At 46.0% G+C, this 144,179-nt stretch overlaps 3 protein-coding genes across 3 annotated transcripts in view; 2 read left to right on the top strand and 1 right to left on the bottom strand.

Annotated features, from left to right (window-relative positions):
• Positions 1-58,506: 58,506 nt before the first annotated feature.
• On the top strand, positions 58,507-90,250 carry VIL1 (villin 1). The gene is made up of 19 exons (XM_056861097.1): positions 58,507-58,608; positions 59,595-59,669; positions 62,986-63,182; positions 64,934-65,042; positions 65,572-65,682; positions 67,001-67,203; positions 69,207-69,285; positions 69,558-69,656; positions 71,623-71,776; positions 74,762-74,862; positions 75,392-75,529; positions 83,705-83,863; positions 85,014-85,193; positions 85,665-85,810; positions 86,335-86,479; positions 87,079-87,267; positions 87,647-87,730; positions 89,189-89,305; positions 90,137-90,250. Exons 1-19 carry the CDS (start codon positions 58,534-58,536, stop codon positions 90,248-90,250), a joined length of 2,475 nt encoding a protein of 824 aa, XP_056717075.1. The 5' UTR covers positions 58,507-58,533.
• Positions 90,251-93,828: 3,578 nt separating this feature from the next.
• On the bottom strand, positions 93,829-138,154 carry USP37 (ubiquitin specific peptidase 37). Its single transcript, XM_056861145.1, has 23 exons — positions 137,978-138,154; positions 135,169-135,337; positions 133,802-133,902; positions 127,074-127,255; positions 126,706-126,777; positions 125,884-125,981; positions 123,958-124,042; positions 121,929-122,090; positions 117,073-117,204; positions 115,243-115,366; positions 114,079-114,284; positions 112,897-113,014; positions 111,458-111,537; positions 110,758-110,922; positions 110,200-110,265; positions 106,816-106,960; positions 105,222-105,477; positions 104,180-104,346; positions 100,558-100,618; positions 97,726-97,841; positions 95,874-95,943; positions 94,376-94,514; positions 93,829-94,067 (listed from the first exon to the last, which is right to left on the bottom strand). Exons 1-23 carry the CDS (start codon positions 138,131-138,133, stop codon positions 93,980-93,982), a joined length of 2,958 nt encoding a protein of 985 aa, XP_056717123.1. The 5' UTR covers positions 138,134-138,154; the 3' UTR covers positions 93,829-93,979.
• A 3,426-nt stretch (positions 138,155-141,580) lies between these two features.
• CNOT9 (CCR4-NOT transcription complex subunit 9) overlaps positions 141,581-144,179 on the top strand; it is a 10,715-nt gene continuing 8,116 nt past the window's right edge. Inside the window, exons 1-3 of the mRNA XM_056861543.1 lie at positions 141,581-141,778; positions 142,377-142,492; positions 144,095-144,179. The exon at positions 144,095-144,179 is cut by the window's right edge and continues 25 nt beyond it. Coding sequence (XP_056717521.1) covers positions 141,737-141,778; positions 142,377-142,492; positions 144,095-144,179 — 243 coding nt within the window. The 5' untranslated portion in view covers positions 141,581-141,736. The remainder of the gene's footprint in view (positions 141,779-142,376; positions 142,493-144,094) is intronic.

The raw sequence follows: 144,179 nt of genomic DNA, 5'->3' as shown, positions 1-144,179 counted from the left end.
CATATTTTTAAAAAGTGGCACAAGAAGCAGTCAAGATCTGCCAGAACACTAGGTGGAATATTCAGTGCATTTCACCAACCTCCCCCATTATTAGAATGTAAGAAAAACTGTCAGTCTTCTGGCTAGAACATTTATTGATTTGCTTCATTCTGGCAGTATGGGTACCCTTTTCTCTGGGCCAATGAACCACTTATGGCCTACCAATCCCAGTGGACAAACTGCTCCAGTTCTAAGGTTCATCCAAACAAACTTTCTGTGTGGGAGCTGCCCCCGCCCCATTCAAGGTGACTTTTTAAAAAGCTGTAGGAAGAAGAATTCTAGCAGGGCACATTTTAGATTATATAAATATGTATAATGTGTATATATATTTGGGGGGAGACAAGAAAAAATGGAGAAAAAATATCAGAGGATTTTTATAGCTGTATTTTTAACAATGTTCTTGGGAGATGGTAATTATTTTTGTGTGGTTAGTTGTCAATTTTCCAGGTGTAAAAGAAAATGGGGAAGGAGTGTTTTTGCCCATGAGATGACACCTGTGTTGGGGAGAATGCTCCTCTTCTCCAAATATCTGTGGCTTCCCTCACAGGGCACCCCTGACACATGAGCATTTTATAGTATTCAGTAGCCTCAGTGTTAACAGTTTAGTTGGCAGACTCTTTCAAGCCTTTGTTCCACATTTGATTTCTTCCACCAAGATCAGAAATGAGTTGCCCAAAGCTCATCACTGGAAGTGAACAGATTATTTCATACCTTTTCCTCCAATAGAAATCCACACCTCCCTTCTCTGCCATTTCCTTTCTCCCCCTCCACATTCTCACAAGATGCAAGCTTCTACCTCAGAAGGTAAAAACTGAGTCGTAGCAAGCATGTCTCCCTAAGATTGGCTTTCCTTGAAGTGACTTTTCCTTCCTTTCTTTTCTCCATCTAATTGACCTGTTAAATTCCTGCTTTTGAGATGGAGGCTAGTGATTCAGTGTTAGCAACCAGGAATAGCAAGTTAGAATTCTCTGTCTAACACAGTATTGGAAAACTCAGCACTTTATTTGGGAAAGGAAAATCACATATCCTCTCAGTGCCAATTGAAAGTTACAAAGAGCCACAAGTTTTCTACAAAATGTCATGGTAACCAAGGGCTCGCTGCAGACACAACTTCCTTGTGTGTTTTCTGGGCTGGCTGAGTAAGGGGCCACTTCGTACTCTCTCTTTCATTAAAAAAATCTCTCCTGTAGCTGGACGGTTTGCTTCTACTGCCTGGTCTCCCCAACTTGTTGTGTTTGGAGAAGGAGCTGTTCCCTACCCCATCTGTTCATACTCTCACTTAGGTATCTGTTGACCACAAGCTTATCTTTTAACAATGAAAGAGAGTGAGAAATCACAAATCAAAGTGCCTTCTCATGTGATTCAAACTGTAAAAGTATCTTTAAAGAAAAAAATCAAACCCACAACAACAGTCTCTGTCTTTTTGTGTTGCTTGTATAGTTGTTGGTAATGAGTAATAAGAAATTCAGAACAGGTAAGGCAGTTTCTTTGGTCCAGGTTCATTTAAAAGTGGGAGTATGCTCATTTCAGAATGCTTAAAACCACAGGTCACTGCAAACATGAGAATGTATTTGTATGTATAGATCTGTAAAACATGCACACATGCAAATACGTGTCAACTGCCTTTTATCTTGGACTATTATAAGTTTTGTACATATCTGATTCTCTGCTATTCAGGTCTAAATTGCTTTCACTAACCCAGGAAGATCATAGGATCATAACTGAAAAAAACCATTAGAAAAATCCTTAATTTACTGGGGCCCTAAAAAAAATGGCAAATTATGCATTAGAAATTAGTAGGAAAGGAATGGAAAAATAAACCACAACTTTCATCATGCCTTTATATAAATGTATGGTGCAACTGAATTTGGAATACAGTACACCATTCTGGTCACCCCCATCTCAAAATGTATCCTAGCACTGGGGGAAAGTATAGAAAAGGTAAAGGTAGTCCACTGTGCAAGCACTGAGTCATTCCTGACCCATGGTGTGACGTCACATCCCGACGTTTACTAGGCAGACTTTGTTTGCGGGGTGGTTTGCCAGTGCCTTCCCCAGTCGTCTTCCCTTTACCCCCAGCAAGCTGGGTACTCACTTTACCGACCTCGGAAGGATGGAAGGCTGAGTCAACCTTGAGCCGGCTACCTGAAACCAACTTCCGTCGGGATTGAACTCTGGTCGTGAGCAGAGCTTGGACTGCAGTACTGTAGCTTACCACTCTGCGCCACGGGGCTCCTAAAGCATAGAAAAGGATAACATAAATAAAGGAGTGGAATATCTTCCCTGTGAACAAGAGCTAAAGTGTTTGGAGCTTTTTTGCTTAGTGGAGGGGAAATAAAGAATAAGGTGAGGACATGCTTATGAATTTACAAGCAGAAGCATGGTGTAGGGAAAGTATTTCTCTGGAATTACTGGAACTCAGGTCAATGCAAACGTTAGATGGTAGATTCATGGCAGACAAAAGGAAGTACTTCAGACAGTACATAATTGAGTTGTGAAATTTATTGTCATCATATGTCTGCTGCCTTAGATGCCTTTTTAAAAAGATGACAAATTCCTGGCGGATATTTCTATCAGTGATTATTAGCGATTAAAACAAAATGTACCTTATAAGTACCAGACACTGGACGCCAATGAGAAGGGAAGGGCTGTCACTTTTGTGCCCCATTAGTGAGCTGCTCAGGGATGTCTGACTAGTCACTGTTGAGATTCAATGGACTTCTGGTCCAGTTTAGCAGGGTGATTGAAAATACTTGCGTCCTCAGCCCGTATTGGCCCTCTGTGTACATATGTAGCTGACACATAGGTCTGCTGAATTGTTTTGTGTGATCAAACTACCTGTACCACCAGAAGAATCAGATCCCTGAAAACAGATTATCTTACCTGATTTGTATTGCTTAGTGTAGTGATCCCCAGCTTGGTACCTGTCGGCACCATGGCCAGAGGGTTTCCTGGTACCCCTCTGCTTATTGTCCAAAGTATGTCTCTCCCCAAAGAAAGATCCAATCCTGGCATTCCTCCACCTTGTTGGGATGGGAGAAGCCAGAAACAACTGACTACCTAGTTCTCTAGGATACAGGAATAAGTGAAGAGGTGGAGGTGTGTTAAATATCCTACAAATAGGGAGTGCTAGCCTTATATAGTCCAATAACTGGCAGATAAGGAATAAGAATTTCACTCTGCTATCAGTTATGGGAGTTGTTGGTTCCTTAACTCTGCTTGTGGATTGTCTGGCTCAGTTTAGTAGGTGTTAGTATCAATACTTGGAGATACATTTGCAAATCCCATGTTTAAAAATACAGAATTGTGCAAGCAAGTCTTGCAGTCAAGCAAAAGTCCTTCCCGTCTGAGCTTTTAAATGGTTAATTTCAGTTAGTGCCTCTAGAAGGCACTCTTCCTCTGGGTGGGAGGGATGGCTTGCATCAGGTCAGCTTCTCCTGATCATGGGTTGGGTTTCTTCACCAGCTGGAATAGTGGTACCCAAGGCTCATGTTTCTTCTAGACTTAACATGCTTCTTCCTCCTACAAAGAAAGAGGCAAGGTGGTACTGGGTGGAATGGAATTGCAACCATGGTGTGGGCCATCTCTGCAGGCCACTTTTCTCCATTGTAACCACTAGGCATTTATTCTGTGGACAGATTCAATGCTATCTTCTTTTTTTAGAGGGGAGGAAAACATAATGACTGTTCCTCCTTTGCATATATGAATTTAACCTCTTTTTGTTAAGCGAGCAGCAAGCAGTTTTAAACTGCACAAAACAAAATATAACTGGAACACAACACCTGCCAAGGATATAACTTAGCAGATTTAAACCCTGCCAAAATCTGTGTTTATAGACATGCACTTTTTACGCATTGCCTTATGACTTGCAATGGAATGTGTGGCCTGCTGGTAAGATAACAGGAAAGCTCTATGCAAAGCCGCTTTCACAGATCGTACACCACATGGAAGTAATCATTTGCATTCATCAAGTAATAAATTATGGGCGAAAGTGCATGGGAGGTTTTGCCTTGGGTTTAACCGCTCTCTACATGCACATTTCCCCCATCCAAATTCTCAGAACTCATCAATAAGCCCCCATGCAGAGTTTTGAGAATTCAGATGGGGAAAATGTGCATCTAGAGAGCAGCAAATCCAAGGCAAAACCTCCCATGCATTTTAGCCCTATGTGTCTGACTTCAGCTTGACCAAGTGCTTGTATGGAGGTCAGCAACTTTGTTTTCAATGCTCCACACATCTAGAAGACAACATACTGTCTCTGAAGCAAGAATAATAGTTACTTTCTTTTCTTTGTTTAGATAAAATTTATTACAGCATTAAAAAAAAAGGAAAATACAATCCAAACATCAACCAAAACATATAGTATAAAACACATAAAACATATATTCCTGAACAAGCAATCGCTTTATGAAACCACTGCCACAACTCCATACTTCTGCTAAATCCTCTATGTTTTTGTCATTTTGGTAATAAGTGAATTTAATCAAAACAGGTCTCTTTCACTTTATCAAACCAACTAATTAAATCTGGTGATTTTTTTCCTTTCCAACATTTAGCAAAATTACTCTTGCTATTGTTAACACGTGGAGGATGATATCAAGATATTTCTTATGCACGATTGGTAGACAATTTAATAAAATTGTTTCTGGTTTCATAGGTATATTTCCAGACCTTTGGATATAATATTAATCATGTTTTCCCAATAAGTTGTAGCTCTAATACATTCCCCCCACATATGATAAAAAATCTGCCTTGTCTGTTTTACAGAATCAGCATTTACTTACATTTTCATTTAAATTCTTCATTTTCTGTATTCTAATAGGGCATAAATGCCACATATATACCATTTTATATAGATTTTCTCCCAGCGATAAACATTGTAAAGATTTTAAGATTGTCCTTACAAACACATGGTGAAAAAGCAAAGAAGCAGGCATGCAGGGCCATTTCCCTCTCCAATTTTATAGTTTCACTCTATTGCTGATCAAAATATCTGTTGCATAACTCATTGGCCCCTTCCTACTATCTCGTGTTGCTTTCAAATGTTCCAGTTGCCCTCTGTGCTGTACATACAACCCTCAAAGTCTCCAAAAATACAGCTGGAGACTTGCTGCCCCCTCACCCCTTATATGATAGATCAGTGATGGCGAACCTTTTAGAGACCAAGTGCCCAAACTGCAACCCAAAACCCACTTATTTATTGCAAAGTGCCAACATGGCAATTTAACCTGAATACTGAGGTTTTAGTTTAGAAAAAACAACTCATACATTAACATCTTTTGTCTTAAAAGAAGAACACAATAACAGAGCTGTGGCAAGGAGTTCCACAGGTTAATTGCATGCTGGGTAAGCGGGTGTTCCTCTTTTAGTAGAGGATTTCACTGAAAGGTGGGAGGCGCTGCAAAGCCCGCGCTGTGGCCCGGGTGCTCTGCTTCCCTCCAAGTATGCCACGCTGTGAGCTATGCTCCCCTCCAACCTAGCTCCTCTCCAACCCCACCACGGGAATCACCTTCGCCACAGACTCAACAGGCTGCCGACTGCGCTGCACCCTCACGCCGCATGTGAGCCGCCCGGCATGTGAGCTGCCCTGCCGCATGTGACAGGGGAGGGAAGAAGCGCTCCCATTGGGCTGCTGGGCAGAGGGGCGGGTGATGTGAGAAATGCCCTCAGGCACGCATGGAGAGGGGGAGGGGAGCAGCCCGGCCTCGCATCCCTCTGGCTTGCTAGTAACGAACACAGGCGAACTCTATGCTTGGGCAACGGCGTGCGTGCCCACAGAGAGGGCTCTGAGTGCCCCCTCTGGCACGCGTGCCATAGGTTCGCCACCACTGTGATAGATCATGCTTTTTGCTACTATGTCAAGCTTTAATAAATTATTACAGCTGAAAGGAGTGGCACAAACTGTCAGAATAGTTCAGAAGTATTCATGTAAAAATTCCTTGAGGGAAATGAACTGGCAATTCCAGGGCAGTAGCTGGTCAATATTCCCCTTCTTTCTGCAAAAGAAGGCCTTCATAGCCTGTTACCAACATGATTTTGACTGGCTACTCTTGGCACAAACTCTCCCCTTTCCCTCAATGCGGACTGCAAGTTTGCTGATATTACCTACTGAAGAGTTTTCTGTCACACTGACAGGAGAAGCCATACTTAAGTGTAGTTTTCCTTCATGTGCAACTAACAGCCCATTCTTGAGGTTCTAGGCACTTGGCCATCGGCCGTCCTAGGAGGCAGATATAAAAAATTCCTCTTTCCAAGAGAGTCTGCCCATGCAATGGTGAAGAAATTGAGACCCGTGAACACGTCTTCTTATACTGCCCTCTCCATCATGAGTTTAGATCTAAGACTATTCAAGAAACTGTTAAGAAATAATACAGGGCTACCTGATAAAATCTGCATCTAACGACTACTGGAAGATGTGTGTGTGTTAAGTGCCGTCAAGTCGCTTCCGACTCCTGGCGACCCTATGAATGAAAGTCCTCCAAAATCTCCTCTCTTTGACAGCCTTGCTCAGATCTTGCAAATTGAAGGCTGTGGCTTCCTTTATTGAGTCAATCCATCTCTTGTTGGGTCTTCCTGGAAGATAGTAACACACAAACTTCGAGATGTGTGGCCGAATTCTGTGCTGCTGTCTATAAGGCCCGAAAGGATGTAATGTACAAATAGGTACAATTTGATAGATAAACATTTTAGAAGCTAGTTTGCTTACCTTTTTAGAGATGGGATTTCATTGATATATTTTATTTTGTGGACTTTTCGATTGTCTGATATTGTTTTATTACAAATTTATGTTGCTGTTGATTAGATGCTCTACTTTTGGTCAAATGACTGTAAAATAAAGATTGATTGATTGATTGATTGAGGTTCTAGGCACTGTGCCGGGGTGGGGAGAGGCGCAGCTCAGGGGGCTCCTAAGGGAGCTGTGGCAGCATGCACAGGCAAGAAAAATAGCAGAAAGAGCATGAGGAATGGGGTGGAGGCCGATGGCAGTGTGGTGCCATTTCCGCGCAGGCTAGGCCCAGCCAGAGCCATCACGGTAAAGGGACATGGACTGGGGGTGGGAGGGGCAGGATCGACCCCTCAGTGAAGAGTGCTGTGGGAAGATTGGGGGCAGGGACCAAGAGGAAAGAGGCGGGCCCCAGTAGCACCCAAGCACTAACCCGGCCTTTGCCACTATTGCCATGTCGCCTCTGGGAGCATCGGCACCAGCCCTGAGTGCATTTGAAGGGGGAGGTGGACCTGTGTGCAGCTGTGGGTGAATGGGTTCTGGGGGGTCAAGGTGGCAGGGGGCGTGGCCATGGCATGGGGCAGGTTTTCCAAGGCCCCCAATACTCTTGCCTGATGCTCCGCCATGGTGTGGGTCAGCTCGAGCATCATTGACAGATGGACCTGGAGGCACTCCCTCTCAATCACAGCCCATATGAAGAAGGTTGGGGGATGGGTTGAGGCCAGGGGCCGGGCCTGCCTTCCCCTCATCATCAGGGTGGGTTAGGGCTTGGCCTTGGGTGCTTGTGAAGCAGCTTGTGATGGGGGTGTGGGCTGCTCTGCCGCCCATCACCTCCCCCCCATGAGCTCCTCCACCGGTTGGCTGCTGGGTCACAAGACCCGGGATAGCTAGCGACTCCAGCACCATTTGACCGGCCTCAGCTTGCCGCTCCACGGGGGGCAAGTTGTGGAGATGCTGGATGACAGGAGCTGCAAGGGTCTCAGAAACTGGAGCTGAGCCTGCAGAGAGAGGCAGCTCATCACCACTAGTCCGCCACAGTGGAAGACACCCCTCTTGACCTTCCACCCCCAGCCCCCAACTGAGCAGTCTGTTCTGGCCCAGCCTATTTCACAGGGACGTCCGATGTCCGGAGACAGCTCCATCAGCTCCTCCTGGGCTGCGGGCTGGCCCGCCAGGGGGCACAGGCTGGAGTCCAAAGTGGCCCGTGGGAGGTGTCGTATGAGCATCCCTCGCTGGGTTTCTGGGGGCCTGTCCTGAGTGCACTGGCCCCGGCTGTCATGGCTGACCAGGGAATCAGAGCTGGCCAGGCTTTGAGGCGACAGTGGAGTGACCGGGGCGTCCTCTTGGAAGTCGTGCACTCACCATGCAGAACCTTGACACCTCTCGCCTTCACCACAGCAGCCGGAATAAGAGACAAGATGTTGTTGGGGCCCTCCAGTCCAGTGGCCAGGGCCTGCTCAAAGTAGGTCCCCTGCACCACTAGATGCCACACCCATTTCTTGGCCCAGCCAAAGGAGTTGTTCCACCTCTTCAGGCACAAGGGCCTGTTCTGGCTGTGTGGGCCAGGGCGGTCACCCTTTTGGATGCATCCTCCCAGAACTCCTGATGTTGCACCTGTGTTGGCATGCAGCTATCTGGGGGAATGGCATTCTCCGTCACGATCCCAAACAGCAGCACCTTCTTGGTGTCTGTCCAGATGGGCTGTCGGGATGGGTCCGGCCAGCCTTGGTAGCCTCTGCCATGTTCCTGGGATGCCATGGGAAAAGGGAGGGGGCAGCCAAGGAGTGCAAGAGATAAGGGCTACTTGTGAGCCTGGGTGATTGGGGTGCCTCTCAGCTTTGAAGCATGGGGGAGATAGCCAGGGCCCAACTCCATTGAGTGGGCCTGCATTCCAGGATGGCACATCTCACCATGCGAGGCTGTCCACGGCAGAGTGATATTAGGCTGCGTCCATGGGGGGCAGGCACAATGCACCAGGAACCCTGTTCCAAATCCTCCTGTGTCTCATCTTTCCCACCCTGACCCTGGCCCATTTGAGAGTGCTCCACCTACTGCTGGCTCTGTACTTGTGGGTGGTCCTCTGACGGTGGCGATGGACCCACGGGTACAGAGAGCGCATCAGCACCCTCTAACTCTTGAACAGCGATTGCCTGGACCTCTTCCACCTGGACAGGGCTGCTATCCTGATGATCTGTGAAGAGGTGGCTCCTGGCCTCCAGGGATCCCTCCTTGGCCCTCGACTCATTCCTGTCTTCACAAGTTGGGGACTCATCCAGGATATGAATTTGAGTTAATTATTCATTGTTTTTAATCCATAGCAAAATAATTATCCTTGAGGAACCTATTGCATTGCATAGGAAATGGCTCTTAATTGACAATTTGCTGCATTAAACAACCTGGATACTCGTGCTGGCTACTCGTGCTCCACGGACAGCAATTAGTTTTCAGAGTAACAAGTGGCCCTTATAGTTTAGGGAATAGGTAAATGAGAGGTGAACTAGAACTAGAAGACAGTGCACAATGGGCTTTGGCTCAACCAACCATAACTTTGAACAATTGGCCAATGGATCCGCAAGATGCTGTAATTTCTTTAAGTTATTTTCAAGCTGAAAGTATTGTGGGTCAGGATCAAGTAGAATTTATGGAAGGTTTGGCACATCATGGACCATTTCATGAGGCTTGGCAGCCTGACCACCCATATGCAGCTGGATTTTTACCTATAACTAGAGATGAAATAAATGCATTGGCAGCCGGTTGCAGAGTGGCTGAATTAACATTTTTAAGTCAAGTAATTAGCAGAATGATTCAACATCATGCTCAAGGGCTCGGGACACCAGCTTTCATGGCTGCAGGCAAAGCAACCATTCCAGTAAGTCAACTTCGGGCTGCGGTTAGAAGTACACCTCCAGATGCAAAGAAGGTTGCTGTATGGCTTTCTAGGAAAGCTAAAGCCATAGACGGAACAATGCCAATAAACTCTCCAGAGATTAGAGCTCGTGTAGTAAATGCTCTGACAGCAGAACACCCTTCTCTGTCAATCAGGGCTGAAGAGGCAAATACATGGCCTCAAGTGATTGGACTCTTATATAAGAAAGCACATAGAGTGGTTCCAGTTGTTGAACTTTCTAAAACTAACAGATTTGGCAAAAAGTGAAGGGTTGATAACCGTTTTTGATGTGGGCATGGTGCTTGAAAGATGATTTCGCATTAGTATGGGGACTTTTAAAACCAACCTGTACTGGTCTTGCTGTGATTGCTTCAATTGAAACTGCCTTGTCAGTTCTCCCAGATGATAAAGCTAGACAGCCACAATTCCCACATATAATAACCACTCTTTATGAAATTCTGGGTCTAGATTCTATAGGAAACCCTGCCCACTGTAAGACAACCAGGAAACCTGAACATCCTGGCCCAGCAGGAGCAAAGCAAGCAGGAAGATCCATGAAGAAGAGGTTCCATATTGTCAGGCTTCAGCAAATACACAGCTTTTCAGGCAATAGACCTTCAATCCAGGCAGAGCAGCGATTCAAAGATTTATTTCAGAAAGTCAGTGATTTGAGTAAGAGACGCGCAAGGCTGGAATACATGACAGGGGGAGTGTGGATACATTTATAGGGCTGATACAATAGGGTTACAGGAACAAAGAGACAATGTAGTCGTTTCCTGCCGGTAACAACTTAAGTAAAACTGAAACAGAAACAATTATGAACAATCAGTGGAGGAGATGGCCGAGCTCTCGGCTTTGTGCGCAGGACCCGATATCAGATCAAAGATTTACATGGGTGGGTCCCAATACAATTGTAAATCTCTGGCCGGAGCTCGTGTGCAAAACGGGGGGGAGGAGTGCACGGAGAACTCCATTTTGTTTGCGGGGAAACCATCTTGTTTGAGGACGGAGCTGTCAGAAGCCCTATCTGACATTCCGCCTCTCCAAAGACCCCCTCCCCGGGTTCCCAGGCTTGTCGGGACAACTCCGATGGAACTCGGTGATCAGAGAGGGAGCGTTCATGTGTTCTGCCGCAACCCACTCATCGTGACTCGAGTTCAAATGTTTCCAGTGTACCAGATACTTCAGCAGACCCCTCCGCAGCCTGGAGTCCAGGACCCTAGAAATTTCAAAATGCTGTTCCCCGTGCACCATGATAGGTGTTGCCTCTGGGGGTTCAGGGTGCCAATCAGGGGCAGGAGAAAAGGGTTTCAGGAGGCTAACGTGAAACATGGGGTGTACCCCCTGCAGAGTCTTGGGGAGGTCCAGTTCAGCAGTGACCTCGTTGATTACTCGGGATATAATAAACGGACCCACGTACTTTTGGCAAAGTTTTCTACAAGGACGCAGGGACTTTAAGTTCTTGGTGGAAAGGTGCACCTTTTCCCCGACCACAAAATCCCACTGAGGCGCTCAGTGTTTGTCAGCCTGCGCCTTGTACCGTTCCTTAGCCTGGTCCAACTGTTTAACAAGTCCCGACCAAGTATTTCTGATGGTGTTAGACCAAGCCGATACCTCCGGAGGGTCGCCTCCTGGCGGGAGGAGGACCTCCCCCAAAGGGTCGAATTCCATCCCATAGACCGTCTTAAAGGGACTCTGTCCAGTAGCAGAGTGCACAGAGTTGTTATAGGAATACTCCGCCAGGGGCAACAGGTCGACCCAATTATCCTGGTGATAATTGGTAAAGCAGCGCAAGTAGCATTCAATGACAACATTCACCCTCTCCATCTGCCCATCCGTCTCGGGGTGATAGGCTGACGATAAACCTTGTTGTACCCCAACAATTCTCAAAATTGCCTGCCAGAATTTAGACAGGAACACCGAGCCTCTGTCGCTCACGATCTTCCGGGGAAAACCGTGCAGACGGAAGATCTGTTGAACAAACAAGCGGGCCAACTTGTGGGCTGAGGGCAACCCCTCGCACGGAATAAGGTGGATCTGCTTAGAAAACAGGTCCGTGATCACCCAAAGCACGGTTTTCCCCTGGCTAGGGGGAAGATTGGTCACAAAGTCCATACCAATCATCCGCCAGGGAGCCTCCGGGGTCTCCAGGGGTTTCAGCAGTCCAGGGGGCTTTCCCATAAGGTGTTTATTGGTAGCACACGTAGGGCAGGACCTTACAAAACCATCGATGTCCTGGCGCATCCCTGGCCACCAAAAGTGCCGCCTTACCAGGTGTAGGGTCTTAACAAAACCAAAGTGACCCCCCGTCTTGGAGCTGTGGCTCCATTCTAGCACCTTCCAGCGCAGCTTCTGGGGAACATAAGTCTTTCCTTCCGGGGCCCCAGTCTCTTCCACCCCAAGGGAACCCTCCCCTCGTTCCTCAAGAAGAACCTCCTCCCACCTGGTCTTTGCGGCAGTGGGCAGATCTCCAGGGACCCCCTGGGAGCAGGGGGAATCGTGAGTCTCCCTCTGTGGGAGGACCGGAGGAGGCGGAGAACCCGCCGCCCGGTCTGGGCCTGGGTCAGGGCCCCCCGGGGGAGGGAGGCTTCAGGCGCTTCCTCTTGCTGGAGGTCCAGTACAGGCGGGGTGACTGCCGCCCGGGTCTGGGCCCGGGTCTGAACCCCTAGGGGACTGGGGGCACTGCTCGTGCCGCCTTGCAGAAGAACCGGGGCAGGTGAGGGGGGCGCTGCTCAGGCTTGGGCCCGGGTCAGAACTCCTGCACTTGCCCCCTCCGGGTCCAAGCCCAGGTGTTCTGGGGTAAAATGGGACCCAAGCTGCCGCTCAACTCTGCAGTCGTACTGCGGCATGCGGGAGAGACCATCCGCCAGGCAATTCTCCCTCCCGGGAACATGCTTAATGGTGAAGCGGAATCTAGAAAAAAAAAACACCCACCTCAGCTGTTTGGCCGAGAGCCTCCTCTGCCCCAAGATGGCCTCGAGGTTCCGGTGGTCCATCCAAACCTTGAACGGCACCGTCGCCCCCTCTAAGAACTGGTGCCAAACAGTGAGGGCATGTTTGATAGCCATGGCCTCCTTCTCCCCAATCGGCCACTTGAGCTCGGCCCCAGAGATTTTCTTGGAAAAGTAAGCGCAGGGACTGAGCCTCCCTTGACCGTCTTTTTGCAGAAGCGCTCCCCCCATTGCCTTGTCAGAAGCGTCTAGTTGCAGGACGAAAGGCTGAGAACAGTCGGGGTGAGCTAAAACGGGCTTAGACGTGAACTGGCTCTTAAGCAAGTCGAACGCTGCCTGGCAGTGGTCATCCCACACCACCTGGTAGTGGCCGTGGCCGCTTGAACCCTCCCCTTGGTCTTAAGGAGGTCCGTGATCGGGAGGGCTATCTCGGCAAAATCCGTGATGAATCCCCGATAGAAATTTGCGAAGCCCAGAAATTGCTGAACTTGCTTATGGGTTCGGGGGGGTTCCCAGTCTCAGACCGCCTGGACCTTCTCGGGGTCCATGATTAACCCGTTGGGAGACACTACAAACCCAAGGAAAGCAAGCTTGTCCTGATTAAAGGCACACTTGGACAGTTTGGCGTATAGATGGCGCTCCCTCAGTCGGCGCGGTACCTCCCGCACCAACTTCCGGTGTTCCTCCGGATCCCGAGAATACATTAAAATGTCATCCAAGTACACAATGACCCCCCGAAACAATAAATCATGTAAAATTTCTTTGATGAGTTGCATGAAGCAGGATGGAGCTCCAGACAACACGAACGGCATCACGTTAAACTCAAACAGACCAAAACAACATGAGAAGGCTGTCTTCACCTCGTCCCCCTCCTTAATCCGGACCCGGTAATAGGCTTCCGCCAGGTCCAGTTTCGAAAATACCCTGCCTTCCTGTAACTGACTGAGGAGGTCAGGGATGAGGGGGATGGGATACACATTCTTTTCAGTCACTGCATTGAGACCCCTGTAGTCTACACACAACCGGAGGTCCAAAGTCCCCTTCTTCTTTACAAAGAAGCAGGGTGAGGAAAATGCAGCCTTGGGCGGACAGATGAACCCCCTAGCCAGATTCTTGTCCAGAAACTCCCGCAACACAGTCTTTTCCAGGGGGCTCATGGGGTAAACCCGGGCCTTGGAGGGCTTCATGTCCGCAGTGAGCTCAATGGCACAGTCCGTAGTGCGGTGAGGGGGTAGTAAGTCACAGTCCTTCCCCTCAAATACATCCATAAAGTCCTGATACTCCAGGGGTAGTGTCACGGGGTCGCTGTCACGGCAGTCACCCTCCCCCCATCGAGCATGTCCTCCCAGCAATGCCACCGGCATTGTGGAGACTCAAATACTATTTGACGCTGCATCCAGTCAATGCTGGGGTATTGACCCGCCAGCCAGTTGCTTCCCAGAACCACTGGGTAAGCGATCCCAGGAGCAATGGTAAGGCTGATCTGCTCCCAGTGATCACCCACCCCCAACAATACTGGGTCAGAGCGTAAATGAACACCCCCCCTTGTAGGTCGCTCCCATCCATCTGGTGGAAGCGCAAGGGCTGATCCAACTCCACAGCCCCCAACTGCAGTCGGTCAAACACACCCTGGTCTATTAAAGTCCTGAGCAGCCAGAGTCCAAAATGCCCACTACTGCAATTGGATTCCCTCCCCGGGGATTCTTTAACACCACTGGCACCAGTAGAGTCTCTCCCTGGTCACTCACCCAGGTCGGAACCGGCTCGTTATCTTGCAAGGTAGCCTCCTGTGCCGGTTCAATCACAGGAAGCTTTCTTCGTTTTTTACCAGTGAGGCTTCTCCGGAGCAGCAGCGATGTTCACACGGAGTAGGCTCCAGGTCTGCGCGTAGAGCTGCTGCGCCGCGCTGGGTGGGTGTTCCCTCTGCTCTCCTTTGATCCGGAACTCGGGGGTCGGTCGGGATCGCTCTGTCTGCCGTCTGTCCAGGGGATCCGTTTGTACACTTGGCCGCGAAGTGTCCCATTCTCCCGCAACGCAAGCAGGCCCCCTCTTTGAAATGAGATGCCTTCACTTCTGAGAACCTGCCTCGGTTCCCCTCGCCATGGTGCGCCCCCACCGCGGCATTCCCCCTGGTTGGGCCTCTAGGGGGGGTTCCCTCCCTGGGCAATCCTTGGCAAACTGCAAGGTAAGCTTACGGTGCTCCACTTGCCCTGCCAGCCGGATCCAGCCCTCCACTGTTTCAGGGTCGCCCAGAGTCAGGCAGCCCTCCAACACTTCCCATCTCAGTCCCTCGCGAAAGTGTTGGACCTTGGTGGCCTCGTTCCACTCCCTTACTATGCACGCCAGGGACTGGAAATCTTGGGCATATTCCAGTACTGTACGGGACCCTTGCCTCAATTTGAGCATGGTGATCTTGGCCCTCTCTGCCAGGTGCGGGTCCTCAAACTGGCGGTGCAGGGCTTCCAGGAAACCATTGAGGGAGCGCAAAAGTCCGGGATTAACTTCTGTTGCTGTTACCACCCACTCCACTGCCTCCTTCTCCAGAAGTCCGATGGCGTACCGAACTCAGGCTTCTTTGGAGGGGAAAGTCTCACCCTGGTCCTTCATGAAGCCAGATAGTTGTAGTAAGAAGTGGGGTAACAGGGCGCAGGTTCCATCAAAGAAGATCCTCAGGTCCTGGGGGGCTGTGCATGGAGGATGAACGGGGGGGAGGTCGTAGCGACGATGGACGATCGGAGTCCTCGCACCATTCCTGCTAGCACCATCATCTCCCTCCTTAGGATCCCCAGCTGGTCCTGAAGCTCCCAGTTCTGCCGAGTCAGGTCGTGGTTCTGCTCCTGCAGAAGCCGACGTTCCTCTTCTCGGGGGCACGGGGTTGAGGTGACTACAGCTCTGCCTCGGAGCGGTTCCTTGTCCCTGGAGTACAGGTCCTCCAGCGGGCCTCAATATAGGAGATCGAAGTTTGGCCCCGTGGTTGATTGGTGGACGTACTGTCCGGCGATCCGCAAGTTCTGCGGGGCACCTTCCCGGGGTTACTTCCTCCCAGCTTGGATCTGCTCCTCTCAGGGCTGCTTCCTCCCGGGGCAGGACTGCTTCCTGCTGTTCCGACAGGCAGAGGTGTTTGTACCGCCGGATCAGTTCAGTGGATCGGGTCGAACTGGGGAACATCTTTCCCAAGAACTAACTAGTAGAAAATAAAAAAGATGGATTCCAGCCTAGTGTCAGGCTTCAAATACACAGGTTTTCAGGCAATAGACCTCCAATCCAGGCACAGCAGCGATTCAAAGATTTATTTCAGAAAGTCAGTGATTTCAGTAAGAGACGCGCAAGGCTGGAATACATGACAGGGGGAGTGTGGATACATTTATAGGGTTACAGGAACAGAGAGAATGTAGTCGTTTCCTGCCGGTAACAACTTAAGTAAAACTGAAACAGAAACAATTATGAACAATCAGTGGAGGAGATGGCCGAGCTCTCAGCTTTGTGCGCAGGACCCGATATCAGATCGAAGATTTACACGGGAGGGTCCCAATACAATTGTAAATCTCTGGCCGGAGCTCGTGTGCAAAACGGGGGGGAGGAGTGCACGGAGAACTCTATTTTGTTTGCGGGAAAACCATCTTGTTTGAGGACAGAGCTGTCAGAAGCCCTATCTGACACATATGTTCCAGCAGAGGACTCCACCTATTGAAGAAAGAGGAGCATCTGCACCAGAACAGCAAGGTCAGAAATATTTTGTTAAACAGCAACCCTATGCTACCACTCCTAAAACTTCTTCCAGTAAAGGATGAAAGACTGCTTGAAGCAGTGATGAAAGTGCTCCTGAAGGAGGGCAAGGTTACAGCCTCAGACCCTATGTAAAACGTCCGGATTGGTACAGGAATCCAGAAAGGGGGACCCTAACACCTTATAGGCAGGTACCTGTTGCTGCTGCTGTTGAAGAACCTGCTGAGGAGCGGACTGTGAGACCACCACAGCAAGGGTGTAAAGTACAACACATTCAACATGGAAATTCTCATCCAGTACAACCACCACCAGATGAGAGCATCACATGCGTACCCAACAGCTGGAGGGCTCAGAATGAAGTTCCAATGGAGAAGAATAACGTCACAACTATAAATGGGAGTAAGGAATATGATTTATATTTTTTAACATTATAATTGGATGGACGTAAGGTGCAGATGGAAGTGATTTTTTTTTATAAAGGAACACAAGCTATAGTTTCTATTAAAGATGTTCCTTGGATAAAAGACTCTAATATTAATCTTCCATAAAATTGCCTATAGAAGAATTTCAAGCTAAGATAATTCAAGATACACAGCTATCTGAAAAGGGATGTTTGCAGTTAAAGACTTTTTCAAAAATATGATAATGCATTTCAGAAATGGGAGAATCAAACTGGAAATGTAAAAGAGCTGCAATTTCATATTGCTACTGGCACAAAAATGCCCAAGGCTCAAAAACAGTACCATGTGAATCACAGAGCCGAGCGGACATTCAAATAGTAATAAATGACTTATTGACACAAGGTGTGTTGATTCCAAGAAGCAGTCCAATGAATTCACCAGTACATCCAGTTCCTAAGCCATATTGTCAGGTCTTGGCCTGATCCCGTTTCCCAAAGTGTTTTCCCAGAGTGTTTTGCTTGTCCAGCACCTGGTATTTGTTGTGTCTTTGCCCGTGAGAACTTTATTAGAGTTGCCTGGCAATGCCAGGCAAGTATCTTTGTACTTTTGTTTTTAAACCCTACAGCTATTCTTGAGGGGCATTGCCAACTTTCCAAGCCTTTGAGCTGTCATGCCTTTAGTCTGTATCTGCTAGTCTTCCTAATAAAGAGTTTTTACTTTAGACTTCAAACTGTCTGAGTGAATCCTTGGGAAAGAACCAGAGATGGGCTTATGATCCTGACACATATGGCAGATGGAGAATGGTTGTGGACTATAGGAAGGTTACTGTGCTACTCCGATCATAGCAGCTCAAAACTGTCATTCTGCTGGAATGTTGCATAACTTGGTGAGACACAAGCTCAGGACCAAGCTGGACCTTTCTAATGGGTACTGGGCATGTCCCATCTCACCTGAAAGTTATTGGATAACAGCTTTTACCTGGGAAGGAAAGCAATACCAATTTACAAGAATTCCACAGTTTTCAGTCCTTATATCCCTCAAACACTAGATATATGCTGCTCAAGATCAATGGATCAAGGAGCTTCTAAGGGATAAAAGGAAAGGAAAGAATTCCACACGGATTTGTCAATTCTGCAGCTCTATTTTCTGGTGATGTGATTGAAACTCTGTGTGGAGTTCCTAATATTTTTGTTTATGTGGATGACATATGTTTTGAACTCTATGGAAGAAGAACATCCAGAAACCCTGGAGGAAGTGTTTAAAAGGCTCCACAGGAGAGGGTATGTTATTTCTTTGAAAAAATCTGAATTTGCTAAATCTACTGTTACTTTTCTAGGATTTGAAGTGATTGATACTGGCAGAGGTTTAACTCAAAGGTTTAAAGATAAAATTTTGTCCTTGCAGCCTCCCAAAACTTTGAAACAACTCCAGAGCATTCTGGGTCTATTAAATTTTGCATGCAATTTTGTCCCAGATTTCGCTGAATGTATAGCACCTTTCTATGGACTAATTTCTAAATCTGAGAAGAATTCAGTTCCATGGACTCAGGAACATCAAAACATACTTGATACTCTGATAGTAAAAATCAGTGACTATAGATATCTTGAAGCCATGTTATTTCAGTTGGGGAGTCCTGGCCAGCAAGGGGTCCCTGCACCCGAGAAGGAGACGGTTGATGGGGGCGAGAACCTTCCCACCCACCTCACCAGGGAGCATTTGTGGGAGGCCTTGTTACAGAAGATGTGGGAGGGTGGCCCAGGACTTGACCCCATGGCTGTTGATGAAGTGGCACCATGAGTGGGGACCCTGTCTGCTACAGATGGCCCCCACAGGGAAGGACAGGTGGGACCCATGGCCAACAGTCAGCAGACCCCATCCAAGACCCCCACTGACAGATCAACTCAAGAGCAGCCTAATGGGAGGGGCCAGGAGGAGCCTGAGTTCTGCTGCACAAATAAAGCCGTTGATAGCCATGAACCCCCATCTCTAACCACCTCAGATTGGTGCAACTGCAGGTTGGGGAGTCTAGTCTGTACACCCTGAGGGCCCCTCCATCTGGCCACTGTGGCTGGAGGGGTGGCCACTGCTGGTCCCCACCCCATCCCACCTACCTTGGACAGTGGCCATCCACTGCAGTGGGGGCCACAGGTGGTGGGCCCAGGGATGGGCCCAGATGCCTGCTGCCAGCTCTGTTTTCAACGATGCCAAGGGTGGACCCCCTGAAGAGGGTGAGGGGTCCGAGCTTGGAGGTGCCTCGTTGGAGGTCCCTCACACCACAGCTGGACAGGGACGGGGCCAATGGAGAGTTCCGTCAGCCCCTAAATAACACGGGTCTGGTTAAAAGTATCCTGCCACCAGGGTGGGACATAGGAACGACTCATGTGATGAGATGGCTCTTCCCATGCCTGTGCAGGCCCTGGGGATCCCAGCATCAGCAGCGTGGGAAGTCCAAGCTCGGATGGTGGCGAGACTCCATGAGGAGTGGACAAGTAGAGGTGGTGGCACCTGTGTAGCATCAGATGACCCTGGTGGTCCCTTCCAACTCTATGATTCTATGTCATGGAGGCCCGGGTGGTGGGGGAGCATGGGGGTTGGCTGTCAGTGGGGGCTCACATTGGGGCCCCCTGGCTGGCAGGAGTGGGCTGGCCAGGAGGGGCTGTAAGCCCTTGGCCCAATCGAACCAAAAACCACATCAGAGACAGTCAGGTCCAAAGAAGCTGGTTTTTACTGGTCAAATAGGTTAACAGAGCATAAAAGAAGGTGACAGCAATGAGGCTTGCTGGCTTGAACTTGGTAATATAAAAGCCATATTATATAAAATATAATAGAAAAAGGCAGAGATTACAAATCACAAACAGAGCTGAGTTCCCAGAGCTTCAAACGGAGTTAGGTATGCACAAAGTCCTTGAGTCTGGTCAGTGGGAAAACGAAAGTTAACAAATCAACTGAGATACCGGCCTGACATTCTGCCCCCCTTAAGGCCTCCTCCCATCTTGCAAGGGGGACGGCTTGTCCGGGTAGGCAGTGTGAAAGGCGTTCACTAAGTGTGGGGCGGCGACGTCTTGTGCACGCACCCACTCATCGTAGGCAGGGGGGAAGTGCTTCCAGCGAATTAAGTACTGCAGGGATCCATGTCGTATACGTGAATCTAGGATCTTAGACACTTCAAAATGTTCCTCCCCCCCCCCACCATCACGGGCTGCTCGGGAGGCGGTTCTGGGTGCCATTCAGAGGAGGCGATATGAGGCTTAAGGAGGCTGACATGGAAGACTGGGTGGATACGTCTCAAGGTTTTGGGGAGAGTCAGTTCCACAGTGACAGGGTTAATGATCCAAGCAATGGGATATGGTCCAATGTACTTGGCACTGAGTCTGTGGCAAGGTCGAGTGGATCGCAGATTTTTAGTGGAAAGATACACTAATTCACCAACATAGAAATCCTTGCTGGGGGAACGATGCTTATCTGCTTGTACCTTATACTTGCGCTTGGCTCTATCTAGGTTGCTCACCAGCCAGGGCCATGTGGTGCGGAGGGCATGCGCCCAAGAGGCTACATCGGGATCCCCCTCCCCCTCCGGAACCTTTACAGGGGCAATAGGACTGAAGTCCTGACCGTACACAGCATAGAAAGGGCTGAACCCTGTAGATTGATGGACAGCATTATTGTAAGCATATTCAGCAAAAGGCAACAGTTCTACCCAGTCATCTTGGTGGTAATTGACATAACAACGCAAATAACATTCCAGTATAGCATTGACACGTTCAGTTTGCCCATCCGTCTGGGGATGGTAAGCACTCGACAACCCTTGCTCCACCCCCACCAACTTGAGGAAAGCCTTCCAAAATTTAGCCAAGCAACTACTTCCGCGGTCGCAGATTATCTTGCGTGGGAACGAATGAAGACGGAAAACATGTGACACAAAGTGGCGGGCCAACTTGGGGGCGGAGGGAATACTTGCACACGGAACCAAATGTACCTGTTTGGAAAATAAGTCAGTAACCACCCATAGTACAGTTTTGCCCCCGCTAAGTGGGAGATCCATCATGAAATCCATGGCAATCACCTCCCAGGGCTTGCTGGGAATTTCCAGCGGTTGCAGCAGTCCTGGGGGCTTACCTTGAGACCGTTTGACTGTGGCACAAATAGGGCAGCTGCGAACGAAGGAGTCCACATCAGAACGCATCCCCCCCAACAAAACTGCGCAACAAGTGAAGGGTTTTCAGGAACCCAAGGTGTCCCGCTGTTTTAGCTCCATGGGCTAATTGCAGGACTTCTCTTCGAAATAACTTAGGCACGTACAATTTCGAGTCCTTGTACCAACAATCACCTTGCTCAAGTACACCTTGGGGCAGGGTCTGGGCAGTGCGTTCGGCCAAGCACTGAGCCCGAAGGGAGTCCAGGAAGGAATTGGAGATGATCACCCCCCTTCCTTTAGCGGGAGCGGGTGGATCAGGAGCTGGTGGTGATGGAGGGGGGGAACTGATTGCTGCGGGGCGCTGGATACAGATGGCGCAAGGGGGGCTGGCGAGGGAGCCGGCTGGGTAGGGTTGACTAGTTTGTCGGCCACTGTGCAATTTCCATGCTGGGGTCGAGTTTGGGACCGGGTTTTTCTGCACGGCTAGCATGGGCAGGGCCCCTCTATGCACCGGCATGAATAAAGAGTCTGTCGGCCGATCAAGTTTCACTGGGTATTGAGGCAACCTGGATAGGGCATCAGCAAGCACGTTCTGTTTTCCAGGCACATGTTTAAGAACAAAATGAAATTGAGCAAAGAAGTCAGCCCAACGCTGTTGTTTTGCAGACAACTTATGGGTCCCCGTGAGGGCAGCTAGATTTTTGTGATCAGTCCATACTTCGAAGGGGACCCTGGACCCCTCCAGGAATTGCCTCCACAGAGTAAGGGCATTGTGGACGGCTGATGCCTCCTTTTCCCAAATGGGCCAGTTTAATTGGGAATGCACAATTTTTTTTGAGAAGTAGGCACAGGGGTGAAGGAGACCATCCAGACCTCTCTGGAGAAGGCCCCCCCCCCCCATGGCTACATCGGACACATCGACCTGTACAATAAACATTTGGTTCGGATCTGGGTGCTGTAGTACAGGTTCAGAAGTGAAAAGTCGCTTGAGGGCTACAAAGGCGGATTGGCATTGATCAGTCCACAGTATTTTGGCAGAGGGCACCGTTGCAGAAACCCCTTTACCCTTCGTTTTTAGGAGGTCAGTGATTGGCAGCGCCACTTGAGCAAAGTTGGGAATGAAACCACGGTAGAAATTAGCAAAGCCCAGAAATTGCTGCACTTGCTTGCGGGTGGAGGGGGGGGTCCAGTCAAGTACCAATTGGACCTTAGCGGGGTCCATGCTAAGGCCACGATGAGAGATTATGTACCCCAAGAAAGCTATTTTCTCTTGGTGAAATTCACATTTAGACAGCTTTGCATAGAGCTGGTGGTTACGTAGACGTTGCAAAACTTCCCTGACCAGAGCAACATGGTTTTTGAGTAAATAAGGATGTCATCCAAATAAACTACCACGCCGCGGTACAGTAAATCATGGAGGATTTCGTTAATGAGTTGCATGAAGACCCCCGGGGCCCCTTTCAACCCGAACGGCATCACAAGAAATTCGTACATTCCAAAACAGCTAGAGAAGGCGGTGAAGGGTTCGTCTCTCTCAAGGATACCGACGCGATAATAAGCTTCCACCAAGTCCAATTTGGAGAATACGCGTCCCTCCTGCAATTGTCCCAAAATATCTGAAATCAACGGTATGGGGTAGATGTTGGCTTGGGTAACTTCATTAAGCTTTCAGAAGTCAATGCATAAACGCAGGTCTCCCTCCTTTTTTCGGACAAAGAATGCAGGGGCTGAGTTGGGAGCGTTCGATTGTCGAATAAACCCTTGAGCAAGATTTTTATCCAAAAAGTCACGTAATACAGCACGTTCGGAAACGCTCATAGGGTAAATCTTGCTCTTAGTCAGTGTGCAGTCTTTTACCACCTCAATTGCACAGTCTGTGGTACAGTGGGGGGGCAAGGCATCACATTCTCTGTTATCAAAGACATCTGCAAAGTCTCTGTATGCTTCGGGCAAAGGTGTTGGCGATGCGGCATCGGAGGTTAACGCCGGAGCGGGTGGAGGCACCACCGCAACTTCCCGTTGGTGCTGTTCGCACTTGGGATTGGCAAAGGTAATAGTGTCAGTTTCCCAGTCTATACAGGGACTATGACCTTTAAGCCAATTAATCCCTAGAACGACTTCGAATCGGATGGGGGCTATGGTAAAGTCTATTTGTTCCCAATGAGAACCAATACCCATCGCTACTCCCCGTGTGCGATGATCGACTGCCCCCCTTAAAATGGCTCCCATCCATCTGGGCAAATCGGACGGGAGCTGGTAAAGCCTCAGACTTGACTTTGAGGGCTGCAAACGTGGCCTCACTAATTAAGGTGCAGCCGCAGCCAGAGTCAATAAGTGCCTTGACAGGCAGTTGGGAACCCCCTTTATAGTGTTGCAACACTGCGTCCACATAAACAGTGGTTTCCACTTCACTCACCTTGACAGGAGCTTTGGGTTTAGCAGGAGATTCTGCAGGGGTCTGTGGAGACTCTCCACTCACCACAGACCGAATTCGTTTTTTGACAGATCAAGAGGGGTTTCCAGGTTTAGAGCTGGAGAATTCCATTGATTATCCTTGTCGGACGAAGGAGAGTTGTCCCCATTGGGGCACTTGTAATCCGAGACCCTGCGGGGTCGCTTGGTGCAGAAAGGTTAGCCGATTCCTCAACGTGAAGTGCAGAGGGTGTGGGTCGTCCCGGCGCTGCGCTGCGGGTGGCCGTGGTGCCTCTGCGTTGAGGTCTCCCTCGAACTCGGGGTGGCATACTGGGGTGAGTGGCCTCCGGGCGTTGAGGACAAGCCGCTGCAAAGTGGCCCAATTCCCCGCAAACAAGGCATGCCCCCCTCTGGAACCTGGTTTCGCAATCCAGAGGTGGCCGCGTAGGTTTACGCAGGCTGGAAAGCGGCTCTTTCGGTGGGGGTTTTTGGGCGCCCTTTTCTTTGTTCTGCTGTCGGACCAGGGAAATGAAACGACGGCAGCTTTCGACCTCCTCAGCTAGCAAAATCCAATCTTCTAGGGTCTCGGGATCTGACCAGTTCAGAATGTCATGGTGTAAGGCTTCCCTGAAATAATGAATGAGGGTGGCCTCGGGCCAGTCTACAATCCTACTGGCCAGTCTCTGAAATTCATCCGCAAATTCCCGAACTGGAGAGGAGCCCTGTCTGAGTTGTAATAGTTCTGCTTTGGCTCGTTCCCCCATAAAGGGGTCCTCAAACCGTCTCCGCAAGGCAGACATGAAATTGTTGAGGGAGTGGATAGATCGGGATCTAGTGTCAAATTGGAGGACCATCCAGTCAGCTGCTTTTCCCGTCAATAAGGAAGCTACGAAACGGACTCGGCTGTCCTCTGTGGGAAAGTATTGCCCCTGTTCTCTCATGTAACTATCCACTTGATGCAGAAAACAGGGTAAAGTCTCGAGCGAACCATCATAGGTCGTTTTCAGCCGAGGCTGCTTCCACTGGCCGGGCACGGGTTGTCCCGGTTGCATGGGTGCCCCAGGAATTGGCACAACCGGGGCTCTAGGGACCAGGGGGAGAGCAGGTAATTGAGCTGGCACAACCGACTGACCTGGTAGGTGAACCGGTGCTGCTGGCCCAGGGAGAATGGGCTGCACTGGAGTCGTCAGCGCCTGCTGCAAGCGCTCATTTTCCTGAAACAAGTGTTCCATTTGATCCTGGAGACGGTCTACACGATCGTATAACTCCCGGTTTTGAGCTCGCAATAGGTGCACCTCTTCCTCAGGTCCCCCCGTATGATGTGCTCGACTGGCCCATAAACTCGTGGCCCAATGGGAGTCGTCTCCATACAAGTCCTCCTCATCAGAATCGTCAGAGCCCCGAAGCCGTTCTGCGAGGCGACGCGCGCGTTGGGTGGTGCGAGACGGAGCAAAAGCCGGAGAAAACGTTGGCCCCCATGAGGGGCCGGTTCGTCAGGTGTCTTTGGGGTGTACACCCGCCCGCGCCTGTTCCGCAGCCAACTGCTGCTCCTTTTCCCGTTTGGCCTGAGCTTTGGCCACCGCCTCAGCCGCCGCAGCTGCCTCCCTGTCCGCGAGAGCTTGGCTGGCCTCGAGTTTCAGGGCAGCAGCTGTGGTAACAAGCGGTAGAAGTTCCTGCTCCAAGAGGGTGAGGAGCGGTTTAGACTCCCCTTCCAGCAGCGGTTGAACCTGGACCGCTAGCGTGGGTGCACCAGTCCTGAAAGTTGGGGTCAACAATTGTGACAGATTGGCTACCGGGGTATCCTTCGGTAGTCCCACAAACAGTAGCGCTGTTTGGACAGCGATCCGTTGCGCCTCTGCTTGACAGTCAGCTGCATTTGGCACCAGAGAAACACCTTCTGGCGCCCCTCCTGCCATGGCTCCCATCGTCAAGACAGGACAAATTGGGACCGTGGACTGATTTGGGTGGGTCTCACGAACAATAAGTTTATCCAACAAGTCAGTTAGCAGTTGTAAATCCTCAGCCACCAGTCGGGCATCATCCACCAACTGATCAAAGGCTTGGAGGTCTAGGCAGGCACTGGCATCCTCAGCATCGGACATCCAGGGGGTTATCGCTAGAGATCGCCACTGGGTCTGTACCAGTTCATTTAAGCGACCAACCTCCGTGCCAGTCCTAAGTGGCTCAGCTATAACGTCCCGTACGAGGTCGGGATCAACAGACGATGTTCCCAACGGAAGGAACGACTGGAAGCCTTCCAGGGTCCTCAGCAGGAACCCATTACCCGGGGATCAAACCCTCTGGGCCTGGGGCTCTAGCCACGGTCGAATCACTCGCAGAGTGCTCTCCTCGCTCCCATCCGAGTGGCAGGCGAACCCTCCAGGGCTCCAGCCTGACAGAAGAAAGAAGAGGTGATTGCTGTCACAATGTAAGCCCTTGGCCCAATCGAACCAAAAACTACATCAGAGACAGTCAGGTCCAAAGAAGCTGGTTTTTACTGGTCAAATAGGTTAACAGAGCATAAAAGAAGGTGACAGCAATGAGGCTTGCTGGCTTGAATTTGGTAATATAAAAGCATAGAAAAAGGCAGAGATTACAAATCACAAACAGAGCTGAGTTCCCAGAGCTTCAAACGGAGTTAGGTATGCACAATGTCCTTGAGTCTGGTCAGTGGGAAAATGAAAGTTAACAAATCAACTGAGATACCGGCCTGACAGGGGCAAAAATAGGACAGCACTGCTGGCATGCAAATGTCATGGCTGGGATATGCCAGGTCTGTGACGCTGAGACATGCCTTCTCAACTTCCCATCTTGCACTGGTGCCACAATGGGAGCTGGCCAGCCACTGAACCTTAGCCTCCCCAGCCTGTGGCCATGGAGTGCCAGCCCTCGTAGCCAAGGCTCTGGACACCCTGCCCACACGCCTCCTCAGTGGCCTCCTACAGGCTCCAGGGGGCAGTGGCTAGGTCAGGCCTCTGGCCTCCACCACCTGGTTCCCATATCAAAGAATGAGGTGGCTGGAGATGCTGTTCTCACCAATAAGTGCTTTATTGGGAAGAGGAGAGGCAGGAGGGTCTGAGGGGAGCCTGTGCGACAACTCATGGTTGCCTAAGGAGCCAGCCAGAGCACCCTCAGAGATGGCCGCTGCCCCTCCATCCAGGGCTGTTTGCCGCCAGCAGACACATGGTCCAGAAGTGGTGTTCAGTCCTCCATTGGTGGGAACCCAGTTGCCTGGTGACCACGCTGCTGCTTGCTTGGTGGTCTGGTGCTATGGTCTAGGAGGGAGGGCTCCCGGTCACTGGCTACCACTGCAGGGGTGGTGGAGGCTCTATCAGAAGCACCTTCCTAGGAGGAACACGCACCCGCAGGGCCACATGTGGAGGCCCCCATGTCGACCTGAGGTCCTCGAGGACTGGCCCACCCTACCAACATCCAGGAACATGTACTATCAGCCCCGATCTTCTGGCCGGGGTGTCCCCTTGTCATAAGGGCAAGGGATCTCTCCTTGGTGACCAGTCTCCACGCCTGCAATAAATGATGGCACAGAGGTTGTTGCTGCTGCGAAGAGGGGGCCCTGGTGGCCCCAACCCCCTTTGCCACCTTCACCTTGCTGGCTGGGCGCATGTCTCTGCCCTGCATGGTGAGGGCTGGTTTTTGAGGTTTGCCCATCCAGAGCGGGATCCAGGTGATGGGTCCTCAGCATCCGGATGGCCCATGGTCTCTGGACAGTCTGGGGACAGGACAAGCCATCCCAACAGAAATAATGCCTGCAGCTCCATCGACCTTGGGTCCAGCACTGGCCGGGAGCTCGATGACCATAGGGAGGCAGCATGCATCCCTGCTAGGCAAGGGATAGATCAATGACCTCCCTCGGCAGCCTCACCCCCCATGGAGCACACTGCCTCCAGGCTGACCTGCCTGGTTGTCCAGATGGTGTGTGGCGGTGGAGTGGCCATCAGGAGTGCGTGACCCGGCCGCCCCTCTCTCAGAGAGCACCTGCGAGCAGGTGCTGGCTGTCCAGGGCAACAGGCCCAGAGCCCTCTCCAAGAGGGACAGGGGGTGGCCTTCCCTTGGGGACCAGAGGGCATCCACACACACACCTGTCACCAGGTCCTCCTCCTCCCTCTCTCCCGGCTGCCGGCTCATCATCATGACCCTCAATATCCAAAGCCCAGGTGTCAAACCTGAGGGGATATGCTTAAGAGGCCCACCCAAACAGAGGTCCACACTTTGGGGGAGGGGTGGCAGGCTCCAGGAATGCCCCCTTGGCCACTGCCAGCCACTTCTGTGCCTCTCAACCACTGGTATGGCCTTTGCTCCACCGCCCCCCCATGCCTTCTCCCCTCCACCACCTTCCACTTCCAGCCTAACTGCAGTGGAAACTGTCTGGCCCTAACTGTCTGGCCGCCTCTGGATGGCGTAAGTGGGACTTGCGCTGGCGTAGGGCCCCCACGCACCTCCTAACCACATTCAGCCCCCAAATTCAGGAATGGGCTGTAAGTTTCAGAAGCCTTCTCAGGGTCTGGAGCTGACAATGCTGCCTGTTTTGGTGCCCCTCCTCTATTCATGGACACAAATTATCCCACATGTTTGAAGGCATGGAGGCAAGCTCTTCATCTCAAGTGGGATAGCCCATCCTGGGGATGCTCAAGAATGTGGGGCTTTTTAGATGTGGGGGGAAATGACTAAGGGAGATCATCACAGAAGCTTCTAAAAGTATGCATGGTGTGGAAAGACAACTTCGTCCCAAAGTTCTAGAAATTGAGGGAAGATAATTTCTTTATTGGTAGCAATGAAGGTGACAAGCAACAGATTCATGACAAACAAAAATAATTTTTAACATTACACACTATTAATTTGTGGAATTAGAATGTAGTGGCGACCATTAGTGCCAATGGTTTTAAACAGGGATTAACAGTTTTAAACAGGAATTTAACCATGATGGTTAACATGATCACCTGTGTTTGGAGGTCTCTGAATGCCAATTGTTGGGGAGGAGGGCACAGCAGGGAGCTACTTGGCCTCTTTGACCTGTTTGTAATTGTTCTGGGCCATCCGATTGGCTCTGTGGGAAACAGGATGCTGGATGGTTGTATGGATCATTGATCTGATCCAGCAGAACTCTTGGGTTCTTACATCCCTCTGCATGTGGTCTCTTCCACTGGGCTTTGAAAGCAGACTATTCATTCCATCAATCAATCAATCAATCACCCAATCAACCAATCATTTAATTGCAGTCATAGACCATCAAATAAGACAAATTTGCATAATTAAATAGTATAGGATAAAAACAAATACAAAATAGATTTGCTATTAAAATGGTTAAATGGTTAAAATGGTTAAAAATGATACGATTATCAAGGTACATAACTAATTAATATCCTAACAAATACTAAATGTGGGTAAAATTAGAATGCTTGAAAATATCCTAAAATTACAAAGGCTAAAACTAGAAGGAAATGTTCCATTCTAAAACTACAAAATGGCAGGTATTTTTCATCTTAAGACCGCATTTGTCCTGGTTATGCTTGACTTGTCCTTTCCCCCCCTCCCTTATTAATGAGCTTCTGTCTTCTCAAATCACCCATTGCTGGTGATTTTTTGCTGGAATTTAGCTCATTAGGGGAGGGGGGAGGGGTTAGCTAGCTGTGTAGCAGAGCAGGAATAATCCACGCCTGGGCTGCTAGCTGTACCCCCCTTCCCAACATTGTCTTAACTTCCTCACTAAAGCTGGGTCATAGCAACGAAAGCTAGCAACAAAATACAAAAACAACCACAGCATTGGGAGGTCAACAAAAACGCCCACCAAGCACCAGCTGCGCCTGGTAAGCGCGTACCCTTTCCATTAATTGGGTAGTAGTTAGATGGGATGCTGAAAGGTGGGTGGGCAGAGTTGCCAACTTTTCTGCTGGGCACTGTGTTCCTAAAAGCGGGCAGGAATTAGCAAGCAGTAACATTTATCTCCATGTTGGGGAAACTTCCCCATCTGTTTGCTGCAGACCCTACTACTACTGTTGAAGACACAAGAGCCAGCTGGGGAGGTTTTATTTGTTCTCCTTAGTTGGCAATCTCAGGGGCTGATAATGAGCAATGTGTGTTGCATGAGAAACAACAAACAAGGCTCTGGCAGAAAGGGCCAATGGGCAAATCTGTGAATGTCTCAGTTTGGGGGGGGCTTTTAAAAGAGTGGTACCAGAGAAGAGCTCCAAGATCAATTAAAGAAGTGAGAGAATCTCTCTGATTTAACACTCAGCCTGCGGGCAAGTTGATAAGGAAGCTAAGGAAGGACCTGAGTGATCATGCCTGAATTTCATCAGTTGTTTTTTTTAATCTGAATTGGAGGTAGAACAGAAGACAGTAGCTGAGAAAGTTAAAATAATGGGTCTTGAGTGTTTGAACAGCAAGTGAGACTGTGGCCAGGGGAAAGGATAGCAGGGGGCAAGTATGTGGAAACGAAAAGGTCATTAGCAGTGCAATCTTCAATGCAATATAGGTCAGAGACCATCCAGGATCCCATGGGACCTTAAACTGCATCAAAGTATGTTATTTCAACTATATGAAGCTAATGCTCGTGAGTATTATTGTAATCTTTTCAAAATTATACGTAAATAGTTTTTTGCTTTAGAACTATAATATCACTTAGCAAGCATTGTCTTTACTTTTAGTCAACAGTCTTCATACAAGAAGCTTAGGCTCTTGTTACAACCACGTTGCATAAAACTTATGCTTTGAAAAGAAATTGTGAAAATAATACAATTCAAAGCAACATAAGAAGAGAGGACAATGGACTGGACACAGGTGGCTGAAGAAGGAAGAAACAAGATATTTTACTGGGGACTTGTCCCACCCTTTTGTGTCCTGGTTCATGCTTACCACATTTTTTTGTTATATGTTGTAAAACAGATCTGTAACAAGTAGGGCTGTCGATTCGATTCGTCCTGAACTGAAAAACAGCTGAATTTCCCCTGATTCGGCAGTTTTTAGTTCGGATGGAACCGAACTCAAAAAAGGCGGGAAAACGGGGAGCCGAATTCAGCGAGTTCGGGGTGTTCGGTGAATAAATTTGGCAAATTCGGGGTTCGGCGCAGCAGCATAACCGTCAGTTAGTAAGCAGCATTCTCCCGCGGCCAATCGGTGGCCAAGCTGGGTCTTCTTCTGGCCAATCAGTTGCGATTGAGTGCATGAGCCCACCTGCTGCGCAGCCCAGGGAGAGAAAGAGAGAGTATCTGTTTGTGTGAGAGAGAGATCCTCCTTGGGGGATGCGTGTGCACATTCGAGCCATTCCATGGCTGCAGGGGGCACATTTTTTGGGGTAGAGCCCCCAAACTTTCAGCATAACTTCAGAGGACCCTTCTTGCAAGAACCCCCACGTTTTGTAAAGATTGGATCGGGGGGGCGAAATATGGGCCCCGGAAGGGGTCCCCCCCTTAATATGCATTTTTATTCCATTTACAGCACACATTCGCACCATTCCGTGGCTGCAGGGGATGCATTTTTTGGGGGTAGAGCCCCCAAACTTTTAGCGTAGCTTGAGGGGACCCTTCTTGAAAGAACCCCCACGTTTTGTGAAGATTGGGTCAGGGGGGGCTGAGATATGGGCCCTGAAAGGGGTCCCCCCTCCTTAATGTGCATCTCTGACAATGGGGGTTTGCAATTAGCAGAGCTTGCCGCCCACGCCCAAAGCTCCCAGCCCCGACAAACAGCTGAGCTGCGGGGAGCAAGGGCGGGGCAGGTGCGAAGAAGATGGAACAGAAGACATCCACAGTAAGACCCGTTTTGGGGCTTTTCTCTATAATTTTTCTCCTGTGTGTGTGTGTGTGTGGGGAAAGCAGAGTCTGTGTGTGTGGGGGGAGGGAGTAGTTTCTGTGGGTGGGGGGGAAGCCAAAGGGGGCTTTCGCCCATTCTGCCTGGGGTGTGTGTGCCCCCTTGAGTCTCTCTCTCCCTGGTTTGAGGGGGGGGCTTCAGTTGTGTGTCCTCAGGTTTTCCCTCATTTGGTTAGGTCTATTTTGATGCTTGCTCAAAACTGGTTTTCAAATTGTGACCTAAAGAATGCATTTTCCTGGTCCCGAGTCCAATGCAAAAGGGGAAATTCCACCCCCTCCTGCTCCTTTAGTGTGCCTCTGTCCCTTTCCATGGTTTGCAAACTCACAGGCGTCATGTGTTGCTTTGCATGGTTGCAAACGTGTTGCTTTGCATGGTTTGCATGGTTGCAAACCTGTTGCTTTGCATGGTTTGCAAACTTCTTCGCACCTGCCCCGCCCTTGCTTCCCACAGCTCAGCTGTTTGTTGCGGCTGGGAGCTTCGGGAGTGGGCGGAAAGCTCTGCTAATTACAAACCCCCATTGTCAGAGATGCACATTAAGGATGGGGGACCCCTTTCGTTTTGGACCTCTACCCCCAACAGCCCTAGTAACAAGATGCTAATTTATTTGCCCTATTGACCTATTGTAAGAAGTATTACATTGGCCATACTCCTATATTTATTTGTAAAACTACTTGTATGAGTTTAATACAAATGAAATAGTTTTATTTGCAATATTATAATTTAATATATTTTGCACCAATATATCTAATCTGCAATATTATGCATACAAAGTGATATCATTTCTTATTTTGAGCCATAGTAGTTGCAATCTCCAGGTACTAGCTCGAGTTCTCCTACTATTACAACTGATCTCCAACCGATAGCCATCAGTTCACCTGGAGAAACTGGCCTGTTTGGCAATTGGTCTCTATGGCATTGAAGTCCCTCCCCAAACCCCACCCTCCTCAGACTCCACCCCATAAACTGGATAAGAAAAGAAGTGCTCTGCTGACTTAACCCAGTGGTCAAGCAGTTACTCTGGAGGACCAACAACAGGGCATAGAGCAGTGGTGGTGAACCTATGGCACGAGTGCCAGAGATGGCACTCAGAGCCCTCTCTGTGGGCACGTGAGCCATCTCCCCAGCACAGAGTTTGCCTGAGTTTGTTCCCCTGGCTGAGGAGTCTGGGGATCAGCGGTGCCTTCCCGGCTCCTCAGGGAAGCGCCAGGCTCCTTTCCAGCGCCTTCTCCGCAGTCGCCAGCTGCGCGCTTCGGAAGTGAAGACAACGACGAACCTTCTACCGAGGACTGGAAGAGGCGGAGCAGGGACAGGGCTGGACCGGGAGTGGGACGCCTGGGCGGCCGTCTGTGGCAGGCTGGTTGGTGACTGCAGCACAGGGGGTTGGCGGTGAGGCTGAACGGGGCCCCGCCTGGCGTTTGTGCTGGAGCCAAGCCCTTCGCTTAGCTCGGGTTTCCACTCTGCTTGTTCATGCAACCAAAGGTGCCTCTGAGCACATGTAGAGGGCTGTCCCCACCATCACCCCCCCGCATAACAATCTTTTTAAATTCATATGAAGATAACAGTTCGAAAAAGAACCAAACTGAAGGGGTGGGGGCTATGCTCCAGCTGCTTTCCTTCCCCCGCTCGGCTGCCCATGCAGGGTTGCCAGCCTCCAGGTAGTGGAACTGAACAATTGATATGTGTGCTGAATAACGTTAGTTAAGATAAATGAGCAGCACCACAGCTCAATGAGTAGAAATAAGAGTAATTAGTAAAAGTCACACATTTCATTAGGCATAGACAAAAACAATGTACAAAGCCTATAATAAAGAATGCAAATATGACAACATAACAACAGTCAAACCTAGCTGAAATAAAAGATACAGGTTTCTTCACCGTAATAGTCCTGATAAATAATATGCGGAAAGCCATCAAAGGTGTCCAAATGGTGATTCCGCCAATAGTCCAAGGTGTAAAAAGTTCCACAAGCGGTTACTCCACCGTTGCTTCAAACTCATAAACAAGGCTTCAGAGATGAACAAAAGGCAAAAGGCTTCAACAAAATAGAAGAAAAAAGGCTTCGGAGATGAACCAAAGCAAAGAGCTTCAACGAAATAGAAGACAAAACGACACTTCCGGATCTTGTGTACGTTTCGCGGTGGCTTCTTCAGTTGTAAATTCATGCATCCGTAAATTCAGGCATCCACATTCAATCTATGTTATAGTTCATATACGGTACAAAAGACCTCTATAAAAAATAAATTAAAAAGCCTAATAGTCATCCTTTATATACATGCACACTCATATAATCACATAATAAATAAATATATATTACAGCTTACCAGATCCTGACCAGCGACCCAAAGGGCTTCTTACTATCTCTGATAGCTGGTGTTGAGATGTGACTCTCATACCTATTAAAAGCAAATTGCTCTACCTGCACAGCTGAGGGAGATTAAGGTCTTAAAGGAAACTAGAAAGATCAAACTCATTGTTGAGTCCTGCAGGAGATAGTGATTTAAATAAATGAATATATTGTAATTCCTGCTGATGTAATATTTTAATTATGTCCTCTTGCTGATAAGGACGAGGTCTATATTGCCATAAGGCAAAGAACAAAATATCATTTTCCGAATGATTATGTTGAAGATAATGTTCTGTGAGTGGCGCCTCCAAAACTCTGGAGCGGATCCTGGCTCTGTGCTCACTGATGCGTATTTTTAATTGGCGAGATGTCGAACCAACATAAATTTTTAAACAGGGGCAAAGGATTGCATAAATAACATTTTTAGATAAACAATTGGTGAATTGTTGTAAAGTATATTTGAAATTCGAGCTGGATGAACTTACTTCCTTAATAGGAAGACTATATGGGCACATTGCGCATGTGCCACACTTGTGCTGTCCCCGGATGTTAACCCTAGGTTTGCTCATGGGGTTGTCAGTATGGACCAAAAAGTTACGGAGGGATTTAGTTTTTCTCAGACCGAACTTAGGAGGTTCTGAACAGCTTGGAATATTGTACAGGATGTGCCAATGACGTCGAATTATGCGTTGGATTTCATAAGTTAAATGATTAAACTGTAGGGAAGGAAAAACACCATCAAATTTCTTGTCCTGCTGATTAGATGAATTCAAAAGAGATTTTCTATCTTTAAGAGCCACTTTCTCAAGTGCCGAGGAAAGGAAAGCATCTTTATATCCCCTTAATTTAAAGTTGTAACACAATTCTCGTGCTGCTGGATGAAAATCAGATGAGTGTGTAGAATTTCTTTTTAGTCTTAAAAGTTGGCTGAATGGTAAATTACGCCGTAAATGTAACGGATGATTGGAAGTAAAATGCAACCCTGCACCCACATCAGTGGGTTTGCGATAAGGTTTTACAGCAATGGTGTTCCCCTGGGTCCTAAAGACCAACACGTCCAAGTAAGCAATCATCTGCTTATCACACAGTCCAGTAAACTCTCATATCAAGTTTACCGGACTGTGTGATAAGCAGATGATTGCTTACTTGTACAATATTCCAGGCTGTTCAGAACCTCCTAAATTCGGCCTGAGAAAAACTAAATCCCTCCGTAACTTTTTGGTCCGAACTGACAGCCCCATGAGCAAACCTAGGGTTAACATCCGGGGACATCACAAGTGTGGCACATGTGCAATGTGCCCATATAGTCTTCCTATTGTGACAGCAGGTAGACTTCCCCTGACTATGGAAGCTCCACTGATTTAGCAATTTGCAATAATCTCTTTTCCTTTCTGTAAGATGTATTGAAATGTATTAGGGCAGCCAGGGAATAGCTTGTTGCTGGGCAGAATATCTCTGTATGTCTGTGTGCTAAGGAATTGGGGCAAGAGTCATGGAGGGTTACAGTAAACCATAACAAGAACTGGGTGAAACTGTTATTCTATTGCCGCCTCGATGTCTGGAGTGCTATCAGCATTACCCTGAATGTTGATGGGTTGTCATATCTTGAATTTGGATAAATATTCCTTCCTCGGTACAATCGGGGCTCAGAGATTTTTACTCGCTAGAGTGCTCTGGGTAGCAGCTGCTCCAAATAAATAACTGTTTTCTTGTAAACAACGGTTTTGGGTCTCCTTCTCCTCCACGAACCATTTTACCATATCATTACTTGGTGCCGTGAGTCACGAGGGGGGAGAAGAGACGGGGATTTTGAGCCCCTCCGGCTAACCCAGTTCGGGTTGCCGGGATTGGGGTGCCTCTGAGTCCTTTCTGGCACCATGACCCTTTTCGGTCGAGAAAGTTACGCACGGACACCCTGGTCTCGGCTGCTAGCGGGCGCACGGAACCCAGCAGGACTGCAAGAACCAGTTCCACATCGCTGGAGGGAATCAGAGAAGCCAGGTGAGAGTCAATTCAGTTCAGTTTGAGTACCCTCTGCAATTAGAGGAGGAGGGATCTGATCAATCCCTATAGGATCTGCCTTAGAATCAGCCATCAGGTTTGGCTGGAAACCGCAGATTCTGGAAGTCAGGCAAGGAGGAAGGGGGGTGGCGTATGAGAGTGTCTGAAATTTGTGTGAGTGATTTTGTGTTCAAGTGGAGGGGTGGTCCTCGGACTTAACACCCCGGGCAGAGCCGGCGCATTTCCTCGCAGGGAGACCTCGCTGAGGTCGCTGGCAAAAGCCTTGTTTGTGTGAGAGACTGTTCTTGAACACTTTGCACACTTGGGGAAACACTTTGGGAGGATCATGGGTGGAAAAGTTTCCCGAGATGACACTCCACTTCAATGGGTGTTACGACATTTTGCAAAGGTCTATCAGAATCATCCCAACGACCCTCAGCATCCTCTGCGAACTAGATTGGGTTGCATTTGGGATTGGCCGGCCCCCTGAAGGTAGCTTTGACCAGACCCTAGTTCAGCGAGTCTATCAAGAAATTACCGGTGAACGTCTCCTCCACCCAGATCAGTTTCCATACATTGAAGGGTGGAAGGCTTTAGTTACAAGAAAGCTGCCAAAGTCTGCTCTTCGGGCTCATGAGAATCACTGCTGCATTATGATCCTCCGCTCTCCTTCAAAGTGCCCGAGTAAGAAGTCAATATCCCCCCCAATTCTCCAGTCAGATGAAGAACCACTTCTGCCATCCACCCCTAGCTGCCCCCTGCTGCCTCCACCTCAGCAGGTTGTCCGTTTGCCTCCCCCTCCCCGACGATGCATCAGTCCGATCCGTGGTGTCAGTCCAAGTTTGCAGCGCCGTGTCCCGCTCCGCGACAGCCCAAGCCAGCGACGCCGCCCCGTCCCAGTCCATGCTGCCAGTCCAAATCGTCTCAGCACTCCCGAGGGATGGATAAACAGCACTTCCCAGGGCAGCGCAAGTGCAGGGACTCTAGATGTGATGGATCTCATCTCACTCCCCAGTCTTCCCAGCCCAATTGCCCCACAAATCATGGCCAGTGAGGCTTCAACTGAACTGTCTTTTGTTAGTGCCGTATCACACGACTCAAGACCTAATCTTCCGGACATTCAGCAGCCGGCAGCTATAATGCCCCTACGTGCATCAGCGGGCCCTGTGTTTTATGATGTGACAGGGAACATACGACAAGGAAACCTTGGGCTCATCTATACTCCTTTCACAATGACCGATTTGTAGATGTCCCCGGGGTGTGGGCTGAGGGCAACCCACCAGAACTGGCGTGAAATATTCCACCTATTCTGGTTGCCCTTAAGCCCGGGGCTCAACCTGTACATCTAAAGCAATATCCCTTACCTTTAAGGGCTCGGGAGGGGATTCAGAAACACTTGAACCGTCTTTTGCAACATGGAATTTTACGACCGTGCCAATCTGCCTGGAATACCCCCCTCCTGCCTGTTCAAAACCCCAGCACTGAGGATTACCGGCCAGTTCAGGATTTGCGGGCTGTAAACCGGGCAACAGTGACTCTTCATCCTGTTGTTCCAAACCCTTACGTACTATTGGGTCTCATACCAGCATCAGCAACTTATTTTTCTGTTTTGGATATTAAAGATGCTTTTTTTTGTTTGCGTTTAGCCCCGCCCAGTCAATAATATTTCGCATTCCAATGGTCCGGGGTGTGTGTGATGGGGCAATCCACCCCCCATGGGCAAGAACATCAATTAACTTGGTCAAGACTTCCCCAAGGGTACAAAAATTCTCCCACCCTGTTTGGAACTGCTTTGGCCACAGATCTGGACCCTTTCTTTGCACCTGGACATCCTTCAGAAAGCGTTTTGTTACAATATGCAGATGATCTCCTTATTGCTGCAGACCCCCGAGAGCAATGTTTGGCTGAAACCACCCACCTGCTGCAATTGTTATATGAAGCTGGATACCGGGTGTCCCAACAGAAGGCTCAGGTTGCTCTGACTCAAGTAAAATATTTGGGGTTCCAGATTAGCCAGCAGCAAAGATCACTAGGGAGAGGGCGGAAGGAAGCTGTGTGTGCCATTCCCAGACCCACCTGCAGAAGAGAGGTAAGAGAATTCCTAGGGACAGCTGGGTTCTGTCGTATCTGGGTACCGAACTTTGCCCTCCTGGCACAGCCGCTCTATGAAGCAACCCGGGGTGGAGAGAGGGCTCCTTTTGAGTGGACAGCAGAGAGGGACAAGAGTTTCCGACAAATTAAACAGGCTCTAATGGAAGCACCAGCCCTGGGTCTGCCTGATGTGACCAAACCATTTACCCTGTATGTGGATGAAAAGAGAGGGGTGGCACAAGGAGTTTTGGTTCAACAGCTGGGCTCTTGGCAATGACCGGTGGCTTACCTTTCAAAACAGATTGACTTAGTGGCTAAAGGGTGGCCCCATTGTCTACGTGCGATTGCTGCAACAGCGCTCTTGGTGCAGGAGGCTGACAAACTGACATTTGGACAGAATCTAATTGTGCAGGTCCCTCATGCTGTGACTGCTCTGATGGATGCCAAGGGGAATTACTGGTTCACTAACCAAAGAATGACCCGCTATCAAGGGCTGCTGTGTGAAAATCCACGTCTGTCCCTTGAAACTTGCAAGACCCTCAACCCAGCCACTCTGCTCCCTATAGCAACTGGAAGTCAGGAGCATGACTGTTTAGAAGTGATGGATGAGGTGTTTTCCAGCCATCCAGACCTTCGAGATGAACCTTGGGACAAGGCAGATGTCATTTATTTTACAGATGGAAGCAGCTTTGTGCAGCTGGGAGAAAGAAGAGCTGGATATGCTGTTGTGACCAACGAACAAGTGGTTGAAGCGAGGGCTCTGCCTCTCGCCACTTCTGCACAAAAGGCTGAACTGATTGCTCTTACCAGGGCTCTTATTTTGGCAGCGGACCTTACTGCCAATATCTACACTGACTCTAAGTATGCTTTCCTCACCTTGCATGCCCACGGAGCTCTGTACAAGGAAAAGGGACTGCTTACTGGGGGGGGGAGCTACTGGCTCACAGTACTGAAATCTTGGCTTTACTTGAGGCTGTGTGGGCTCCAAAGCGTGTAGCTGTGATGCATTGCCGGGGCCATCAGAGGGGAAATTCTTCAGTGGCACAGGGAAACCGTTTCGCTGACCAGGCAGCGCGAGAAGCCGCCCTCCTCCCTGCAGCTGAAGCCCATGTCGGAGCCTTGTTCCCCGTCCCACTATCAGAATGGGAGCCTCGGTACTCTAGCGCAGAAAGAAAATGGTTTGAGACGGAGCCGGGAGCCTACCAAAGCGACAAGTGGTTCCGTCTGCAAGATGGACGTATTGTAGTGCCTCAGGCTTTAGCCTCAACCGTCGTGCAGGCTTTCCATGATGCCACCCATGGAGGAAAAACAACCCTCATCGAAGCTATCGACCCAATACTCTACATTCCTTGATTGAACACCCTAGCTCAGGCAGTGTGCCAGCAGTGTGTAACTTGTGCTAAATTTAACGCTAGACAAGGACCGCGGAAGCCCCCACTGGTTCAATCTTCAGGTGGCTTGCCGTTCCAGGATATGGTGATTGACTTTACTGAAATGCCAAGGGCACAAGGGAAAAATTATCTGCTGGTTGTCTGTACTTTTACTGGATGGCCGGAGGCTTTTGCTACACGCACTGAAAAGGCTGCAGAAGTGTCTAAAATATTACTGGAGCACCTCCTGCTGCGCTGTGGAATACCTGTGTCTATAGGATCTGATAATGGGAAAAGTTTTGTTGCCACCATAGTTCAGAATTTAGCCCGAGCCCTGGACATCACATGGAATTTACATACCGCCTATTGGCCCCAAAGCTCCGGGAAGGTAGAGCGAATGAATCGGACTCTTAAAGCGCAACTTGCCAAACTTTGCTATGAGACTCGACTGCATTGGCCCTCTTTATTGCCTATTGCTCTTTTCCGAATAAGGTGTCTGCCCAGCCGTTGGGGCTTATCTCCCTTTGAACTGATGTATGGCCGACCTCCCCCTCTTACCCAGGGTCTAAGGGGGGATTTACAACAAGTTGGTGATTTAACACTGCGTGAACAATTAGTTGCTCTGGGAAAATCTCTTTCTTCTCTCCGCAGGTGGACCCAGGAACGGCTTCCAGTTGTTCTCCACACTGATTTGCATGCTGTGCAGCCCGGAGACTGGGTGTGGATTAAAGAGTGGGTGAAGAAGACTCTCCGACCTCAATGGAGGGGTCCCTATCAGGTCCTGCTTACCACACCATCTGCTGTCCGGGTGGCCGAAGTGAAACTGTGGGTTCACCATTCTCGCATAAAACCAGCCTCTCCAGACTCTGCTAAGTTTGCCCAGAGCTGGCAAGTCAACAGGTTTGACCCAGAGCATCCTTTAAGGATCCGGTTGACACGTCTCCCTTGCACCCCTGTCTGCCGTGTTGACAGGGGCACGGGCAACTGATCGTCTCGCCTGCCTAGCCACACGTCGTGGAAGCTGGCTAGTTTAAAGCACGCATGAAGAATTATGGAACATCAGCTGGTACCTTTTATGTATTTTATGTATTATGTGTATTTGATATGTGCAAATCCAGATTTGGGACCGTGGGTGACTAATAAATGGTTGACCACTACAAAGGACATTACTAATTATGAATGTAATCATAAAGTTTATGGGAATCGCACTGGTAATGGGTCTCCATGCAATTTGATTAGTGCCTGGATAAGAATGGCTATAGATCCTGAAGGACACTTCACAACAGGGGTGTCAAAAGGGAAAGTTTTGCCCATATTTCCAGGGGGACTCTGGTTGTTGTGTGGGCGAAAAGCCTACAAGGTAATTCCCCCTCATACGACTGGAATCTGTACTATTGGAAGGGTGGCCCCAGCCCTTCAGTTTTATGACACTGTTCATGTGCCCCACCACCAAGCACCATCCTTGCACCGTGCCCGGCATCCCCAGGTCTGTCTCCCCTGAACCACAAAATAGGGGAGGGATTCATGCGGGGTTTTTTCCCTTGGGTGGGGGCAGGACTGAACTACCGGGAGTTACAACAACTAAGTAATTGGACAGAATGGATGTTTAATAACAGCATAAAAGCCTTGAACAGACTCAATGAAGAACAGGGTCAAATTAGAAATGTTGTTTTAATGCAGGAGGAAGCATTGGATATGTTGTTTGCTGCCCAAGGGTGTGTGTGTGCAGTAATAAAAGGACAATGTTGTGTGTACATACAAAATTTCCAAGTGGATATCAATAGAACTGTGCATAGTATGGCCAGGGCAGCTTCAGATCATGCCCAGGAACGACTTGAAGGAAAAGGATGGGAACTGGAAGGTTGGCTGGGAAATTGGTTTGCTGGAATTGGAGGATTGAAAGCTTTGATTATAACAGTCGCTCTTTTAGTTTTAGGATGCCTGTTATTACCCTGTATATTACCTTTAATTAGTAGGATGTGGCAGACAGCAATTGAAAGTATGATAGAATGGAAAACAGCAAGTGCTCTAGTGACTCTGCGTAACCGAAGTGGTTTGAAGGGACAGGAATGATTGACAAGCCTTATGTGTATGTCTTGAATCATAAGGGGGAAATGTGACAGCAGGTAGACTTCCCCTGACTATGGAAGCTCCACTGATTTAGCAATTTGCAATAATCTCTTTTCCTTTCTGTAAGATGTATTGAAATCTATTAGGGCAGCCAGGGAATAGCTTGTTGCTGGGCAGAATATCTCTGTATGTCTGTGTGCTAAGGAATTGGGGCAAGAGTCATGGAGGGTTACAGTAAACCAAACAAGAACTGGGTGAAACTGTTATTCTATTGCCGCCTCGATGTCTGGAGTGCTATCAGCGTTACCCTGAATGTTGATGGGTTGTCATATCTTGAATTTGGATAAATATTCCTTCCTCAGTACAATTGAGGTTCAGAGATTTTTACTCACTAGAGTGCTCTGGGTAGCAGCTGCTCCAAATAAATAACTGTTTTCTTGTAAACAACGGTTTTGGGTCTCCTCCTCCACGAACCATTTTACCATATCACTATTAAGGAAGTAAGTTCATCCAGCTCGAATTTCAAATATACTTTACAACAATTAACCAGTTGTTTATCTAAAAATGTTATTTATGCGATCCTTTGCCCCTGTTTAAAAATTTATGTTGGTTCGACATCTCGCCAATTAAAAATACGCATCAGTGAGCACAGAGCCAGGATCCGCTCCAGAGTTTTGGAGGCGCCACTCACAGAACATTATCTTCAACATAATCATTCGGAAAATGATATTTTGTTCTTTGCCTTATGGCAATATAGACCTCGTCCTTATCAGCAAGAGGATTAAAATATTACATCAGCAGGAATTACAATATATTCATTTATTTAAATCACTATCTCCTGCAGGACTCAACAATGAGTTTGATCTTTCTAGTTTCCTTTAAGACCTTAATCTCCCTCAGCTGTGCAGGTAGAGCAATTTGCTTTTAATAGGTATGAGAGTCACATCTCAACACCAGCTATCAGAGATAGTAAGAAGCCCTTTGGGTCGCTGGTCAGGATCTGGTAAGCTGTAATATATATTTATTTATTATGTGATTATATGAGTGTGCATGTATATAAAGGATGACTATTAGGCTTTTTTATTTATTTTTTATAGAGGTCTTTTGTACCGTATATGAACTATAACATAGATTGAATGTGGATGCTTGAATTTACGGATGCATGAATTTACAACTGAAGAAGCCACTGCGAAACGTACACAAGATCCGGAAGTGTCGTTTTGTCTTCTATTTCGTTGAAGCTCTTTGCTTTGGTTCATCTCCGAAGCCTTTTTTCTTCTATTTTGTTGAAGCCTTTTGCCTTTTGTTCATCTCTGAAGCCTTGTTTATGAGTTTGAAGCAACGGTGGAGTAACCGCTTGTGGAACTTTTTACACCTTGGACTATTGGCGGAATCACCATTTGGACACCTTTGACGGCTTTCCGCATATTATTTATCAGGACTATTACGGTGAAGAAACCTGTATCTTTTATTTCAGCTAGGTTTGACTGTTGTTATGTTGTCATATTTGCATTCTTTATTATAGGCTTTGTACATTGTTTTTGTCTATGCCTAATGAAATGTGTGACTTTTACTAATTACTCTTATTTCTACTCATTGAGCTGTGGTGCTGCTCATTTGTCTTAACTAACGTTATTGAGCACACGTATCAATTGTTCAGTTCCACTACCTGGAGGTTGGCAACCCTGCATGGGCAGTCAAGCGGGGGAAGGAAAGCAGCTGGAGCATAGCCCCCACCCCTTCAGTTTGGTTCTTTTTCCAACTGTTATCTTCATATGAATTTAAAAAGATTGTTATGCGGGGGGGCTGATGGTGGGGACAGCCCTCTACACGTGCTCAGAGGCAACTTTGGTTGCATGAACGAACAGAGTGGAAACCCGAGCTAGGCGAAGGGCTTGGCTCCAGCACAAACGCCAGGCAGGCCCCCGTTCAGCCCTCACCGCCAACCCCCTGTGCTGCAGTCACCAACCAGCCTGCCACAGACGGCCGCCCAGGCGTCCCACTCCCGGTCCAGCCCTGTCCCTGCTCCGCCTCTTCCAGTCCTTGGTAGAAGGTTCGTCGTTGTCTTCACTTCCGAAGCGCGCGGCTGGCGACTGCAGAGAAGGCGCTGGAAAGGAGCCTGGCGCTTCCCGGAGGAGCCGGGAAGGCACCGCTGATCCCCAGACTCCTCAGCCAGGGGAACAAACTCAGGCAAACTCTGTGCTGGGGCAACGGCTCACGTGCCCACAGAGAGGGCTCTGAGTGCCACCTCTGGCACGCGTGCCATAGGTTCTCCACCACTGCTCTATGCCCTGTTGTTGGTCCTCCAGAGTAACTGCTTGACCACTGGGTTAAGTCAGCAGAGCACTTCTTTTCTTATCCAGTTGACCATGGTATACTTTTATGCCAGAGACAGGGGAGGGGGGGTCTCCTTCACTTAGCCCTATCTGCAAAGTCTCTCTGCAAGGGGGGGGTCTGAGTTATATCCTTAGCTTAGCCCTAGAGACTATTTCCTTGGCACTTGGCCAGCACAAAACAGAACAACTACTCAGGCTCTCTGGCCATTTAAAAGGGGTAGCCCTGCCTATCTCCTTCAGCTAGGGGTCCCTGACAACACACACTGCTCTCTTGGCTCTCCTGGCCATTTTGAAATGGACTCCTGCTTTATTTTACTAAGCAGGCTTCCACTGGGCTAATTCTGCACTATTTAGAATCTCGGCTCTCCTGGCCTCTTAAAAGAAACTGGGGGCGGGTATTTTAACCGTAACAAAAGGTCCTGAGTCCTAACAGAGGAACCCAACCCACAATTTCTACAGTCCCTACACTGACAAACAACAGAAAAAGAAGGCAAAGAAGCCAAAGGGATAGATCCCACCTCAATAGATTTGCTCTGAGCACAAGAATACACTGAAACACATGCACACACATGCTTTTTGGTTTTTGTTATTGGGCTCTTCCACTGGTTGGGTCCCTAGGCACCTGTTTCATTGAGAACATGTGTCTGCAACCACACATTCTCATGAGACAGGGTCTGCCCCAAAATTCTCCACCAAATCTGTTACACCAGACACAGGGGAGGGGGTCTCCTTTATTGGGGGAAATTATCTGGAGACTAGATAGAGCTGCGCAAGAGTCTGGCGAGGGGACCTTTTAACCAATTCCGCCCCTAGGTGAGCCAGCCAGATGGAGAGAAACCCAATAATGAGGAGGCTTTTATGAATTTTAAGGGTTTTAATAAAAGTAATCAAAAGGGCAAAACACACACACACACACAAACAAATAATTCCCAACACACAGAGCTTAGAAAGTAAAGGTTTGAGATTCCCAAATGGGCCATAGTCACCCTCCTGCAGAACAAGGTTTCAGAATGGCAGCTGTGCAAGGGGGAGAGGGGAAAGGACTCTACGCCAGGTGTAGAGCTGACATCTTGTGTAAATGGCAGCCCGCTACTGTGGCAAAATGGAGACATTTTATACCCAAGGGAGGGAGGAGGAGGAGGTATGGTCTCCCTGCAGTTGGCAATGCCTGGTGATGGCTGAGGTACTTGACAGTTAAGTGTAGAGCATAGGATTGGAGATTTGAGGTGGGGTTCAGAAGGTGAGTCACTGAGGGGGCTTGGCTGGAGAAATGATGAGATTAGGAGTTAGTTACAATGGAATTGATGGGCTCTGGCAGGATGCTTGCCATCAATTGCAGGAAAAGTATAGAAATGCTAAATGCTAAAGTCCATTGTCTCTTTGTTTCCACTGAGCCTCCGTTGTCTTCTTGGGGGGAAGGCATGGGAACATGCCTGGACTTAGCCCAGCCAGCTTGCTACAGTCTTGCCCAAACAAGATGGATGCCAGGAGACCCCTTTTGTCTCAGGCTACACAGCAGTGTTGCCATCCTTTGCGCACCTGCTTCAGTCCTGTGCACTTGTGGGGTGTCCCAGGGTAGCTGTGGGCCTCTGAGGGTGCCATAACAATACAGGCACTGATTCCAAGCAGAATGAATAAATTAAAGAACAAAACACATTTGTTTTGCTTTTAACATGAGAAAAAAGGTAGAGCACACTAGACAAAACCAGCGTACAGTGATTTTTAAATTATAATTCTCCCCACACACATCCACTTAGTACAACTGATCTTTGACATTTATTGTTCTGAAGTGTGATAACGGCAACAGTAAATGGGCCCCCTCACCAATCACATGGTGAAGGAGGAGTTGTTCAGTTATTGGTTGATGATGTTGCCTCTTGGTAGCTACTGCATTCAGATGATGATAAGATACTATTTGTTATTTGAATTCCAGAGAATTCCATGTTAGTCTATTGCAGAAAAATACACAAGAGTCTAGCGGCATCATAAAAGACTAAAATGATTTTATTCCAGCACAAAAACTTATGCTGCAACAAAATATTGTTAGCCTTTAAAGTGTTTCTTGCTTTTTCACATTTCCAAGTTAGTGAATGAGAATCACGGGGGACAAATTATGATATTTATATGACGAGAAATATGATAGAATTAATTGGTTCAGAAGATTCCAATGAATTGTATGTGAATTAGGAATTCTGACAGAAGCTGTGATTCGGAAAGGAAAGCTGTTTTCCCCAAAAGCCCCATTTCCTTCAGGCACATGTACCTCAGATGCAGCACAGCAAGGCACCCTTGTTTCGATTGTTCTGTTGAGCCCCTTGTCTCTGGACTTTCTTTTCTCCTTCCCACCTATACATTTTCTCACCTGGCAATAAGTAGGTTAATAGGTTTCTCCCACAGTCTGTTTTGGAAGATGAATAATGGTACTTTCCCCACGGGGATGAAAGGGTAGGAGTTCCCTGGATCCTAATAACATAAGTCAGAATTACTAGGAAGAAGGGTATTCAGGAGTGGGGGAGGGTTGAATGTTCTGGCTGTTCTGTCACTGGAAATTATCCGCTGGGCATGGTGCTTCCGTATAGCCCTGGCAGAATAAAATGTGTCCCTGTTCTCTGATTCCTTCTTTCTCCATGGAATTACAGAGAAAGGTAGAGAGTCCACAGAACCAGGGCAGAGTCAATATCATAAATAATCTCTCTTCCCCATATACTGTTTGCTTTTCCTACAGCCATAAAAATCATAAAGGAGGAAACCGCTGGTTAATATCTGAATATGTTGTGGGTATTGTCAACCAGATAATGGGGAGGAGCTCTGTTTCCAGGGGTAGCTCCAGCTTTTGGAAGTCCCTTGGGCAACATTACCTCAGTAGAGTCACCGTGTTACCTTTGCTGCCATACATTGTCTTTCTCCTTCTGCACCCAGTCTGCATCACCACACAGGCAGGAGGGAGAGAGATGAGTGGCAGGTGCTGCTCCTCCTTGCATTCCTGTCACTGCTCATTTGCTTAGAAAAGGTGGGAAACCAGGCAGGAACAATGGTGGGGGGGAGGGGACCGACAAGGCCCAGGAGGTACCGGTGATCAGTAATGGACCCAATGGTATCAACCCTCAACACTGGCCTTTATCTTCAAGCCACCAGAATTCTCTCAGTGAAGTTACTTCAAGGACGTGGGCACCCACGTGGAGAAAGACCCTGTACTTTGGAGGTCTGGGCTATACAAAACCTGCACCTTTAGTTTTTAAAAGTTTTTCTCTCTCTTAACAGAGAACAGGGTGGATGGGGGCAGTCAGTTGCTCTCAAGCTTCACCCAGCAATGCTTGAGAAATGCCAAGGTCTTCCCTGGCTGGAGACAATGAAATGGTCAGCTCACACCTCCAGCCAGAAGCTGACACTTGGGAGGTGAAAGAGGCTAGAGCATTATCTTCCTGGAGATGTCAGGAAAGGCTTCTTTAACCCACTGGGGAGTGTCAGAGAGATAATGAAATCCCTTGTTGGCATAGAGGATGAGGCTTTTTTGGCTGATTCTATCTAAGGTGAAGGAGCGCTCACACTTGAGCTCCACCGGGAGGCCGCCATTGCCATGTGGAGGAGACAAACAAGTATTTTTGATCTATGGTTCCTTTCTAACACTTTTCTTTGAATGTTGTCTTCTGTGTAAATTGAAATCGGAAAAGGAACAACCGTACAAGAGCTGATATTAAAAATTTAACTTTATTGATTAGAGTTAAAACGTTGAATGTATAAGCAATACCATGATGCCTTGCGCCATATGCAAAGAGTCTCCCCACCTCCCTCGGACTGGCTTAACCCATGCCAGCCCCCGTTGGAGCCAAGGAGACGGAAGAGCTCAAAAGCGAAAGTAATCAGCACCTCCTCCAAAGCAGAAGAAGCAGATTCCAGCCGGCCGCGGCCCAAGCAACCTCTATGTGTTCTAATGTAACTTCGCCCTTACGTTATGCCCTTTTTACAACAATGGACTGAAGGAGGGGTGATGTTTTGTTTTTGGATTTGTTCTTTTTCCTTTCCAAGACACCTTCAGCAAACAACCAGCGGTCTATCTCACTGTTTTCCTTTTGCTATGACTTTTAAAGTGCAAAGTTTTTTTTCCTTTTAACATCTGGAAGTTTTTGCCCAAGGTTTTTTTTTCTTTGTACTCTATGTTTGCCTTGATTAATTAAGTATAAATCGATGTGTATATATATTTACCTGCTGATTACAGTTTCATAGTTTATTTTGAGTATAGGAAAATTATTGTTTTATTTAGTTGTATTGAATGTATGGAAGATTGAACCTGATGCATTGACTCATTCAATGTAACTGTTTTAAAAACGCTTGCAAATTCAAGAATGCATTTCTCACTTTTGAGTGTACCAAGTTCCATAGGCAGTCCCCTTTTGATCTGGCCTGGTTTTTAGAATTATGGTTCCCAAAAACCCTTTGGCTTGTACATCCACGGTTTTCTGCATCTTCAATCAAGACCTCTTCACGTGTACAAGTGTGTCGCCATTTCAGACAGGAGTCTTCAGGCGACAAGGGGGGGAATTGTAAGCATATGGGCCACCTAACTTCCAGACTGGTCATGGCAACTCGGATATGCAGGCAAACGACTACTGTTCCAGCCGCATGCCCGCCCCACACGCTATAGGGATAGCTGCTGCATGCACCGTTGAAACTGACATGACTGCTCCTGTGTGCTCTGAGCAGCTGGCAGCCAAGAGGCAAGGGCAACCTCCAGCAAACCTGAGAGACTCCATGTTCCTGTTCAACTCTGCTCCAGCCGCAGCCTTTTCCTGGGAAGCGGACAGTCACGTAGTCAGTGCCAACAACCCCCCCTCCCATTGCAACATCAGCAGATTAATGGGTCATCAGCAGCGATCCTGATATCAGCGATGAGTCGTTCTTCCAGCTATGCAACAGCGCTCCCGGACGTTAGCAGAAATCACACCTATTGTTCACGATCAGTAAGCACATCAGCAAGAGTCTCCTGGTTCCTCCCGGGTTGTACAAGCCACTGGAATTAGAATAGATTTCTAAATTCTCACTACCCCACCCCAGCAGCCGAACATTAATCCTTTTGTCACCTTTTGTCACCTGGGAACCTAGGAGGGGTAATTCAATCACCCCTCCCCCAGAAAAATAGTATATCTGGGGTGCCCACAGCCCATAACCTTACCTTAGGTCTTTCCTGGCATACTCGCTGTAACTCTGTTGGTTTGGTTTTGCGCAGCCTGACCACGCTCCCTCCCGCCTCACTGGCCGAGTCTACGGGAACCCCTTGCCCTAGCCCTTACTCTATTTTCTGCTCTCTTAGTCTACTGGAACTTGGGACAACTCCTCTATTGGAAAGGTGCAGTATTTCCCCACCAACAATCCCTGCCACATTGGCATCTGTCTCTACTCTACTACCTTTTGAATTCTTAGATTCTCTGTATGTTTGTGTTGCACCATTTAATGCTTGACTACATAAACACTATTAATTTGGAATCCTTTTGCCTCTGTTTTCATTCCAAGGGTCACAGATAATGGGCTCTGGTATAGTTGGTTGAACTCGCTATATAAATATTGTAGTTTCTGATTGCTCAAGCTAATTTCCCCATTTAAAGAGCAATTCGGCTAACAGCTGTATAATTTTGAATGCTGGTAGTTGTTCTCTGTACCAAATAGACCTCCACCCTTTGAACCTTTGAACCAAGGGAGCCAGGGGAAGGAGGGAAGTCAGCTGGCAAACTGCTAATTCCCCGGTGCTCTCAAGCCTCACCAAGCAAGTGCAGTAAGCTGTTCCCATGGTAACCACTCACTGGGGTAGTTGGAGACACAGGCACAAGGTGGGGCCTTAGAACAGCAACACAGGGCAGGGAAGCTGGGAGCCCTGGTCCTCTCGGTGGGTGATTCATACACAGACCAGGTGGTGGCGGCAGTATCAAAAAGGGGTCTTTGTCAACTTACTTGCCTTCTATCCTCTAACAGGTTTTGACATTATATGCTGTTTCTACAGGGCCTCGAAACATGCTATTCCTTAGGACTGATACAACTCAAGTTATTTCTCCACTGTTTGAAAATAAAACCTTACCTTCAGATAGAGAGAGATGCTACCACATCCATCCAACACACAATGTATTCCAAGAAGTAACCATAAGATATTGTGAACCCTCATGAAGCCTCTATATCAATTTTACCACCAGAACAACTAAGAATATAGTTACTCTTGATGACTGTCTGAAGTCATTGATTAAGAAAACAAGTATTACTGGGGTGGATCCAACCAGCTTTTCCACTTAATCATCCAACTCCCCTTCTTACTACAGCCCCTGTCTCACATGGCTTTTGTTCATGCAGGTCCCATGATCCTCAGCATAATCTTTTAGGGTAACTAAAAAGGTAAAAGGTAAAGGTCCCCTGTGCAAGCACTGGGGGAAAGTATAGAAAAGGTAAAGGTAGTCCACTGTGCAATCACTGAGTCATTCCTGACCCATGGTGTGACGTCACATCCCGACGTTTACTAGGCAGACTTTGTTTGCGGGGTGGTTTGCCAGTGCCTTCCCCAGTCGTCTTCCCTTTACCCCCAGCAAGCTGGGTACTCACTTTACCGACCTCGGAAGGATGGAAGGCTGAGTCAACCTTGAGCCGGCTACCTGAAACCGACTTCCATTGGGATTGAACTCAGGTCGTGAGCAAAGCTTTGGACTGCAGTGCTGCAGCTCACCACACTCCGCGCCATGGGGCTCACTTCCACAAGCATAGCCACTCACTAAAAGTTCCTAACAGTTGTAAATGTAAACACTGAAAGAGGCAGCGGGGTAGTGATGGGATAATCTTTTGGGGGAAAGGGAGAATTGCATTCCTCTTCTGCCATGCTCTGCATGCTGAGGTTAAGTAGATACAGATTTTCTCACCCCAGGGTGACGATCCACCCTAGCTACCACTCTTCCTTTGCTATAACAGTGAACGATGTCAGATCCTTGCCCTCTTCTGCATCTGGTCACCCATCGCACTACCCTTGCGTGTGTTTGTTCAGCCTATCACACATGACAACCACCTGTGCAGATACTGTGCCAGTGAGGTGTGGTATAACGCATGACAAGGTGCTCCTGCTGCCAAGTATTCCTATTGCTCATTTCTGTATGTGACCATTGCACTGGGAGGGGCACCTGTGCAGATCAGTCTCCCCCTGGAAATGTCATTCTGCCTGCTAAGGTTCAAAGGCTTTGTCAGCAGAGTCGGGGCCACCTGTGCAAATTTGTCAAAGAGCTCCCACTGGGAGAAGGTTGCCTTCCTTTTTAAAATTATTTTGCTGCTTGTGATTATTTCCTGCAATTCCTTCCTGTCAGTATGAGGAATGAGAAAGGAATTCTATTGACCAGGCTTTATTTCTGCTAGCTTGACAGGAAAGATAAGATAAAGCAGACCTTCCCCTACAACCGAAAAGAGAAAAACACAGAGCAATACAGGGCCTTCGACCCCGCATGGGAGTCACTGAGAGCTGTTTAGTACATGGGTATAATTGATCAGGAGATATCTAAGCTGAGCGTTTGAACTAGGAGGAACAGCAAGGGGAAATGCCGCTTCTGGTCCCTGGGCTAAAGCCCACTAAGCTTCAACTCGATTTCAGTTCTGTAAGAACAAATCCATTAATATATGTATGTTTGCAAGTTTCTCCCCAAGCACAATGTTTCCCTTTGCAAGAGAAAATGAGTGCATCAATAGTGCATTGGTGCTTGCTAACTGAACTGGTTCTATTGAACAATACCAATACCATGTGATTCAGTTGCATGTATCAATAGGGTGAAAAGGAGAAATGGGGTAAATGGTGCCTGCCTCACAAGGAAGCATTTATTTCTTGACAAGTACTATTCTGCATTAAACAGTTTCCAAATAGATAGTTTCTTCCATCTTGTAAATGCTCCCAATTGTGTATGCATGTGTACAAGGGCCCATCCACACCCTGTTGTAAAAGAGGACAATTTAACTTTTGAGCCCTTCACAGTGTGGGAGAAGCAGATGCACTACAGAATGGTGCTTCCAGAGCAATGCCTTCAGATTGCTTGAGTAAGTGAGCCAATGTGCATGTTCTAGGGAAAAGCAAAATTTCTCACAACAGCAGGATCCTCATGTATCACCCTGGATTTGTGGGAGTGGTTATGCTTCATTGCCTGATCATCCCCACTCTGTTTGTGGAGGAGGAAAAAGTGCTGCTTTCTTCCAATGTAAATTCCAAATAGTGGACTCCAAAAGCAGAATGATGTTATTCCATCAGTCACACAGAATTCTGCAAGCTGCTTAAAGGACAGAAATGGTTGTTCTTACTTGTGGATGGGTTAAGGGTTTTAACTGTAACCACTTGATTTTGATTGTAACCCCTTTTAACCCAAGCTGACTGAAAAACAGGGAATAAACAAATACCAATGACATTTCCTTCTGTAGGAGGAAGGTTTCCTTCTGCTTTGGGAGAGGGTACCTATGCCCTATTCTAGCCCTTTTCTAATGGGCTGTTTGGATTTGTACCTCAGACTACAGATCCTTGTACAATGGCCTGCAAGGATGTCCGCACGCACACCTGCAAAACAGAAGCTTAATGCTGGTGACTGGGAGAGGTGAGCAGAAGGTAGAGTTGACCTTAAAAGGAGGGTCCAAGTACGAATCATTTGATTTGGTTTGCTGCTCATACTATTTCTTTTTCTTGCTTTTTTCTAGTGTCTGGAGCTTTAGTGCATTTTAGTTTATCTTTTTGTCTGCATATACATTTTGTTTCAAATATTCCTAATATTTTCTCAATAAATATGGCAAAAATTTGCTCAATTCAGTCCTAAACAGAATTATTCCGATCTAAACCCATAGATTTCTAATGGACTCAGACTAGAATAATGTTACATAGGATTGGACTGTTAATATTTTACAAATATTTATCAACTGCTTTTTCAAATCTAAAAATCTAAAATCCAAATCTAAAACCAGAGAAGGGTGGTTGGTGGAAGTGAAAGGGGTGCAATCTGGATTGTGGCCTGTGGTGGTGAAATGGGCTACGCCATTTCCCTGATTAAAAAAAATGCCCCCTGCTTTTAACCCCTGTAGGGAAAAAGACAGACTCAAATACAGACACCAGTCTTTTTCCCTCTCAGGACTAAAAGCAGCATGATCAAAGACTATTGGAGAAATTGTGGTCTTTGGTGCAGAAGAAAATCCTACCTTCCCCAGCTCCATAGCCCTGATCTGTATTAGCAGTCTTGCAGATGATTTTGCAGCTAAATAACAAATCAGGAATTTGAACATGGATTCCAATATCAATTACAAAAACAAGGGGATTGTCACAACAATATGTGGTGGCAGATGGAACGGTGGATGACCAGTTGTGCAAGCCTTTGTTACAAAACTGCACTGTACATTCCAGACTTTGTTCTGCCCAAGGGCACAGCTCAGGTGTACAGAGTAGCACAGACTTATAGAGGTAATATGGCAACACATGAGTGGAAGAACCTTGGTTTATTCTGCCCGCTTTTCCATTCCTAGATACTTCTGCCCTTATATGGTGAAGGCAGGTGGCGTTCAGCACCGAAAGAAGGAGGGAACAAAGGTCATCCCTGCACTTCCTTTATTCAGGTACAGTCTGTCTCCAAGGTGCTGTGTACCCACCAAGCAGACACCTTAAGTAAGGTAAGCAGTTGGTTCAGGGAGGTCTTCAGAGCTTGCCCCTGGCACTGTATAATTTTGTATGATAGAAGGGGAGGGTGGTATCCTGGCATAGATTCATGCTTGTCCTTGCGATAGCCCAGGGCTAAACACCCGAGGCTGTCTTCTCCTAGATCAGGGGTAGGCAAACTGCGGCTCAAGAGCCGCATGCGGCTCTTTGGCCCCTTGAGTGCTGCTCTGGGCTGCAGGATCGCGGCAGCCCACTCAAGAGAAGCCACCTTCCCCGGGTGCGGAGGGCGCGGGGGGGGGGGCTGGCTTCCTTCGGCGGAGGATCGGGGCTGCACGTCACAGCGGAGGAGAGCCTGGCGTCCCTTCCCTGCCCCGGCTGGGCTCTGCGCGCATGCAGAAGTCCGCAAAAGTTCTCTGCCTTTCCGCCAGCCCAGAGCCGCCGCCGCCACCGTGCCGGGGGGGGGGCGGATCTTTGCAACGTGCTGGCCCGAGCCAGCACGTTGCAAAGAGAAGGAGAAGGAGGGAGGCCCCGATCCAGCACACACACACCCTCCCCCGCATTCCTCACCTGCAAGCTCCAGCACGTCGCCCTCATGGCCTGCCCTTCCCTTCCGCTGCTGGAGAACGCCAGCGAGAGGGGGGAGAGGACACCCCTCTGCCTTCCTCCTCCTCTTCTTCCTCCTCCTCCTCCTCCTCCTCCTCCTCCTCGGAGGCTGAGGCACTGAGGAGGGGCGGGCGGACGGGCGGAAAGAAGGAAAGAGCCCAGGTGGCGGCGAGGAGGAGGCTGAGAGGCGAGCGCGGGAGGCCAAGGCGGCCGGGATGCGCCAGGGTGGCGCCGAGTGGTCAGTGGGGGTTGGGGAGATGCAAGGCCATTGTTCACATTAAGTGTTTGTCAGTCATTGTCATGATTTAATTTTATGGATACCTAACTTACCATTTAATTTTTATCAATAAATAAGATCATTATTAAGTATGATATCAAGTTTTATTCAGTGTACCTATAGTTTAATTAAGACTTAAAACTTTAATTAAAGTTTGTTAAGTTAATAAACAGTGTACCTACCTATATAGTTTAAGTTTAAGAAATTTGACTCTCAAAAGAAATCTCAATCGTTGTACTGTTGATATTTGGCTCTGTTGACTAATGAGTTTGGCGACCACTGTCCTAGATGATGGCAAACAATATGCTTCCTCCTTACAGTGAACCAACATGGCTGTTATAAAATGGTCTGGAGGTTATTTCAAAATGTGAGGGAGGAGGAGGGCTTCTGGAACTTTATAACTCTAGTGAAGACAGGATCTTGATCCTGAGGTTGCTCTGGTACAAATACTGTGTATGTTTCCAGCTTCACCATTGTGTAGATTTCCATGCTGTTTGGTTCAGTCCCCCCTCCACCAAAAGCTGAATAGAGCAAAATCGTCTGTGTCGCCTGCTTGATTCTTGACCTTGACTGCTCAGTGGAAGCTGCTGGCTTAAATGGTGTGCCATAAATGTTGTGGTACCAACAAATGCTCTTGGAGGCTGTTTCAGGAAGGAAAATGGAGACATGACAAAGGGGAGTCCAGGCAGGCTACAGAGGATAGCAAACTCGGGTGTGAATGAGCAAGGTCACTCTTCAAATGGAGCTGTCATCAGAGTCCTAGGGAAAACCATTCAGAAGCTAGGCAGTCTTCTGATTAGAAGAAAAATTGGTTTTTATACCCTACTTTTCTCTACCTTTAAGGAGTCTCAAAGCAGCTTACAATTGCCTTCCCTTCTCTACAACAGACACCTTGTGGGGTAGGTGGGGCTGAGAGAGTTGGGAGAGAACTGTGACTAGCCCAAGGTCACTCCAGCAGGCTTCTTGTGTAGGAGTGTGGAAATCACCCCGGTTCACCAGATTAGTCTGCCACTCATGTGGAGGAGTGGGGAATCAAACCCGGTTCTCCAGATTAGAGTCCACCACTCCTAACCACTACACCACTCTGGCTAGAAAGAATTGCCAGAGAATTAGACAGACCAATGAGAAGTTATGACATTCCTCTTTAGTTGGAAGTGTCACAGCTGGGCATCCCCTCCCATTGTGTTTAATGTGATGGCATGCTGCTGACGTTCAGCCCTGCATTTATGCTTTGGAGCCCCACCCCACCCCCAGCGCCTGACTGCGCCCTCAGGCAGCCTCACTTACTATCATGGCCATCAGGAATCCAATGGCCAATGGATGAGTACAGGCCCCTGCCGCCTCACTCGCCGGCCACCACAGACTCAGCACCCAAGCAACTCTGTGGGACAAGTGGTGGACCTGCAAGGATTTGTGGGAGTTGTCTCATTCCCCTCTCCCCCAGTATTTCTACTTTCCCTTCCCTGAAAACTCCTGTACCTTCCCCCCTTTTCCTGCTTCCTTCTCTCCTTCCCACCCACCAGCCAACCTTATAGATCCCTTCTTTATACTCAGCCTCCAAAGCATCTACTGTTCTGTTCGGTAACCTGTGTGGCAAAGGAGGAAAACAGACAATTAGAATTCTGCCAGAGAATATAAGAATACTAATATCAAAGTAGCTGGAAGATTGGGTTTATGTAATAGTCAAGTCTAGAGTAGCAAATAAAGAATAAAAGTGAAGCATAGATTGCAAAACAAGAACTGTACTTATTAAATATTAAGTATAGTTTTTATAGTCCACTTGGAAAGTAGAGGAAATATGGATCTGGGATTTAAGTAGACTAACGATTAAATAAATATTCAGATTGACACAAGTACTAATTCAAAATGAACTCCCTGAAAGACTGTTTGCATTGTATATATATGGATGACTGAGATAGGTATATGTGTATATTTGTATGTTTTTGAAAATTTTAAATAAAAAATATATTAAAAAAAAAGAATTCTGCCAGAGAAAAAGTAGGAAGACTGAGCTATTTTAGCTAGATGACAAAAATAATTTGGGGGTGGGGGCTGAAAGAAAGCGGCCCTGAGTTTGGAAACGGAGGCTGCGTTAAATTGCCACCGCCAGAGTCCCAATCTGCTTACTTTCCCCTGATAATCTGGTAGATTTGTGAACAAAAAACATATTATAAAAATACCATCAGTACTGTCTCCTCATAACGGGACTGATTCTGTAAAAGTCTGTTCTGAAATTTCCCAGCACTTGAGGCATGAATATAAGTAGGTCCAGTATAAATAGGAGGGTACAGCTATGAAAGTAAAAGGTGAAGGAAATAGTCGCTCTTCCTCACTGTCCCCATGTTTCGTTTCCTTCTCAGTTACTTTCTTTTGTCCCATTCGCTTCCCAGCAATTTCTCCCTTGCCCCTGTTCTACTGCGGTGTGCTGCCTTCTTGCCCCAGTAGCACCATTGCTTCCTGAGTGCCCAGCAGAGGCCTATATTATTTCTCCTGCCCCACTAAATCCACTACTGAGGATTCTGTCATCCATCTGTCATTTATTCTTTGTATTCTGTGTTAGCTCTTCCTGCACACCCATTTCAAGCATGAAGGATTCAGGGTATCTCCTTGGTTTCTACAGAGGGACTGCCCAGCGCACATTTGCCATGGGTTTTGTGTTTAGAAAATTCTAACTCTTGAGCAGTAGCCCATTATTACTGTATTTTTCCGTGTATAAGACGATCTTTTTTTCTAAAAATATTTAGAAAAAAACTGGGGGTCGTCTTATACACATAAGGTCCCGCTCTCTTCCCTGCCCGTCAGCTGATGGGCGGAGAAGAGAGCGGGTGGGGGGGAAGAGCCCGGCGGGCGACCAGCCTTCCCCTGGTCCCTGCTTTCTTCCCTGCCCGTCAGCTTATGGGCAGAGAAGAGTCTGGCCTTCCCATGGTTCCCTCTCTCTTCCCCACCTGTATTTTTCCGTATGCCCCCATGTACAAGATGACCCCTGATTTCTTAATTTTGGGTCAAAAAAGTAAGGGTTGCCTTGTACAGGGGGACATCTTATACATGGAAAAATACGGTAAGTCTCATATTTGGTAGAAACGTTGGGGTCTCGGGGAGGGGGGGCAGCCTGACTAGTCCGGTTTGGCCAAGCTCATCAAGACTTGGGAGCTAAGCAGGGTTGCCCACAGTCAGTTCTTGGATGGAAGACCCCCAAGGAAGACCGAGGTATCTATGCAGAGGAAGGTAGGGGAAACCTCTGCTCATCTTCTGTCTGGAATGCCTTGTGGAATGGGTCTCCATGAGTTGGTTATGATTCAATGGCACATTTTTCTTCTTCTGGGGAGGGGGGAGGCAGGATGTAATTTTTTTCCCATATGGACATACATATATTGTAGTTGTTTACTCAGTTTTAATGCCACAATTCATATTACAAGTGCTTGGTGCTGCCCTGACTAGTGCTAGGTGCTTCTGGCTTGCATGATATATGCCCGAACAGGTACATGTGTGCATTTTTATGTGTGCGCACATGAACAGGCATACATGAGTGGGTGATCCAAAGAGTTTCCAGCCATCCCATATTTTATGGGCTATCCCATTCTCAGGATTTAGTACAGGTTTCATCAGTCTCCTTTCAGTATAGGACACCTCTTTTGAGAGGTAATTAATAAGGCTACAAAACCAGAGAGATGGAAGCAAAATGTACCTATGTCTGTCCTTGCAAACAGCAGAAGCTTCATGATAACCCTTGTGGTTTTGCCCTGTCCCCTGAGTCCAGTACACCAGCAGTTTGGGTACATCTGAAATACAAATTCTGTTTATCTGCTTTGATGACCTTTTAATTTCACAAAGGCATCCTAAAGGCCCCTCCCTCCCATCCTCAGCTGCTCTGTGCATCCCTTTCTTGTCCTGTGACTCAAACTAGACCTCCACATGCAGCAGAATGAGATAGCAGGCTATATCACATCACCTGTACGTAGGAAGTGAAGATGAGGGGCGGATAAAAGGAAGGTTGGTAGGGTGATGGGAAGAATAGAAGGAAGCAGGGAAAGGTGAGGATATAGGAGCTGCCAGGAGGAGGAAAGGGGGAAATAGTGTGGGGAGGCAGATATAGGGGAAAGTGAGGTGCCTCCTGCAAGTTTTGGGAGGTTCCCCTCAGCACCACTGGTCCAGACCCGGTCAGTGGCCAGAACCACACAGAACCACCCTCTCATGGAGAGGGTGCCAGGGGGAAGAAAGGAGGGAAAGCTGAAGACAGGGGGATACAGCCCTATTCTGCAGGACTCCTCTGATGCTCTTATGTTAGAAGACCTTGCCCAGGAAGCAGACTGGATTTTCCACTTTAGCACACATTTAGGAATATTATTGTAATGAATGCAATTAAATTAATTGTTTATTATAAAATTTACTGATGAACTGTGTATTCATTCTTTTTTTAGATCCATATCTAGCTGATTTACCTGTTTGTTTTGTTACTGTAAATGCCAATAAAGGTTCTGTATTCTGTAATGAATGCAATTAGTAAAATATTCTCATTTTCGTAGTGGTAAAATATTCTCATTTTCTTCAAATAGCAGGCAAGGGTGTGGAGATTTCAAGGTGGAGGGGAGTAGCCTAAAGCTCTCTTATTCTGGGGATTTTCAACTGCTGGCTGGTATGTGTTGCTTGTAATAAGACCGTCATGGCTTTTTCCATCCCTAGTGCCAGATCCCTTCATAAACGGCTGATCACTATGCCAGAACTCAATGCTAAAGTCACCAAGACACTGAACAAAACCACACCTGGGCTCCAGATATGGAGAATTGAGGTGGGTACATGTGTGTGCATGGTTCTGTCTGTCCTTAATAGTCATGGTGGAAGAAACCATCATTTTTAGATGTGTCCCTGTGTATGATACCTTGGTTCACTTCCCCTTGGGATCTCCTGCTTTTGGAGGAAGAGGCGGAAGGAAGCAGACCTGAATTAAGGACAACTCTGGCCAGCCAACTAAATGATGCTGTCATTGGGTTGGATCCAAGAGTTCTCTTTGGCTGAATGAGGGGTCTTCCACCATCAGAGGAAGACTCATCACTTAGAGCAATTAAGCCTTTGGATCAAACCAGTCTGCTGTTCTCATACCACTGAGTGGGTAGTCAGAGCAGTCTTGTGCTACTCAAAGGAAAGGAAGGTGCTACTGGTAGGCAGGTGATGTTCCCAGAAATTGTATGAACAAAATTTCAGATTAGACAGAAGGGGTGCTGAAATGGATCAGTGAGGAACTGGGTTTGGACAGCTTTGTTGGCAAAGGAAACAGATCTGGGCATAGAGTAAAGGTGAAGCAGCCGGGGTGTTGGGAGTTAGAAGGGAGATGGCTGGGTAGGAATGAGCCCTCTGAGGTGCTGATATCCTCTACCTCTTCGAGTGCAGAAAGGATGATGTTGATGGGGTTTTGGGATTGCCACCTGACAATATGTTAATGGTGACCCATTTTCTAAGAATTGCAAGTGAAGGCACTGCTCTCTCTAAGAAACCAGCTCTTGCACTAGAAGGTGGTATGGTAGTTCAAGAGCAGATTTCCCCTGTGCTTGCACCACAACTGTCAAGGATCTAGTAATGTTCAGATCATCACATATTTAAACATTCACTTACCTGCTATGTAGCTGCAAAACGGCTCTGAACACATGGAACCTTTCTAGACTAGTGTGGGAAGGAAGAGAGGACAGATTTTGAAACATGAAAAGAGACGCAGGATGATTTTTATGTGAGAGCTCTTCTGCATGGAGCCTACTAATGTTTCTCCACTTTCCCTTCCAGAACATGGAGATGGTGCCTGTACCACCCAAAACATATGGGAACTTCTATGAAGGGGATGCTTATGTGCTTCTCTCGGTAAAGGAAGTTAAGAATGGTGGGGTGGGGCTCCAGTTATTAAATTCAACAGGAAAGGCTGGCTGCACAGGAGAAAAGGTGGTAGCCCAGCAAAGCAGCAGACAAAGCACATCCTGTCTCATGAAAAGGGGTCGGTGGGTTGTATGGGGGGAGGGGGGTCACAGGAGAAGGAGACAGTTCTCTTGCGCCACTAGGGAGATTTGTGTTGGCTAGGACCAAACACATGAATGGGAATGTGAAGAAACACATTTTTTCTTTGGAGGTTTGAACTAATCAAAACCTTCACCGTAAGTTTTTCTCAAGGGGCAGAGAACAGGCAGGAGGGAGGAAATCAATACAATACAATTTCTTTCCAGCCTCACCTCAGCTACCCTTTTGGATATGCTATTAGGTCTAGCGAGAGAGGGGTCCAGTTCCCCACCACCACCACCATACACCTCCAGCGAGACAGGTGACATCTAGAAGGGAACAGGTATTTGGAGGAATAAAGTGCTAGAAAGACTTCAGGGGGAAAAAAATCTCTTGGAGACTTCAGGAAGAGTTTCTTTGACCTGGCCTGACCTGGTCAGTGGGAGGAGAAAGGAGGAGGATAAAACCCCTGGGAGCAAAGAGGAGGGGCTCTTTCTGTGCGGTTTCCATCGAGGCAGACAGGTCTGTAGCAGGCAGCCATCACCATCTACTGGCCTGCGTACATGAAAGAGGCTTCAAGGTAATGGAAACCCCTTAGGACATCTGTAACTTTCTAAGATAAGGAGCCGGCCTTATATTTAGGGTATGTATAGAAGGAGGGACACTGGAATCACATTTTACCATTTTCTTTTGAATCTCTTGCTCTGTCTGGTGCTGTGCTGAAAATATGCTTGGGAACATTTTCTTTTTAATAAATACTTTATAACTTTTGATATTTGTAGTGGTTCCCTATTTTAAAAGCAGTACCAGGATAGGGTTGCCAGATCCCTGCCAGGGGCAGGGGATCCCCTGCTTTGGGCCTCCTCTTTGGTGCCATTCAGATGTCCAGCAGGGGTCTCACCAGGCACAAAATGAGGCCTGGGCCTCCATGCTGTCGGCGTGTTGATATCACTTCGGGAAGTGACCTCATCACGTCACCACCAACGTGGGAGATGCTCTGGTATTTGGGCAAAACTCTATGTTAAAAACAGCCTCCATTTGTGCCTGGTAAGACCCACCTACCCCTCCTTCGCTGGTTGCCAGAGGCTACCTAGCAACACTGGAGGAAGGAAAGGGGCAGTCAGCTGGCAAACAGCTGACTGCCTGGAGGAAGGAAAGGGGCAGTCAGCTGGCAAACAGCCGCTCCCCCAGTGGAGCACAAAGCAGTCAGCTGCCCTCATGATAACCAGATGCTGGATAGCAGGAGGCAAAGAGGCCTCAGAATTGGGAAGGGAATAGGTAGTAGCCAACGTCCAGGTAGTAGCAGGAGATCTCCTGCTATTACAACTGATCTCCAGCCAATAGAGATCAGATCACCTGGAGAAAACAGCCGCTTTGGCCATTGGACTCTATGGCGTTGAAGTCCCTCCCCTCCCCAAAACCCGCCCTCCTCAGGCTCCACCCCTAAAACCTCCTGTCGGTGGTGAAAAGGGACCTGGCAACCCTACTCTCGACTGGAGATCAGTTGTAATAGCAGGAGATCTCCAGCTAGTATCTGGGGGTTGGCAACCCTAGAAAGGAAGCGGGGAGTCCTGGCCCTCCCAGTGGACAATTCCTGCAGGGGCCAGGTGGTGGCAGCCCTTGAACACAGACAGAGAAGCCCCTCCAGGTGTTGGAAAATCCTAGGAGAGCATTGGTTGAGTAGGGCTTGCAGGTCACAGAAAGAGCTTCTCCACCACGGGAATATCCATTCCCCAAAAGCTGCCCAAGTTACCCTCCTTTACATGGGTAGCATCACTCTAAAGGCCAGAGTCTATCTGCACTAGTTGGGGATTATAGCATTTGTCTATTGCTCACCACAACCAGTACCTGGCTTTTCTTCCCAGTAGTTCTCACTGTCTTCTATATGGGCTCTCAGGTAGGCAGCTTACAGGCCTGTTTCCTTCAGCAACAGAATCACAACATGTGGCCTTCAGACTTCTATGTGGGTCATAAGGGCTTTCTTTCTTTTTTCTTTTTAATCAAGATTTCCTAACATTTAGGATAAGTGACATTTTGCATTTTTATTAATAATTGTATTGATTTAATATTACATATGCCACCTGATAATGACTAGATTATAGTTTTGTTCTGCATCAAACCTATTCAGACAGCAGAATTGGTTATATCTTTTAAGAACTGATATAGCAGCTAAGAGATGGATCTGTTCATCAGGAAGTCATTAATTGATATTGTACTTCTGCTGTGAACTCTTCAGGTGGCCTTTAGCCAAGCTACTCACTCTCCCACTCAGCCCTCCATATGCAGTGCAGGGATAATAATCCTGACCTACCATACAGGACTGTTGTAAGAATAACAAACAAGATAACGTATGAGAAGTGCTTTGCATGCTCTAGTACTAGATAAATTCTAAGCATTATTATTGTTTTGCTGATGATCTAGTTTTGAATCTGGTTACATATCAGAAGTGTTTTTATAGTCACTTCTCTAATATACATGTTATAGTTTCATGTTTTTTAATTACTATTTTTGCATTTATCTTGTTGGAAGCTGCTTGAAGGCCATATCTGATCAAAAGGTAGGGTAGAAATCTAATTATTTTCGCCTCATTCTGTACTTTCTATCTGCATTGTGAGCCTCTTATTTTGTAGCATTTGCCAAGTTTTAGATATCAGGAAACTGGCATACAGTTTGGAAATTACTGTGTAAGTAATGAATTAATACGATTAGTGAGTGGAGTTGATAGATCAAAACAGAACTCCTTGCAAGAGCCCTGGCACTCTGCATGTTATAAATAGGATAATTGCTGCAAACTTCCAAAATGGTGTAGAACAATTACAAAAAAGGGGGTACCAGATAATCTTAAAATGTAGTAATGTTAATTTTCTTAACCCCCCTCCCCTGCTTTTTGGACTGTGATATTAATTTTATTTTCAGCCAAGATTGGACATCCAAGACTTTTAAGGCTGCTATACTGACTTGACTATGCCCAAGGAAATGATTTTTGGGGGTAGAATTAGCAATCGTAGCAAATGTATTATTTGAGGGGATGGTTATTGATGGTTGGGACCAGGCTATCTGTAGAGGTAAATCAGGCCAGTAACCGTAACTTTACTGAGCACAGGAGAGCTCCAGGAATACCTCAGGGGAAGTGCTGGGGCACATGGCCTGATTCTGGCCTGCTGTGTGTCTTCTTTTTCCAACACAGACACACAAGACTTGGAACAACTTCTCCTATGACATCCACTATTGGCTGGGCAACTCATCATCTGTGGACGAGCAGGGTGCAGCTGCCATCTACACTACCCAGATGGATGATCACCTGGGAGGGACAGCAGTGCAGCACCGGGAGGCCCAGGGCCATGAGAGTGAGGTCTTCCGGGGCTACTTCAGAAATGGACTCATGTGAGTAAAGCCTTCATAGATATTACCTTCTACTTGTTGACCTGAGCAAAATCATACCTTTTTTCTCCCAAGAACAGTCTCACATGTTTATTTAGCAATTGTGTGCTGTAAGCACTCACTTAGCTGTCATTCCCTGGTGCATGTATGTACAGAAACACATGTCCTGCCATTCACAACTTATGTTTTGTACAGGAATCTAGGGTTGCTTGACATCTAAACAATTATGACATCTGGACCCACAGCCGTCTTGGTTAGGGGCACAGATGGAAGTGAGTCCAATGGTGAAGCCAGGCAGCTAAATCCAGCCATTTCTAGTAGGAATGGGATCAAAGCCCAGCATAAAAGCAATCTATTTAACCATGGTGTACAGCTAAAATCAGCTTTATCCTCGAGCTTTTCTGGCAACCAGCCCAAAAGTAAAAAGCAAGAAAAAGTAGGGTTTTTTCCCCTGTTTGGTTGGCAACACTGTAGATAACACCAGTATAGCTGCAGCAAACATGAGGACTCTTAAAAATATGAAATAGTCCACAGTGTTTAAGGGGGAAAGGCGGTTATAGAGATTGCTTCTATGCCACGTGACTAAATTTCAGAATCTGGAGGTTGGCAACCTTTGTTGAATTACAGGAGACAAACAGTGCTGGAGATCTGAATCCATACTTTTCAAGTAGATATGTGCCATTCATATCATCAGTGTCTGAAAAGAGCTGTCAAAATCCAACATTGTGAGGCTGCCAATTCTTCTGTGTGATGGAGGGGTGTGTGTGTGTTCTGCAGAGTAGCACAACAGCCACATTACAGAAAGCTTTGTGAATCCAGGAGGTTGCCAGTTCAGACCTCACCGTTACCACAAATTAGATAGCCATAGGCAAGCCACATTCTTGCAGCCTCAGTTTTCCACCCGCAATTACAGGGATAATAATACTGGCCTACTTTACAGGGCTGTTGTAAGGGCTTATATCCAAGTAATGTATGTGCAGTGCTCTGCCGACTCGAAGCCACTTTCTTTGACCTCAGTTTCCTATTTGCAATATGAGGATAACAATACTGTACAGGGTTATGGGGAAGAGACAGGGAAGCACGTAGGGACATCGAATCAGGACCAATTACCCTGAAGCACTGTGAGGCAGCAGCTTCCAGGAAGGATACTGTCGCCCCTTCTTTATTTTCTTTCAGAATAATTCTCGGTGAACCTTACCATTTCCCCACCTGGGCCTGCTTTCTGTATCTCTTTAGAGAGAAATGGAGAGAGCCCTTTGCTTGCAGTTCCGTGGGCCCTCTGCCCTGCCACAACTCAGAAAGACACGCAAGGCGGAGCTTTTTCAGAAGGGGCCTTTTGCTGAATGTGATTTTTAAATTGGCTTGTTAAAAGTTTTTTTTTAAAATTATTATATATTAGTTTTAATGTTTGAAAGTGCTTTGAGCAGCTTAGTTAAGAAAGGTGGTGCATTATATTAAATATGTCATAAAAAGCAGTTCATAAATGTCTGAAGTTGGCACTGCATGGGATGGGGACGTCTTGGCCATCTGGGGGCCTCACAGGTGCCTGGCTGCCAACCAGCACCTCTAAACATCAAGGGTTTTGGGGGGCCTCGTCAGGTGGTCTGGGAAGGCATTCCCCACCATGATCTACTTGCAAAAGGCAAGCTATGCTGGGGAGAGGCAAACTGTTTCTGGGGTAGGAGGAGCCTTGACTGTTGAAAAGTTGGTGTTCCTGACCATTGTGAAACTCTGACCCTTCTCTCCTTCTGCAGATATAAGAAAGGGGGAGTGGCCTCAGGCATGAAACACGTGGAGACCAACACATACAACGTGCAACGGCTGCTGCATGTCAAGGGCAAGAAGAATGTGGTGGCTGCAGAGGTGGGTCATGGGTGGAAAGGCCATGTGAGGAGGAGGCTGGTGATTTAACTCCTCACAAAATCTGTTGGTAAGGTTGCCAATTCCACGTTGGGAAATTCCTGGAGATTTGGGGTTGAGCCTGGGGTTTGGGGGAAGGGAGGGACCTCATCAGGTTATAATGCCATAGAGATTCCCTTCCAAAGCAGCCATTTTCTCCAGGGAACAGATCTTTGTCGTATGGAGATCAGTTGTAATTCTGGGAGATCTCCAGGCCCTACCTGGAGGTTGGCAACTATACCGGTTCATTCCAGACTAGGCTCTGAGATACATTTACCACTTACTGCTGATCTGTAAAGCCACAGATTTCGCCAAACGCCCAGCTTAGATTCTCAGCTGCAGAACTGTCTTGCATTTTGGGAGATGTGAAAGTATTCTTGTTTTCTAACTGCGCTTGTACAATATGCAACCTCCCCCCCTCACCCTATGATTCTATCCCTGTTCAGTCCCGCACACAGAATAGGTGCCCCAGCTACTCTGCTTCTCTTCATAGGTGGAGATGAGCTGGAGCAGTTTCAACCAAGGCGATGTGTTCCTGCTGGACCTGGGCAAGCTCATCATCCAATGGAATGGTCCTGAGAGCAACCGCATGGAGCGTCTGAAGGTGCAGAGGATGCTGGGGGGGGGGGGAATAAGAAAGCTGGGTAGTTGTGAGAAATGCAGGGAGTGGTGAAGTCCATCATTGAGAGAACAAGGGTTTTGCTGTACCCGCTTTCTATAATGGGACAAAGTCTCCTTTTCTTTATTTTGGAAGTCTAACAATAATATAGGATCCATCCTGCTGTCAAAGCCAGCATCTTGTGTCAGCATTGTGGGTGGCTACAGAGGCCCAAGAATCTCAGGAGAGCTCACCAGCCATCCCTGACGACTGCGGCATAGCAGCAACAGCTCCTGCCATTTGTCCTCATGTTGTGTAGTAGTGACAGGATTGGGCTCCCCAAGCGGAGCCCATGAGGTGTTGTAGTTAGACTAGGACTGGGTTTAGATCCCCACTTGGTCATGTTGAAAACTGGGTGGCCTTGCGGCAGTCATGCTTAGCTTCACCTACCTTAGAGGGGGGGGGGGTTTGCTGTATTAAATGGAGAATGGATTAAATGCCCTGAGCACATTGGAGCAGGGATACAACACAGACAGTCAGAACTGGCTGTCTGATCTGAATGGTGGCTAATACACGACACACTGTTCAACAGGGCTGCCAAATTACATGCAGAACATAATTCCCTTAATGGGGAAGTGGGGAAGTGCTGCAAGGAAATGGTGGAACAAGACTCTCACCCCCTTTTCAACAATTAAAAACTTGTCATGTATTGACTCTGTCAAAGAGGTTTGCCATCAAGGTTGTTGGGATGGTCAGGCATATGATACTTGAGGGGCTACCTCTGACATGGCTCCTTTTCCAGTGGCAGGAGTACCTACCAGCAGTGTCTGAACAGAGTGTATGACAGCCGTGTGCAGCTATCTCCTCCAGGTGCCCTTCCTCTGTTCAGCAAATAGGCAGTTGCCTCTCTGGCAGGGAAAGAACAGAGCTGCAAAATGGAGGGATGGGGGAGAAGGAGCTGTGAAATGGGAGAAGCAGAAAAGGAAGGGTGCTGTGGTGTTGGGGGCATGGAAGCCTTGCACCTGAAGGCCCACCAATAACTGCAGCTGTCCTTGCTGGCAAGCCTGGAGTGCAATTCTAAGCAGAGTTACACCCTTCTAAGTCCAATGAAGGAATTAGGCTTAGAAGGGTATAAGTGTGCTTAGGATGGCACTGCTAAACACACAGTTGTTCACAGTGCAAGCCCCAGTCACTCTCCAGAATGCCTAACGTACAGTCATTGTGTTCTCTGATCTGTGGAGCTCCCAAAGTGAAGCCAATGCTATCCACTCATCTACTAGCAACCTTCTGATACCGATTTGTGGTTGTCACCTGTTCATGACAGGGGATGACTCTAGGGAAGGATATCCGTGATCATGAGCGTGGAGGTCGAGCACAGATAGGTGTGGTGGATGGTGAGGCTGAAGCTGCTTCTCCTGGGCTGATGAAAGTCTTGACCTACGTACTGGGGCAGAAGAAGGAAATCCAGCCGGCCATCCCAGATGCTGTGGTGGACCAGAAGCTGAAATCTTCTCTGAAGCTCTACCAGTGAGTGAATTTGGCTCTGTGGTGCAGGGGACTAAAGTAAGGTTGCCAGCTCTGGGTTGGGAAATACCTGGAGATTTTGGGGTTGGAGCCTGAGGAGGGCGGGGTTTGGGGAGAGGAGGGACTTCAGTGGGGTATAATGCTATAGAGTCCACCTTCCAAAGTGGCCATTTTCTCCACGTGAACTGATCTCTGTTGCCTGGAGATCAGTTGTAACCTATGATCTCTCCAACTACCACCCAGAAGTTGGCAACCCTAGACTAAAGTGAGGCAAAGAGGTTGTTTGGTGGAGCTGAGGGGTGCAGCTGCAAGGGGAGGGGAGCAAATGTCTCTGTGGAAAGTAGGAACAGGAGATTTGTAGGGTGGAAAATCTTTAGAAATCCAGACAACGGCTGCATGTGTATGCTGGCTAAGAAAACAAAAGTTCTGTATACAACAAACTCCAGTTCACTTGTCAGAATACATTAAGCAAATAATAATTGTACTGAATTCCTTGATGGGTGCAATTTTGATTGTGATATTCAATAGGGTTGCCAGATTCTGTCATGAACGTTCCTGGAGATTTGGAAGTAGAGCCTGGGGAGGGGTTAGGGTTTGGGGAGGGGAGGGATCATATTGTCATCCTCCATACCAGCCATTTTCTCTAGGGGAACTCATCTATGTTGTCTGGAGATCAGTTGTAATTCCAGGAGATCTCTAGGTCCCACCTGGAGGTTGACAAACCCAATTTGGGTATCTGGGTATGGGGTGTTTGTGTGTGTGTGTGTGTGAATTTGGAATAATTTGACAAGGACTGTAATGTCAGAGTGCAAAACAGAAATGAGTGGGGACCAAGGAGAAAGGGTACAGGGAACGTGGATGCAGAAAACAAAATGAAAACAAAACAACAAAACCAAAAATCTCAAAAGGAAGGAAACCCTAATGACGGACTCCTTGGTTCTCTCCTGCAAATATTTCTCAGCAAGCACAAACTCAATCAATTAATTCATCAGAGCATTTATACCCAGCACCTAGATTAGAAGATCAAAAATAAAATTAAACAGCAGCATAAATGCTGCATAAAAATGCAGTTCATTAAAAGCAATATAAGATCCATTTATCCATCAATCCAATTAAATAAAGCAGCCCAAAATATTCCTGGGAACTTTAGCTGAATCAGAAATTTTGGGTGTGGAGAGGTGCTGCAATAGATAAAAGTCCTATATTTAAGAAAGAGAAGGCTTTCACATTACCAAATCTTGACACATGATTGGAAGATCTTCTGGATGTAGTAGATCTACAGGAAAAAGTAATTTACACTGAAAGAGATATGGAATGAAAATTTAAGAACAGATGGAGGTTCTTTGTGGCGCTGGATGCGGGACTTGGGGCTCTCCACTTTTGATCCTTTTTTACTCTGATCTTCCTTCTCTCACTGTTTACTCTTCTCTCTCTTTCTTACTGTTCTGCCATCATGGGTATTGGAGTTGGAAATGACTCACCTTGGGACTTCTGTTCTTTGTTTTGTTATTTGGTAAAAGGAAAATTGTAAAAATAATAAAGAGGCACAAATTAAAGATTTGTTCAGGATCAGGCAAAAAGCAGGGAGAATACAGTTCAACAAGAACCTGGTCAAATTGTTTTCCCCTGACACTTAACATTCAACCAGGTTGTCACACTAAGTGTTTTGTTTCATGTTCTCCCACTTCATGCCTTTCAAATTAGCGTAAAGGCAATCTGGGGTTTACTACTTTGACTGCAAGCATGACACAGAATTGCTTCTTCACACATTACAAGAGGAGGAGGGAAGGAACGAAGAAGCATGAGTTATTTATACATGTTCCTTACTTTTGTGTAACCATACGACAGAACTCTGAAAGTATTGGGAAGTCCAAATCTGGGTCACAATCTGTATATACTCATTGTGTGCCTCTAAGGTGCTTCTCTGATCAACAGTTCAATAAAACTAGTACATTAACTTCACTTTGGATCTGGCTCCCTGACACTGTTCTGTCTCTTCTTCACAGTGTCTCTGATGTAGAAGGCAACCTGCTCATTCAGGAAGTTGCTATCCAGCCCCTTACCCAGGACCTCCTGAACCATGAGGCAAGTGGCTTCCTTGGGGGAAAGGGCTGCATTGCTGCAAACCAACAGAGAAAATCTTGCTCAAAGTTGTGTGTGAGTGGGGGCGGGGGGATCAAGAAGAAGAGGAACAGCAAACCATAACTCAGTCAAGACAATTGTATTCCATTTACCCATTGCCTTTCCAACCCTAAAAAGAGAAGCACAAGGAAGTGGGGGGCCCTAATAAGGGTTCCCACCCCTCGCATAGCTGCTTTCTAACAAAACCGTATCTGGATCTGTTTCCTTCCTACTAGGACTGCTACATCTTAGACCAGTGTGGTGTAAGGATCTATGTATGGAAAGGCAGGAACTCTAGCAAGGAAGAGAAGCAGCAAGCCATGACACGGGCCCTGGTGAGTGAGAGCTTGGCAGAGGAGCATGGAGGCACGGTCCTCACCTTGGGCTGGAGGAGAAGCCGTGGCCCGTTCCGTTCTTTACTTGACAAGGCACAATTGCAGGACATCAGAACTCTTTGGAGATTTTGGGGCAGTCTCTGCACTCCTCGCAGTCTGTTGCCTCTGAAAGGGACATCGGTTGCCATGATTCTGGGTGTTGACTAATATGCATGTGTCACTAGTACTCGTGCAAGTTCTTAGTTTGAATTTATTTGGATCAAGGTCTTAATGTAAAAATGTTAAAGGCTTGTATTGCCCAATGAGTTTAGCTGCCTCTGTCACCAAAAATCACCAGTAAACATGTTTTACAATTTTGAAAAATACTAAGGCTTTTGCTTTGGTAGGTTTCCTGACAGACATTCTGCAGATATAGGATAGCGAGGGATGAGGATGTATTTTGCATGTTTTTAGTTCCTTTTGAATATCACCTTTTCACTTTTGATCTTTCTTTGTCAGAAACAAAACTTTGAGTTTTTAGTCTTGTACTAGTTTCTGTATCTGCATACTAATTTTTTCTCATTAAAATGTATACATTTTTCATCATGGTGTATCGATTGGACAGAAATGGCATGTGTTTATAAATGAACAAATGTTGTACAATAAATGTACAAATTCTGTAAAATGGGGGAAAAAGAATAATCAATGACAGCAACAAAAATGAGACAGACCAACCAATTCCTTTAATAAAGTAGGGAATTAAAAAGAAACATAAATGGTGGTATCGTGTTATCCATAGGGATAACACACAATGACTCACTAACTCTGTGGCTCAGTGGAAGAGCCTCTGCTTTGCATGCTCAAAGGTCCCAGGTTCAATCCCCAGCATCTCCAGTTAAAAGGACCAAGCAATAGGTGATGTGAAATACCTCAGCCTGAGATCCTGGAGAGCCACTGCCAGTCTGAGTAGACAATACCTACCTTGATGGGCCAATGGCCTGATTCAGTATAAGGCAGCTTCATATGCCTAAGGGAACCCACATTTCTTTCCTGGACATCTAGTTACTGGAAGAGATACTGATGTGGTACTTGTATGTAACATTTCAGGTCAGGAAAATGGTGCAGGAGGGGGGAGGTCTAAGCACCCCATTTTCTCATGCCACATTCCCAATTGGAATTGTACTCCAGCTGCCTGATTTTGAAAGAACTTTGTTCACGGAACTCTGTGCCTCATAGAGCTGAGTCCTTGCCTGACAATTGATTTGCAACAAGAACTAGGGTAGTATGGTGTTCCAAAGTCAAGATTACAACCTAGAATCTCAAGCCTGCTTTCTTTTACCTTGAGTAAGGAGATATTTATAATATTATAAGCATGTCTTACAGGCAGAGCAGTGTAAATATTTGTATCTATATTTATGAAGAAAGCAGAATGTCATCATAAAAGAAGGCATACATATATTACCCAAGAATTCAGCTTTGACTAATTTTTTTTTATATGTCGACTTTCTCTGCCACTTAAGGGAGACTCAAACTGGCTTACAATCACCTTCCCTTCCCCTCCCCACAACAGACACCCTGTGAGGTAGGTGGGGCTGAGAGAATTCTGAGAGAACTGTGACTGGCCCAAGGTCACCTAGCTGGCTTCATGTGTAGGAGTGGGGAAACAAATCCAGTTCCCCAGATTAGCCTCCGCCGCTCATGTGGAGGAGCAGGGAATCAAACCTGGTTCCCCAGATCAGAGTCCACTGCTCCAAACCGCCGCTCTTAACCACCGCACCACGCTGGCTCTCTGTTAGTAGGCTAACACAGCTGGCCCTCTGGAACACACAGGACACCCAATCATCCTTCTGACCTATGAAGAAAGCAGCTCCATTCCCTCTCTTAGTTGTTGCTTTAATTCAAAGGCACAGTGTCACCATACACAGTGGCAGGTTCCTTGGTTACGACCCTCTCCCACTTGTGACATTGTTCTCTTCCCCACCCCCAGGGTTTCATCAAAGCTAAGAACTATCCACCTACCACCGGTGTGGAAACTGAAAATGATGGTTCTGAATCTGCAGTGTTTAAGCAGCTCTTTCAAAGATGGACTGTCCCCAACCAGACCGCTGGCTTTGGCAAGACCAGCTCAGTTGGTAAAGTGGGTAAGTCCTAAAGCCTGGTCAGATCAGGAGACCTGATCAAGGCAGCCCGCTTCTGATTGACATGGACCCTTACAATGAAGGAGAGGAAGGAAGCTTTTATGACTTGCTTGCCCTTAAGTTTAAGAAGAGAGTGGGGGAATCTCCTTCGTGTTTCTGTAACAGCTCTGTTGTATTTCCAAAAGGCATTCTGATGTGGAAGTATGTTAGTTCTATTCTGGTTTACACACATAGGAATGGAGGTCCAAAATGCTGGTTGGAGGAAGCTGATGTTATAAGCCACCTTGTTTCTTGATCATTGCAACATTATTTACAGCTTGTCTACATCTTTCTTAAATTGCGGCGCCCAAAACAGAACAGAATACTCTAGGTGAGGTCTAACCAGAGCAGAATGAAGCGATACCATCACTTTGCGTGATCTGGACACTGTACTTCTGTTGATGCAGCCCAAGATCGCATTTGCCTTTTTAGATTCCGCATCACATTGCTGACTCATGTTCAGTGTTTGGTCTAATAAGACCCCCAGATCCTTTTCACACATACTACTGCCCAGACAAGTCTCCCCCATCCTATAATTAAGCATTTGATTTTTCCTACCTAAATGCAGAACTTTACATTTATCTTTGTTGAAGTGCATTTTATTAGTTTTAGCCCAATTCTCCAGCCTGTCAAGATCATCCTGTATCCCGGCTCTGTCTTCTACCATATAGAATCATAGAGTTGGAAGGGACCACCAGGGTTATCTCGTCCAACCCCCATTTGCTACCCCTCCCAATTTAGTATCATCTGCAAATTTAATAAGCATCCCCTCTATTCCTTCATCCAAATCATTTATAAAGATGTTGAACAACACAGGGCCTAGGACAGATCCCTGGGGCACTCCACTAGTCACTTCTCTCCAAGTGGATGAGGAACCATTAACAAGCACTTTTTGGGTGTCAACCAGTTACAGATCCACCTAACAGTAATAGGATCTAAACCACATTTTCCCAATTTTTCAACAAGAATACTATGTGGAACCTTATCAAAAGCCTTACTGAAATCAAGATAAACTATCTCTACACCATTCCCCTGATCCAGCAAGGTAGTAACTTTCTCAAAAAAGGAGATAAGATTAGTCTGACATGACTCGTTCTTGAGAAACCTGTGCTGGCTCTTAGTGATCAGATCCATCCTTTTTAAGTGCTCAAGGACTGACTGACTGATGATTTGTTCTAAAACTTTTCCCGGTATAGAAGTCAAGCTGATGTGTCGGTATTTACCCAGATCCTCCTTTCCCCCCTTCCTTTCCCCCTTATTCTTTATTTTTACCCATAGTCTCTCAACTGCACTACCATGCTCAGATTCATGTACTTCTTCACAAGTGTACACATCTTTGACATACAATGATACTCCTCCCCATTCCTTATCTGTCTATCCCTTTTAGACAAGTTGTACCCCTCAATCTTAATAGTCCAATTATGAGTGACATCCCACCAAGTATTAGTAATGCCTAATAGGTCAAAATCCCCTTCCTGTATTAGGGCTTCAAGTTCTTCCTGCTTGTTTCCCATACTCTGCGCATTAGTGTAAAGACATCAGAATCCATGGTATATGTGCCCCGAGGTTTTTGTTTCTGTACTTACCCGCGAGTTTATGTTTCCTTGCTTACATGCCACTCCCTGCAAATCTTTATTGTTCTAGTCTCCAGTTATTGTCATCATGCTCCGCTTTAAGTTTTGTCTCGCTCCCCCATAGGATTTAGTTTAAAGCCCTCCTTATCAGGTTGGCAAGGCTCTCACCAAGCACATTTTTTCCTACCCTTGTGAGGTGCAAACCATCTCCTGATAGAAGAGCTTCTTCTCAAAAGCGTAAGCCATGGTCCAGAAATCCAAACCTTTCTTGATGACACCATCTACGCATCCAGTCATTAATTTGTAATATTATTCTTTCCCTTCCTAAGAATGAGTCCTGACTTTCCTGCTCCTCTGGGTCACATTCTTCCATGCACCCTCCTCCTGTGTCGGTTGTGGCTCCATTCGTTGAGATTCCTTTCTCTCCTCCTCCTGCTGCCCCGTTGCCACAGACATGTTGGTTCCCTTACAGCTTGGTTTCCTTTTGGGGGAATAATCACATGTATCAAATTAAATGTCAGTGGCACTCATCACCAATTAAATGGTGTTCTGTCAATGCTAGGATCATTGAGTAAGCAGTAGCACTGTGCCTGGCTGTCAGCTAAGGCTTCCTGGCTTTCGGCCTCTGCCCATCCCCCGTCATCTACACCTCAATGGAGACCTGCCCGGCTAACCGTTACTGAGTCACCAGGTCCCACGGAACAATGCCTGGGAGCCCTGGCAATCACCTAGCTATTTCACACATTAGTTTCATGTATGGTTTTTCCTGTGAATAGTTAACGGCTGTTACCTTCTGTATTGTTTCCTTATACCTAAATCATCAAGGCAACTCTGCCTCAACTCGGCCCTTTTGTATTGTGACCTGAAACTAATCAATCCTATTGTATGAATCCTTTAAATGTACTGGTGTTTCCCCATGTCTGCATTCTAGCCTTATGTCTCAACGGACCCACTGAACTCGCTGGCTTTCTTAAATAAAACTTTTAAACTCTCAATTATGTCTGGAGTAAAGTTCCTTATGAGAGAAACGCAACGAGGTGCTGGAGTCTCACACTGGCACAATCATGAACATTTCCTGTTTCCTGCTGTGTGACACCATTATTTAATTGAATTATTAAAGAAATTAGACCAGCATTCTAATGCTAGCCTTGTGCAAAAAAGGTCTTTGGCTACAATGGGTTTTTTTTAGCCCAACAATGTACCTAATGGAACAGCTATTATGCTCAGAAGTGGACTGCAGGATACCTGTCAATGTGTCTTTTCCAAGCCCCTTCCTATCTTGTCATGGCCCACCCTTGGTGTAACATGGTCCAAGACACAGCTGTGCTGGTAACTCCAGGCCTATCTACATATCTGCCTGTCTTCTCTCAAACAGCCAAAGTGGAGCAGGTGAAGTTTGATGCCACCACTTTGCACGCCAAGCCTGAGATGGCTGCCCAGCACAGGATGGTGGATGATGGCTCTGGAGAGGTGCAGGTAAGGAGCAAACCTGACCAATCTCTCCCCAGTTGTAAATCTCTGAGCTGGATATGAGACTAGTTGGATGACTTATGAGACACTAGGGTTAGAAGGCAAAGAAAGGTCAGAGATTTCTTCGTAGCCTTAGCTCTGCAAGCCTATGAAAATGCAAAATGGTCTTACCTTGTGGTTTTATAAAAAGGAAGTCAGGTGGAAGTGGGGTATGTGGAATGATATGGTATAGCCAGATCTAGTCAGATGTTGGAAACTAAGCTGGGTTAGTACTTGGATGGGAAAGAAGACTGTGCAGAGGAAGGCAATGGCAAACTACCTCTGCTTCTCATTTGCCTTGAAAGCTCCTGGCTGGGATCACCATAAGTCAGTTGCAACTTGCTGGGTGGAGGGAGCTGCAGTAAATCTGATGAGATCAGCCTTGTCACTTTAGACTGCCTACTTTGACCAAAAATGGAAAGCGTCCTTGGACCAGGGTTGTCACTCTCTGCTTGGAATGTCTACAGCTCTTCATACAATGCTCTCCCCTCGGCAGGTCTGGCGAATTGAGAACTTGGAGCTGATGCCAGTGGAGAGTCGCTGGCTTGGGCATTTCTACAGTGGTGACTGCTACCTCATCCTTTACAAGTACCAAGTTTACAATAAGATCCACTACATCATCTATATTTGGCAGGTGAGCATTGGGGCAAGGCAGAGGAAAGCAAGCACCAAACTAGACAAGACAGCAGGGGTTAACCCTTTCCCTCTATATCAGTTCATTAATTTAACACCTCCTGCCAAAATTACTGTTGCTCTATGAAAATATACAGATACCATCTGGGTACCAATATAGGTAGGTGGAGAGATGAGAAGTGTCTGGGCCCCAAATCAAGCACTTTTGTGGCCCCAACACATCTTCTGTTTTCATATACATGAAAATGTGGATTGAAGATCTTCTTGCAGGACAGTAAATTGATAAATGAGGAGAGGAGGGGACAGCAAATTTTACTGTAAGAGGGGAGATTTAAGTGTACCCAGGTAGCATTTAGGGGTGTTTCATATGCACTCTGAAATATAAATAGTGGGTGGGATTGGTTGGCACTCTCCCCAGACACAACCCCTGGTTAGGAGAGAGAAAAAAACATAGGAGACTAAAACTCTTGATTACATAAACCTCCATGTCAATTTCTTTGTCTCCAGTAATAGAAACTGCTTGCATGTTCTATGCCAGGGGTGGGAAACCTTTTTCCTGCCAAGGGCCACTTGTATATTTATAACATCATTCGGGGGGCATACCAGGCGTAGATCTCCCGGCCAGGGGTAGGGGAAATGGCTAGGGTTGCCTTGTCCTCTTCACCACCGGAGGGAGGATTTTGTGGGGGAGCCTGAGGAGGGCGAGGTTTGGGGAGGGGAGGGACTGCAATGTTATAGCCCTCTATGGCCAAAGTGGCCATCTTGTCCAAGGGAACTGATCTCTATTGGCTGGAGATCATTGTAATAGCAGGAGATCTCCAGCCACCACCTGGAGGTTGGCAACCCTAGGATAGGCTATGCAGAGAAGAAAGGAAGGATGGTGTCAGCTCTTGACCCATCGAACCAGAAATCACCACAGAGACAATCAGATTCCAAGCAGATGGCTTTACTGGTCAAATAGGCAATACAGTGCATGAAAGGCAAGATGACAGCTATGGCTTGTCTTGCCCGTTATTTGGAAATATAAGGCAGAGAAACGGCGGGAGATTACAAAGCATAAACAGAGCATTATTTCCCAGGAGTGGCGTTCCCAGGCTTTGGTATGTATAGCCGTCCTTGAGTCTGGACGGTTCAGCAGAGAAACGAAAGGAAACATCTAAACGGAGATAACAGCCTGACATCCTGCTCCCCTTAAGTCCCCCTCCCATCCGGCAAGGGGGCTGGTCTGTCTGGGTAGGCATTGTGAAAGGCGTTGATGAGTTTGGGGGCGGAGACATCCCGTGCGCGAACCCACTCGTCATAGGCCGGGGGGGAAGTGTTTCCAGCGGATCAGGTATTGCAAGGCCCCATGGTGTATGCGGGAATCCAGGATTTTGGAGACCTTGAAATGTTCCTCCCCCCACCATTATGGGTTGTTCAGGAGGCGGCTCCGGGTGCCTTGTGGGGAAGCAACATGGGGCTTTAGAAGGCTGACATGGAAAACGGGGTGCACACGCCTCAGAGTTTTGGGGAGAGACAGTTCCACCGTGACAGGATTTATGAGGCGGGTGATGGGAAATGGGCCAATGTATTTAGCACTGAGCTTATGGCAAGGACGGGTGGAGCGCAGGTTCTTGGTGGAAAGGTATACCAGGTCACCCACTTGCAGGTCCATACTTGGGGAACGATGCTTGTCAGCCTGCGCCTTGTATTTGCGCTTCGCTCGGTCCAGGTTGCTAACCAGCCAGGGCCATGTTGTACGGAGGGTGTGTGCCCAAGAGGCAATGTCGGTATCCCCCTCCCCCTCTGATCTTTCTACAGGGGTGATAGGACCGAAGTCCTGTCCATACACCGCATAAAACGGGCTGAAACTTGTGGACTGATGTACAGCATTATTGTAGGCATATTCTGCAAAAGGCAACAGTTCCACCCAGTCATCTTGGTGGTAATTGACATAACAGCGCAAATAACATTCGAGTACAGCATTGACACGTTCAGTTTGACCATCCGTTTGGGGATGGTATGCACTAGACAACCCTTGCTCCACCCCCACCAATTTGAGAAAAGCTTTCCAAAACTTAGCAACGAAACTACTTCCGCGGTCGCAGATTATCTTGCGCGGAAACGAATGTAGTCTAAAGACATGTGACATGAAGAGGCGGGCCAACTTCTGAGCGGAGGGGATCCCCGCACATGGAACCAAATGTATTTGCTTAGAAAATAACCCATAACACAGTTTTTCCCCCGCTGAGAGGGAGATCCGTCATAAAATCCATAGCAATCACTTCCCAGGGTTTGTGGGTATTTCAAGTGGTTGCAGTAGTCCTGGGGGTTTGCCTTGAGATCGTTTGACCGTGGCGCAAACAGGACAGCTGCGAATAAAAGAGTCAATGTCAGAACGCATTCCCCCCCACCAGAACTGCCTGCGCAACAGGTGAAGGGTCTTTAGGAACCAAAAGTGTCCAGCTGTTTTTACTCCATGAGCCAAATGTAAGACTTCTTTTCGGAGCGTTTTGGGGACGTATAATTTCGAGTCTTTGTACCAACAACCTCCTTGTTCGATTACATCGAGAGGCAGGGTTTGAGCAGAGCGTTCCATAAGGCATTGTGCCCGAAGAAAATTTAAGAAAGACTCGGAGACGGGAACCCCCCCCCTTATCTACGGTGGAAGCAGGAGCAGATCTGGGGGTCGACGAGGGGGAAGCGCTTACGTGCGGTGGTGCGCTGACTGCAGGTGGCTTGGCGGCCGGTTGGGTTGGAGGAGTTGGTGCGTCGGCTACTGCGTGCTTCCGTTGTGGGGGCAGTGTTTGGGATCGGGTTTGTACAGCCAGCACGGGTAGGGCTTCTATTTGCGCGGGCGTAAATAAAGAGTCTGTTGGCCGATCGAGTTTCACCGGGTACTGAGGCATTCGGGAGAGAGCATCTGCGAGAACGTTTTGTTTTCCAGGGACATGCTTCAGGACAAAACGAAACTGAGCAAAGAAATCCACCCAACGCTGTTGTTTCGCGGACAATTTATGGGTCCCCGTGAGGGCAGCTAGATTTTTGTGATCGGTCCAGACTTCAAAGGGTACTTTAGACCCCTCCAGGAATTGTCGCCACAGAGTAAGTGCATGGTGAACGGCTGATGCTTCTTTCTCCCAAATGGGACAGTTCAATTGGGAGTGCGCAAACTTCCTTGAGAAGTAAGCGCAGGGGTGAAGGAGACCATCTGGTCCTCTTTGGAGAAGGGCCCCTCCCATAGCCACGTCGGAGGCATCGACTTGCACAATGAACATTTGATGCGGGTCTGGGTGCCGTAGCACGGGCTCCGAAGTGAAAAGGCGTTTGAGGGCTACAAAAGCGGCCTGGCATTGATCAGTCCACAGTATGTTAGCGGAGGGTAACGTAGCAGAGCTTCCTTTACCCTTTGTTTTCAGAAGGTCGGTGATGGGCAACGCCACTTGGGCGAAGTTAGGGATGAACCCGCGATAGAAATTAGCAAAGCCCAGAAACTGTTGTACTTGCTTGCGGTTGGAGGGAGGGGTCCAATCGAGGACGGATTGGACCTTGGCCGGGTCCATGCTAAGGCCATGGTGGGAGATTATATATCCCAAGAAAGTTATTTTGCTCTGATGAAATTCGCATTTAGCCAACTTTGCAAAGAGTTGGTGACTGCGCAGGCGCTGCAGAACTTCTCGGACCAGAGCGACATGCTCATCCATGGTTTTAGAATAAATAAGAATGTCATCTAAATAAACTACCACCCCGCGGTACAGTAAATCGTGGAGGATTTCGTTGATGAGTTGCATGAAGACCCCCGGGGCTCCTTTTAACCAGAAAGGCATCACAAGGAATTCAAACATTCCAAAACAGCTAGAGAAGGCAGTGAGGGGTTCGTCTCCCTCGCGGATACGGACGCGGTAGTAGGCTTCTACTAAGTCCAACTTGGAAAATATACGTCCCTCCTGCAATTGTCCCAAAATATCTGAAATCAGCGGTATAGGGTAGGCGTTGGCTTGGGTAACTGCACTGAGCTTTCGGAAGTCGATGCATAGGCGCAAGTCGCCCTCTTTTTTTCGGACGAAAAACGTGGGGGCTGAGTTGGGAGCATTCGATGGGCGAATGAACCCTCGGGCAAGGTTTTTGTCCAAAAAGTCCCGTAGTACAGTGCGCTCGGAAGCGCTCATAGGGTAAATCTTACTCTTGGTTAATGTGCAGTCCTTCACCACCTCAATTGCACAGTCAGTGGCGCGGTGGGGGGGTAAGGCATCACATTCTTTAATGTTAAAGACATCCGCAAAGTCCTGGTATACATCAGGTAGGGACGGCGGTGATGGGACATCGGAGGTTAATGCCGGAGCGGGTGGAGACAGCACCGCAACTTGCTGTCGGTGCTGATCGCATTTGGGGTTGGCAAAGGAGATAGTGTTTGTCTCCCAGTCTATACTGGGACTATGACCTTTAATCCAGTTAATTCTCAGGACCACTTCAAATCGGATAGGGGCTATGGTAAAGTCTATTTGCTCCCAGTGGGAGCCAATACCCATCGCCACCCCTGTAGTGCGATGATCAACTGGGCCCCCCTTGAAATGGCTTCCGTCCATTTGGGCAAATTGGACGGGGGCCGGTAAAGCCTCGGACTTGACTTTGAGTGCTGCAAATGTGGCCTCATTGATTAGAGTGCGACCGCAACCGGAGTCAATGAGTGCCTTAATGGGTAGTTGGGGACCACCTTTATAGTGTTGTAAAACTGCGTCCACATAAACGGTGGTTTCCACTTCCTTCACCTTGGTGGGAGCTTTCGGTTTAGCAGGAGATTCTGCAGGGGTCTGTGGAGACGCTCCACTCACCACAGACCGGAGCCGTTTTTTGACAAATCAAGGGGGGTTTCCAGGTTCAAAGCTGGAGGATTCCATGGGTTCTCTTCATCAGAAGAAGGAGAGTTGTCCCCCAATGGGGCATTTGTAATCCAGGACCCGGCAGGGTCACTCGATGTAGGAAGGTTAGATGAGTCCTCAACGTGAAGTGCAGAGGGTGTGGGTCTTCCCGGCGCTGCACTGCGGGTGGCCGCGGTGCCTCTGCGTTGAGGTCGTCCTCGAGCTCGGGTTGCCATGCTGAGGCGAAAGAGTTCAGGGCGATGTGGGCAGGCTGCCGCAAAGTGGCCCAGTTCCCCACAAGTGAGGCAAGCTCCTCTTTGAAACCGTGTTTCGCGATCCTGGGGTGGACGCGCGGGCTTCCGTGGATTGGGGAGCGGTGCCTTGGGCTGGGGTTTTTGGACGCTTTTCTCCTTGTTTCTTTGGCGGACGAGGGAAATAAAGCGCCGGCGGCTTTCCACCTCCTCGGCTAATAGAATCCAATCCTCGAGGGTGTCGGGATCACCCCGCATATACGACCAGTTTAGAATGTCAGGGTGTAAGGCTTCCCTGAAATGGTGAATTAGGGTGGCTTCGGGCCAGTCCACAATTCTGCTTGCTAGTCTCTGGAATTCATCGGCAAACTCTCGAACTGGAGTAGAGCCTTGTCTTAATTGTAGAAGCTCCGCTTTGGCTCGTTCCCCCATAAAGGGATCCTCAAACCTCCTCCGTAAGGCAGTCATGAAATTGTTGAGGGAACGGATAGAGCGGGATCGGGTGTCGAACTGGAGGACCATCCAGTCGGCTGCTTTACCTGTCAAAAGGGAAGCCACATAGCGAACCCGGCTGTCTTCTGTAGGGAAGAATTGTCCTTGTTCCCGCATATAGCTGTCTACCTGATGCAACAAACAGGGCAGGGTTTCAAGAGATCCATCGTAAGTAGTTTTCAATTTGAGTTGTTTCCAAGGACCGGGCATGGGTTGGCCCTGTTGCATGGGTGCCCCGGGTGTAGGTAAAACGGGACATCCGGGGACCAGGGGTTGAACAAGCACATTGGCAGGTGGCTGGCCTGGCACTCCCTGCTGAACCGGTACTGCGGCCCCCTGTGGAACGGGTTGTGCCGAGGTTGTCAGGGCCCGCTGTAACTGCCTGTTGTCCTGAAGCAAGCGTTCCATTAGCTCCTGGAGTTGATCTACACGGCCAGATAGCTCTCGATTCTGAGCTCTTAACAGGTGAACGTCCTCTCCCGGGCCACCTGTACGGTGAGGTTTGCTTGTTCGAAAACTTGTGGCCCATTGAGAACTGTCCCCATACAAGTCCTCTTCCTCGGACTCCCCGGAGTCTTGGCGTTGTTCTGCGAGGCGGCGTGCGCGTTGGGCCGTGCGTGACGGGGCAAATACCGGGGAAAACGACAGACCCAATGGAGGACCGCTCCATCCGGAGTCTTTGGGGCGTCCGCCTGTCCGCGCCCGATCTGCAGCCAACTGCTGCTCCTTATCCCTTGCGGCTTGAGCTTCGGCCTCTGCCTTAGCCGCATCAGCAGCTTCCCTATCCGCGAGAGCCTGTGCGCTTTCAAGCCTCAGAGCGGTAGCTGCGGTAACGTGTGGTAAAAGTTCTATCTCCAGGAGCATGAGGAGGGGGTCGGGCACCCCACCTAACAATGGTTGCACTCGGACCACGACCGTGGGTGCATCAGCCCCGAACGTCGGGGTCAAACGTTGAGCCAAGGTGGCTACCGTGGTATCCTTTGTACAATCCGTGAGGAGGGCTGTCTGGATAGCGATCCTCTTGGCTTCAGCTTGACAGTCAGCTGCATTGGGTACCAAGAAAAACTTGCTGGTGCGGCTCCCACCATGGCACCTTTCCCCGAGGTGACGGGACGCCTTAGAGTCGTGGAGGAGAGAGTCTCACGGGCAAAAAGCTTATCCAACAAACCGGTTAGTATTTGTAAGTCCTCAGTTGCCAGCCGGGCATCATCCAGCAACTGATCAAAATCCTGGAGGTCTAAACAAGCATTAGTATCCTCCGACGTTAACATCCAGAGAACCCTCACCAGAGATTGCCACTGCGTCTGGACCAGTCCACTCAAGCGGCAAACCTCTGAATTAGTCCTAAAGAGTTCAGCTACTATGTCCTGTAGAAGGGTAGGATCCTCAGATGAGGACTCCAGGGTTCCAAGAAGCAGTAGTCACGGTTCACTCGGAGAGCGACCTCCTAGCTCCCATCCGAGTGGCAGGCGAACCCTCCGGGGCTCCAGCCTGACTAAAGAATCGATGAAGAAGAGTAGGGATAGCTGTCATAATGTGAGCTCTTGACCCATCGAACCAGAAATCACCACAGAGACAATCAGATTCCAAGCAGATGGCTTTACTGGTCAAATAGGCAATACAGTGCATTGAGGATAAGATGACAGCTATGGGTTGTCTTGCCCGTTATTTGGAAATATAAGGCAGAGAAATGGCGGGAGATTACAAAGCATAAACAGAGCATTATTTCCCAGGAGTGGCGTTCCCAGGCTTTGGTATGTGTAGCCGTCCTTGAGTCTGGACGGTTCAGCAGAGAAACGAAAGGAAACATCTAAACCGAGATAACAGCCTGACAGATGGGAGGGAGGGAGGGAGGGAGGGAGGGAAAGAAGGGAGGGAAAGAAGGAAAGAAAGGAAGGAAGGAGAGGGAGGGAGAAAGAGAAATGGAGGAAGGAAGAGAAAGAAAGAAAAGGACGGAGGGAGACAGAGAAAGAGACAGAAAAAGAGGGAGAAAAGGAGAGTGACAGAAAAAGAGGAAGAAAAGAGAGAAAAGCCTTCTCCCAAAGACACACCTGGCCCCAGCGCAATCGGGGGAAAGCCTTCCCGGCTTCCCCACACACATGCACCTGGCCGCATGAGCCCAGAGCGATCTGGGAAAAGCCTTCCCGGTTCCCCCCCCACACACACACACATATGCACACAAGCAGCCCTGCACGATCTGGGTGAAGCCTTCCCAGCTTCCACACACGCACTCATGCAGCCCTGCGGTGGCAATGGCGGCAGCTTCCGTGGGAGAGTCCACAGGCCGCAACAAATGATGTCACGGGCCTTAAACAACTGCGGGCCGGAGGTTCCCCACCCGTTCTATGCAGTCATGAGAGCTAGAAACCTGATCTTTTTATTTATTCTTTAAAAACCAGAAGCTGATGTTCTCAGGATTCTGAAGAGTATCACTAGATTGCAGTAACCTGCATTCCATAATTTACAGCACAGTCATAATTGTGTAAGGTTTTTTGGGTTGTATTTTAGAATGAAGTCCTCTGTCCTCCAAAAGATGTTGGGGTAACTACTACATCCTCTCCCTTCCAAATCAGCCTCCCGTTTGCTGTTTTCCAGGGCCGCCATGCCAGCCAGGATGAGATCACTGCTTCTGCTTACCAGGCTGTTATTCTGGACCAGCAGTATAATAATGAGCCTGTGCAGGTGCGAGTGACCATGGGCAAGGAGCCTGTCCACCTCATGGCCATTTTCAAGGGGCGCATGGTGGTATACGCAGTGAGTAGGACCTGGCTGATTCAGATTGTTCCCCCCCCCCACTCCCCCATACACTAAGACATATGCTTTGTCTTGATTTTATTATAATCAATTTTAACTGGGAATTACTGGTTTTAATTAATATTTGTGAAATTGAATGCTGTTTTATGGTATATGTGTTGTGACGCCCCCCGAGCCCAGCTTTGGTTGGGATAGCAGCCGGGATAAAAATCCAACAAACAAATAACTGGATTCTACAACATCAGGCAATTCTTTTGCACTGAATAAGGGAGAATTGTACATCTTACTTTATTACTTCCATCATAGTGGGATAGTATGTTTTGCACTCAGTTACTATCCCACAAATGATGATGTTTTTGGTGCTTCATATCCATGTTAACCCTACTAGATTTTATTTTCTTGTACATGTCTTTTTTAAATATTGTATTACTTTGTGGATGATGTTTTGTGAAGGCCTATGGCCACATACAAATACATTTCTCACTTCTTCACTCAGTTACTTATCTCCACTCAGTTACTTTTTTGCTGCCTTTTGGTGCAGTGTGACTCTCTCATTGGATTATAGGTGGAAGAAAACATTTGTTCACTCCATGCTCTGAGACTAAGACAAGAAGCCAGAAGTGTAAATTCTAGACATGCAGATTTCATTCCTATCAGAGGAATCCAAAACAGGTTTCCTAGACAGGTCATAGACTCTCTTCCCTTGGAAGAGAAGGCACTCCTCAGACAATCCCACAGCAGCAAGTTATAGCCTCTAGTGCCCAACTCTGTGTTTCTCTGATAGAATATTGGATAAGATATAGACTTTACAAAAGTTTAAATTTTCACTATTCAGGGGAATAGTGTGGGTAGACTGGATGAACTTGTTTTCATGGAGTCCTCTTCCATGGCCTTCCAAGTTAGTTTGGGTTGTAGCATAGAGATATTGAAACTCTGCTTGTTCTTCCTTCTCAACCCCCCCACCCAAAAAAAAAACCCAGTTGAGAATTTAGGTTAGGTTGCTATCAAGGTTATGTATCCATCCTCAAAGAAACACGAATTCTGCAAATGTGTGTAAGTCAGGATAATTTGTCCTAGAAAACAATTAGGTTTCCAGAAATCAGGATCAATGCTGAAACCTTAAAATTTTCTGCATCCCCCCTTTGGCCAGGGTGGCACCTCACGAGCTGGCAACACAGACCCAGCACCCTCCACCCGCCTTTTCCAAGTTCATGGGACCAACGAGTACAACACCAAGGCCTTTGAGGTTGCTCCCCGTGCCACCTCCCTCAACTCCAACGATGTCTTTCTTCTCAAATCGCAGACTTGCTGCTATCTCTGGTATGGGAAGGTAGGTATCCGCTCCTGCCATGGGGTACTATGTAAGGTGCAGCAGTTATTGTGTTAGATCTGGGAGAACCAGGTTCACATTCCCCCTCCTCCATGGAAGTTTGCTAGGCAACCTCAGGCCACCCCCCTCCAAAGCCTAACCTGCCTCGGAGAGTTCTTGTGATGATAAAATGAAGCGAAGGACAATGTTAACCCCTTCAGGTCCCCACTGAGGAGAAAGGCATGGTATAAATAATATAAATAAATACATTTGCAGTTGAAGATGTAGCAAATAAGACTCCCACCCCAGGATTGCAAGAAAGGGGGGGATTTAGTCAATCAAAAAGATAGGGAGTAAATAATGACTTCTGTCACATGTCCATTTTCGGGGGGGGGGGAGTATGACTTAATGGGCAGGCAAGAATTTGAGGTGATACAGGTTAGCATGCTTGGTCTTGTTTCCTTAACCCCCTCCCTTGGTTCCTTCTCACAGGGCTGCAGTGGAGATGAAAGGGAGATGGCCAAGGCTGTGGCTGACCTCCTCTCCAAGATGGAGAAAGTGGTGATAGCTGAAGGCCAGGAGCCTGCTGAATTCTGGCTTGCACTGGGTGGAAAGACTCAATATGCCAACAACAAAAGGTAACATCTCCACCAGACTCTGAGACAAGGGGTTCCAACTCCTTATGTGAGGAGTAACACCAAGTACACCCTCTTGCAAACTGACAGGCCCTTTCCTGAGCACACTAGTCCCTTCCCAATGGCGAGATAGCCTGGACAGAGTCTCCTAGCTCTATGGGAGCCTCTAAGCATAGTTAGAGCGGACTTCACGATGCCAAAGCCTGGTGTGGACAAACACCAATCTATCTTCAGTCACATAGAGGCCCCTGCTGGCTTTGAGGTTTCAGTGGCAGATTACACACACAGGTCTGGTTTTTCCACTGCAAGGACACTTCAGGGGCAATCTGAAGCAGTTATCTCCACAAGTGGGAGATAGATGAATTAAGCACACCCCTCCAGACAACCACACAGCAGTTCTCCAAATTACACATCATGGTGCTACTTTGCAGCATACAAGGCCAAAAAGGGTTCTTACGTACCTTTGCAGGTAACATGAAGGTGAGTCTACTTTAGTACCTGGTGCACCCCTCTACCTTTCTGTGCAGGTTACAGGAAGAAACCCTCTCCATCATGCCTCGACTCTTTGAATGTTCCAATAAAACAGGCACCTTCCTTGCTACAGAAATTCCAAATTTTACTCAAGATGACTTAGAAGAAGATGATGTCTTCTTGCTGGACGTCTGGGATCAGGTGGGTCTGAGTGTGGTGGCAGATGCATCAGTCAAGAAAGAAAAGCATTTGCTCCTACTATACAATTGCACATAAAATGTTCCTCCTCATTGCAACGTAAGCCTTCATAAGGCAGAGTTCACTTCAGCAGATCCACTCGAAAGCTGCACACAACAGAAGGGCACCCAGGGGGCAGGGCGATGTTACAAAAAGAGGCCAGTTCAAGACAACAGCCCATCAACTGCTAATGGGCAGATAAAGTAAGATGAACAGAAAATAGATCTTGTACATGGTGAGCCAAGTTATGCTGTCACTCCCTATGATGTCACTCGTTTAAAAGATCGGATAATTGATGGCAAAAGAGAAACCCTGGCAGAGAGTAACAGCAGCAGAGTAAGGGCGCAGTCTGCGATCAGCGCCAGGTGCCCAGCAGCATCAAAAGCCAAGCCACGACCTCCTTGAACTCTGCTGTAAGCCACACCTTGAGTTCCATGACAGGAAAAAAAAAGTATAAATGTATGAAATATTGCACTCACTAGGAAAGGGAAATTGATTTTGAAAGGACCCTCTCGCTCACAGTGGATCCTGTCTTCTATTAACTTGAACTGCTTCACCCGTAGGTCTTCTTCTGGATTGGCAAAGAGGCAAATGAGGCGGAGAAGGAAGCAGCAGTGATCACTGCCCAAGAGTACCTGCACAGCCATCCAAGTGGCCGTGACCTTGATACCCCTGTAGTCATTGTGAAACAAGGCTGTGAACCTCCAACATTCACAGGCTGGTTCCTGGCGTGGGATTCCCTCAAATGGACTGTGAGTGACACAGCAAAGCTTTCTTTCTTGGGCCCAACAAGACTAACTCTTCTGCAGTTACTGTCCAAATATTAGGCTGGCGAGAAACATGTAGAGACCATGGCTTTGACAACCCCTCCCCGGTCCGTTAGTTGATCCTCCTTGCAATTTATACAGAACTACAGCTGGTTTGACTGCTATGGACTGCCTAGGAGCAGAGACACGATTCCAGCGTGAGAAGGAGTGGCGCTGGCTCTTGTTTTGGACGCTCTCTTTGCCTCCAAAGCCTGGAAACCTCTTTTGGGATTGCGTAGAGTTTTGCGTGTGTGTCTTTAAATCTTCGGTATCTGCAAACAAGCTCACTATAGCACGCTGGCTCTTTTGATTTATCTTCCCACAGGATAAGAAAACCTATGAGGAACTGAAAGCTGAACTTGGAGACGACAGCAGCCTCAGCGATCTCACTTCAGTAAGTGTCACAGAAGCAAGTGGAGAACCAGCTCTCCTGACAGCGCTGACTGCTGCACTGTGTGTGTCTGTTGTTAGAGCCATTGTGAAGGAAAGGCTATCTTATTTCCATATAACTTCAGAAGTTAAAGGAGGTCAAATGCAAAGGGGGGCCCCTCAATTGTCCACTTGCAATGAACAGTGAATAGATGAAGCTGCCTTACATCAAACCAGACTATTGGTCACTCTGACTCAGGATTGCTTATTTTGAGTGGCAGCAGCTCTCCAGGATGTCAGGCAGAGAATGTCTCTTATCCAATACCTGATACATAAGATCCTTTCTAGGGATGCTAGGGACTAAAGTTCCTTCTGCTCACAAAACATATGCTTTGGTTGTTGCGGCAATACAGCCCCTCCTTTGATATTGTTCTGTTCACCAACGACAATGATATTTATGACAGATCATAACACCCTATCCTGTGGCCTGCTTCGCCTCACCCCACCCCCCGCCCCAACCTGGTTTGGCTGTCTTCTTCCAGTCAACAAATAGGGCCAAGCCACCTCGAAGGGGATGGAGTGAATGTGGGTACCTAAGATGCTGCCGTGTATAAACACTGAAGAGTGGATTGCCAGAACAGATTATTTACTGCAGCAAGGAGCCATGGCTCCAGAAAGACTAACTTCTTTTTCTCCCCTGAACATCACAAGAGGACAAGAGACAACATGCCTTAGACACATTTTGTCATTCCAGCTCACCTCCAGAGGCAGGCCTTCCGGCCAGCTTATGATGGGTAGAGAACCTGACCTTTCGAATCCTTCAAGCCACTTTCTTCTTGAACAACAAAGAAGGCGTAACCGAATATAAATTCTCATCACATTACATCCTGCCGGCTGCTCATGAGGCCTCAGTGAGGGCTTCTTAGGCACCTTCTGCTACACTGTACCCCTCCCCTATCTTCCTCCTGTTCCTGGCTCCCCGCCCCCCATCCCATGCACAAGCAAGCCCCACAAATCTAGGTTCTTCAATAGGGCAGTTGCTAATACAACATAAATCCAGCAAGGTTGTTTCTAGGATGATCACCAAAACCTCTTGTCATGGCTGTGATTTCTGCAGGGGTCTACAAACTGGGGCAGCTGGATTTCTGGCAGTTATTTTTACGACCTTTGCTATAAGCAACAGAGGGCCAGGGTCTAACAGAAAAGGAATGATTAAAGAAATGGTATTAAAGGCACTTTAGATGCACAAACTGAAACACAGCTACAGCACCATTTATGTTACTGGTTTAACACTTTAAATTCATTTGGAATCCTCCACTTCTGAGGCCGCTGTCACTTGCCCCACACCTCCAGAGTGTGGTTATTAAGAGCCGCTCAGTGTGCACAACTCTGCATTAAACCAAATTAAGGTATAGTAACAGCTATTAATATATATATACACACACAGCCTAGCTTAGAATGCCCTTTTCTTTTTCAGGAAATTGTTGAGGCAAAAGAGATTTTCACTGCCAACACTAATTTTGCCAAGCTGTCAATTGGTACATACCCGCCAGAGCAACTGGTGAACAAGCCTGCAGAAGAACTACCCAAGGATGTGAATCCCAGCAGAAAGGAGGTAAGACATCAAATGACCGTGTGTTGGGAGGGATCTCCCGTGTTTCCAGAGCAGTGCATGATGTAGCAGCTGGATCCCTGTAGTTGGGTGTGGAAATCCCAGCCTGAAACCAGTACACACCCCTACAAAACCTGTGAGTGGCCTGGGTAACTCCTACACAGTTGTGAGGTTAGCACACTGCTCTATTCTAAAAATAAACTAACAGAACTTTTAAATAAGGCACTGTAGGCCAGAGTGCACAAGCAATTTTGTTTTGAAAAATATGAACTGTGTGAGAGATCCGTGGGGGGTGGGGGCTGCTGTTTAACCACAGAAGGAAAGCGTCCTGTTTATGGCATCACACATGTTCACACCTCCAAGTGTTGCAACTGTAGCATCAAGTACAAATAAAAAGTAAAAACATACTTGACTCTGAAAACCTTGTTAAATATCAGTTGGGGGGGGGGGAACGCAGTGAACCACTTTCAAAGGCAATCTAGCTCAAGTTTATAGAAGCCACAACTACTGTACGCTTTATCTGTCCCTTTGTATAACCCCCGACTGTCCCCAATATAGATTTTATGCTGCCACTGCAGCCATGATAAACCAATCAAGGCAAATATTTTTAAAATCCATTTTTACATGTTCAGTATAATTTATATGGATTCTAAAAGTAGAGTTTAGAGAACGCTGAGAAATTGCTCATTGGGATTCCCACTTCACTCCATCTTGCCCACAGATCAGCCTCTAATCTTAACGATACCATTCTTGCTCTCAACAAATCTGGACGATGAGGAATCTTTACTGCAACATATCATTCTAGCTCCTCCTTGCTTTTCTCTCCTTCTATAGGATTACTTGTCAGAGGAAGATTTTGTTACTATCTTTGGAGTATCTCGACAGGACTTTGCTACACTACCCCAGTGGAAACAACAGGCTCTCAAGAAAGAAAAAGGACTCTTCTGAACATTAAGCCCCTGCTGCCTTATCTGCAGGTGGACGCCAAGTTTTCTGAAAATTAAAACGTATTAAAGCTTGGTAACAGGAATATCACAGAATGAATGGCCAAGTCTCTTCTGTCACTTGAGAGATTTTCAGGGACAAAATGCAAGAGCATCTAAATTACACCTGAAAATTACATGGCCAGGGGCTGAATCAGAAACAGAATTTTGTTCCCCAAGTCAGCTTTTGAAACATGCACATTAATACATTGCAAAAAATGAAAATGTGTAGGCAGTCTAATTCCAGGTTTGTGCTTGTTTAAGAAAAAAATCATGCCCTACAAGGCAAAGAATGTTTCTAAGAACCAGGAAAAACAAAACAAAGCAGTGCTGGCTATTGTAGAAAACAAGCAATACAAAAACTGTGCTATGATAACACTTGTATCCTTCTAGAAAGAGAAATCAGAACATCAGTGTTAATAAACAGTGTTTAATTTCTCTGAAATCTATCTACACATCATTTAAAGAAAAAAGGCAGAATTGTAAATAATACATAAGAAACCATCTGCTATAACACAGAAAAAGTGTTGCTCCACATTTTGTGTCCAGACACACAAAGTGACTGACATAAATACAACGGCACCCTCTTCCAACAGACGTGCACAAAAGCGCATCCCTTTCAACTCAGTCACACCCCTCCCCCATTTTTTACAGGAATAACTGTTCTTTTCCAGAAAATGCTCATCTCTCCAAATCTCATCCAAGGGCTCCTGTCATCAGACAGTCTCCGTGAATTTGGAGTGCAGTTTTAGCTCATTCAATGCTAGATGACTATTTTATCTTTGACTTGGTTGCAATGCAAACAGCTTTCTGTTAACCAATCTAGGATCTTAAAAGATTCTGCAACACATAAAACAATTACTACAGTGTTGTTCCTAAGCTTTATGCCTCTATCATACAGGATGCTGAGGTTCTAGTTGGAGAAGGAAAATTTAATGCACCGACAACTTTGAGTGGACCAATGATGCCCAGGGCTATATAACTATATGTCTAGAAGTGCCATAAGGGTTTATAGGCTCATGGCTCTTTATACGAAGTAGTCTTCATTAAAGAAGCAGGGTGCTTGGTGATTTCTAAGGTTTACTTTAGCAAACTACCCTGAGCCACCTTCATGTATGTACAGAATTTGGTGAATAACTGTGATGGAGAATTTAGTTACTTAGTGCAAACATATATATATGACCATTTCTCTTATCATGAATTAAATACAGCACAGAAAGACCAATTTAAAAAGTCAAACTTAAAATATGCTGGCTCGAACTAGATCTGCTGTTGGGGAGACTGATATTTAGTTGTTACATTCTTTTGAAACTAATCATAGTATCCTGGAGCAGATGTATAAGGATGTTTCACAGCGCACTGCTCTAAAAGAAAACCCTATTTTCTTCAATAAGCAACAATATCCTAAATATCATCAGCTACCAGGGTTCCCTGAGGCATTCAACATTTCTGTAAAATTTCTCAAAAGGATCTATAGTAAGAGATGTTAAAACCACATGCCTTAATGTTTGGTTTTAAATGCAGCCGAACAGCTATACAAAATCTGCTTTACACTCTTGCAGTTTTAGCATGTTAAACCATTGTATGAGATTAGTGTGGTAAAGAGATGCCTTCCTCCGGTGAGCCATTTATCACTGATTTTGAATTCAGACCATGGAATACAGAACACTGTTTAAATGAAAACCCTCATATCTGAAAAAAAGCACTAGTTCCTTCTTTGTCATCACATATCACCTTAGTGAAAAAATCTGATTGAGAACAGTGACTTTAATGCATCGCTCAATGCTGCTTGTTGTAAAGGCTTGTCGGACGCAATTTCTTGCTAGGTAAGAGTCATGCTTCCATCAGAAGTAACATTAGCTGTTCTTCTACACAACTCTGGAGATAGCAAAGCAGCTGAGATGCCCACCTGAAAGGCAGGGCCTCCAGTGCAATCCTATGCAGAGTCTCTCCAGTCTAAGCCCACTGAAATGAATGGGTTTAGATTGGAGTAATTCTCTTTACGATTGCACTGTAAGTTTACCAAGGCTTTCACTCCAGGATGCTTTGCCTTTAAACACACTAACTATTTTGTCCCCACCACTGATCAATTATGGTGCTGGTACTTTAATATAACTGCTTCATTACAGCATTTATTTATAGAGAAAAGCAGCTCTACACCAGAATCATGAGTCTCATTTTGAGATTCTCTTTTTCACTGAAAGAAAATCCCTTTGCTAAAAATAAAATAAAAATAACTGTCAACAGAAAAAAGGTATAACGGCAGAACACATTAGTACAATATGCTGCTGGGAGGGAGACTGTGGAGCCTTTGCCTTGTTTGACAGACTGATTAGACACAAGGTATCTTTACAAACCAGGGGCCACGTTGGCTTGCTTAGCAGAGCCTGTTATTCTGTTGTCTATTAACTTCCACAGGTCTGTGCCTTCAAGTTTCAGACTTTATTTCATAGAAAGTCTTTAATGGTAATAAAATATATATATATATCCCCCAAACAAGTGGAAACAAACTTCAAATTCTCAATACCAGTTAACAACCTTTTCAAAGGAAAACCCTGAGTTAGGAGCAAACCAAGAAGCACTTAAATTATTAGCAATTTCATTGCCAAAAAATAAAATGCAAGGTAACACTCATGTCCAGAACTAAAATGAGAAACTGGCATAAATTATTTCTGAATAAGTTTTTCTTCTTTCATTTTGTCCAAACCAGCTAAAAATGACCAACACATTATTCAAATGCATTTTGGATAACAAAACCTTAATATTTCTTCTCTGAAATGTCTTGTATATCCAAGACCTTGGTCATCAGATTGCTAAAGAACGAAATGCCTTATGAATATATAACAGTTTGAGAATGTTTGGTGTGTTTTTTCTCTCTCCAAGTGATTTAACTGTATTCATCACACAAATAAAATAAAGCCAGGTATATTTTAATATTTCTCCTAACAGCCTTGTCCAACACAGCACTTACCCACCACTTCCAGAACCCATGCAATTATTTAGGGCTCAAGGCTGCACACAGGGAACGTGTAAACTCTTGTTCATACGCCATTTACTAATTAGCACCGGCTGTAACACAGCCTGAAAAGGACCTTTAAAGGCTAGAGCCTGCACTTGCCGTTGTTAGCTGCCTCTACCCAACTGAGCACCAATTGTTTGCTTTCTGGATCTTTGTGATGCTGCATTTATGAATCCCTGGGTGTCAAAAGGTCATCTGTTTTGGCAGTGCCTGGTCACCCCGTGTAAGAAGGTAGATGTATACAGGAAGTCAATCATCTCAGCTTTCCAATTAATGCATGCCAGGTTGCAGGCTACTGTTATTTTTGCTCTTTTGTGGTAAAGGGGGAGAAAGCCACACTATGTAGGAGAGTCTCTGTTCACCGGTGATAGAAGAATATATGAATTTGCAGACTCTTCTCACACTATCCCTTGATGGTTTCTTGAAGAAGCTGCTTAGTCTGATTAACTGCACTGCTGGCAAAGTTACTTAGAAATAAAAAGAGAAATGAAAGAAGTTCCCCAATAGAAAGTGGACAACAGCAGCTTAAACTGCACAGATGAAGTTCAAAGACAGGTGCGGAACAGTCCATTCCTCCTATTCCGAGGTGTTTGTCTCAGTTGTACCCTGTGTTTTTGGGGTTTGTGGCTCCTGCAAGTTCAGAATCCCTTGTGCTCAGGATAGAGGGAACATTCTTCACAGGGGTTGCCGAACTGGCTTTCCCAACTCCATGCAGGGCAGTTGAATACTCTTTTCTGTTTCTAGCAATTCGTCAAATATCTCCCTGGGAACATGAAAGTGGTTCATATCAGTAAACAGAAGCATGCCTATATGGTGTAGCAAAGTGTATGGGGTGCAAAAGACAGGCTCACCACAAATCCAAGGAATTTCCAAAATTACCACCTTGCAGTCTTATATCTTTACTAATAAGGACTGCAAAACTGAGGCTCTGAGAACTCCTGTGTGGTTTATGAGCTAACTGGTAGGAAAACAGAAGTACATCTCATAAAACTATTGAGATTTTAAAAGGGGAGGAAACATTATGCAAGAGAACATTGTGTTGTATGGGGAGAATACATAAAGGATACTTACTTGTGCATATAGAAGAAGATATAACCACTCCGGTCCCTGTCACTCTGCACAGAGGCCTCTTGAGTTCTGGATACTTCCAGGTCATTGTATGTGAACCATGCCTGTTTGCGGATGTCATATACATCACTAATATAGTGACCTTAAAAAAAGATGGGACAGGAACAACAAAATTTGATTTCCAGGCTACATTAAGGACCAAAAGGCCCTTTCCCAAGCAACTTGTATAAAAGTCACCCAATACGCAGCATCTTGCACAAGGCACCAAGACCAATCTCTTGGTATTATCCACACAGTCAATTTACATAATTTAAATTAATCCCCCCTTTAAAAGTAGAATACTACAGGCCTTTCAAGGGCTTTTCAAGTGTTGGGACTATTATACTATCAATCAATCATTCCTTCCTTTATTGGCATAAAAAGGCACAATACAAAAGGATACGAAAGGAATGGAGATATTAAAAGGTGCCCTTTAAAAATAGTTAATAGACAGTTACATCGAATAAACATTGTTTGTTGATACTACCATCTAATTAACTGTTTGGCGGGCTTTTAAAACCAACTTTAAAAACAGTGCCACTGTCTCCAATATTTGAGGTGAATGGTTGTTCAATAAATAGGTGACATTAAAAGAGTCTGGGACATTCTGTCTATCAGTCAGCAGGGGGCTTAATAGTCCATTGTGATATTCTGTGTAGAAACAATAAAATAAGACATAAGCAACTGTTTCAATACAATTACTGTCACAGGGGCAAAGCCTGGCAGACAGAGGTATTTTCCGAAATTTGCCTTCAAGTAGCGCAGATGGCAAAACATTAAATCTAGCCAGAGAAATGACTCTACGCTGAGAGGGATCACACAGGTGAGATAAGTATGGAGAGGGTTGGTAAGCACCAAAAGGCATCCCTATATTTAATGGGGAACACGTCTTATTAGCAGCACTATTTAGATCCTGAAATCCTTTATCTAAAAGTCTGCATTTTATCCTTTGGAAAGCTTCAGCCTCAGTAAGCATGAGCAAGGAGCTGAAATCAAGGCCAAAAGATTTAATTTTGCTCTCAATATATTGAAACCACTTTGAAGCATGTGACTCCATGAGCATGTAATAAATAAGGGAGGAGGAGTAACCAGAATTTTACAGACATGAGCCACGCTCTGGTTTCAAGTAACATTTGGCCAGTTTCCAAGCACAATGCTGCATATGGTCACAACAGGGCATACCCATTATTTTTCTGAGGAATTTGGCTTGGGCGCATTCCAATGAGTGTTCCGGTGTGCTAATCCAGATGGGAACACCCTAGAGCGGCTGCACAATGACTTTGGCGTTAAAAGGGACTATTATACAATAAAAGCAGGCACACTCACAAGTAATGCATTTGTTGTGGGAAAATTAAACTTTTCAAGCTCTCTCTTCCTCCCCAGGGGTTTGGGGTTGCCTGAAAAGCCCGCCCCCCAAGACATATCTTTGATACGCAGAGCAGAGTTGTGATCCTTGTCTTACCTGAGGAGGATGAATCTCCAATATGGCTGACAACACTAATAAGACGATATGAATTAGGAAGCTCTCCTGTCTGTGGAAAAAGAAATCCAACGATTAGCTTTGCTACAAGTAGTTTTCTTCTACTTCATGAAGAAGAAGGAATACAGTTTGTATGACATAACAGCAACTATGCCACACACTGGAGTCAACCCTCTTGAATCTGCCTACTTAGCTCAGATCAGATTACCAGACTTTGCAGCAGAAATATGATTGGTTATAGTTTTCCAGAAAGTGAAATAATATAATCACAGTCTCTCCACTGGAGAATAAATTATTCCCCTATGTGCCTGTGGATGACAGAGCAATAAAATGTTGCAAAGTTTTCCCTTCAAATTTACAGTAGTGAGTTTTTCAGCAAACCATTTATCCCCATGACTACTTTACCAAAGGTTGGATCCAGTAGAGTCATCAGCATAAGGAGCATGGCTAACCCCCCTCCCCCAGTTCTTTCTGAACCTTTGTAAATTTGGGTCGAGGGGACCTGTGTGAAACAGCCACAAGAGTCTGAAGGGGAAGCTGCCCTTCATTGCTCTTCTGCAAGCGCAGCCCTGCTGACAAATGCAGGCGGAGGAGGGGCAATTTCATTCCTCAAGGATCCTGCAACCCAAGGAATTCCGTTTTCTTGAAGTTGGAAGGGACAGGGGAGGGGAGAGAGCAAGGGGCCAAAAATTCTCATCTGCCAATACTTTCCATAATGGATTGCTGAATCCAACCACATGAAAACAAGTACAAATAAAATAGCAGGAACACATTATCTTTGTCTACTGTATTGTTAAGATATGTCTAATTCAAGTAGTGAATTAATATGTCATTTTTCCATTTTACTAGAGACCTGGCTAAGGAAAACAATGTACTCAAAGCCTCCCTCCCCCCTTTTTTTGGAATCAGCTCCATTTGTTAAAATCCTTAGAACTGGAAACTTTTTCTGTGCCAGTCCAACAATCCATAAGGTTCAGGATGGAAACTCCATAGACTTATATCATGTGCTTAACTGAAGTCACAAACTACACGAACAGGAAGATGGTCCTGAAGGGTACATGGCACACCAAAAGGGCAAAGTGAAGCACAAAGAAATCCTAAACCACTCTAAATGTTACAGTGGCCAAGCGAATAGCACAGCACTAGAGAATTTTAAGGGGGGATAAAGTTGCGTCACGGGTCCAAGATATGAGTTACCAAAAACTGCTTTTTCTGAATTCTAAACAAAAATGGGCTTCTTAGCACTGAAAGAGGCAGTGATTGCTGTATCTGAAATTACGCAAAGGGTTTTTTAAGAGACCACTTTTCCTGACAATGAAGCAATCCAGAAACAGCACTGACACCCACTGGGGTGGCCCTGTAAATATATACTGTAGCAAAGGAGCAAAGCAGATGTACAGGCTCACTGCTCTCGCACTCCACTACAGCAGTCAGACTTTTTGAGATCTGAGTGATTATTTTTTTAATTCCTTTCAGTACAGACAGCAGTTGCTCCAAACAAAAAAGAGTACACAACAGATATTCAGCATAAAGCTACCCTAATCTACCCCGGCAAACACACGACTAGGCGGGAATTCTGAGTCTCCACGGCTCAATGTAGACCACTGTCTCTCCGTGATCCTTCGTAGCAATTAAGAGAGCTTTATAGACATTGTTAGAGACAACTAAATATATTATATAATGCAACCTATACTACGAAAACAGGAGACATTTAACACATGGTTTTGTTCCCCTGGAGTAACAAGGGTTCTGCCTCACAGAAGCAGCAGCAGCAAGCCCCCCCCCCCCGCGCCCCCCCCCAAGTGCAGGTGCTCCAGATATCCCAGATCATCACCTCAGCATTTCTTTTCAGTTCTTCAGCCTCCACCTCTGAGTACTCCATATCTAAGACCTCCTCATTCCCCGAGTCCTCATCAGAGCCAATGCTTTCCAGAAGAGAGCTGTTAAACTCTAAATAGCATGAAAACAATATTGCATAAAACACTTAACCTCATGTATGAAACAAAGATTACAATACTTCACAGCAGAGTAGACCAACAAGTTGACCACAAAGAAGTCCAAATGATTCAGGCCCTCTTTTGCCAAGGAAAGAAAAAGGATTTTAAGGAACAGATTCTACTACCTGCACAAAATACGAAGGCATATGAAGCATCTGTACTTTCCATGTTACAATTATATTTTTTTTAAAGCAAGCAACCTCATTTATGAAAGACAACTTCACTGAGCAGCTAAAGGTTCATCTCTCACATGTTAGTGGTTCATGAGACCAAGTCTGTAACTCACAGTACTGTTGGATAGCAATTAGCTGATCAAGATCTCTGACTATTTTTGATTTATTTTCCCGATGGATAAAGCTTATGCGAAATGAGATTAAAACTGGGTTCCTATCCCAGGTTAAGTAGGTTTTCATCACCTTGTGTGTTCGGGAACAGCAAGCCTACCACAGCTTGATCCCCTCTCCAGGGTCTGGTAACAATCCCCTGGAACGACCTTCCGTACTTTCACTATACCCGCTGCTCAGCTGCTGCAAGGAGCGAGGAATTTTGCCGGGATGCATTCTCTTGCCAGCTTGGATCTCCTTCATACACGCAAGGATATCTATGTGGCTTTATAGTTTTGGGACTTTGTTTCTAGTATATAATGTTGTTGTATATTCTTTAATGAATTTAAATGTTTTTGAACGCCATTAGTGCTTGTTTTGTTGCTCTAGCCTCCAGGTGGAATTGGAGATCTCCCAGAATTACAACTAAACTTCAGACAACAGAGATCTGTCCCCCTGGATAAAATGACTGCTTTGGAAGGTGGATTCTATGGCATTATATTTGGCTGAGGCCTCTCCCTTCCCCAAATCTTGCCCTCCTCAAATTTCACTACAAAATCTCCAAGAATTTCCCAACCTGGGGCTAGCAACCCTAGTCAATCCTGGCCCCAATGAGGCCTCCCTCAAAGGCCAAAATAAGCCCTGAAAAGGGCCCTGCCCCCCTCCTGTTGCCTTTTTACGCACAGAAACCCAGCCTGGAATACTGTGGTTGCCTAGCAACGGCCACTGAGGTAGCTGGATGCTTTTATCATTTGGGTGTTTTTTTACACCCCCAATTTCTTCTTCTTTTTCGATTTTTCTGCAAACCTGGGACCATTTTGCGTTTAGCCCATTCACAGCTCTAGTCACGGGATTTAAATATCCAAAGATTTGACTGACTTCGCTGTTAGAATATAAGACAAGTGGGAACCTGTAATGAAATACCAGGGGTAGCTATCACATTCCCTCTGCTTTTGCTTCCTCCCCTCTCCTTCACCCCTTTTCTCACTTGTTGTCTTTTCTCACATGTCTCTCTCTGTCTCTGGTTCTCCCTCCCCCAATGTTCGTCTTCCTCTTGTTATGTGTTCCCCCCTAACCCATGCTGTCACTCTTCTGGGTCCTCAATGCCTCCTGAAACACACCCATGCTCACTCTCTAGTCTCCCAATGCCCCCCCATCTCTGTCTCTCTCTCTCACACACACAAACTCCGTCATTAATTTCTCTTTCTTTCTCTGTCCCTCCAGTCTCAAACACAAACATGCACACACTATCCTTAATTTCTCTTTTTCCATCCCTCCCCCCTGCACACACAGAAACTGCCATCAATTTCTCTTTCTCAATGCCTCCAGCCTCTCTCTCTCTCACAGACACACACACTCATTAATTTTTCTCACGTTCTTCCTATCTCACACACAATCACTCCTTAACTTCTTGCTTTCTCCCCCCACCCCAGTCACCAGCTCACTGGCTCCTGCTGTTCCTGCTTCTGCATCTGGGGGGGGGGGGAGCAGCAGTGCCCACTCCTTCTTCCCGACCCTCTGGAAATGCAGCTGTGCCTCAGCCCCCTCCTCTTCCTCCCTTGCTCTTTCTGGCCACAGTACAGAAGTCCCCTCCACCCTCCCTCCACTTCAGCGGCACACTAAGGCTTGCTCCCTTCCTCCCTCTCTTGGCACCTTGCCCAGACTGCTCTAGGCGGGCGCGTTAAGGCCCCCACCAGGCCCAGCACAGCATCCAGGCTGCCCCACTGCTGCCAGCCTGAGGTAAGCAAGTTCTCTGCACTTGCTCTAAGAACGCTTTAATTTGGGGGGATTTAACACCCCCCCCCAAATTAAAAAAATGTTAGACTTTTCTGCTAGGGCTCCCCCAAGTCTAAAGAAACATCTGTTTGGGGTTGAGTGTGCCCCCCTAACTGCAGATTTAAGTATTGGCAAATAGGGGAAACACGTGGGAATTAGATATATAGATGAAAGGAAGAAACCTTCCTTATGCTGCGCCCACTGCTAATCTCAAAAGTTCCATCTCTTGAACTGCCAGTGGTTTCACATATGCAGCCATACAAATTATCAGCAGTAATTTTTTGTTGTTTGTAGAGAATTGTCTACAAGCAGCTGATACCTGAAGACTCAGTGCGGAGTGATGGCATACATGAAGTCGCCAACTGTTCAGAGATGAACGTACTAGACTAGCAGTTGGGATATAGAAAGCTCGCTTTCAGAACTGGATCATTTATTCATCCTTTGCAAAAGCTTTAATGGAGTTGTCACCAACTCTTTGCATTAAATGAGATTTATTACCTCCTTTAAAGTGCTCTGAGTGTTCAAGCACAATATTTTTTAAAAATGGAAATTTGCTTTTGTGTTTCTTACCTTGTAGACTTAATTCAGTGGCTCGCTTAAGGTCATCATCTTCTTTTTGTTCCCGCGCCTCCTGCTAGGGGAAAGAAGCAAGCCTAGTTTACTGAGACATTTCCTGTTCCTGGAGCAGGCTTCTCCCCTCCTGCCGCTAAGAGCTCTACTGCTTCAGTTTCCGTAGCGAAACACGTTCCCCTAAGCAGGGCGGGGCCCGTGGACCAGTGAGAGCCCACAGGTTCTGAAAGGCGAGTTTTAAACAAAAGGCTGCTCAAAAGCCTGGCACTGCATCAGAGCCAGTCCCTCTTGTGCCACAATATGTTCCCTGCAGCTTTTCTTTTGAAAAGCACTAAATGAATGTGAACACTGCTTGCAAAGCAAAGCACGACTGTCTCAAACAAGCTCTCCTACAATGTTGCAAATGTATGTTATTCCATCCCTAAAGCCAACTGAGCACACAAAGCCACAGCCGGAAGTGGGAAACCCACCCCTCACTGTGTAAAAAAGTAAAACACTGGTGCTTGCAACTTAACAAAAAATCAGACCATGGCTAGGTTTCACACACACACATACCCTTTCACACGCACACCCCACCATCATACACAAGTCCTCAAAGGGTTACTTAGTTAGCTTCATTAGCAGCTTGTACCTATTTATGAAAGCATTTAAATCACAAATGGACACCTGAGAAAAAGCTGAAGAATGAGATGATGTTACTTCGTAGCTATTTAATGCACACATGGGAAAAGGCAGCAAGGAAAATATAATCAAGAACACCTTAAAAGTTTTCTTCTCACTATGTGCATGCTTAGCTAAAAGGAATGACTTTTCTTTGAAGAAAAAGAATTGGTTCTTATAGGCTGATTTTCTCTACCTTTTAAGGAGAATCAAACCAGCTTACAATCTCCTTCCCTTCCTTGCCACACAACAGACACCCTGTGAGGTAGGTGGGGCTGAGAGAGCTCTAAGAGAGCTGTGTCTAGCCCAAGGTCACCCAGCCGGCTTCATGAGTATGAGTGGGGAAACCAACCCGGTTCACCAGATGAGAGTCCGCCGCTCATGTGGAGGAGGAATCAAACCTGGTTCTCCAGATTAAGAGTCCACCGCTCCTAACCACTATACCACATCTTGTGGAAATTAAACTGAGTTAGTTTTCGATGATTCCTATAGCCAGCTTTCACTACAGCAACCACACCAAGGAGATTTGGGTGGCAGTGGTGGGGAATCATATCATCTCCACTACAAGCAAAAGCAGTAATACTATACTTGTAAAAAAAATATGATTAAATTGAGAGACAGTTCTTTAAAAGAGACAAGTCTGTATCACTATCACATGTTTTACTGATCAACCACTGTATTCCAAAGGTTGGTCCAGTTCAAAATGTGCAATAGTTTTGCGACTTCAGAGATTAAATTCTGGATTACTTGTGTCAATCTCAGAAAATTACAATTCCATTCCATTACTAAACAACTAAAGTCATCCAAAGCTCCAAATTCAAGTATTCACATTTTCACAAGAGAAGTTAAAAGGTCTAATTCAGTGGTGTCAAACGTAATGGCCCGGGGGCCAGATCCAGCCCATGTGAGCTCTTATCCAACCCACGAGCTAGCCGAGGCAGCCACCCTGCTGTCCCAATCTGGGCGGTTATTGTTTTAAGCATGTTTCTAATTGAAATAATAAATAATATCATTAATTGGCTTTGCCTGTGTCTTCTATAAAGTTTCTATCCCGGTACCTGGCAGTACATTTTATGGTACACATGGCCTGGCCTGACCAAGTGAATATGTCATATTCGGCCCTCATAACAAATGAGTTTGACAGCCCTGGTCTAATTTATCAGGCATTTCCTCCAGAGTACAGAAGGCATGTTACTAAGGTCCTGGCTTAAAGCGGAAAACCACACAACTCTCTAACAGCAGCTGTGACGAACAAGGGGTTCATCTTCAGCAGAAGCTGAGAGAGAGCGAGAAAGCATTCTGAGCTTGGTAACTAGACTGAGAAGAAGCTGTGAATGAGTCTAAGCTTTAACCTGTGTGACAGGAAGCTGTGAACAACTCTGTGAACTTCAGGGTTTGGTATAGCCAAAGCTAGTGGAACATACAACCTGTTAAGGGACAGGACTGAGATTGGGTGGGAAAGGGGCCCTTTCTCAGGTCACAAAGAGGAATGAGTCTCTGGGACAGAGCTATTCTGGTTGCAGGGTAGTGTGGAGGGTTACTGCCACTGGTGTGGGGTACTTCGGTGAGAAGTGGAAGAGGGATTTTGGTAAATTCCCATACTTCTGATGTTCTCTGGGAATACAGATCGAAAGTCTCTTCATTTCTGATAGCTAGGCTGGGGACAGAGCCTGTGAAACTGTATGAGTCCTGAGGAACAGAACTAAGCTTGTAACTTAAGTTAAGAAAATTAACTTGAGAAACATCTACACTAAAGACATCTTGTGTAACATCTAAGCTAAATCGAAACTAAGCTCTTTCTCTGAAGTGAATCTTTTGTGCTTTCCCTCCAATTCAACCTAGCCTCAAAATTCATCTTGAGAATACTGTTTAATGAATTTCCCTGTTTACTTTGTTAACTTTAAGAAACCTCTAGTGTCCTATTTCTCACTGAGATAAAATCTGATGGGGACTGGAGAAAAATAATCTCCACATAATAGGAAGGAGTGGGGTCATCAGAGCAGCCTTCTGCTCTTGAGGTTGTTTTCCAATATCCAGTTTATCAGAAAGACACTTACACATAAGGAACTTGAAACAGGAGATTCATGACTGAGCAACAAAGCAGGATGGAAATTCCATGAAATGGAAATCGGATGAAGGTCTCAACATAGAAGAATGGAAGAACAAATTGGCAAAATATGCTGCCATGGCAAAACTAATTAATTAGTAAACAAAAGACCTAGAGAAGAATTGTTTCTAAATTGGAAGCTTTATTATGCTTATGTGAAAACAACATAAGTTATGAGTTCAAAATGGATAATATTAACAATGTGTTTTTAAAGGTATTTTTGTTTTAGCATAACAAATATATAAATAGAGAATAAATATATCACATTTTAGAATGTTAGAGGTTAAATTGGGATAAAAGACATATTCCTACCCAGTGTATATACTTTTTCTTCTATACAATTGAACAAATGTAATATTTTGATGCATTATTGTAATCCCTTATTCCCCCCCTATCCCTTTTCTTTTATGTTCATTCCTTTATTCTTTTGAAAATCAATTTTTTTTAAAAAAAGAGCAGGATAGAAATTTTAGAGGTAGCCATGTTAGTTTGTTTGAGCAAAAATAAAGACTAATAAACTGGTGAAAGCAGTGATTTTATATGAGAAAAAAATGGAGGCATGGAAGGAATCCAAAGTTTCCATTCTACAGCTGGGACACAGTTTTGCTGAACACACTACTTGAAAACTTGTCAAATTCAGCCATGTGTTTATCTCTCTATAAAGCTTACATTAAAACACCCAAGAATTTCTATGCTCATGGTTAGCAAATAGAAGTTGTGGTCTTAAAAAGACCCCTTTCCAAACAGTTCTTCCAAACACACACATTGAATGTCAAGTGACTTCCTAGCACCGGGGGCGGGGGGGAAATGCCTGATTGGTTTGCAGTGCTTGGGAGGGAGACTTTGGGTTCTTACTTGTTCTTGCAGGCTCTGAGCCAAAGCTTGCTGTAGCTCCTGTTCCTCTCTCTCTCGCTCCATGTCATACTGCTGCAGCCAATCGACCTCCCCCTGAGTACCTTCCGGGGTTTTATTTTCCTTGTTCTCATCAAAATCTTTAGTTACCTCAGTGAAGTTGGAAAATCCTATGGAAACAGAAACACTACAGTGATGCTCCGGTCCTGCTGGAGTAGGGGACAGGAACTTCTCTTGAAGGCTACCAGTTAACTCAAATTTTAATGCACAGTGATATCTACTGGCCTGGGAGCATCGAAATATGGATGCTACCCAAGAGAAAAGTCTCAGCAGTTGTGAACCCTTCCTCATCTGATCAAAGGTACTCACTAAAATGATGCGAAAAACATCCACATTCGGCAAGGAGTGTGCATCAAGAGGAAAACCAAGATGGGGCATTTACCCTTAACTTCTGCCTTTCCTCACTTGCTTTGGTACTTTTGTCAGATGCAAAAAAGGTGTATTTTGTTTGATTCTACAACTTATCTTTCTTGTCTGCTTTCCTTTCACTTATCAGCTGACTTATGAATTAACTTCTATAACAAGCTATTGTGGGGAAATAGGATTGAATCCCACCTAGACTTTCCACATGTACAAGGAGAAGGGGCAATATTTCCAATTCCCCCTGCTGTGGCAGCTCAAAGTGTGCCGTTCTTGGCCTCCCACTCAAGAATAGCTCCCCCTTCTTGAACCTGCAGAAATTCTAAGGGAATCCACACCATATTTTACAGTCAAAATGGGTGAACAAAATGGCTCTTGTGTATTTAGAAATGAGACATTTTCCCATGAAAACCCTGGAAAAAGCTTAATTCTTTTAAAGTTCACATCACTAATTTTGTGCAAACGTAACTAAAAAAATCATTTGAAAGACGGTGTTTTAAACAGGGGTGTTTTAATTCATCTAAGAAGTTTTCCATCCGTCTTCTTCCTTTCCCCTGGAATACTGCCATTTTAATTTCAACTTTCTGTAAAAGTTGCTCAAAGACCTAAACCTCCCTACTCTCACCTGAGTCTGTAGCTGTTTTGGGCTTCTCCACATCCATGGGTTCCAGATTCTCTGGCAACTCCTGCATTTCATCATCTCCAAAGCCAGTATCCGGACTATTTGTTGGTTTGTCTTCATCATGGCTCAGTGACAGTGATGCTTCCCTCTTACTAATTTCCAGGACTGCAGCAAAAAGCTCATCCTCATTCATCCCATCAAATCCAGCATTCACCAGCTCTGAAGTTTTATCGTTCTCTGTTTTACTTTTCTTTGAACCATGCAAATGAATAACAGAACTTAGTGGTATACAGAATGATGCACATTCCACTCTTCAGTTATTCTTGTGGAAATAAACATGAGTAAACAACTCTGAACACAACCTCCCAAGCAACATTAGTCAAGGGTCCAGGACTGTCTCTGACTGCTAGATAAAAATGTGGCATGTTTTGAAAATTTAAGAGAAGCGTTTTTGAGAATTTAAAATCATTTGTCACCATCTCTTTTGCTGTTGCAATACACAAGGCACGTCCGAATTGTGGCTTGGATGCCATGAGCAGCCATGGGCTGCTGAAGTGCTGTGAACCTGCCCGGCCATTTTCCTTTCACAGAAATCTGCCTGACACACAGCACTGGGCTTAGCCTCGCTAAGGCAGTGCCAATTTGTGCCGTTTAAGGGACTGGTGGGACTCAACAACTGATGGCCAAGGTGTGGATTTTCTTTTTAGGATGTTCTAGTATCTAGTTTTCATCAGACTTCTGTGCTTTCTACTCTGACCAGGCTACATTTATGGCTTCTCATATCCAGTTCTGTTTGTGCTCAGACTACTTCCCCTCTTCCTACTCCTTCCAATTATCTGTACTGCAGAGCCAGGCATCACTTTAGTGTAACAAATTGCTTTAAGGTGCTCCCCTCTCAAGGGCCTTCATCAGATGTTTCTTTTCATTAGACCCTACCTAAATGTCAGCAACAAGGCGACAACTTACATTCAGGCCCCCCTCCCCATCTTTATTTTGAAATTCTGTACTTCTGCTTCAGTTAGGCAGCTTAAAAATTTGTACACACACACATTTCAATATGCTGATGCTTAGGGGGGGCTTAACGGCAATTATTTGACCTGACCAAGCAACTTGGATGTTTTTTATGATTTGTTAGGGCACATTTAGCTTCAACATTTCACTTTCTGCAAATGTACGAAATGCACAGTTCCAAAGTTCTGAAGCAAGACTATGCAACCCCAGTAAACGGATTAACAAATTTATATTCCTAATAGCAAAGCTAGAGATTGACTACGTAGAGGCAATGGTCTAGGAAAATTTTCAGAAGTCATTCACTCATGCACTCCAGGAACTGGAATACTGGTTTGTAGGAGAGAGAAAAACACCCTCACTTTGTTTTTTCATCGAGTTCAGCTATCACAACAAACTGTGATTTGTTCCAAATGGAAGATTTCATTCTGTATGATTTTGGGGAAGAGGAGACTCTGTGTGCAAGCCCAAAAAACTCAGAAGGCTCACCCTTGAAACAAACAAAGGTTCACTTGTCTAAATGTAGCCAATGAGTTATCCTATCAGCCTGGTGCGGACAATAAAAAATAACTAGCAAATCTTTCCTTACTTTCTCTGGTTCCTCTCGTTGATGTTCTCTGTTTGGGAAATCATACTGTTTTGGGCTGTTTGCAACAGGGCGTTTCAATGGTTCATCTTCACTGTCTGAGTCCACAGCATTTAGAATGGGGCCTTTAAACTTGAATGAGTACTTCCTGAAAAGTAAGCGTAACATCTTAATTCCTCAGCCCTGAAGAACCCTGTCAAAGTGATGAACTTCAAAGCTACATCAATTCATGTAACAACTAGAAGAGGCAAGATTATTTTGTAATTAGCCTAGGTCAACTGCAGTCCACTACATCTCAGCCCTTTAGAAAGGTATTAAGAGAAGTTATTTTCCTGTACATCTGAATCCATGTTTAGAGTGCTTTTAACAAAACAAACATTGTTACTGCTAGACGCAACTCACAGGGAACTTTTTCAATATGTGACTACTGCCACCAGAATTTTATTTGCAACTTATTGGAAAACCACCTTGATTCCAGACAAGGCCGAATGGACAAATTATTTGATTTTGCTTTGATGTCAAAATTAACACAACTGATTAAAAAGAATTCAATAGATGATTTTAAGTTAAAATGGCAGCCATTACATGAGCAAGTATTTCTGTGTCAGAAGCTCTTTTGTTTTTCAGCTTCCAAAGAGAAAGAATGTCAAATTAGTATTTAGCACTTGAAGCCTGTAGTTTTAGTATAATTGATATAGAATAGTGCATGCATTATATTGAAACAGTCATTATTTGATCATTAATTAAGTGTTTCAAACCGTTTTGTTTTTCATTAAGAAGATTGTCAAATCAATAATTGGTATCAGAAACTAGCAATCTAAGTTTAATGCGGATGATTTATATAATAATATGAATTATATTGAAGCTTGGGCACAAGTATACTTTTTCTTCTGATCCCCCCCTCCTTTTCTTCTTTCTGTACCCCTTTATGTAAAAAAAAATATTGGTATTTCTAGGACTCTGTCAAGTCTAGGAATCTCCACAACAGCAATTGCATGGAAATTCATAGTAAACACACATTTACGTTAACATTTCTTTCAATTTTGCAAATGTTTGCCATTGTATAAAACACTATTGCTTCATGTTTGCAAAGTAAAACCCTAAAAAAAAAACCTGTTGGTGGTTTTTGTTGTAATCTGGGAATGTGTGAACATTAGAGGTTTGATTCCGGAGTTTCCCTGTCAGCAGCTCCTCCATACATTTTACACTGAATCCCCTAAACTTTCTTTTTAAAAGCTTCTTACATTTGAAGTGTAATTGGAGAGATCTAGAGTGGAAGGTAAAAGCCCTGACCTGGATGGCCCAGGCTAGCCTGATCTCGTCAGATCTCAGAAGCTAAGCAGGGTCAGCCCTGGTTAGTATTTGGATGGGAGACCACCAAGAAATACCAGGGTTGCTGTGCAGAGGAAGGCACTGGCAAACCACCTCTGTTAGTCTCTTGCCATGAAAACCCCAAAAAGGGGTCGCCATAAGTCGGCTGCGACTTGACGGCACTTTACACACACACAGAGTGGAAGGTGCTAAAAGCTGAGGATCAGTTTGCAAAGTGGGCAGATAGAGTACATCAAGTGGCCAGAGACTGTGATTTCTTCACAAAGATCCACCTGGAGCTTCTGTTCATATCCTCTACTTTGGGGGAAGTAACATGCTCAAGAAACAATCTCTCAGGAGATTTTTATTTCCTTTCTTCAGGTGGCTTTTAAAAATTGAAATGAATTAACAACTACTGGCAAAAGGTCATCAGTTTTACAACACAAGAGACATACAAATTAATAATTTACAATAGCTGTAATCTCTCTCATTCATAAAGTATTCAGCTTTATATTTGTAGCACTTGGAATAGTTTGATAGGATAGAACCAGTACTGTCAAATGGAAAATGCATATATTCAGCTGCTAGTTATGTTTTAGGTAACTGGGCTGCCCCCACACAATGAGACCAAATTAAAATATTAGCCATCTCAGTCAAGTTGTAAGGGATCTGTGAAAACAGATTTTCAACGAGAGTAGGGCTGAACTGTGTACTTCGTGTGATGGCTAATTTTTGCCAGGATAAGCAGCTGGTTAGTAATAAAAGATTTTAGTTTTTCAGAAAGCAGGTATACACAGAAAACAAAGTCAGTCTTGGATAATTAAAGGGCATCCGATTGAGCAAGTGTGCCACTGCCGGTCTGAGTAGACAATACTGACTTTGATGGACCCAGGAGGGTCTGGTTCAGTACAAGGCAGCTTCTTCATGTGTTCCCATTTTGTTACCTTGGATTTCATTTTACAGCTTCCAATACCTGGTCTACTCATCTTAACCATGTTTTCGAAGGAATGAAAGCTAATTTAGCTGCTATCACAAGGTTCTTTTTCCAATGTGAGAGTCAATCTATTCTGATGGTTTTGGAGGTTTATCGAGCAAAAATCCTGTCCTTCTTACTATACAGTGCCCCTATTTGAATATCAGCAGCTCTAGCTAGACTGGAGACTGCGCAGGTTTCATTCTTGTATGCTGCGACCTCCTAAATGTATTTTAAATTCTAATTTACGGCTGGAAATTGGGGGCAGTCAAATTTGTCTTATGGCTTGGGTAACCACAGTAAAATTTAAACTTCTTTTTGTTAAATTGTGAGTCCCTACCAGAGCCCTTAAGATGGACTCAGTTTGACTCCCATAGATCACCTTTGGATAAGTTAACGGAGGATCAGCTGTTGAGTTTATTACTGAGCAGGTTTCCTTGCTGTTCACATGATTTTCATCTGTTACATATCTTGGCTGGTAATGATAGGCATGTTACTTTGTCTACAGTAAAGTTTATATTTTGTGCCCTCAGAATTACCGGTAGATAGGCATATGTTAAAAATCTCCCTGGGGTTAAGTGTTAGTGAGGCTGCTGTTTATTAGCCAAGGTGCTTTGGGGCAACGCAGGTGTTCTGAATTTGGAAGAGAAACAGATTTTTCCATAGATGTTATCAATTTGATTTTTAAAAAAGGGGAAAAAAGAATGTTTAGGTTAAGATAGAATTCTAAATCAGTATTTGATCTTAAATTAAAGTGCATCTCATCTTTGAATGATAAACTAATAACTTTTCATGCATTAGAAAAGTTACATAAATTATGGCATCTTTGCTCTTCAATGTAATCAAGGGAAAGAGACTGGATACTGGAACGGAATGTAGAACAAAAAGAAGGCAGCATTTTTCAGCTGTAACAGGAATCCCCAAACAGGATGAGTTTCACTTTAATTGTGAAGATTAAAAAGGATATCTTTAATATAAGAATAAAAATTAGGGGGAAAATAGAGCAAACAAAAAAAAGAAGCTGGAATCAGAACTAAAGTTGTAGATTCATTCAGCCATACCTTTTTTGAGATACCTTAAAAATTGTACAAATCACGACTCACCGACAGGGTGTGGAAGTGCTTACAGAACAGGAATTCACCATTTGGGATACTTTCAATGGCCGAGAACTGATTTAAAAATTGGAAAAAGCAGGTGATTATTGACTGAGCCCTGCTAAAAAACAAACATAACAACAACAAAAACCTTCAATCAGACAAACAATGCTATGCTACAATATTTGTGGGAAGCATTTAATTTTTTAATGTTTTGCCATGCCAGTAGGCAGTTACAGCTACTTCTTCCCAACTCTTTTTCCCAAACCCCATTCCCTTATTCCATGTCAGGTTTAGAAGCTAAAGGACAAAAATACCTGCAGATTAAATTCTAACAAAATGCAACAGAAATAATCATGACATTTTCATAAAAGAGAATCATCCAGCAAAAGGCATTTTGTGGATGTTCACAGGTTTGAAGGTAAAAAGGATACAGTTCAGCTTTCAGAAAGTTTTACAGAATTATTTTGACAACTGCTGTTTTAAGTAAATAATATAATCTTTAATGATGTTTAGATTTATATTATTACTAATAATATCAGTACTGGAATAAACTAAGGAGCTTACATTGCAGAGTGTGCGCTCCACCCAAGAATGAGTGGGGGCCTTGTGCTTTCTGTAGAGTGAGACTGTAGGGTTAAAAATCTTGGTATGATCACTTGCTGTCCAACTTTGTGATTGAGAGAGAGAGCTACATTGAAGCTGTATCGTTTCAAATGAAGAATCAAGACCCTTCAAGACAGAAGAACATGTGGAAATTCAGGAAATATATTCCCACATTCAATTAAGGCTGCAATTCTGTCACACATACCTACAAGCCTCTATCATCACACATACACAAGACTGCATTCTACGGTGCTCTTTATTCCCAGAGAAGAGTACTACCTTCACTCCTCTCATCACACAACACAAGTGACACTCTTCCTTAGTAGTTACAAAGTAGCCCGTAGGTTAGAAGGGCTACACATTTCTAATGAGCAAATATATAAATTTCATACCTAGCATCAAACTGTGTCTTTGTGTGTTAGCTAAGAATTCTATTGCTGCAAGTCCTTTCTGACAAACAGGAAGGATTTAAGCAATCTCAAGGACATTTGCTGAGCTTTTACTCTCCAGTGTTAATGTTACCTTGCTCTAAACTTAATACTGTATCAAGTGAAAGGCAAGTATTCCCATATAACATGCAAACAGCTAGTTTCTGCTGTAAATCCTCATCTCAATTACCCTTCTAGTTTCATTCAGTTTCGTTTTAAGATCATATACTTACCTGGGAAACCGACTGAATTTGTGTGTAACGAGAGCTGATTTCCCATTGCACTTCTCACAGGAGTATTCTATCTCTTCTGCCTAGAAGACACAACACAAGCAATGAGCATAATACAAAGACTGCAGTCCGCAAAAGTCTCTTTTAATATTAGGTATCCATCCATCTCAGCAGGGCAATAAGCCACTCTCAGACTGTAGAATGTAATATCAACTTCAAAGTTTGACAGCTAAAAAGGAATAGAAGCCAGCTCACAGGCTGAAGATAGGATAGCAGAGAAAAATGAATCAGTAAATGAGATATATTCTTTATATCCAATTATTTACTTTCTTCCATAAGCAGACTTTTGCCCAGTGCTGTACCTTCTTTTCATCTCATCCTTTTGGGAATAACTACTGAGATACATGCCTTAGCCTGATAATAAAGAAGTGCTGTAAAACTTTCAGACAAACACTCATAAGTCTTATGACTGACATTTTATGCCATTAGTACGAATTTTGACATTGGGTGCTAAAGTCACTTGATAGTGACCCAGAACCATGGTTCTTGAATTTAGGGTTGAGACCCCCAAATTTGGGTCATGATCTTAAGAACTGCTTGCGAGTCCACGGACAGGAAAAAAAAAACAGGATGCTCTGGGAGGCTTAATGGCAAATTTGGGTTTGCCACTGCATAATGCGTATAACGGCCCATGAAGTACAGCCGGTTAATCAGTAATGCTATTTATTTAAAGATACAAACACAAAAAATAAAACTATGAACTTGTTCACTGATAACTGATGGGGAAATTCCTGAATTTTGGGGAGGAGGAAAGAAGGCCGCGGTGACTATGCCAGTGGTTCCCAAAAGCACAGTAACTGGCTCCACTTCAAAAAAAAAAATTGAGAACCACTGACCTAAAAGAACATGATTATTACTTATGTTTTGTTTTTCATGCTGAAAATAGATTACAAATCACATTTCTTAAAAGTGCCACCACATATTTTGAGTGTGGGTAAACTCCTCTTAGAACATAAGAAAGGCCCTGCTGGATCAGACCAAGGCCCATCAAGTCCAGCAGTCTGTTCACACAGTGTCCAACCAGGTGCCTCTAGGAAGCCCACAAACAAGACGACTGCAGCAGCACCATCCTGCCTGTGTTCCACTGCACCCAAAATACTAGGCATGCTCCTCTGATACTAGCGCAAGAATCAAACATCACCTGATTACAACTTAAACAAGCCTTCACCATGAACTGACTACCTAGAAAGTGACAGGAAATTTTGTTAATGTTAACTCTGAAATGTAAGCGACTCCCGAAAAAGCTATCTGCCCAACTTTGTGATTAACTGAAGAAAGGAGTTTGAAACTGGAAGTGTCTATAAACTTTTCAGTGTCAGAAAAAAAGTAGAATGTGTGTTAATAAAAAATGCTAAAAGGGAAGATTTATGTATATTACATACCCTGAAAAAAAGATCCAATGAATCCTGGATTGAACGAGATGGAAGAAGCTTTTTCCTTCGTGGTATGTCAATGGAAAGGTCATTAAACTGTTCCCGTTTGGTGACGGTTTCACCGCACCTGCATTGAAAGGAGAAGTTGTTATTTATTTTAACCTGCCAACAACATAAGTCAGTCTGATTCACTGGGACAGTCAAAACTATCCATATGAGCTCAAAACATTAGTTTAGTAAGGCCAAGTAATTTGTAAAATAAATAAAATATGAAAGAGGACAAAAGAGTTAACAGAAAAAGGAGGATGTGGACCGTTGTGGTACTGAGAGAGAGAGAAAGCAAAGCATCACTGAGTATAAAAATTGAAGGAGGTGTACAGAGAAGAAAACATGCTGTGGTAAGTGGGGGGAAGGGGGGTAGCAGACAATAGGTGAAAAAGAAAATAACAAAAATAATAATAATAAGTACTTTAACAAAGATGTTCAGCACATGCATAAAGCCACCTTCTACAAATATCAACCTGATCAGCATAAACTGGGGTCAAGTTTTGTCCTAACCAACTTACCAACATTTTAAAAAACTTTCACTGGTCAAACAAAAAATAATTTGCAAATCATATACCCAGTCTCCCAATGCAGTAAGCAGTGACTGTAAGATTACACACTGGTGGTGAAGTTGATTTTTCATTTACAACACATGAAAGATTACTCACAGTCAGATAAATTCATCAGAAAATGGTAACAGGTTTGCTTATTGTTAATGAAACTTCTGATATTGTTAGATCTACTTCAAAGCTGACTGCTTTTTGGGTAGATAATACATTCAGTTAACTGAAATTGTTAACTGCTTTTCAAAATAAGCCTGCTTTTAAATTTAGATTTATCCTTAGTGTTGTATTTTATATTATTTACTCATCAATACTTTAATGCTCTTATTTAATTACATGCATAATTTTCTTTGCAGGAGACAGTCTCAATTATTCTGTTTTTGTGTATGTATATTTTTTGTCTGCGTCATATCAAAAATTTATATATACACACAAACACAAATCCAGCTTTTTAAAAACCCTGCTGCATGGGTAGAACTGAATCAGAAATATTGCAAACATATACTTGAATTGGAGAATAACGACATTTCTGAAAATACTTGATGAGAACACTGAGATTGGAAAAAGTTATTTAAACACTTACATTTTACATATGATAGAATGTTGAACCTCAAACTCCAAGTTTGTAATAACTGGACAAGTATAAACTTTGGTAGCTGTTAAGTCATCAGACACCCGTCCCACTGAGCTGTCTTCACCTGAAACTGGCTCACTCCTCCAAGTTTTGTTCAGCTTCTCCATGTCTTCCTTCAGCTGATCCAAGCACTGACTTAAAAATTCATGGGCATCCTAAAGCCAAGTGCACATTTAATAGAACAGCAACCCTGACATTTTATTCACACATTTCTATGTATACCATGCCCTGTGTAAACACACAGTGCAGTCCTGTGCAGAGTTATTCCAGTTTAGAGTGGAGTAACTGTACAAAACAGCAGATAGTTACTTTAGGCAGGCTTGCACACACCAAACCCATGCAAGAATCCAGTCTGACAACTCAGTTTGGAATACAATTTGAAAGTTTTTGAAAACATTTTATGTCTTTGAACACATGAACACATGAAGCTGCCTTATACTGAATCAGACCCTTGGTCCATCAAAGTCAGTATTGTCTACTCAGACTGGCAGCAGCTCTCCAGGGTCTCAGGTGGAGGTCTTTCACATCACATGCTTGCCTAGTCCCTTTAACTGGAGTTGCCGGGGATTGAACCTGGGACCTCTTGCATGCCAAGAATGTCTTGATTGCAAAATGTCACTATTGTATTTTATTGAAATGTTTTTCATTCCATGTCATTCTGTCTGACACATTCACACTTTCTGCTCAGTGAGAAAGCGGGGCGAGGGGGAGAAGAAAGCAGCAATGGGAGGGTGGGGGAAGCAAGAGAGAAAACAGTTGGGGTAATTGGATGCCCCCTCCCATGCAAAATCTCATGCGTTACCCTTTTCATTCTATTAATAGTAAGACACATGACGCGACAGAATAAAGTAACGCTCTCAAAAAGCGATCACTGGAAATGCATCCAAATTTCCCTGCTTGAAATATTTGCCGCCATTTGCCAGAGGCTGGGCTTTGTTTCCTGAAAACTGTGCAGAAACTGTGCAGAACACTCAGGGTTGCTCTTGGGGGTGGGGGAGGATCGCACAACTATTAGCGCCAACAATAATTGCCAACTTGTCCCAACAATAATTAAAGCACTTAACTTCCTGACTGCAAGCATACTTAATGTTTGTTTAAAGATACAGTACTCACATTTTGCATGTAACCAGAGAATCTCTCAGCAGTGGCTGAAATTGCGTTTTTTACTTTCTTGAGTAAATCTTTCTTCATCTCAGGGCTACAAATATCCTTTTTAGCAAGCAGATGAGCAAAACGTCTAGAAAATTAAACAGTGATTTGAATATTGTCGAAGGCTTTCACGGTCAGAGTTCATTGGTTCTTGTAGGTTATCCGGGCTGTGTAACCGTGGTCTTGGTATTTTCTTTCCTGATGTTTCGCCAGCAGCTGTGGCAGGCATCTTTAGAGGAGTAACACTGAAGGACAGTGTCTCTCAGTGTCAAGTGTGTAGGAAGAGTAATATATAGTCAGAAAGGGGTTGGGTTGAGCTGAATCATTGTCCTGCAAAAAGTATCAAAGGTAATGTGCTAATCATTGTCCTGTATCAAGATAATGTGCTAATGAGGGTGTGGTATGTTAATATGGAACCATTGGTCCATCGAACCAGAAACCACAACGGAGACAGTCAGGTCCAAAGAAGATGGCTTTACTGGTCAAATAGGTATTACAGAGCATGAAGAGAAAGGTGACAGCTATGGGGCTGCCTTTGCTGGACTTTTGGTATTATAGATGCATAGGAAGGGTGAGAGATTACATATTGACAACAAAGCAGGTTCCCAGACCTTCAAACAGAAAGTGTCAGGCATAACAGTTTAGAGAGAGAGCCCTGGGAGAGAGCAACTTCAAACGGAAAACAACTTCAAACAGAAGGTAGTAGGCATAACAGTCCTCGCAACCTTGGCTGCGGTTCAGCAGGGATAACATTCCTTGAGTCTGGATGGCAGGATGTGAGACGAAGAGCGAACAACACTGATATGCCTGACAGTATCCTGAAGTGATCTGTTAATGTGTGAAATTCAAAGCTTATCTGCATGGCTATTGTTGACTGTAGTCTTTGTTAGTCTAGAGGTTTTCAGGACAGGAAGCCAAGCCTTATTCATTCTTAAAATCTCTTCTTTTCTGTTAAAGTTGTGCTGATGTTTATGAATTTCAATGGCTTCTCTGTGCAATCTGACAAAATAGTTGGTAGAATTGTCCAGTCTTTCAGTGTCTTTGAATAAGACACCCTCATAATACCACACCCTCATTAGCACATTATCTTGATACTTACAGGACAATGATGAGCACATTACCTTTGATACTTTTTGCAGGACAATGATTCAGCTCAACCCAATCCCTTTCTGACTATATATTACTCTTCCTACACACTTGACACTGAGAGACACTGTCCTTCAGTGTTACTCCTCTGAAGATGCCTGCCACAGCTGCTGGCGAAACGTCAGGAAAGAAAATACCAAGATCACGGTTACACAGGCCGGATAACCTACAAGAACCAGTGATTTGAATGGTAAAAATATCCTAAAGTACTGTTGCATACCCTCTCTCTGAAACATTACTTGCTCCCACTATATCATGGAAAGGTTTCAGTAGTAAAAACATCCTCAACAGTAATTCATATCCCATCGTTATATTGTGCATGCATTAAATCAACCCAATGCCATGAGAAAACCTATGGTATAATATCAAGACTAAATCAGTAGCACAGATCAAAGTGGCCCAAGTAATAGTTCCAGAAAATGAGTATTAACAGAAATTTTGGTACATCTCCCTTTTGGTACATCTGGTCAAGCCAGCAGGATTTTTTTTTTAAATGCTCGAAGACACTTCGTAGAAACATATGCCCTTTAAGTATTTTATTGAAGCATACATTCACATGCTTCAGCTAGCAATTACTAACCTGACTGCTTTTATCAGTCCTCTAACCAAAAAAATAAATTATACCTTACCCACGGAGCTAGTGCTCACCTGATAAGTGCATTGAATGGAATTTTTTTCCAGGGGATATTTTGCTTCAAAAGATCATTAGCAAATGACTGAATTGAAAACAGGGATTGTAAAATAGCGTTCATGTAACAGGTATTTCCCAGGTTTGTAAATCTGTAAAGAAAAACAGGATTATATTACATAAAATGAAATATTTCTAACACAGATATGAACTGTCATGTTAAATATGGATCCCTCCAATTCCTTCAAATTAGGAGTGAGAACAATGCCTGCTAAGAAATTCTGCAATGCAATGGGGGGGGGGGTTCTTTACAAACAAGAAGAATCCCCAAGTTTGCATTAACATAAAAATCTGAAACATTAAAAATTACATCAGGGGATTAAAGCTCCCCAAAGTAATAGAAGTAATGCCTGTAGCTTTAAGAAAAGAATGCCCACTGAGCTCTCAGTCTCCATTTTGATGGTTGCTAGGCAATCACAACAATATAGCTGAGCCTTCCAAGCCTTGGTTTCTATAAAGAAAAGCCAAGGAGGAAGCAGGGGTGAACTTGGATAAAACAGCATTTGAAAGGGTGCCATCTCCTGTCATCTCCCTGAGAGAGAAGGACTTACTAGCCACAACACAACTAGTCCCGGCAGGGCAGTGGCTGCCAGGGAAGGTGAAAGCAGGGGAGCAGATAAAAGGTAGGTTGGCTGGTTGATGGGAAGAGAAGAAAGCAGGAAAAGGGCAGAGGCTATTGAGGCTTCCAGAGAAGGAAAAGAGGAACTAGTGGGAAATTGATTCAATTCAATTCAATAACCTTTAATAGGCATAGTACAAAAAAACAGCTCATACAGATTCTCATGAACAAGAACAATTCACCCAAATCCCTGCTGAACAAAGCAGGGCTCCTACAGAGTATGCAATACAGTTACCGTATTTTTCGCTCCATAAGACGCACTTTTTTCCTCCTCAAAAGTGAGGGGAAATGTCGGTGCGTCTTATGGAGTGAATGTGGGGACCCCCACCTCTCCCACCAGCCGGCTAGGCGCGCCTGAACACAAGCCGGCGTTCCCCGCCCGGAAGGCCAGCTGGGAGGCGGGGTATTTAAACTGCTCTGCGCTGCCTAGTTTAACCTCCCCTCCCCCCGCACGCTTCCCGTTCCTGAGCCTCAGGACAACAGTACTGAGTAGACACTACTGACTTGGATGGACCGGGGGGGTGTCTGGTTAAGCATAAGGCAGCTTCACGAGGAGGGGCCCGTGGCTCAGTGACAGAGCCTCTGCTTGGGCATAGCAGGAGGCCCCCCTTCCCGGGAGTCCTCACAGGAAGGAGGCCTGGGCCGGGGGTCGAAGATGGTGGTGCTGGGGAGGCTCCTGCTGCTGGGATCCTGGGCGGCCGGCGTTGGAGGTAAGCAGACACGCGGCCTGGCTTCCTTCGCCGCCCGGGAAGGAAGGAGGGTCTCCTCAGAAGGGGCTCCCCCCTGCCCCGGCTTCCCCTCTCCCCGCCCCGGCTTCCCCTCCCCCCGCGGGCGAAGGCGGCGTCTCCCCCTCAGGCCTACCCCACCCCCCACCCCCGGCCTTCCTTTTTTCCCTCTCCCACTTCCCCCTTGGCGATCCCTGCTGCATGGAGGCCGGGCGAGCGGAAGGGAAGGAGGGAGGGCCGGGCGGATCGTCCCAGCGGCGGGATCCGGCCTCGCTCTCCGCCCGCCCAGCCCGGCCTCTGTGCAGCGAGTGGGGGGGGGGGAGGCGGAGGCCTGGCAGCGCCGGGCTCACCTGGGCCAGGGGCGGGTGGGAGCGGAGGCGCCCCGTGGGGACTGAACCGGGGGCCTCCTGCTATGCCCAAGCAGAGGCTCCACCACTGAGCTCACAGCCCCCTCCCCAGGCTCTCCAGGGTCTCAGGCAAGGGTCTTTCCCATCACCTACTTGCCTAGTCCCTTAAACTGGAGATGCCGCTGGGGATTGAACCTGGGACCTCCTGCATGCCCAGCAGAGGCTCCATCACTAAGCTCACAGCCCCCTCCCCATGGCTCTCCAGGGTCTCAGGCTGAGATCTTTCCCAACGCCTACCTGCCCGGTCCCTTTAACTGGAGATGCCGCTGGGGATTGAACCTGGGACCTCCTGCATGCTGAGCAGAGGCTCCGCCACTGAGCTCACAGCCCCCTCCAAAATACACATGAACACATGAAGCTGCTTTCTAATGAATCAGACCCCCCCCCTCGGCCCATCAAAGTCAGTACTGTCTACTCAGACTGGCAGCGGCTCTCCAGGGTCTCAGGCAGGGGTCTTTCCCATCACCTACTTGCCTAGTCCCTTTAACTGGAGATGCCACTGGGGATTAAACCTGGGACCTCCTGCATGCCCAGCAGAGGCTCCACCACTGAGCTCACAGCCCCCTCCCCATGGCTCTCCAGGGTCTCAGGTTGAGATCTTTCCCAACGCCTACCTGCCCGGTCCCTTTAACTGGAGATGCCGCTGGGGATTGAACCTGGGACCTCCTGCATGCTGAGCAAAGGCTCCGCCACTGAGCTCACAGCCCCCTCCAAAATACACATGAACACATGAAGCTGCTTTCTAATGAATCAGACACCCCCCTCGGTCCATCCAATTCAGTATTGTCTACTCAGACCGGCAGCAGCTCTCCAGGGTCTCAGGAATGGGATTTTTCACATCACCTACCTGCCCGGGCTCTTTAACTGGAGATGCCGGAGATTGAACCTGGGGCCTTTCTAGACCCCCCGCCCCTGCCCGGCTTCCAGGGAGTCCCTAGAAGCCGGGCGGGTCGCCACCCAACAGCTGAGCCTCGGACCAGGAAGTGGGGTGGGAGGTAAAACTGTTCTGCGCTGCCTAGGCAGGCAGCGCAGAGCAGTTTAAAGACCCCTGCCAGGCTTCTAGGGACTCCCTGGAAACCGGACGGGGGTCTTTATTCGGCAGAATATTTTTTCTTGTTTTCCTTCCTCTAAAAACTAGGTGCGTCTTATGGTAAGGTGCGTCTTATGGAGTGAAAAATACGGTAAGTGTAAAATATATAAAATGTACCATATTTTGGGGTTAAAGAAAAAGTTATAATAAAGGATTAAAATAATCTAACCATCCAGCCAGATTGTGATATAATAAACAATGATGATCATGATCATTACCCAATCTCTAGATAAACCACATCACAGCAGCAATTTAAAATATTAGGCAGGCTTCATAGATCCCCTTCTCAGTAACATTACCAATTTTTTTGCAACCGAGGCAGTTGTTTCAGGCTTGACATCGGACAGTAGGGCAGTTAACATTCGGCTTTTATTATTGACTAACTCAGTATCAAGCAAATCTAGTAGTCAGTCATTACGAAGGCCCTCACCCAGGCGACATTCCAACATAATATGCATATGTGAGTCTGGAGATCCTGAACCACAGGCGCAGTCTCTCTCCTGTGGGTCCTCCACTTGTGTATATGTATACACATATACACCACAGGTTACATAGTATAATTTTTAAAAGATAATAAGCCAAAGAGCAGCCTTCTACCATCATAACTAACCATAACACCATCATAACGCCATATTATTTTTTCCACAATTTAACCATATCTTAAGGCAACTTACAAGTCAAAAATCTTCCATAGTCCACAGAACAACTACAGGGATGCAGCCAGGAAGATTTCCCTTGAGGTAACTCCAGATTCAACATGCTGTTATCAAGGAAGTCTTCCCTCTAACAGCGACCCACCCATCATGCTCCAGAAATTGGAGACATATTGAGGAGGGCGTATTTCCTACCTATAGCACCTGTTGGGAACCAAAATATCACACCAGAACCAGGCTACAAGCCTCCCGCTTTGTAAACATTGAAGCTGTATCAATGGCACCTGAAAGCTTTACACAATGTGACTTTAGAAGCTACATGGTGGCAAATCTGGCTGGTGCTCAAACAGCAGCAGAGACTCATGGCAACCTTTTATGATGTTATTAGTTTTCTTTAAATATAATAAAGGGTTTATGCAGAAAATAAAAACAAAATAGGCACCCTTTCAAACCACTCCTGAAACAATAGGGAAAGAGACACAAGCTAATGGATTTGCCACACAGAACTAAGGCTCCTTTCTACAATGGAATCTTTCCAGAACCCTGCCAAGCAATTAATAACATAAAAAATGAGTAAATATTTCAACAGTTTAATTTACATGCCAAAAGGGAGGAAAGTAAAAGACTCAGAACGAGTTATTCAAAATTTTAATAGTACACTAGTACATGAATTTACAATATAAAGAACCACTATTCCTATCCCCAGTTTACTGGCCTAAAAGGAGGCCAAAGCATTACATCCACTTACTATAAAATACTGATTTTGCATAAGCAGTGACCACCCAAGTTCCTAAAAAAAAAGGTAAAGGTCCCCTGTGCAAGCACCAGGTCATTCCTGACCCATGGGGTGACATCACATCCCAACGTTTCCTAGGCAGACTTTGTTTACGGGGTGGTTTGCCAGTGCCTTCCCCAGTCATCTTTACCCCCAGCAAGCTGGGTACTCATTTTACCAACCTCGGAAGGATGGAAGGCTGAGTCAACCTTGAGCTGGCTACCTGAAACCAAGTTCCGTTGGGATCGAACTCAGGTAGTGAGCAGAGCTTGGGACTGCAGTACTGCAGCTTACCACTCTGCACCACTGGGCTCTTTAAGTTCCTAATTGGAGTTATATTTAAGGACAGAATTGAAAATAACGTATAGGAGTTAGGATGCGGGGTGAGTAACTGGTAATAAAAAGTCCTGAAAAAGAAGAGACTACAGTGATTGAGGAAACATTTTGCTTTCTGTTTTTTAGTGTGAGTGGTGTCAATTGTTTCTGTGTACACCTAAAAGAGCAGAAGCACATTTACATGCACAAACATACAAACGCAAAAGCTTACCCTTGCAGCTGCTGTTGTGGGTGACTGGAAAGAGGGACTCGTGGCTTGTTCCATCCCATATAATCCTGATTTGATCTCATTTTTTTAACAGAGAGAGGGGCTGGCTGAGAGAGAAACCCCAAGCTTCTTTTGGCAGAAGGAGTCTGATTCACCACATTAAACCTATTAAGTGAGATGGGCAAAACAGGGTTTTCATCCCAAAAACTAGCAAATCCAATTAATCCTACCAGAAATACGTTAAATGTAATAGGTATACATCATAAGGATGGAATTACATGGCAACCAGCCTCCCATTTTTATACACACGTTTCTTTTTATTCTCACAGAGAAAGTGGGAAATGTTATCACGAATTGTATTTATGCAGCCTCCCTAGAACAGCAGTGTCGAACTCATTCGTTAGGAGGGCCAGATGACATAAATGTCACTTGGTCGGGCCGGGCCATGTGTAAATAAATACTATAAAATGTAATTCCAGATACTGGAGATACAAACTTTACAAAAGAAACAGGCAAAGTCAATTAATGATACTGTTTTTTACTTAAAACATAAACAAGTTTACAACAACATTCTTATGGTATTTTCTTTTATTTAACAGTCTTATTGTTATTTTGTAAAGTATGTTTGTATTTTAAGTAAAAAATAAAGTAAAAAAAATCATTAATAGACTTTGAAAGTATCTTATATGAAGTTTGCATCTCTAGTCCCTGCCATTAATTTTGTTAAACATTTTAAACCAGGGGGGTGAGTACCTTGGCTGGCGAACCTGCAGTGGGCTCACCAGCCCAGATCTGGATTGGGAGGGGGGTGGCTGCCTTGGCTGGCGAGCTCGCAGCAGGCTCAACAGCCCAGATCTGGACTGGGAGAGCGGCGTGGCTGCTTTGGCTGGCGAGCCCACAGCAGACTCACCAGCCCAGATCTGGACTGGCTGTCTCGACAGGTGAGCCTGCAGCCCTCTCCCAGTCCAGAAAGGCAGGGAGGGAGAGAGAGAGAAGAGAAAGAGAAATGAAGAGGGAGAAAGAGAGAAACAGAAAGAGTGAAACAGACAGGAAAGAGGAAGGGAGGGAGAGAGGGGAGAGACGGAAAGAAAGAGGGAAAGAAAGAGGGAAAGAAAGGAGGATTTTGGGAAGCCCAGAAAAGGTTGGGGAAGAAGGGAAAGGGGAACTAGCTGTCTCAGCTCCGCAGGCCAGAGAAAAGCCTTCCACAGGCCAGATGCGGCCTACAGGCTGCATGTTTGACACCCCTGCCTTGAATATCACTCACCTCCCATTTTGCCATGACAACTGCTTTAATCTCAGTTTAAAATCCCCATTTGTGGAGAAGAAACACCAATTTGTCTAGCCTATCCCACCACATAGGGTGGTTATCTGGCATCGGCCAAAGAGCGGGCCTATGCTATTGTGGCTCCAGCTCTGTGGCATGGACTCCCTGAAGGGGTGGGAGGGGCCCCCTCCTTGGAGATCTTCAAGAGGCACTGCAAGGCCTGTTTGCCAGGGCTTGTGAGGGCCTGCATCTTTTAAATGGCCTGTATCTTTTAAGAGGGGGAGGAGATTTGGGGCTTACTATTTTATCTTTGGTTGTAGCTGGTGATGTTTTAACTATTATTGTAAGCTGCCTTGAACCAAGAGGAAAGGCAGGCTATAAATATTTTAATTAATTAATAAAATAAATAGGCTCCTGCATCTGGATGTACCAGTAAATGCCCCTTGGGAGAACAAGCTGCATTTGTGCCCATCGTGGAAAAACAGAGGTCTGTGGTGACGTCTGAATGTGGCTTCAGTGTCTGTTCATCACACTAACAGGAAAGTATTTCTTCCTCAAACCAGAATGACCGGGCAGCGTTTCACATATGCTGTATTTTTATGTGACGCTGGTAATGTGACACTGGTAATGAACAGTTTACTTACTCCTTCAGCAAACATTGTTCTGATGGAAGAATAATAGAAAAATCTGGTTTTGTGAATACATATACATCATTTGATGAATGCCGTGCTCTGATGAACCAAACATTAAAAACAATTCCATACCTACCTGTCCAGATTAGAATTACTAGCTGAATAGTCCTTTGTGGATGATCTACTACCATAAAATGAGGAGGTCTGTAAAGGCAAAACTCCTTGAAAAGGAACAGAAAAACTTGTTAAAAGCAAAAAAATCTTAATGGGTTAACAAAATACTACTAAATGCTCAACTCCCACCTTCTTGTGTGTGTAAAGTGCCGTCAACTCACAGCCAACTTATGGCGACCCCTTTTTGGGGTTTTCATGGCAAGAGACTAACAGAGGTGGTTTGCCAGTGCCTTCCTCTGCACAGTAACTCTGGACTTCCTTGGTGGTCTCCCATCCAAATACTACCCAGGGCTGACCCTGCTTAGCTTCTGAGATCTGACAAGATCAGGCTAGCCTGGGCCATCCAGGTCAGGGCCCCACCTTCTTAGCCCTGGATAAATCCAGATGCACAGTTGCCCCTGCTGTACATCTTTTCACCCTGGAACTAAATAGCCATAGAAGGGCCTTTTCGCAAGCCTGATGCTCTGCCTTCCCCTCAGCTGCCGCATCCAAAATTAGGCGCAAATTTCTGGGATGACCAGTCTTATTACCTATGTAAATGGTGGCCCCCCTCTTATAATTTTGTGTTATTTTATACTTTTATTTACATATTTTATATTTTTATATTTGGAATTTCTGGTTTTAATTTCGAGGGGATTTTAGACAACTGTTAGCGATTCTATTCTTCTGTATATGACTGGCTAAGTGCCGTATTAATAAATGACTGACTGGCTCAATATGGTATCACGTTAACCCAATTTCCTTGCACCAATTATAATGAACAGATGCATGCCACAAAAACTTTGCCCAGCTCCCCTCTAAGTTAAATGGATTTGTCTACTAAGCAAGATATTTGATACAGCACAATTTCGTATCTGGAGCTTGGGAATAGGTTGTTCTATCAGTTCTCCAACCTATGCAGTGAAATCCATAGCCTGTGTTACTCTTTCTTACTGCATGTGAATATTAGAGCGCAGCTTCATGGAAGATTGTCATTTATTCCAGGAAGCACGATCTTATGCAATACAGAGGTACACAAGAATACAAAATGCAAAGTGTTTTAAAAAAAAACCTTTCCCCAACAGAAGTGAAAGAGCTTTTACAGTGAATGGCTTGCCAATCTTTATTTGATCTAAGTGCCAAAATGCACCAGCATGCTCTCCAAAATGTGTAGCTTCAATCAACTGAGATACACCTCTAAATTTGCATCTGGAAAGAGCTGTCACCTGAATTTCCATGTAAGCACAGAATTCAACGATTACCACCTCTGCCAGTAGGGAAAAATATGGCCATAATCTTGTGAGTATGTTAAAGGCTTTATGTTGCCTGCTGAGGTTGGATCTAAAGGAAAACCAGCCAGGAGGTAGAAAAACACCAGAACAATTTACATCTGGACATGCAGCAGCTCATGTCTTCTAACCCCTCATTTAAAAGATTCTCGTAAAAAAATCTTGTTTGGAGCTTCTTATTCTTTCCTCTGAATTATTTCCAAAACATATGGTTCACATTTATTCCCCCCCCAATATATATATATATATATACACACGTTTGAAACATATATGTGTGTGTGTGTGGGTGTTTGAAACATATATATATGTTTCAACCTGAAAGAAAGATCACTCCATTAAACTAAGTATGAATACCAAAAGAAAAGTTGAGTTCAAAGATGCTGCTCTGCAGACACAGGTGAATGCGTGCTTGCTGATTTCCCCTTCTCACCCCCGGCTGCTATGTCAGTAAGGGCTCCCCTCATCCCAGAAACAGAATTTCAAGGGAGTGCAGTGGAAGGGGCAAGGCAAGAAAGTCCTATTCATGATAATCTGGATCTATCTCCCATGTTCAGTTTTACTGGTTAGTTGGCACAATCATTGTATCAATCTGTCAAAAACAGTAGCATGAATCTGTTTACCTGAAGTTCTGTTCTCCTCGGCCTGTTTCAAGTTCAGCTGCTTTTCTCTGCTACTACATAAAAATTTCCGTGCTGGATCAGTCATAGCTTTGTTATTGCTGCAGATAATACATACATTTTATTTGAAGCTAATGGACAATACTACATTACTTTCTACAGAGACTTGCTACCCTTATATTTTTCCTATTCTTTGCAAAATACTTCACTGTCGTGTAAACACACCATACCCATAGCACTGTGAATCTTAAGCTTAAAATTAAATATTCAGCTAGTTTTACCATGGAAATGTGGAGCTACCCCACTAGTACACCATCATTGCAATCCGAAGCAGAATTATACCCTTCCAAAACTTTCTTTTTTTTTGGCTGTCAAGTCACAGCTGACTTATGGCAACCCTGAGGCAATTCAAGGCAAGAGATGTTCAGAGGTGGTTTGGCACTGCCGGCCCCTGCATTGTGACCCTGGACTTCCTTGGTGGTCTCTCATCCAAATAACTAAGGACAACCCTGTTTAGCTTCAAGATCTTTAGAGATGAGGCTATCCAGGTCAGAGTACTAAAACTTAGAAGAGTGTAAATTCTGTTTAGGATTGCACTGCTAACAACATACAGTTAACATACATACATAACATGCTATTACCAAATACACACAATTTTCAAGGATACTAACACTGGGTTTTTCCAACAATGTAAGATTATGTTAACATTTTTTAAAAAGTGAGGATCTAGGAGTTATTTCCAGCAAAGACTTAACTGTGGGGGAAGAGTTTAAGAAAAAGGATGGGAGAGAAGGTACAGAAAAGCTTAAGATAAAAAAAAATTACCTTGATGAATCATTCTCTTTAGGGTAATCTTCGTTTATTTCTGAAGGAGGCTGTGCCCTTTTCCTTCTTTCACTGTTTTAATAAAAACACACATCCATTCAGTCCACGGGAAAACAGAGGAGCCCATTCTTTCATGTTAAAACAACATTTTAATACATCCTCTCAAAAGTTTTATGTTTGAAAACAGTAATGGCATCACTGCTTTTCACTCTTCCTTAGTGCACAAGCTAAGGCAGCATTTTCCAGAGCTCACATATAAAAACAAATTATGTAACCTGAAAAGCAACTGACTAATTGTTTTCATAGCCACACATAAATTAATGCATGCACACTAAAGATGCAGTGTCTTTAAAAGTTTGTTTCCATACCGATTTTCCAACAACCCACTTCTGTGAGGTGTTGAAGCTGCAGGAGTAGCCACCACGTTAACTCTGTTGCCAGACATCCCAGTTCCTGCAGAATTCTTAATAGCTGATCTTCCTGGGCTGGCAAGCACCTTACGAAGTGGAGTTTCATCCTTATTTTCTATAACTGCCTTTTTGGGAGGAGTCTACAAAATCAAAAAGTGAATGGTTTATGTTGATAAGCTACATTACTCTTGCAAATCATCAACTCAATTCAGTCAGTAACCCTGATGAAAGGAATTGCAGAGATTGACCTAGCAGACACTGTTGTATGCACAAGCAGTATGAATCAGTGTTTCCATGCAGGGCATATATATATGCACAGCTGACCCTATTTGCACTGTGCTGGCCATACTCTTAAACTCCTCAACCCATAAACCTGATTGGAGGCACTGGTTCATTCAACAAATGGTTTGATCCCTACTGGGTTGAAAGGCTGCTGGTGGCTCTCATTTTTAAATTCCAAAAAGGATCAAAACCTATATTTTCTTGGTGTGACCATGGCAAATTTCTTACAATTCAAATCAAGTTAAGATTCAAGGGCAATTTAGCCCCCTGTCCAAGTACTTCACTTCTGATTGGCTGTTGATCAGGTTACAAGTGCTATGAAGTCAAAAGCTGTAGATATTTTAACAATGGCTTGGTAATTAACTAAATAAACAAATGAAACATCACAAAATAGCCAACTAGACTGTTACTAAACAACACTTTTTATTTGTAACCATTTAGACTACACTGCATGATATGATGACAGGCTAATGGCTTGGTTTCCAATTATCTGAACGTTTTTATTGTAACTAGTAAAGAAAGGTTTAGTGCCTCTCCTTAGTTTTTGTGACAATTAACCTAACCCCAAATCCGTAGAAGACCCATTAGTGTTCCTTTGCAGACAGTTCATCTCCACATATCTGCCTTGATAGTATAGAACTGATACCTCCATTTTCCATCATGGGTCTCCAAGGCTCCCATTACTTGGCCTTGCTTTGATCTGAGAAACATCAAAGAATATATGAACAAAGGGCCTAAGAGAACCTCTGACAGTATATGCTGTTAAGAAATCCTTAAGACTCCTAGGGCTGCCCCTGTGACCCTGCAAATAAAACTTACTGATCTGTGCAGAATCCACTTCAGTTGGTGGTGTGTGCTTCCTGAAACTATTCCAAAAAGAAAGCTATTTCTCCTGAGCAAAGGGGAAATTTCCCTTTTTGCTCATCTTCCTACATGAAAGAGAATCAAAGGTTTTTCTTCTACTACATTCCACTATGAAAGTGTGAGAAGAAATGCACAAACTGTGCATGCATGCACATTTTGGAATTACCCTCTGGCCAACTTATGCCCTCAGTTAAAGAATTGCCCCAACTGTATATAAATGAGCCTGTGGGCAGTTTATAATAAAATTTTAAAGCAACAATTTCAAAACAAGAACCCAAACAGCCAGTAAATATGAGTTACTTCCCAACAGACCAATAAAAACCAACAGCTGCAAATCGCTGTCTAAAAAAAGTACTACTTAGACACAAGGAGGCGATTATTTTTCTTGATATGATTAGCAATGTTAAAACTATTTTGAATAACTTGGGCCACTAATGGACAACACAACGGTGACGAAAAGCACATGGCAGTACAGTCCGCTTGATTTGTTTCTGCTTTTTTGTCTTAATAACTCTATTGTTGATATCCCTATTTCCCCCCTTTAAAATAAATAAGTAAAAAGTACTACTTCAGCTTTGCACAAAAGACATGGAGGGGGGCAAGAGGGACCTCCATGAATTAAGTGCTTGAAACTGACACTGCTAAGGAAAGCATCTACTCATATATACACTTTTTAGACAGTGGGAAAATCAGAAAGAACCTCTGAAGATAATTTCAATGCTTAAGGATCATCTTCTCACATACAAACCTATCCTAGACCCAGGCAATTTATGGCTTTAAATGTAAAAATTTCGTACTGGACCTGAAAAAAAGGGGAAGCTAGTAAAGAATTACATGTTCCAAATGGGTTGCCCTATTAACATTGCAATGGACTTATTCTGTTACAGTGTCCCTGCTCAGCAAAGGCAGCCCCTTGCGTTGAGTTACATAGTATTAAACAGGGGCGTCAAAAGTTATGGCCCACGGGCCGCATGCAGCCCGCCAAGGGCCTTTATCCGGCGCATGGACCCAAGGCAGCTCCCCCCGCCCCCCCGCGGGGCTAGAGCATGCCGTTTGCAGGCTTGGGAGCGTGCAATCCTCTCAATTATTTCTCCCCCAAAGGAGAACAGCAGTGAGTTGCAAACACGAGACTGTAAAGTGGAGTCGGGAAGGGCTGAAAGAAAGGGATGCAAGGGAAAGGCTGTCCATGTGTGGAGCTCTGCAGCAAGTTTGCTTTCTTGCATTTTTCTCCCGCCCACTGAGCACGCTTCTCTGACCTTCTCTCGCCTGGTATTCCTGAAGATCCCACTGACATATTTATCCTCTTGTCTCCTTCATGTTGCAAGCTTTACTTTGTGTTAAGCATCTGTTAAGGTTGTGTGCATCTTCCCACCACAACACTAATACTCATCCTGGCTCGCCCCTCCAGAATCGGTGGTCATTCCTTAGCGGTATGCTTCCTTGTGGCTCTGGGAAGGAGAGGGAACCTGAGAGGAAGGACATGGTCGGGCAGGAGCCAAGAAAACAGAGTGTTTTATGAGCTCCAGGATGCGGCTTGTGTCCCCCCCCCCCCAAGCCCACCCCTGCATGTCGGTTGTGGCTGCTGAGGAATGCCTCCTCAATGGGTGTTGGGCAGAAGTCAGCATTGTTTGCCATCCATAATAAAATAGATCCGTGTTGGCGAACCTATGGCACGCGTGCCCCTTCCGGCACGCGTAGCCCTCTCTGCCGGCACGCGCGGGTGGGCTCCAAAAGGCCTCCCGGGTCGTCTGTGCCCCTCCCTCTCTCAGCTGAGCTCCCCCCCCCCACCGTGCGTGCGTGGGCGTGTCAGCTTCCTGCCTCGCACTCACGCGGCTGGCTTCTTCCTCTTCCCCCCTCTCGCCCCCAACAGCTGACAGGCGGCGGGGAGGCCAGCAGCAAGGAAGCGGGGCCTCCTCCTCCAGGCTCCAGCAGCAGCTCCTCCTCGCCGTCTTCCTCCTCCTCGTCCCCCTCAGGCGGCTCCCAAAAGTCCAGCTCCAGGCTGCCGCTGCCATCGTCCTCCTCCTCAAGCGCCTCTCCCCCGGCCATTTTCGCCCGCCGCCTCCTCCTTCTCAGGGCGCTCGCGGAGGACCAGGCGGCCCCTCAACAGCCGCGCGTCCGCCAGAGAAGGGCCTGCCATCTCCTGCCATCCTCCCCCTCTCCCCCGCTCGTTCCTGACTCCTGCGGTAAGCTTGTGGGGTAGCCGGAGCCACCCTCAAGTCCTCTGGCTCGGGTGTGGCTGCATGGCCTCTGCCTTCTCCCTCCCTGCCCCCTAAGGTCGCCCACAGGCTGGTGGGGTCGCGAGCGTTGGCGCGCTCACCCTCGCCACCCCCTCCTCCCTTGCCCCCTCCTAGCTGGGAGGTGACCGATGCTGCTGCGCTGGGCCCCAACATCTCCGCCGTCCCGCACCGTCGCCTCGCCGCCTCCCCAGAGCTGCCGGTAAGGGGGGGAGAACTTCGGGTGTGCGCCCTGGAGCAAGTCCTGGGTTGGGCTTGAGGCCCGACCCAGGACACTTTCTTTCTTCCTTCCATCCTTCCTCCCTTTCATCCTTTCCCCCCGTTCCTTCCTTCCCCTCTTTCTCTCTCTTTCTCTCTCTTCGTCCCTCCCCCTTTCTTCCTTCCTTCCCCAGTTCCTTCATTCTCTTTCCTTTCCCAGTTCCTTCCTTCCCTCCCCTTTCTTTCTTCCTTCCCCTCTTTCTTTCTTTCTTCCCCTCTTTCTTCCTTCCCCCCCTCTTTCTTCCTTCCTTCCTCCCCCTCTTTCTTCCTTCCTTCCTCCCCCTCTTCCTTCCTTCCTTCCCCTCTTCCTTTCTTTCCCCCTTTCTTTCTCTCTCCATCCCCCCTTTCTTCCTTCCTCTACTAGGGCTGCCAACCTCCAGGTGGTGGCTGGAGACCTGGCAACCCTAGCAATAATGTCTGGTGGCTGAGCAGAGGACGAGTCCTGGAGAGATGCATGGCAAATACAAACAACTTTTTATTGAAAGATAAGTTTGCATCATTGAAAGCTCTGTTATTGTGTTTTTCTTTTAACACAAAATATGTGAATGTATGAGTTGTTTTTTCTAAATAAAACCTCAGTATTCAGGTTAAATTGCCGTATTGGCACTTGGCAATAAATAAGTGGGTTTTGGGTTGCAGTTTGGGCACTCGGTCTCTAAAAGGTTCGCCATCACTGAAATAGATCAAAGGCTCTCATCTCTGTCCAGTTTCTGCCAGGGCCAGAGTTACCCTTCGCAGTTCAGTGATCAAGCTCCTCTGTGCCCTTGCGGGTCAGAAAATGTCAGCAGACTCCCCAGAAACAAAGAGTTGGGCTGCAAACTTTGGAGCTTGCCAAGGCAGGGAGCCCTTTGTGTGGGTGCTGTGAACCAACCCGCCTGCCTAAGGTGAGGTGCACCTTCCCTGCCAAGGGGGAGGCTGGAAACCCGAGAGCAGCCACCACAGATAGGGAGGAGCAAAACGGATCTTGTCACGGGTGTAAGAATCTAGACAGGAAAGCAAGGACTGTTTTAAGACCTCCCCGTTTTTTCTAGCTACAGTTCAGAAGTGTGTGTGGGCGGGGGGGGGATCCGTATGATAAACAGTTTTGTATTGCAGTTATTTCTCTGAGATTTTCCAGTTGGTACAAATGCAGTCAACTTTGTCATGTACAAAGGTGGTGAAACACTTCCTCTGAAGTGGATGTTTGGGGAAATGCACTCACACACACCTCGAGGCGCCCGTGTGTTGATGCAGGAGGAAATCTATCCTCCACCTGCCACTTTAGCTGTTCTAATCTTTAAAATACGTTCCCCCACCCTTTTGTTCTGTAAAGTTCTTAATATGTACTTCCTGCAATATCAGAAATAGCTGACTTTTTTACCTTAAAATTTTTTACATACACACGTGGCAAGTTTATTTCATCTCCATTTTATTTGCTGCCATTTATCCGTATTCACCCAAGATTTTTTTCCCACTTCCAAATATGCAGATGAAGAAAGTTACAGAAAATGTGGCCTATTGGGGCAACTGGTATACTTACAGCCCATTCCTGAGGGCTGAGCCATCACGCCACCTCCAAAGGAGAATTCAGCTCCCCCGCATCGAAGCCAGAAAGCTGCCCTTACTTTCCAGCCCCATGGATCTGCTCCATAGCATTCCACGGGACTATGTGACCTAAAAAGATTGCATAACTGAAAGTAGGGGAAAGGGGGGCCATTCCTGGCCTGAAGGGGGTTGGGAAGCTGCCTAAAGGCAGCTCCGCCCTGGAATGTCCTGGGAATGCCCCCTGGGTGGAAGACCAAGCCAGTGTCCCAGGGCTGCATTGCCACAACAGTGCAGGGAGGCTGGCATGAGTGCCCCAACGCTGGCCTTCGTGCCAGTCTTGGCGGTGCAAGTGGCACGGGTGCCACAGCAAGTGGTACGGACGCCCATGCGGGCCCTTGCTTTCCGCCTCACAGCTCAGGAATGGGCGATGTTTATTTTAAGTGAGAATAATTTAGCTACAAATTTTCTTAAGAAATAAAATTGTTAACATATTAAAAAAACTAGAAACTCTGATTTGCTTTTATGTTTGACAGTCATTTCTGAGTCCTTTTATGAGAAGAAAGGCGAGCTTCACCAGTCCAGGCAGCCATCCCCCCATTTAAAATTCTAAAAAAAATAATGCCAGAGACCAGAGATATAAATGCCACTTGGTTGGGCTGGGCCATGTTTACCATAATATTTAATGCCATAAAATATAATGCCAGGTTCCGCAGTTAAAATTTATAGAAGACACAGGCAAAGCCAATTAATGATATTACTGTTTTAAGTATGTTTGTATTTTAAGAAAAAAATAATATCAATTATTGGCTTTGGCTGTATCTTCTATAAAGTTTTATCTGCGGAACCTGGCATTAAATTTTATGATACACATGGCCCGGCCAAGTGACATTTATATCATATCCAGCCCTCATAACAAATGAGTTCCAACACCCCTGGTATAAAATATACACTAATCAATCTGCAGTCACCAAACCATGATTAATTATGGCTATATCCTTTCTGAAGACCCAACAAGAGATGGATTGAATCAATAAAGGCAGCCACAGCCCTCAATTTGCAAGACCTGAGCAAGGCTGTCAAATATAGGACATTTTGGAGACATTGATTCATAGGGTCGCCATGAGACGGAAGAGTCTTGACGGCACTTAACACACACACACAGATTCTTTCTGCCTCAGAAAGGGCACAGCCGGAATCCTAGCTAAAATTCATAAAGACATTTGTAGCCACTTTGACACCTGAAGATCTTTGGGCAGCACTGGAGATAAGAGCTCTCCACATTAAAATTAACAATTTGGCCGAAAAATCACAAACATCTCTCACCAGCTGATTTAGAAGCCGAACCTAGAGTACATACCTTAAATCCAATATAAGGGGATCAAATACAGACATGACTGTAGTACTTCTTGCTAATTAATAAGGCTTGGGATATATCATAAAATTCCAAATTGCTCTATCATAATGTTTATTGTACCAAAGAAAAGGAATGTGAAAAAAGAAAGTGGACAGAACTAATTGAAATACCTGGTTTTCAATGTATTGAAGCTGCCTGTTAGAATCCTTCTGAGTGGTTCTATTACCCAAGATGCCTCCAAAACTGCTGGATCCTTGGGTAGATTTCGCAGCTAAAAGAAAACATTCTGTTTAGTTCAAGTTTATATTTTTCTATGTTTGATTTCTATTTCATTTTTTCCTGTGTCAAATCACGTATTAAAAGCACAAAGATATACACTGATTTTACTTACAAAAGATAATTCTACTTTTCTTGAAAAAAAAGAACTTGCCCCATGGATATGTCGAACACCATGGCTAACATATTACAGGAAACAGATCAGGAACTCTTCCTATGGTAAAACTTTGATGATGTGAAAGCACACATTGTTAACATGTTATGAAACAACTACATAAGTGAGACACTGATATCCATCCCTATAGGCAGATGTGCAAAAATGTTATACATACAGAACATATTTCATTAAGGGAAAAAATTAGGCAGACATTTAACTGCAGCAATAACCTTTTTCCCATTTGTTCTCACATGCCTCTGAGAGGCAGGGTCCCGATTCTGGGCTGACTTACCAGACATTCCCCAGAAAGAAATACCAACTGAGATGGCACAAGCTGGTAGTTAACTATTCCTTCTACTAATCTAAGTCTCTGAGCAGTGATTCGCATCTACACTATGGTAAGGCAACATCAACAAGGGACTCCCGTGGTCCTGAGCTGGAATCTATCCTCCTGCCACCCATTTCATTTCAGAGAATAAATTTCTCCCCCCCCCCCCCATCCAAAGGTTCACAAAGGAAAGAGACCAGCTAGGCCTAAGTATCTCTTCTTTGGTGGGAGTTCTACCTCCCTCTTCCCTAGCAGGGTCTCTAGACCAACGGGACAGAACCTAGTCCTCCTCTGCATGGTTCTTGATAACCCCCCCTCACCTGCTCATCCCCCTGCTGGCTTTCAAGAACGCCCCCGCTGTTCATCCTGCACGGTGTTCTTTTGGACCCCCAACACAGCCCTTTGCTTACTGTACACCATATACAATGTATTTAAAAGACATGCTTATTGTTTAAATGTAACAATTTTGTCGACAATATGGTATAACCTGAAAGTACACTATGCTACTGAAAAGTTCACTGTTATAAAGCTTATATGTTTAATTGTATGTGCTAATCTAGTTAAGAATGGTGCATTTTATGTTTTTAAAGCAGTAAAATAAATGTAGGTTTGATAAGAAAATAGGGTACAGATTTTAATTTCCCTCCAACTATTTCCCATAGTTTCAAAGTCTCTGGGTTTACATTCCTGCAGCACATAGAACATTATGCATAAGCACCTGAGGCAAGTTCTAGGTATGTTCTCCTGACAAGAGACAAAGCAAAATATGCACTCACCTGTATGAAACTTGTTTTGAACAGCCTCCAAATACAGCCTCATTTCATTTGCATCTTTCGATGGTATTTTATCCACTGTCAAGAAACTGGAATCCTTCAGCGTTACCATCAAGCAACTTAATTTCCCTCTATTTGGTCGTACCACTACATTTTTAATATTATGGTTTAGCTGGAAAGAAAATGGAGACTATTTATGTGCCTTATAGCTTAAGGAAAATAAACACTGAAGGATTTTTTCTTTCCCCATGATAAAAATATTTTCATAAATTATTTAAATACGCTCCCCACTGACCCAGGCTTTGCCAGTTGACACGGCATGTCCTGGTGTAAGTTTATAACCAGTTTGTACTAAAATGCAGCTTAAGTAACTGCAAATTCAGCAGCACTTCATTTTCAGTCTGATAGCAATACGTGGCATAGTAACAGAGCTTTAATTAACATTAGATTTCATTTTTTGACCTCTACATGCTCTCTCACCCCAAAGCTCCAATTTCTAATTGCAGTGTTCAAAGAGCCTCTCTCTATTCACAAGCCTTTTTAAAAACCACCCCTCAGCATACTTAAGCCCAAATATATGAGCATATATAAAGGATACCAACAATTAGAAAACATCTTTAGATTCCATCTATGAATCACAAGAAATTCTCATTTAGCTTACAGAATTATTGCCCCCCCAAAAAATCACAACATTCCTGGATTGTTTTACAAACTAGACTAGATTGAAGTGCTGATTGCATTGTGGCCATTAATCCTGTGCTTTGTTGGTCTTTTCTCCTTCAGCCCCAATCTTGGTAACCAAGCCCAGCTTTACTCTGCCAGTCACAAGAACCAGAAGACAAGTTTCATACCATCTACAATGCAAAGGCTGAGAGCGCCAGCAGAGAAGGGGTAGAATCAGATGTAATTCTGCAATTTCATCACAATAACTGGAAACAAAACAAGCTTCACAGAGAAACCAGCCCCTCCCTTGATGTAACACTTATACCATTAAACAGGACCTCTGGCGCAGAGTGTTAAGCTGCAGTACTGCAGTCAAAAGCTCTGCTCACGACCTGAGTTCGATCCCAACGGAAGTTGGTTTCAGGTAGCCGGCTCAAGGTTGACTCAGCCTTCCATCCTTCCGAGGTCGGTGAAATGAGTACCCAGCTTGCTGGGGGTAAAGGGAAGATGACTGGGGAAGGCACTGGCAAACCACCCCGCAAACAAAGTCTGCCTAGAAAACGTCGGGATGTGACGTCACCCCATGGGTCAGGAATGACCCGGTGCTTGCACAGGGGACCTTTACCTTTACCTTTTACCTTAGTAATTAATCAGAGTTCTTTAATTCAAAGGATCTGGAAGCGTCAGTGCTTAAGCCTTAAAGGACTGAAGTCCAAACGAGCATTTCCCATCAAGAGGTTCAAGTGCAGAATGATCCAATTTGGAATATGGAATTAATTTCCTGTCAAGAGTCCCAGCTCTGTGCATTAACTAAGGCTGTAATCCTGAGGAATCCTTAGAGGAAGCCCCCACTGAACAACATGGAATCCTGAAATATACAATCTGAGGATTTCTCCAATACCTCTCTTCTATTTCTTTACTTGAAAATATTCTCAGGACTGGGTAGATCCCTCCTGCCCAGCTCAGCCAATCAGGGGGCATACCCGTTAGCTCACCTGGATCCCCCTCCAACATCTGTCCAGAATCTGGATCCAAATTGAGCTTTTGCCTGCCCAAAACTACTGCCATCTTATTAAAAGTATTGTTTCTAGAACACATTACATGCTTCCCTGCTTCTCTTCTCTTTGGGTGCTGGCTGGACTACTGCTTGAATTACTCCTTTGGGCCCTGGCAGTATTCACTCAGTGTGCTAGTACCCACTGCACTGTGTACCTTACCATGCTCAGCCCTGCCTTTCATAGCAACACCAGCTTCTGCTGGTTTCATCCCATGCTGAAATTTTCTCTGTTAGATACGGACAAGCCCTGCTTCATAGATTTGCTGTAGATCTTTGGCCCTGTGCCTCCCTTTTTGAGATAAACACTGCACAATGTGAAGGGGCACTTGGAATATTTACATCCTAAAGTGGGCATGGCAGTATTTGATACTTTTGTTATACATTTGATATTAACGACTGCTTAGTCCTCTCTAGAAGCTATACTGCATTTCACCATACTCAAGGCCCCCCTGAACCTTCTTTCAGGGAGCTTCTTTCTTGCAGGGAGCTTCATCACTTTGTTAAAAGATCTTTTAGTTTGTGTGTGTGTGTCACTATCCAGTCTGGGCACATCCTCTTAAGCCACCAGCTCCACGTGCAGCTGGGACCAAATTGGAAACAGCCCCCCATTCACATGGATATATATCTAGGTTACACATGTCTTCCTAACCACACATGGTAATACCATCAACAGACAGATGAAATTGGGTACAAGCAATCTTATATATGCTTTGCCACCATTAATAGCAGCCCCTCCTGCGAGCAGGATCTATCAGTGTATCTGTAGTACTGCAACAATATCGCAAAGACATTGGCAAGTATCACTGCCCCTTTATCAGGGCAGCACCCTGATACTTAAGACTTCTAAGTTTTATTTTCTTCCACGTCTAAAACATTCTGGAATTTTTATTCCCTCCATGCTATTCAAATGCTTTGAGTAGTATACTTGAATAATTAATTGTAAAGGACAATAGGATCAGTGGTCTGGAAAGTAGAAGCAAAAATGAATCTCTTAGGAAAGTTCAAGCGACAGTTAAATTGACTTTGAAGTAAAAGTGTTCACAGAAACACAATACATGGGTTACTGAAAGAGCTTCTGAAATTCTGAGTTACCAGAAATATCTTTGGAATTCCTCCAGCACTGTAGCGAACCACCAGTGTCACTTTGCTGTCACTATCCACAACTTCAAACGTCCCTTCTTTCCATTTTGTGGTCCCAGTTTGTAGGCTGCGCATGCGAATGGGTCCATGTAACTTTAGTGGAGCCATGTTTTCATATAATTTATAAAGGTTTTTAAATGTTTTCAATGCAAACCTGTTCAAGAAAGTTACCATTAGTAGATACTCAATAAACATCAAATACATGCAATCAAAGGCAACTATTAAATAAAAAACTATCAAATCAAAGGCAACTATTGCACACTGACACTTTGAAATCCCAAACTCTAGAACCCAAAGTTTTAAAAACCCTTCTCAATGTTATTTACTTCTAAAAGATCCAAAGTAGATAACTCAATATAAGCATTACAAAATGTAATAGAATTGTTATGGCATTCATTAACATTATTTGAACACCCCAAATGTTAGCTGAACATCTGTAACCCAAATGTTAGCCATAACTGAATTTGATGGGAAGACATTTGATGGCATAACACTCCAGTAGTTCCATAATGAAATTACATACAAATAACACAAAACTGATAATTGAACTGAATAGTTGGCATACAAGTAAATTATGTCAACTGACTTCCGTTAAAACAATGTCAATATGTAAGTGGCACCTTTTTATTGTTTATTACCAAGGGCAGGAGTTAAGAGTTACTTGCTTTAATGCCATAGAAGTTAACAGCATGTTTAGCAACAAAGCAAAGCCGCCCCTACTGGGCCACCTGCTTTAACTGCAGTCAACTCCAAACAGAAACACAAGTGGGCCGAGGCCAAGGGGGCCTCTCTCTACGCACGACTTGTTTTCATAGGGGAATGGATTACTACTACGCTGATTATTATAAGTTTCACCTTTTTCTCACTGCATTTGCAAGTCATTTTCTGCATTGTTTACGGTATTTCCTAAGACTGGTTTTTGCATTGTCCTCTGATTTTGCAATCCTTGTCCTTTTTTCATTTAGCATTGGTTGTTTTATGCTGTCTGACTCCCCCCCCCACACACACATATAGTGTTGTGGCCAACCACCAGTGTCAGTGAGAAAGACAGGCTCTACATAAAGTGAGTAAACAAACAAACAAAATCCCTTCCACATGTGACAGGAGACATGTAAGTAAAATTTTTAGCTTTGGTTCTTAGCTTATTCATCTTGCAGGTATACCTGTAACTCGGTTTTACTTAGAGTATTAGATACATTGGCAGTCTTACCACATCAATTAAAAATACATGTTTTCTCTCACACCGTCCCTAGAGACAATCACCTGAAAAAAATAATTATAACTTTGAAGCTGCCATGATGGCCTAACAGGATGTTAAAGTGTTAAAATCCCAACGGTGCAACAACCTGCGAAAGGGCATTTCTGGAATAAGTGTAAACACGCGCGGGGAAAAGTCCACCACTAAACACGGGTCAATTCAGAATACACTGGCTTTTGAGCAAGACTTTAAAAAGCTACAGAACACCTACTTATTCGTTCCAGAACGAGCAGAACAAACATTAAAAATGCTTCCGCCCTACTGGATTCAAAAAGCCCTTCGACACCTGGCCCAGGCCCCCGTGGCGATTCTGGACACAGCAAGCGGGGGGGGGGACTCCTCCTCCTCCTCCTCCCAACACCCCACCACTTAGTCCAACTTCCCACAAAGACACGGCAGGCCTCACAGGCATGTTTCACGCGCCCCCCCCCTCCTGGAGGCGGGGGCCCACCGGCTACCGGGCCCAGGGCGCCCGGCGAGCGGGACGGAGTGAAAACCCCGCGGCCTCAGCAAAAAGGCAGGCGGGCGGGCAGGCGGGCGGGACCCGGGACTCGGCGGGCGGCAACGGAGCCGGGAGGGATCGCGCCCCCCCCCGCCCCCACTGCAGCCAAAGAGCTTTAGGCAGGTGGGGGGTGGGGGGCTCCAGGCGCCACTCCAGACCTGCGCCGCGGGAAGGGGGGGAGGGCCCGGGAGGGCCGCACAGCGAGGAGGGGCGGGCGGGCGCGGCCCCCCCTCCCCCCCCCCACACACACCCCGCCCTCTCGAACACAGACCCGCCTCCTCTCCCCCCCCCGCCAGCAGCCCTCGAAGGGGAGCGGGGGGGGTCTTGGCCGCCCTCCCGGCCGCCCAGTCTCCTGAAGCAGGACGCAGCCATGACACCTCCCCCCCCCCCGCGGGCGACTCACGGGCCAGAGTGGCGGCGATGGGGGCGGCGGCGGCCCCGCTCGGTGCGCGGCCTCCCCCCGCTCGGCTGACGGGGAAAGGGCAGATGGCGGGAAGCAAAGCAGGCCGGCCGCGCCACCGTCCGTATGACGCAGCACGCTCGCTCGCTCGCGGGACGATAAAAGGCGCCTTTACGTCATCACGGCGACGGGCTCCCCGCAGACGGCGCGCTCCAGCAGCGTGGGGACGAGGGCCCGCGTGCGTCTGGGCATGCGCAGTCTGCAAACCCCTGGCCGCGCGCGCGTGCGTGTTCTTTCCCCCCCTTGGAGATCTCACTGCGCATGTGCCCTCTGCGTCTCCTCGGGCCCACGGCTTGTGCCCAGCGAGAGGTCAGGGGTCACGGCGGGCGGGGGGGCGGCCGGGCTCCTCCCCCTCCTCCGAGCGGATCCGTCATGGCGGCGGCCGAGGCAGCAGAAGCGGCTTCCTGAGGTGCTGCGCCGAAGTCTAAGGCCATGCACAGTTTGGCGACGGCGGCGGTGAGGCCGGGGCCCCCAGGCGGCTCTCTTTTCCCTGCTGGGGGCCGGAGGCGAAGAGACAAGGGGGGCGGGGGGGGCGGCGACGCAGAAGCCCCCCCCGCACGCTCCCCTCCCCCCTCTCTCTCATTGGTCGGTGGCATGGGGGGAGGGGGCGCTGCACTTTCCCCGCCAAATAGGAAGCGCTTATTTCTTCCGCTCCCCCCCCCTTAAATTCCTCCCGGGAGGGGGTGTGGGGGGGAGGGCTGCTCGTTCGGGGCCCTGCGGGGGCCCCGGGGGCCGTGGTGCGCGTGGCCGGAGCCTCTCTGCAGCGGCTGCGGAAATGTGGGCCGCGCCGCGCGCAGAAATCTCCTGGGGGGGCGGGGGGGGCCGGCCTTGAACTTGCAGAATTACGCGCCTTTGGCTCCTCTGACCGCCGCCGCGCGCCCTTCCCCGGCGCAGTGGAAGGGGGGGGCTCCTCCCCCCGACGGGGCGTTTTCGGTTTCCCGCGTGCGGGGCGGGGCATGGCGGGGGTTTTCCTCTCCCCCTTTAAACGTCTTTGCATGAAAGCGAGTCCTTTTTTCCGTGCCTGAATATTTTGACTCGTAGCCTTGCAGTTGGCAGGATGTTTCACGGCACGGGTCCCACACTGGCTCTTGTCGGAGGCGTCATTGTGGCGCGGAGGGAGGGAGGGAGGGAGGGAGGGAGGGCGGGGCGGCGGCTCCCTTCCCCTTCCCTTCCCTTCCCTCGCCTTGATTGAAGCCCGTTAACGGAAGCCGGGCGGTCCGCCCCCCCCCCCGCCGCCCCCCCAGTTTACTTGAGCGTGTCTACCGATTACTCCTGCTTGTCCTTGGCACTTTCTATGAGGCAATATTAACAACTTGATTTTTATTGATCTTAAGTCTTGTTCTTCATTCAAAGCCTGTGCCCACAGCACTGGCTCAGGTTGATCGAGAGAAGATTTATCAGTGGATTAATGAGCTTTCCAGCCCCGAGACTCGTGAAAATGCCCTGCTGGAGCTTAGTAAGAAGCGCGAGTCAGTCCCTGATCTAGCTCCAATGCTGTGGCACTCCTTTGGCACAATCGCAGCACTCTTACAGGTGGGCGAGAGGCTTCCTTTGACTGAAACAGCCATTCCATGTGACCCTGTGAACCATTTATCAGACACCAGCCTCTGTTTATGTCTGCCCTACGGTTTGGTATTCTTAGCAGCTAAATGAATGAGCTGTGATTCAGAAGGTCCAAATCACGTGTCTGCCCGTTACTGCCTTTCAGATTTAGCCTGATCTTAATAGGATATAATACTGGCACATGCTACTTTGAATCCTGACAGTACTATTTAAACGCCTAACGTTGAAATACCCTAGAAATTCTGTCTCTTAACCCGTTATCATCTGTCCTGGAAGACAGCAGTGAAGAACTTCAACCACCCTAAGTGGTGACATTTTGCACATTATAATTGTAGCCACAGGAATGGTTAGATGCATTTGTATTGCAGCTATTCTGTAGAAACCTTTGAGCTCCTGCAACTAGCTCTGCACAATCTGTGCATGCAGCCTACTTAAAATTCTCTGTCAAAATGAAATGTTGGTCAAAATGATGTTAGTCATTACAACTTGTGGGTATTGGAGGATGGATAAGAGGATATAAGCATTCCCATGCAAACATGCTTTTTCTTCTCCACCACCACCATCCCAGGAAATTGTAAATATCTACCCATCTATAAATCCACCAACTTTGACAGCTCACCAGTCCAACAGAGTCTGCAATGCTCTGGCGCTCCTGCAGTGTGTTGCATCCCATCCAGAAACCAGGTAAGTATGGTCTATGTGCTGGTTCTCTGGAAAAACCGTTGTTTGGCCAACAAGCTTTATGCCTGAGATGAGGGGAAAGAAATGCCAGCTGAGCCTGTGGTCGCTTTCCTCTGACAGTGCAAATAACAGATCTTAGACATGGCTTCAAAGCTGCACAGATTTCCATATTGCCTGAAAGGATGCCTGTCTCATAATGTGAGTTCCCCTTCGCTAGGCCAATTAGGCACAAACTGCACAATTGGTTCCCAGTGGTACTTTTTATTATCTTTTTAAAAGCAGGCTTTTGTGCTGCATGGCAAGCCATATGTTAAGAATGTCTAGTTAAATTAGGTGGAACCAAAACCTTGTACAGGAATATGAAAAAAAACCTTATAAAATTCATTTGGGGTGTATTCATTATCCCAAGCCAAATTTCCATTTATCCTGGGGTAGTAAAATGTTACAAAAAATCCCTCTGAGAGAGCCAGCATGGTGTAGTGGTTAAGACGGTGGCTTTGCGCGGTGGAGTCTGATCTGGAGAACCGGGTTCGATTCCCCACTCCTCCACATGAGCGGCGGAGGCTAATCTGGTGAACTGGGTTGGTTTCCCCACTCCAGTACACTAAGCCAGCTGGGTGACCTTGGGCCAATCAGGACTCTCTCAGCCCCACCTACCTCACAGGCTTTGTGGGGAGGAAGGGAAGGTGACTGTAAGCCGGTTTGATTCTCCCTTAAGTGGTAGAAAAAATCGGCATATAAAAAACAACTCTTCTTCTCTGTGGAGGCAGAGGGCTGTGAATTCACAAGGTTGAATGTTCATTTTTAAATAAGACCGCAAATATACACGCACACACCACATATTAACACACACCAACTTTGTTGCTTATAAAACTGCTTTTAAAGAAAATTGAAAAAACACTATGTTTTTAAACAGAAGATGTTACAGAATGAAACTGTCATAAGCTGCGATGAAAAACATTGTTATTAATCAGTTACATTCTGGAATTATTTTCCTTCCCAATAACATATCTGTCTATGGTAAGGTAAATGTTCTCTAGTGAAAACCCACTGTTTGTGCCAACCTTCTGACAACTATACATTTCACTTCAATGTTTCCATGAATCAGATTTTCTTTGCAGAAGTCATAGACCATTTTTTATTCCAACACATTACATTGGTTGGGGTCAAAAAGGACCCCGGTGGTAAAATCAACAGTTTTTTTTTTTTAGGGGGGGGGGGGGAAATGACCCCATGTGCTTTTTCTTTTTACAGAAAGAAAGCTAAGTGGTAAGTGACTACAGTTAGGATTGTGTACCAGTGTACAGGTGACAGTGTCTTACTGGATTCAAGTCTAACTGGGGGATGTTGTTCACCAATGTGCTAGAGACAGTGTCTCAGAATGATAAAGATGTGCAGCCACTTCTCTAAATATTGGCCAAAAAGTCCAAAAGAGGTAGATTTTTTCCCTTCTTGTAGCACTTGTGTGCACAGGTGGGTGGTGAATCTAGCCAATCATATTTTTTGCCTCTGAGAAGTTAGCACAAATTTAGGAATAGTGTTGGTAGATTGTGTCTATTCAGTGTTTGCGTTTTGCTCAGAAGCCATTTTTCTCCCCTTCTCTAGGTCAGCCTTCCTTGCTGCTCACATCCCCCTTTTCTTGTATCCCTTCTTGCATACTGTTAGCAAGACTCGCCCCTTTGAGTATCTG

Source organism: Euleptes europaea, chromosome 15 (genome assembly GCF_029931775.1).
Source record: "Euleptes europaea isolate rEulEur1 chromosome 15, rEulEur1.hap1, whole genome shotgun sequence".
In the NCBI taxonomy this organism is placed as follows: domain Eukaryota; kingdom Metazoa; phylum Chordata; class Lepidosauria; order Squamata; family Sphaerodactylidae; genus Euleptes; species Euleptes europaea.
Note: the sequence above shows the minus strand (reverse complement) of the source record. Positions and strands in the feature narration are given on the sequence as shown.

Bases quoted from the DNA above. Each gene is read 5' to 3' on its own strand.
- USP37 (XM_056861145.1), bottom strand. From the start codon at position 138,133: ATGGCTCCACTAAAGTTACATGGACCCATTCGCATGCGCAGCCTACAA. The intron at 105,478-106,815 runs GTAAGGAAAGAT...ATTCATTTGCAT, and splicing joins AACGAGAGGAACCAGAGAAA to GGTTCAAAGAAAAGTAAAAC. The intron at 97,842-100,557 runs GTAAGAAACACA...CATGCTATTTAG, and splicing joins CACTGAATTAAGTCTACAAG to AGTTTAACAGCTCTCTTCTG.
- VIL1 (XM_056861097.1), top strand. From the start codon at position 58,534: ATGCCAGAACTCAATGCTAAAGTCACCAAGACACTGAACAAAACCACA. The intron at 59,670-62,985 runs GTAAAGGAAGTT...TTTCCAACACAG, and splicing joins ATGCTTATGTGCTTCTCTCG to ACACACAAGACTTGGAACAA. The intron at 67,204-69,206 runs GTGAGTGAATTT...TCTTCTTCACAG, and splicing joins TCTTCTCTGAAGCTCTACCA to TGTCTCTGATGTAGAAGGCA.